The sequence below is a fragment of the Passer montanus genome, unplaced genomic scaffold, assembly GCF_014805655.1.
Source record: "Passer montanus isolate IOZ18808 unplaced genomic scaffold, ASM1480565v1 scaffold9, whole genome shotgun sequence".
NCBI classification, from domain to species: Eukaryota; Metazoa; Chordata; class Aves; order Passeriformes; family Passeridae; genus Passer; species Passer montanus.
Window position 1 is genome coordinate 346525 of NW_024374367.1, and position 131277 is coordinate 477801.

Below are 131277 nucleotides of genomic sequence, written 5' to 3' on the forward strand. Positions count from 1 at the left end.
GGGGAAGGGTGTTACCATGGCCCCAACGCCTTGCAGGCAGCTGGCTCTGAGCAACGTGGAAACAGCTGAAATTAAGACACATGGTAGTTTTCTACTTCTTTTCTCTGCATCTTGAGCACATTCAAATAAACCTGCTTGTGTCCTTAGCCACAGAACTCTCACCTGTTGTTCAGCAGCTTTGGGGGTGGCAGGGGAAGGCTGGGGACTGCTCCCAGGAGCACATACCTGACTGTGCAGGAGTGCGTGCCTGCGGGGCACTCCTCCGCCACGCTGCACATGCCTGGCGTTGTTTCCATCCCACAACCCAGCTTGCAGATAAAAGTATTTTGTCTACAGCTGGCTGGAATCTGCTAACAAGCAGGGAGAGGATCTGAGAGGGAGCTTCAAGGCGATCCCCACCACAATCCTAGAAATAATCAGTGGGAATCATCTAGAAATTAAGCAATCACACTTTCTTCAGGCTCCAGTGGGAGTCTGGGGAGAGGAACTGTCAGCAATTTTTTTAAATAAAAAAATTGTAGACAACTTCTTGGAAATTTAAGAGGAAAAAATACAGGTAACCATATCTCACTGTAAACTTTGCTCCACCTCAGAATGCACAGAAGTCCTTATTCTTTCTTAGCAGGATTTAAGTACACCAGAGACTAAGACTCACAAGTATTATGCTTTTACTGCTCCAGCTGAGAAATGCCAGGCAGCCTGAGAAAAAGACCAGAGCAATCTGCCCTGAAACCTACCAGTACAACAAAAATGCATCCTAGCACCCAAAGTTGCCTACGCAGTTCTCACTAGCCAGGAATCAAATCCCCACAGCAAAGGTCAGCTGTGCTCAGCAGCCAACATGCATTCTCTGCAAGGAGAGCCCTTCCAGAGACAGCAGCCAAGTGAGAGCCTGCTGCACTTTTAAAATCAATTTCAAGGTGAACAGATGCAACATGCACTCGGGTAAACCCAGGGAGAAGCATGAAAATCATTCCCAGAGTTTGCTGAACTACACACAGCCAGCAGCTGCTGGGTCCTGCTGCAGCCCAGGCCCTGCAGGCATGCTGGTGTTGGTCAACACACCTCACACCTACATGGAAGAGGCATAATTTGAAGCCATCAGGTGGGGTGGAAATAATCCATCAGTATTTTCCTGCAGCTATTTGAGCTATCACAGGTGACTTTTGTGCCAGGAAAAGATGACAGAGGAAGCTGGGGTGTTATATAAATACTGACACTTACTCTTGCCATCAAAGCAGCTATTAGACAACACCAGAACAAGCCACTTGGATGCAAAATCCCAAGCCAAAGTTATCATTGCTGTAACGTGAGACCTGGGGCTCACCACAGGCTCTGGCAGCCTGGTGCTGTACAGGTGCCCTGTGCTCTGAGCACAGGCTGTGGTGAGGTGGGCAGGGACCTTGGCCAGGGTGAGCCCAGAGTCACTGAGAGCAGCCTGGCCCCTTCCCCAGCTCCTCTGGCCAGGGGCTCACCCGCTGCCCTCCTCCCCCTGTCTGACCCTCTGTCCATAACAGCTGCATTCTTCAGATTCTCTGCCCACCCTGGCACACTGTGGTCTGGCACCCTTGCTGGAGCCAGCAGGATCACGTATCAGGATTGGGATAACTGTGGGACTGTACACAGAGCTAAACCAAGCCTGCCTTCAAGGAGAAACTGAGATGTCAGACCTGCTCCTGACTTGCTCTCCATCTCCCTCTGATCTTCTAAGACACACTAGAAGCTTGTCTTTTTATAATGCTTTATAATGCTCTTTGAAAAGAAATCCTGAGACTGGAAGGCAGTTCTGTTTTTTAAGAAGAGAATTTTCTGAATTCCATGTGATCCAAGCAAACCCTTCCAGGAAAGGACTAACAATGAGCACACCTGTGTTTGGCCACGTCCCTGCCCTCCTCTGGGCTATTCTACCCCTCTCCTGCAATCAGGACTGATTCCAAAACCCAGTTTTCAGGTCCTTGCATTGCCTTGCATGAGTTTAAGTCAAATAAGGGGAAAGGCTACCATCTTTCCCAAGGAGACTTGGGGCCAAGGTCAGGAGAGACAGTGTCACAGGCAGCCCAAAGCCCTGCTGGCAGGACAGGGTCTGTGTGTGTGGCAGTGTTTTGTTACCACAGTGAAGCAAACTCCCCGAGCCTGAGCAGCAGTCCCAGGGAATCTGTGGTTCCCCAGATCCCACGGCAGGATCTCCTCATGAATGTGCCCATCATTCCAGGGGCAGAGCATCTCACAGCTTAAATACAACCAACAAACTCTATTAGTCATTCCTGAGAAGTCTCTGTTACAGAAGAGAGAAACTTTGCAATGAGATGAGACTAATTTTTTATAAAAATCCTTCTCCTGTAGTCCTACAAAACTGCAAGGCTGCTTTCCAGCCACCCTCGTGACCCAGCCCACTGTGGGGTGACTCGCTCGATCCTGCATGAACATAACTAAAAATGATCCTTGGGGAATGGTGTTTCTCACCTGGACAACTTCTCCATTGGAAGCAATTAAATCCGTGGGGATGGAGACCCTGAAGTAGCGTCCCACCACGGCAGAGCTGTCGGGAATGCCCACCACAGCCGGCACAGCCTCCCGCAGCTCCGAGAGCACCGAGTGCATGGAGGCCTCCAGCTGGTTCTCCCAGTCCCGAACCACCTCTGCCGGCTCGCTGGGCCAGTGGCAGTGAGCAGAGGCTGCCAGCAGCAGCACAGGGAGCCAAGTCCTCCCCAGGACAGGGGCTTGCAGTAGGCATCCAACAGTCATTCTTGCCAGCAGCCTTGGTAACGGCGCTCCAGCTGGAAAGGGATTGCAGGCAATCTGCAGGCACCACAGCACAGGCAGGGGATCCACCAGTCCTTCACAGCAGCCTCATCCTAGGAGTCCTGGGAACCTGGTTAGACACAGGAAATCCAATCAGCACATTCATTCAGATAGCCAAGCCAGCCAGTCAACTCACAGTGACCTTGCAATGGGCAGAGGGCTACTGGCCATGTTACTCTCTGTACCCAGCTTTTGATTTAACTGCAAGTTACCACAACCATTAGAGAGAAAACAGCTTCTCAGCTCCTCTTCTGACAAGCAGCACCTCCCAAGAAACAAGATCCTCCTGCTTTTCCACGTACACAGCCATGTTTCTGCTGCTCTGGATACACAGCATCCTGAGATGGTCACAGGTAGGGAGACAGGGGACATACAACCAAAGCTGAGACTGAGCACAACACTAACAGCTGACCTTTCAAGGCGAGCTGAAGCCAGGCTGGAGTATCAGTGGATTTAAATGCCAGTTACCCAGTAGGAAAGATACCAAGAAACATTTGGAAGTCCAAAGCTGCCATCCTAATGTCTTTGACACATGACAGATGCTTCTGCTCCTCTGACCCACAAGCATGATTTTCAAGCCAGTTCTCCTCTCAGGTCCAGCTTTTTGTATTAGTGTGCTCAGAGTTTATCTGGGGGCCTGCAGTGTGCAGCCCCAAATCAGACTGGAGTGAGCTATGCACACACAGTGGTTTATGATGCCACCCAGCTCTCTCCTGCTTGCACAGCTCACATGTGCCCACACTCTGCCAAAACACATCTCCAGCTCTCCCTCACTTTGTTGTTTTGTTCTTTCACTTCATTCTCATCATTACCACCTCCCTGCTTCCCTGGATCTCCTTTCTCTTTGTTCCTTTGGCCATCATTTCCTTTGCTTCCCCAGCTACTTCTCCCTCCAGACCGCATTCAGCCACGGCAGTCACACATCTGTGCCACCATGTTCCTCGTCACAGACTGCTTGCAGGAGACCAGTGGATTGCTGGAATAGGACAGACATTTGGGACCCCAGGGAGGTTGTACTGCCCACTCTGGTATGGCAGTCTGCAGCCAGCACAGCCCCTGCTAACTAATCTGCACTAATGACTGGAATGGTGGGTTACACAGGATGGCAGGACAGACACACAGACCACGCAGACATTGTTCAATGCCAGGAGCACACAAGACTGGGTTCCCTAATGCCTTGAACCAACTCCTTTTTCCCAGGCTGAGAGAGAAGGGGCTCCAAATTCCCAGAGCAAACCAGCACAGCTTCTAACCACTGGCTCCCAGTCTGGTTTATTTTAGCCTGTTCTGTCTGCACCATATGATGCACATCAGGCTGTCCCAAGAGACCCTGGAGCCAGCCTGTGTGGGAAGGGAAATCCCACTGCTTCTTGCCCTTGCAGAGCTCCCGGAGCAGCAGGAAGGGCTCAGCTGCCTGCTGTGCTGTGGCCAGGCAGGGTGTATTGCCCACCAGAGGCCTGCAGAAGCAGGCAGAGGTCTGCCCAAGCCCAAGGCTACCACAGCAGGCTCTAGGAATAACAGCAAAGATAAGGTTTGGTGGCTCACCCTAAAGCCTGAGCTCTAGGGAAGCTGAGGCAGCGTGTAAGGACCTGCACAGCTGCACTCCTTGATGGCCCTTTCCCAATAAACCCCACAAAGAGAAGGGCTGACACCTCCCACCCCAAGGTAACAGGCCCAGGGCACAGCACAGAGGGCTGTGGGTAGTAGGAATTAGGAGCTGAATGTAATAACCTCTGGCTACAGGATCCACGAGGCAGATACCTGATCTGCCCGCTGCTCTGTGGAGAACCTGCCTCAAGTGAAAGGCAGAAGAGACAGCAGAGGCAGGATAACATTGCTGGGAACCACAAGACAGATGGGAGGATGGCTGCTGAGAAGGTCAGTGCTGCAAAAAAGCCCACTCCCTGCTGCTCTTGTGCTTCCAACTGTCTGAGCTGACTGGGAGGGGAGTATACCAGATGAAACAACACAGAAGGCAAAGCCAGGCTCTTCCCAAAGGCAAAGGAAGACAGACCCACAGACTGCTGAATTAGAAGGGGCCCATCAGGATGATCAATTCTAAGTCCTGGAGCTGCACAAGACACCCCAAGAATCCCACCATGTGCTGAAGAGCTTTGCCCAAATGCTTCTTGAGCTCTGTCAGCCTTGGGGCTGTGACCCCACCACCCTCTGGGTGAAAAACCACCAGCACAGGATGGTCTTCACCCAGAGAGAGGTGCCTGAGCTGCTTCTGCACAGTTTATCCTCAGGAAGTGGCTGCTGGGTAAGGACAAGTCACAATCCCTGTAGGGCACATCTCCCCTACCAGCTCCCTGTGTGGTCAGAGGAGGATCTGACACTCTGCAATTGATTTCAGATGAGCACAGAGTTATCTCAGCAGGTAAATGAGTACCACAGTAGATGTCTGGTGGAGAATATCCAACAGGCCACATGAATGAGCTCCAGAGATGATGCAGACATCTGCAAGAGGTCCTGAGGAAGTCACTGCCCATCACAGTGGGAAATCAGGGGACTCTGTCCCTGCCCTGTGCCTTACAAAGCTGAAAGAACTACCCTCACACTCCACAGAGCCTGGAGCATGGCAACTGCAGTGATGACACCTTGTCCATGAGCAACGTCTCCTGAAACCTGCTCCTTGGAAAGTCCTGATGCATATGGCAAGCACAGGCAGGATCAGAGACCTGTAGCTAGGGGAGGAATGAGGCCGAGATGCTGTCAAGGAAAGGTGGCTGCCTCTCACTGCTGCACTGAGTACCCACACCTGAGAGAGGACAGACACCCCAGACAGCCAGACACACAGTGCACAACTGCACGAGGCTGTAAGAACACCTGGAGAGGCACTCCAGGCCAGTCCCTGCCCTGCCACACTGCAGTGCAGCTCGTGCATGAGCGTGGTACAGCCCTGTGTTGCTCAGCCAAATGACGTGATCCAGCCTGGGGCGTTTTTGTTGGATGGAGAGGAGCATTTGGGCAGAAAGGAGCTGGTTCTTGGTATCTGTGGTGAGCAGGAGAGGAAGATGAAGTCATCACCTATTTCAGAAACACTTATCAAAGCAGTCAACAAACACTGCCCCATATGTGCCCCTCAGCCCAGCAACTGGCCATTATGTGCTCATGTGACACTTGCAGGTTGCAATTTCAGTTTCATTTTAGGCAAAATACAGAAGAACAGGCTCAGCATATAGGAGGGGAGCACACAGGAGGTACAGGAGGAATTCAGTAGCTGATAACAAAGAACAAACAGAAGAGCTGAGAACAAACTTGCGCCACCAAAAAAAAAAAACCTCTTAACACAGCTCCACCTCACCACACAATGGACAGAAGCTGAAACACTGCCAGCCTCTCACAGTGTGTGAAGGAGGAAAAGCAGGGTGGTTCCAGCTATCAGCAGAGCTGTACAAGGCATTGCCCTGCAGTGCTGCAGTCCACATGGAATATCAATGCAAGGTGGAATACTTTTTGGGATAGGAGATCCCCTGCCTAAAACCAGCAGTGCTGCTCTGCAAGTCTACTGGCCACCAGCACTGTGGATGCAGCTGCAGAAGAGTGAATGTTACCTGCAGCAAGGCTGGAACAAATGCATGGTGCCTCTGGTTTGAGAGCATGCACCACCTCTCATGGCACTACCATGGGCACAACTCTGACTCAACTGAGAAACCATCCCAGCTGCATTTGAAAAAGTCCATGTTCTGGGTCATTCTCCATGACTGGTGAGTGGCACAGAACTGGAGCCCTCCAGGAGCAAAAACCTCAACACTTCACAGAGTTTCCCACAAATTCAAAACAGGGCCAAAACCCAAACACAGATGGAATTCTGCAGGCGGTTTTCTGCTGATCTCTGGGAAGCATCAAGCCACAGAGCTGACTGACTTAGGCAGCACTTCCCAGTTATGAGGAAGGCTAGACCACCCCAGCTTCTCTACATGGCACTGTGCTCCTCCTTCCAGCAGGATCTGCACTGCCCAGTCTCACAGAACAAACACAAAGGTTCAGGTTAGTCCTGAATTTCAGGATGTTTCATTCTGTCTGATCTTCTCAAAGAACTGACTTTCTCTTTATTCTCGTGCTTCTCTGAGAGCTCTTTTGGTCTCAAGTTCAAGCCTTCAGAGTGTTGGATGAAACATCAAAGTCAGTATCAACATCTGCTTCAGTCCTAGTGCTTGCTGCATGTGCCAAGGTTGATTCCTGATCTCCAGTGCCAAACCCCTCGCAGAGCCACGGAACTGGGCCTGCTTGGTGAAGTTATGATGCTGCATTTGATATGATGCTGACTTGTCAAGGCAGTGCTGGAATGTGCTCCTTCTCCATGCAGCTATGAGACCCACTGACACGGTAAGGACACGCTGTACCTTTGGTATCCAGGAATGCTGAACAGTGCACGCAGAAGATGGGACTGAAACAAAAGACTGAGAGCAGGACAAAGTAGCTACTCCCAGTAGCTATTTTCCCAGAGACCTTTCCTTCTGCCCATCACAGACCCAGGTGTGGAGCCAGGGGAAGCATCCCAGCCAGAGGAGGGTGGCTGTCCTAGAAATGACTCTTCCTCTGTGGCCGATTACGACAGCACTTCAGCAAGAACCAGTGAAAGTGAAGTCTCTGTCCAGCTGCATCTAATCCAATTGCTCAAGCACACAATCACATCACTGGGCTGCTGTAATTAATCACCACCAGCATATTAATGCCACTGAGCCGAGCGTGCAGAAAGCTCAAGTAACTGCCCTACAGTCTTGACTCTGGTTAAGAAGATATTTAGGAGTTAGGAGGAATCCCACTTACCTGATTGCTTATTTACCAATATCCTCATTAAAGAAAGCATTAATCAAGTGGCCTTCCTCCAAAGAAGCAAACTCAGCTAAAAACACTTGGTGCAACTTTGCAGAGCAGAGCTATTGTCTCTGCAGAGATCTCCCGTGCGTGTTCCCACAGGAGGATCTCTGGGCAAGTCCCGTCAGCTATGGCGCGCCTGCGAGTCAAGGCAGAGGCAGCAGGAGTGATGAAATCCAGCGTCCCCGGGCAGGCACACACAGATGGCACTCTGCCGGCCGTGCTGCCCGCTCCCAACACGGCAGCAGGCACCGGTGCCAGCCTGGCGGCACGGCCGGTGCTGAAGGAGCCCAGGATGGGGGCAGGAGGGACAAACAGCCACGGGCAGCCCATCACCAAGTCATGAACCAATAGCCTCCTCAAGCCCAAGAGCGTGCCAGCCTGCAAGCCTGACGTGTAGAACATACAAAGAACAACCTGGAGCGTGAAATTTAGGAAAGGGTCAGAATTTCTGTGCCTGCCCTGCTCTGGATGTACCCCAAAACAAAGGCAGCAGCCCTTCCAAAAGATGATGTTAAAGGCTATGGGAAGTGCAGCAAACGCCTCTGGGGGTTATTTCCAACCTCAATGGCTTCTGCCATGCACGTTCACAGAAGAGCCAAGCTCCAGACGCTGCTGCGCACGGGATGAGTTACTGACAGGGATGTACAGCAGAACACACACACAGACACACTGGTGACACACAGACCCAGGGCATGGGGGAACAGGCCAGGAAGGGAACAGAACATGCACCACCAGATGTAGCTCCCACTCCACACTGCTCAGTGACAGCATCCTGTCCTGCACAACACTAACCAGGCACCTCTAGGGATGGTGGCCTTACATGGAGGACAAGCTCTTGCAATTTCTCGCTCAATGCTGCACTCACAGCTGCCTGCTCAAAGCCACGTGTGCACCAAAATCAAAGCAGCAGCAGCTCATGATCAGAGATCAGACCCTGAGAGACCTGCCCGAGTGGGAAGCCCCAGATCAGGGCTCCTGAGGCCCTGGGGCCCCTTCCACCCTCTCCCCCCACAGCCATCAATAGCTGGTCACCCCAGACACCATCAGCCCATGAGGTACCAACCAAGCTGTACTCAATTCTTCACCCTAAAACTTCATTTCAACATGGTGTGCCCACTGTGTATTGTCACCACATCAAATGTAGTGAAGGTGCCCAGAAGTGACACCCAGCCCAAAGAACATAGGCACAAAAAGCAGTGCTTTTTTTCATCCTCCTCATCTTGTATTTCTGTGCTGCTCGTCTCCAGCACATCTGGTGTCAGTAACAGGAAACCCTGACGCCGAAAAACAATCTAGGGGAAAAAAAACCAAACTCAAAGCCGAAACAGCAGTGCTAAAAATGTGTGCTGGGCAGGGAAATAAGCAGCACCCTCCTGCTGATGGTGAACTCGCCTGCACGCTGTCACCAACTTGTTGCTTTCAAGTTCCAGAGGCCACAGGCATTTTCGTGACACTTCTGCAGGAAGTGGTCACCGCCATCAACACCTTGCAGCAGTTTTATTCTGCTAGAGCAAGCACCGAGATATTTAACTTTCCTGTCACTGAAAGGAAGCTTTCTGCTACCTTCATTACCACTCTGCGAGAGTGACAAAAGATGCAAAGAGCCTAGTTTTCCTTTTTGCCCCATCTGTTTGTCCAGAAGCTCGGCTACTACACTGCCCTCCCCAACCGGGGACTCCATTCCCAAAAAAACTTATTTTCCTGGAAGAGGTAAGCACTGAGGATATGCACCAGTAAGCACTTCAGCAAGTGCTGTGCAGGGGAGGAAGCAGCCTGGCAGTCCCAAAAACCCCCAGCCAGGGCACTCCTGCTGAGGTACGTGCAAGGGGCACGGCAGAGCAGCAGCAGAAGCAAAAAGGACACCAGATGCCTTTTGGCAGCTGGAGCATGTTTTTTCTTCCCTGCAGAGCACATTTCCTCTGCAAGATGCTGTGGCAAGACTTGTTCTGGAGGCAGCACCTTCCCCAGCCTCCAGCAGGAGGGATGAGTGTGGTACCCACGGGTGCCTCTCGACTACGCACTTCCACGCTGACCTGACAGACTTGCTGGAAAACCATCTGCATGTCCCCCTGCTCATCCACCCTGCTGGACTGGCCCCTTGCAGGCTCTGTGTGCTACCAGCAGTGACCAGCAGCTGCAGATTTTGGCTAGGCAACACTCCTGACTTTGATGAAAGTTTCAGCAACCACAATCAATCCCTTCCTCCACTTTGTTATTCCCAGACAGCCAACTCAGATTGTATCTTCAAGTGCATTCAGTTGAAAGGAAACTCAGATATTATCTTCCCAAGTATTTAGAAGGCCTCAGAAATCTTTTTTTCCCCTGTAATTACAAACATTGCAGCCAAGTAGAACTGCCATTTGCTTGCTGCTAGCAGCCAGGAAAAATTAGGATATAAACATCCACCAACAAGCCAAAGCAGAGGGACAGCTTCAACAATGCCACCCCACACCTCCTGCATCCTGTGAGCCAGGCCCATCTCAAGGGAAAGCTGGCAGAGAAAAGTGATGAGAATCAAAGGTATAAATGAGCTTCCTGGAGGAAGCTCAAAGAGAACAAAGTGGGATGCACTGGGGCACAAGGGAAATGGGAAACAAGAGCCCACACTCAACTCTAATAAGAGGCCCAGAAGCCAAACTAACTCAAACAAAATGGGTTTTCTTAAGGATCCAGTAGGGTCATGAACAGGAATCCTTAAATTTCACGTGGGTTAAAAAAAAAAAAAAGGGTGGGGCAGACAATTTTATAGAAGGCAGAGTTACCAAGGCAGTGTTCCTGGCTCCAGCATCACTTGATCCCGGGACGGCATTCAGGGAAATGATGACTCGCATTCCACTCCAGGCATCTTCTCCTGGCTCTTATTGGAAAGGGCATATAGGCTAAATATACAGCTGCAGCAGGGCAGAGCAAGGGTCTGTTTGCCTCAGGGCATGCACTGTAATGTGGCTTTGGCTTCACTTGTGTTTCCAGCACACAGCCAGCCACAGCAAGTCCCTAAAAACTCTGCTTATAACTGCTGGTTTTGTCTGAAAACAGAGCAACAGTGTAAAAAGCCTAATATTTAATTCTGTGTTTAAGGGAATGTAAGCTAAGGGTAGTGCTAAAATCCACAGGAAATTAAACTAGAAAAGTTTGTGGGAAAAAAAAAGATGGGACTAAGATTTCCTTCCATACAAATGCCATAAAAATGCATATTTTGAAGATAAACACAACAGATGTGTGTATATATATATCTATATATACATGCACACACACACGCACAAATGTTTTATAAGTTCCCAAGGTTTAATAAAAACCAGAAAGCACCAAGGCACCAAGATAAAACAGGGAGTTTTGACTCCAACTTTCTCTTAAATAAGGAAAGTTTTGTATCATGCTGAACTTGTCACTCATTCTGCAATGAAGACCTTGGCAACACAGAAAAGTATTTTAGCAGAAGCAGTCCCATCCTGCAGGAGAGCTGGGACAGAGGACACCAGGCTGGCAGCTGGGGCACCTGGAGACAAGGCAAGAAAGCACATGGACACAAGAGGTAAAACACAAGATGTCACTTTTTAAATGTGAGGACTACGAGGTATCAGAGCCTGACCTTGTGTTCCTGAGCAGGCAGGTTGTTCCCCAGCCAGTGCCAAAGGACATGTGCAGGAGCAGCTGCTGTGACAGTCACCACTGTGTGTCCTGGCCCCCGCTATCACTCACCATCCACCAGCTGTTCTGAGTCTAATTCACACCCGTTAATGACCTTTGATAGAAGTCACCGAGCTGGAAAGTGGGTTTCTATCAAAGAGGAGGTTTCTGCTGCTTCAGAAGCAGGTCTAAACCAAGCCACCATCACCGACAGGTGACAGCAGCCTTTCCTCTGCCCCTTGCTCCAAAGGGACAAAATCATCCACAAAGCTCCAGCAGCGCTTGAAATCTCAGCCTGGAAAAACACTCCCTCCCTTAAGCTGCTCAGATGTACCATGCAGGAGATATTCTTTACAGCTGTAGTCATGAGCACCAAAACCAATGAGGCTAAAAAGATTTACATCTCTTGCTTGATTTCTTAATTGAATTAAAGGCCGAACAAAACCCCTTATGAGGCTTCAGAGAATTCACACGGAAAAGAAACAACGAATATCCTAATTGGAGAGGAAGCTTTCACTGGACATTCTGTCTTAACAACTACTAAAGAGTCCTTACAAAAAGAGAAAGACCCTGAGGGATAAACTCCTAGGCTGAGCAAGGCACGAAATCCAGAGTTTTGGAGTACATTACATGTTGGATGGGTCACACAGAGGAGGGAGGTGAGCTTCAGTGTCTTTTTAGCCAAAACTCTTCCACCTACCAGTTGTCTATTTTTTATTTATTTAATTTATATAAATAAGGTACAAAACCTCTTCTGCCAAATTAGCAAGCAGAAGCTACCAGAGGAGTGAAAGACATGAAACACACACTGACAAGAGAGGGCAGGTCTCCACATCACCTTCCTAGGAAACTTGATCAAACTTTCAAATCCTGTTCTGAAGGAAACCCTTCTGAGGCTGCACGTCTGGCCTTACACTTCAGTCAGAAGGCTCATGGCAGAGCCCTTCCCTGTGCTTTGACACATTCTTTTCATCCCCAGCACAGCTCTTGGGCCCCCCAGGACACGCTGGCACTGTGGCCACCAGGCAAGACTGGCTTTGTTAATGGCACTGAGCAGGAGCACCCAGGCGTGGGCAGCTTGGGCAGGGGATCCTCCAGTGCCAGGAACACACAGCCTGAGGGCTGCAGGCACCAAACCCACATCTGAAAAGCAGGAAGGGTCAGTGGAGGTTTCATAGTCACCTCAAAATGCTGTTTGGCTGGAGTGCTTTGTGGAGACACGGCCACATTCCAAGGGTTTATAATCACCTTCTGGGTATTCCACAAAATTCCTCAGATAATGAAATATTTCTAGCAGGTCCTTGAAAGTGCTCAAGCACTATAATTTCCTACAGGTTGGTGTCACAGTGCCAGGACTGAGGCACTAAGCAGAGGAATGGAGGCAAACTTTGGATATGTCCCCTACCTGCTGCTGCTACAGGGGAGGGAAAGACAGCTGACATTAAGCGGAGACAGGAACCAAGGAAAGCAACACCAACAAAAAGCCATTTTCAGCACTTCAGCTGTGTACGCAGCAGTATTTATGTTCTTCGTGGCAGTGTAACTAAGGGCAGGCACATTCTGTTTAGAAACATCCCACCATTCCATCAGCTTCACCACCCCACCCTGCAACTCCAAGCCAAGGCATTAAGATTCAGCTTCATGGAGTTTCTCAGCCCTGATTTATTACTCAGCTAGCAAGACTGCCACAGCTCTTCATTTAAATATATCTACCCCCAGTGACTACTGCAGAGCAGCCAGGGCATCAGCTGTGGACCTCCAACTTTTAATGTTTCTCATGAAAACTGTTCTAAATGCTTCTTGGCAGAAGGATATAGAAATGTTCCAACTTTAACCATCAACCATAAAATGGGAAAGCTGCGAAATGAAGCAACATTGCTCCCAAGTCACAGAGGCAGAGAAAGCTTCTGGAGGAAGAATTAACTCCCTAAAGATCAGCAGCTTCCAACACACTGGGCAACACACTCCCTTAAACAGGCAGAAATTCAGGAGTCACTAAAAGCCATCAATGAATAACCCCTTCCTGCAGGTGCACATTTTTATAGATGCCTTCTTTTCCTGGAGCCCAGGACTGAAGGGCTGGACTCCTTCAGTGACACTCTGCTCCTCACAGTCACCTCTGGCCCAAGCTGGCCACCCTTTCCTTCAAAGGACAAGTCCAAAAGCAGGAGATCTTGCAAGCTTACCAAGGCAGCAGGACAGTGCATGGATTTACAGGTCCATCTCCTTCGGCAAGTCCAAAAGCAGGAGATCTTGCTTTTGGAGCAAGCTTACCAAGGCAGCAGGACAGTGCATGGATTTACAGGTCCATCTCCTTCCCAGATGCTCTGGTGCAGGAAGACTGATTTAAATTACAAAGCAAAGATGAGCACCTTAAAAGACCAGACACTAACAGAGCCTGCATTGCATTCCTGCTGCATTAATGTCACTAAATTATATTTGAATGAAATTACGTTGTTTAACTGCACTGTGTAATTATAAAATAACCCTCATCTGGTTTTGACCATGGCCTCAATGGCTTCAGCCAGGAGCAGGGAAAACTGGAGCTGCTCATCACAGGTCCACTGGCACAGGGACAGCTCCAGCTTTTCTCCCCACCCTGCTCTGGAATTGAGAAATCAAGAGACAAGTTCAATTATTTCAAGGCGAGACCGGACTTATTTACTGCAGTATCAGTGAGATTTAGGCTTTTTAAAAAACACTGACATTCTGCCCCATCCATCCAGATAACAGGACACATTCAGCCATAGCTCAAGCTCATTCCTTAAACCAGGGATCATGCATTCAGGATCTGGGCAAGAAGGGCCAGAGAAACAACCCTGACAGCACAAAGCCAGGTTAGCTAAATACTGGGCAGGGTAACCTGCTTCTCTCTCACAAAGCAATTTCAAGGGCTGCTCCGAGCAATACCAAAATAAACATCCTGCCATTCCCTGATCCCAAATTCCACAGACAAAAAAGTCCGAAGGACTTAAAAATAGGATCAAACTGTCCTGCTCAGACACCAGACAAGTTATTCAAAACTGGGACCCAAGGACAAACAGGGTAAAGAGCATTCACAGGAAAAGGGGAGGCAGAAGACTGCAAGGACAAGGCAAGGTAAACTTCTGTTTTCCTTCTGTAAGCAGCCACAGAGCCTGTGCAGTGTAACACATTTGCAACAGTTAACTAGCTGGCATGGTATCTGGAATCAGACCTCAAAAAGTGGCCCTGAGATTTAGCCACAGCAGAAAAAAATCCAGTAATTTTTCCCTCCCCCATCTTGTACAGGTCAGAGATGTTGAAAGCAACATCTCAGTGTCTATGAGGAAAAAAACCCTAAATTACAGTGTATTTCAAATAGTGTGAGCACAGGCTGCATCCCTCTATTTTGGCTTGCAATGCAATTTTTACACAGGAGACCAAAGCTGCCTGCCCAGCCCACTGACACAGTGTCCCACAGCTTCCTAGGTGACAATGTGGATGGCTGTGAGGGGACAGCAGCACAGACTCACAGCTGCACACTGACATGCAAGGTGGCAGCAGCTGTGGCAACTGAAGTGGGCAGATCAAAATATGCATTTAAGTTATAAAGAGAAAAAATGGAATAAGATGGGGCAAAGCCTGTGCTGACTTCTTTCCCAGTGCAAAGAAACACCGTGGAGCATGGGATGACTCCTTCTGCAAGAATCCCAAGAATGGGGGCAAAGTCATCAGAGCTCCAATGTATGCCCCAGGAAAACAGAGTCGGATGCCATTCTGAGGCAACAAGGAAAATTAAACCAGCACTCAGCTGGGTTTTCTAATAGTCTGATGCCCTCTGAGCCAAGCATCACCTTTCTTGTCTGGACACCCAAAGACCACTCTCCCCTTCACTCTTAGCCAAGTTAGATGTACTCTGTGTAACTCTTTTGTAACAGCAGTGCCTCTGTGCCCCTTTTTCCACTACTTGGAGCTCTGCTCCCACAGAGCCACCCTTTCTGCCTTGGGGCACCCAGAACAGAGCAGAGCCCAGCCCCAGGCACAGTCTGTGCTGATGACCTCGGGAGGGAAATGACAGCAGCCCCAGTTCCCAGCCAACAGCCACCCACACCAGCCCTAAGTGTTCCCAAAGCTGTGTAACAGCAGACAAACGCATTTGTCTTCAATCACTTCTGAATCCACCCCCAAGTCACTCTCACTTTGATTTCGGCTCAGCACTCGCCTGACCTTCATCGCTAATGCGATGTCCAAACCCAGTAATCAGTGCAAGAGGGCATCCTGTTACTCAGCCCCCACTGGACTATCCTTGCTGCTCTCCCAGTCACATTCCTATGGCTGCACCTATATCCCAGTAAAGCCTGAAACACTTCCCAGAAAAACCCGAGGGCTCACTGCTATCAAATGGCACAGGAGAACATAAACAGTTTAGCAAGAGCATATGGGCTCTATGGAGAGAGATGCACAAGAACAGCAGGAAAAAAGGCAGTCCTGGAGTTGCAGGGAGGCTGTGGAGCTCTGAAGGTGTGCTCAGCCTGCCTTTGCTTCGCAGAGCTGCTGCAGATGTGGGGAGACAATTAAACTGCTTATGACAGTACATCCCATTCAGGTTCCAGAGAGCAATTCCAATCCCCAGGTGGTAAGCACAGCAATTAGGTACCCAACAGCATGCACCAAAGCTCTGCTTTGCTTCTGCGAACTCCAGTGGTTACACAGCATTTCCTTGGCTCACTGTCTTTAACAGACTGTTGGTTCAGAGATGAGATCAGGTCAGTCCTGCAGGACCTTCTTGCACCTTGTAGAGCATTCGGAGGATGCAGAATGCTCCACATGTAGGCAGAGAACTTAAAAGTAATTCAGCTGAGCCAGCTACAAAGGCTGGTCACAGCCACTATTCCCTCACCTGGAGAGGCTGGGCTTAGAGCTCAAAAATAACCTAATTACACCACAGCCAGGATCTCTACAACAGCCCACATTTGAAGAGCAGCTCTGGATTGGCCTCTTCTGAACTTCATAATGGGTTGTAGGGGGGAAATATGGTTTTAGCAGCTCAGTCCATCCCTTACAAAGCAGAGACGCTATGCCAAAAATAACCTGGCTTACTAGTTACAGTCACCAAGCACTCACTTAGCAGCTCTTTGATCAGGGACCACACTGTCCACACCGCGGCATCACCAGAGTCAACTGTTCAGAGCAAACAAATCCAGGTTACAGATCTGAGACACCTTCCACACACAGTCAAAAAACACTTTCAAAGGTAATGATGATGCCTCCTACTGCAGGCAGCAGCCAGACTGCCTCTCACTTATTCCTCAAGACCTTATGTCAGCCAGGAGCTTTGCTCACTGCTGTAGACTGAGCCTAAATCCCCCTCTCCCAACAGAATATGATGCTGCTGTAGGTAATAAAGGCAACGTCTAAAACCTCAAGGCTGCAAACAATGAGTTCAAAAGTCAGAAATACCTGAGAATTAAGGTTGTCCGTGAGCTGGTCCCAGCAAGTACCACAATTTACTGCTTTTCTCCACCTCTATTCCAGCTTCTGGCTTTGAGACAGGTGAGCCCATCACCCACCCATGACTGTCAGCAAGCAGCCCAGGAGAGACTGGCTCCTGCTCCCAGCACTGGGACAGAGGCAGAGGCTGCACCTCCCTCCCACTCTCACTCAGTCCCTCTGGCCTCGGGCTGGAGGAGGTCCTGGATGGACAGGATCCATGAAAACCAGTCTACAAAGCACTGGTGAACCGGGAGCCTTGCAGGCGCCTGTAACCCGATAAGATCCATAAGATAGAGGGCATTTTGCTGGGAGGGGAGATGGCACCCGTATTGCAATCAGAGCCTGGGGCTGCCAACCTTCCACGCAGCCCTTGTGCCACCTAAGCACCTCTCAATGCAAGCAGTTACGGGCTGTTTGGTTTTTAAATACCGACAAAATAAAACTTTTTAAAAAATCTTTTAACTCTTGGAAATGGCTGAACTGCTTCTGCTGAAAAGCTGAAACAAAGCCTGAGGCAGGGACACAGCATGGAAATTCGGCATGGGAAATTCCAGTGGAGCAGTTAAGTTAGAGTTAAGACTCCAAACAGTGTCTGTGGCAGGCAGTGTGACCGGTGTCACCCAGACACCGCTGCTCCACGGAGCTGCCCTGCGGAGGCAAAACTGCCCCAGCAGCCACCCCACACCCGGAGCCTGGATCCGCTCCAAATGGGAGCCCATTTGGGAAAATCCTGCATGAGGGAGCTGTGGCCAAACGGCTGCAGGTGGGAGGCAGCTCCTGGGAAAAGAGCATCCAGGGCAGGGCAGGGCCCACGGGACAAGGTGATCCCGGCAGGATGCAGTCAGGCAGCACCGGGAATGTGACCGGAATTGTTCCTTCAGCTGCTGCTAAGCTGCTCTAAAACCCGAAGGCAGCACCTCCCTACACAAGCCTCCTCCCTTAGCCAAGGTGGTGCCCCGGGAGCAGAATTTGAAAAGAGCATTTTGCTGCTGGAAGAAGGGATGTTTCTGAGATCTTTATTCTGTGTCATAGCCCTGCCTGCTCCCTTATTCTCATGTGCTTATTCCTTGGAAAAGCTATTTCTTTCTTCCACTGCTCTTTCACAAAACCAAGCAACAATCTGGAGAAAAACTGATAAGGCAGCTTGGGGCAGATGTGCCTTCATTTTTCTTTAAGATAACAATCAACATCAGCAATGCCCCTACAAAGGCAAATCACTGCAGACAACAGCAAGATCCACACCAGGCGAAGTAGCCAGGGAAAATACCTGCAAGCCATTGAAGGAGAGGTCTAATCACAGCACCTGCAAGCCTGTGGCTTATCCCGGGCTTTGCACCAGTGCACAGAAACGGAGTGCATCCGAAGCACTGGGACAACACGTGAATTCTGACACAAGCACAGCAGCCAGAATGAAAGCTTGGAGGGAAGAGCATCCATAATGTCGTTTGTGATGGCAGGTTTGCTCTGCTTGTAACATACACTGCCAACACTCCCGGGAAAGCTGCTTCGAGATCAACAGATAAAGGCTTTTCGCCATTTAGCCTGTTATTTCATGCAAATCGGGTTGCCCTGCTACAAAGGGGCATTTCCATATGAAGTGAAAGGTGCTCAAAGAATCAGGAGCAGCCACATCAAACCATGGCTCAGTCCCTCTGAGGACCAGAGGATCCTGCTCCCCTTTTCACAGGTCCAGATCTGCAATCCAGAGTGTCAGTCTTCTCACTCAAAAATGCAAGTGATCTCAAAGACCACCTCCTTAATATAGAGTTTTGTCCACTGAAATGACTCCAGACTCCTCCGAGATATGAAGTCATGTTTTGAAAAGCAACAGTGCAGAAAATTCAATTAACTAACCGAGTCTGTCTTCTGCTTGGGCACCATGGAAGCAAAACTTCCCAAATCCCATCCCTGAGATGTGGCACGTTATTGATGAGGTCTGCTGCTGCAACCCTTCCAGTGTGATTTACAGGGTCTGCCTCCATCCCTCCCCTTCATCTGGTTTCTGGAACAGAGAGTCCTGCACCAAGCATGGCATGCTCCACAGAGCTAGGAAATCTACCCTGCTCTTAACTTGAACCTTGGTAGAGGCTGGAGGGAGTTGGAGAGGACAGGAGTAAACCAAGCTGGAGGCAAACAGTAGCTCTTTAGAGGAATAAACCTCTCGTCAGCCTGTCGTGATTGATAAGTACATCTGCCAGTCCCCACCTGCTGTTCACATTCCTGGCATTTCTTTCTGCAGCATTTTTTCCCCCAACTGCTGCAGAGGAGATTTAAAGGAAGGGAAACAGGCCCCAGCTTAAACAAAATGAAGAGTTATCAGGCCAGTTTTCTTGCATCACATTGGGCAATCTGCTGAAGGGGTTTATTGCTGGAGCCCTCGCAGGTTCAGAAACTTCTAATGGGTGTTACGTGCTCACCTTTGCTCTTTCCTGCTATCATACCTCTATTAAATTCCTGGCAGATAAAGCAGGGGGCTCCAAAAAGGTCTCTGCAGCCTCCAACCACACAGCCAACGTAATTTTCTGCACTGGTCAAACACTCCCTAGAACACAAGGGAGATAAGGGTGGAAACACACCAACTTCTCCAAAACACAGAGGGCTCTGCTGCCTTCCCTGCAGCTGATGAGCACAGGCAGCAGGGACAGCAGGCAGGACAGCTGTTGGGAGCAGCAGTAGATACTGCTGGGAGGGCAGGAGCAGAGGTTTTAGCTCTGGTTTTCAGTCCTGCATGTGGGCTAGGAGTTTCTCCTTTTCATCATTAGTTTTAACACGGTGAGAAGGTGATGGAAAATAAACCGGTACAATTATAGCAGAGGGTGGAACATGAGCCTGCTTGTTGTCAGAGTAGGAAAAAGCAGCTCTGAGGAGCTCTTAAGAGATTCAGTGTCTAAGTTCCCAACCTCTCTGTCAAACTAGATCAAAATTAGCTATTAGGATCAAGTTTATTAGAGCACATACCCATACTGAAATCCTATCAGGCTGGTTGCTGCAGGGAGCCAAGGCAAAGCTGCATTTCTGGAGCTCGGGTGCCCCAGCACCCATCTAAAGCGATTTCCTTTCACCGAAAGCTCAACTTGGACACAACTGCAAACAAATCTATGAGGTTTTACTTATCTGCAGTCTTTGGGGAAGGAGGGAGGAGGCAGCAGGAAACAATCACAGCTTTCCCCACGCTTGGAAGAGGAGCAAAACGTGAACAAAGTTTTTATTTCAGCCCAGGGTGGATATTTCCATGGCAGCACCACTCCTTAGGGCAGAGAGCACAGCAGAGTCTTTATAAATCAGGGAGAGTGCGATACAAAATCTGACCTTGGACGCTCCTGGGAACAGCACAGTCCCAGGGGCTCAGAAAGGACCCCCCAAACCCTGCGAGCACCAGCCACTCCTCTGCAGGCCGTTTTTGGGTGTATTTCCCAAAGCTGCCACCCTCACTCGCGTGAAGGAACCCGAAGTTAGTGGTGGTGAGAAGGGGAGGGCAAGCCAGGGGTGAGCAGTGTTTGATTAGCCAGCTAATGCGTGCAGCTGTCCTCCGGTTTTACGGCCTTGGAGGAAATTTAAACAGGAACTTTCTATAAATTAACTGCCCATAAAATGAGCATGTTTTCTCAGCGCACCAGAAGGTCAGGAAAGGTCTGCTCAGCCCCCCATTCCCAGGACACGGCCTGCAGCCTCCACAGTTGCTGTTTCTCCTCCTGAAGCACAGGAACGTGAATTCCGCCCGTGCAGCAGGGAGCTGGCAAAGGCACGCTCGCAGAGCAATCAGAGTCATTCTCCATTCACAGCAAACTAATAATTTATCTTTCCTAAAATCTCCAATGCAATCCAGATGTCTAAGTAGTCTTTATCCCAAAAAACAAACTATACCATGGCCTCCAAGTCCTCGCAAGGCTGTTTGTTCTGTGGGAGCAACGCACACATCGACTTCAACTCCTGCCAGGTCTCGAGGCTGCAAGCCATAACGTGGTTACAGACACTCTACCCCAACCCTTCTGGCTTCCTCCTCATCGAGAGGATTATTCAAAAGCTGCCCTCGGGGATATTCTGTTGAAGAAATGCACCTGACATGTTCCCAGTTTTGAGGAAATCAGGAGGATGGGAAAAGCCAGGGTGAAGGCAGCACAGCAAACAAGGGAAATAAAAGAAATAATGCAATTTGCTCAAGGGTGCATGAGGAGGACACGTGTGGGTGGTCACCCTGAGCCACAGGAGGAGAGGCCCTGTCACCGAGGACCCTGGGAAGGGCTGTTTCAGCAGGGCACAGGCTGGATCATCCCAGGAAAGGAAGAATGAGGCATTTGGCAGAAGGGCTGAATTCCTCTGGCAACAAAGGTTAAACGCACAGCTGCACCTGTCCTGAGGAAAGGGACCCATGCCAGGTGGGGAAGGAGGTCACAGCCCCCCCAGCATCCTGCTCTGGGACTGCTGGGAAAGAGCAGCAAGTTTCCCATGGTGGGGGCTCAGCTCAGAGCCCTCCTGTCACACTGGCTCTCCCAATCTGCTGGCAGCAGCCACGGGCTGCAGCACGCCAGGGAAAAGCTGTCCAAAACACCTATGGAAACGTTTGGAAGAGCTGAAAATAGAGTTTGGAAAACAAACGCTGACCGGCCACACAACTCTTCCAGGAATATATTAAGTGTTAGAGTAGTTGCATTCCAGTCCCTGGGTACATTTTCTATAAATAAATATTTTAAACCACTTTGTTTCAAAATTTATTATATTATTCAAATGCTGTGCAATGCTTCACATTTTAGATCTGCAGGCTGCCAGGCAAAATTGCTGCTGATTTTTAAAACTCTGTTGTGCTGCCTAGGATATCACTTTTAGGTTTTTTTCAGGTACTTTTCTACAAACACATTTATTCTGCATTATAACATCAGGTCTCTACCAATACACCAAATCCTGTTTTAATTGTGGATTAAAACATCTTTATTCACAAACCAACAACAATAGGTTTATTTGCAAATCTATCTTCCCCCCCCTCCCCCCGCAATTTTTACAGTCCAATAAGCAAAAGAAAATACACCAGTAACTCTGTATGCAAAGTAACTCTCCCAAGAACTAGGTATTTTTGTCATTGACAAAGCCACAGTGCGTTGCACTGGCAGCAGTCTCTGGGAGCTCCATTTGAGCAGTGAGCAGGGCTGCCAGGACACAAATGCTGCACGTAACAAGCCAGCTACACTGCAGACATGCCAGAGCTCCCGAAGGCCCTGCTGCTCTACACACAGCAAAGAAGCATGTTCAGGGAAAATGGATCACCCTGTGTGCTAACCTGTCTGCACACAGACTCAATCCCTGCCCCGCAACCCAAACACACTGCATCCACAGGGATACTGAACCCTCCTGCAGAAGGGAAAACCCAGGCACAGCAGTTGTGCTTTTGGGAGGTGCAAAGCACAGCACACAGCAGAGGATGGCAGATCCTGCTCCCCAGCACCCATCCCATCATGGATACAGGTCCCTGAGCACCAACACCAACTAAACACAGCTTAACCTTCAGAGCACAGACTTCCACTGGCGCTGTACAGTACACAAATATTAATATTGACAAATAAATTCAGGCCTGCTTAATCCAAAACACACAGCGCTGTCGCCAAGCTTGTGTTTTGTTTGGAGAACAGACCAGACACTCCGAGCCTGGCTGCATTACCTATTTCTGAAAGCCAGACTTAACAGAACAGATAACAACCAAGCTGAAAGCCCAAGCCTCACCACAAACCCCTCCTGCTCATCAAGCTCTTGAAACTGAGAGGGGGAAAAGAGCCCCAGGGTACTGCAGTTATGGGGAGCTGGGGAGAACACATGCCTGCCAGGCCAGGTACCTGGGGCAGGTAAGTGCCTGCCAGTGCTCCTCACCACTATCAGCTAAATCAGCTTAGAGGAGCTCTGTAACTGCTCAGCAGAACAGGGCTACATGACCCCTCTATCTCCTTTTCCATCCTTACAGCTTAGGCTGTAAATTCTTCAGGGACAGCTATGGAGCACTGCTGGCCATGGCTAGCTGGGACCTCTGCAGGGATCTGTGGCAGCAGTTCAAACAGCCCCTGGGTAAGGATGATGGGTAAGCCTAAAAACTGTGAAAAATGTTAATTTCCTGCACTGGTATGCAGACTGCACCTAAGAAACTGCTTAATTGGACACGGGGAGAGGAATCGAGGCTGAAGTACACTGATTTGCATTAGGGATTTTTGTCTTTGGTGTAGGGTAGCCAACAGTTAATTGTAGGGGAGTACAATTTGGGGTGTGGAGACTTGTGAGGCCACCGAGGTGACATCGAGTCAGATAAGGCTGAGAGATGAAACTTCTTATGTAGCACAAACACCAGGTTGGGTATGGATGCAGCAGAGTTTAAAGTGGTGAGCAGAAAGTAATACAGGGCTGTTACTTGGGAATCTGGAGGGACTTGGGCAAGGAAGAGATGGGTTCTGAAACAGGAAAAATGGAGAACAAGGTGTAAGATAGAGAACAAAGGAGGGTCCACCTTCCTGTTGTAGGAGCAGGGGCACCTACAGAATGGGCAAGGGAGAGATGGGTTCTGAAATAGCAAAAAATGGAGAGCAAGGTGTAAGATAGAGAGCAAAGGAGGGTCCACCTTCCTGTTGTAGGAGCAGGGGCACCTACAGACAGCCATGACCCCAAAGAACTGACTGAACCCCCAGGGTGCCAGGGAATGCCCCAGACAACCTGTTGGACTCTCCATCTGGTCTGTGGCCAAAAGACTTGCTGTGGGAGGGCAAAGAGGGGTGCACTTGCACACTGACACAGAGTGCCATGGGAGGGAAGGGTGACAGATCTGCCACTCAGAAGAGGTGCCATTTGCCAGACTTAGCAGTAATAATTATGAGCTTTAGAATACTAAGTGTGTAAATGCTCTAACTGGAAATTAATGCTGTTTATTAGTGAATCTCATAATAAACACTGCAGCCTCTCTGGTCAGCTGCGTGCACCCCAAAGGGGCTGGATGAGCCCAGGGCTCAGCAGGATGCCCCAGCCCAGAGCTGGGGGCTGGCTCCTGGCCTGGCTCCTCAGTGGAGAGGCTAAGCCTGCGTGGGCAGAGAATCCAGGCTGCTTGTGTTACACATCTGCACAACACCGACCCACCACTGGACACCGTGCACACCACCACCATGGAGTGAACAACCACTGGCCACACTTTCAATTGCTTCTAATAATAAAGTGGCATAAAGAGCTCAGAAGTTGGAAGTGCCTGTGCAAAGCACAACTGCAATTAAAGGGGCACTCCTCAACCACACCACGTCAGCAGGAGCAGAGAGCTGGCCATGCAGGGACAGGGATGGGGCTCTCCATGCATCCTTCCACTCTTTGAGCAGGACTGACCTAAATCCTTCCCTTTTCAGACTCCAATGGCAGGAGGAAAATGAGCGGGTCTCATTAATTTCACCTCCTGCTGCCTGGTGAACTTGTCTGCAGAAAAAAAAAAATAATATTCAAAGCTATGCTGGCGACCTGGCAACTCAAACCTTCTGTGGAGCAGGAGGCACAAATGACCTGCTGTAGCACTGCTCACCTCATGGCCAAGCTCTGCTCTGGCTCCAGAACTCCTCAAGTTACTCAGCTTGGACTTTTTACAGATGCAGTCAGGACACCCAGCAAGGGAACTGTTCCTCTGCAGGGCAGTTGATGCAATAGAAGGGCACGAGGTCCGTGGACAGCTGGTGGCTCAGAAAAGCCTTCTCTGGTATGCAGGAGACCCCGAGACTGGCACAGTGCACAACACAGGAGGCTCCTCCCTGCAGCTTCCTCGGAGCCTCACTGGAGCCAAGTACACCGGGGCACCCTATTTTCCTGTGATTTCCAGAGTTCAAGTTGATTTTTTAATCTGACAGTAACAGCAGAAGACTATAAAAAAAACCCCACAGTGGCCTGAGCAGCTCTGGAGTCTAAAATAAACATGCCAAGCCCTATTTGTGATGGAGTAAAAATAGCTTGTTTCTCATACCTTCCCAGGACCTCTGCTTCGTACACAAAAGCTTCACAGGTTAACTTCAAAAATATCAGATGGGCAAGGAATGGCTTGATTTGAGCTTTGCACTGTTTGAGGAGTTCAGAAAACCACCCTGGCCCCGCAGTGAAGGGATGAACCCTCACAGCTCATCTCCTGCCCAGGGCTAAAGGCCAGGCACTGCCAATTCCCTTTAATAGAAACCACTGTCCTTCTGGAGAAAAAAAATCCAAACAAAAAATCCACAAACGTCACTGGAATTACATCTTGTGCTCTTTCTTGGCTGGATACTTTTTAAATGACACTTATTCCAAAGAGCAGTGACTATAAAATCTAGTGCAGGGCTGTGCTGCAGCGGGACGGGCTCCCTGGGAAGCAGAGCGAGCACAATCAGTGTCTGCATCAAAAGGAGGAGACAGACTCTGGCTGGTCTGCCTCATCCTAAGAAACACCACTTCATAGCGAGTTCTGCTAAATTAACTTTTTTCCAGGGTCTAAATGTATCTCACCTGGCACTGTGATGCTCCTGGAGAGAACAGAAAAACAAGACCTGGGAGGGAAGCTCAGCAGGAAAGCTGAGTTTAATCATTACATCATTTCTAGTGACAGCTCCGCCGGACCCACAAGTGAGCACCAACCTATTTATGACTCGGGCTTAAAAAAAGGGCCAGAATTTGCAATGCATCTGAAGCTTGCTGGTATTTATACAGGCACTAAAAGGCACCCATGGAAAAGGCCAGGCGTGCACGTCCCCAGCCCCGAGGGCCAGGCTTGCAGGAGCCACCAGCTGCAGGAGCCTTCTGAGAAACACATCTCCCTACAAGGCAGTGCTGGCAGTGGCACATGCAGCTGTCCATCTGCCTCAGCCAGGAGCACACACCAGCCTCCAACCCAGCCCAGACAACACAAGGCACTGGTTCTGGGGGACCCCCAGGGACACCAGCCACACCCACCACCCTGCTCTTGCTCCAGGGTCACTGCTAAAATTTCATCTCCAGAAACCTGGGCTCAAATTGAGGAGGCATAAATTAAGCAGCAGTCTGGGGCTTTGGGTGAGATGCAGAGGCATCTCCAAAGAGCTCTTAGCACAGCCCCACTCATCTTAAGCGAGATGGACAAGAATAACGAAATTTCTAGCTAAATACTAATTTAGTTTAGCAGGTCACATTGAAAAGCTCAACATTTGTACTTTAGATTATCTTCTCAACCATGCCCACATCATATTGAAGGCCAGCATCTACTGAGACCTGATCACAGGTCACTGAAGTTTCCACCTCTTGATGAAAGTCACTGCTGCACCTTGTCTTGAGTCAAAGGCTTCAAGAGATGGAAAAGACATAGTCTTCCCTCAGTTACTTATTTCCACTGTTAAGCACTCTAGCAAGTAAACAAGGAAAACCACACACCTTTCCCAGGTTTTACATTGTTTGGCTGCTTCCTCCTCTTGTTAGACACAGACTTCCATCATTTATGGTCAAAATTCTTTCAGAGAACAAGGAGAGCGACCTGCAGCTTTCCAGCCCTCCTGTACCACCTGCCTACTCACTGTCACTGAATGGTCACCTCACCAGATGCTTCAAGGTAAAAATCACAGCTTATCTCATATGAATACTTGGTGCTAGCTGTTACATAAACACTGCTGCTTTTAGAGGAGTCCTCTCAAGTCCCTTGCTCTCCTCACTTGTATTTGCTTCCCATTCTTTCAGCTTATTCTGAAAGGGCAGGACTCCTGGAAAAAATGTTCTTCATACCTGGTAGGCAGTGGTATGAGAGCCCAGCCACCAAACACGTGAAACACCAATAACCTCACCCACGTGTGCAGCCCAGGATGTCAGCTCATACTTCCACCCTCCAGTGCACCGCATCATGCTTCCTTCCTACCCTTCTGAACTTTTCCTCCTATTCAGTGGCCCACAAAGATCTCAAGGGATCATGCAACATGGGCCTGCAAGCTGTAATGCGTCCTCCCATGTGGGCAAAGACTTGGGAAATCTGCAGAGAGAGGAATGGCTGAGCTTTCTCCCTGCCTCTTCCTCACAGGGCAGATGTGGTCCAGCCTGCTTGGAGACCCACAGCAGCATCACAGGCAGCCACACCATCATTTAATGATTGTAACTGCCCAAGGAAGCATTTCCACCTCTCCCATCCCAGCCCTCTCTCCCCTTTGTGCCGGTACAAGAGTTACAGTGCACAGAGAAGTGGATGTGGGAAATGACACACATTAAAGGAATGCAACAAGAGACAAACAAGAGGCCAGTTCCCATCTGGCTCCGTTTCTAGGCTGGATGTGGGGTCTGCAGGACCACTTCTCTTTTCCTTTTCACAAGGGAAAGGCAGGACTTCTGCCAGCAGCACCTGCTCAAACCAACTGAGAAGCTGAGCACACCAAGTCTGGACCCTGCAGCAAACTCTGCTGGGCAAGAGCACTGCACAAAGGCACCAAGGAAAACCCAGACAATTCCAAAGATGAAGAGAAATTAAATAGGGTTCAGCTGGACATCTCTCATTCATTTCCCACTATTGTCCTAACCAGCATCTGAGCAGCACACACTGAGAGCTACGGTCACCTCCCACAGCAGCTGCATCCTGGTACAGGCACAGCAATTCCCTTGGAGCACAAGGCTCCCACTGGATCCATTCCACATTAACAGTCTGCTCGAGCACTCCTGGGCAAACTGCAGCAAGCAGGCGAGTGACCTGACGCAGGTTTCTTTTCAGCCACTAAGCCACTTTAAAAGACATCTAAAAATACATGAAATGCTTTTCTCATGTGGCTTTTCTAAGCGAGGGACTGCTCTAAAGCCTGCAACCACAAATGGAACCAGACACCGCTGCAAGACCTCTTTTCCTGCACCAACAGCCTCTACACTGGCAACCTGTTGAGTCCAAGAGACCAGCTGAAGATAAAAACCTGGAGCATCATGCTTGGCAGTATCAGCTCCTGAGGTAGCCCCATTCTCCCAAAGGGCTGTGCTTCCCTGCAGGAGCACCACACAGATGTGGAGCTGCAATGTTTTGCTGTGTTTCTGCTCCAGAAGGATCTTTAGCTACACCCAGAAGAGTTCAAATTTATACTCCTCCCCACCAAGCCTGAAATAAAGAATAACTTCTCAGGTCTGCTGACACAGGTAATTTCTCTCCACTGAGGAGAGGAGGTAAATAGGACAACTGTTTGCCTTTGAAAGTGCTTTGCAAATCAGCTCAGATGGCTGCTGCCACAAAGCCCAAGCAGGAGGACACTGGCCACTTCAGATGATCCTCAAGCTCCTTAAGAGTAGATTTACATTACCAAATTTCCCATCAAGATTCTTCCTCCACTCCCAGACTGGAGCAGAAGAGCTCTTTTGAGATGCAGACCCGTGTGCTTACAAGCTTCTGTACATGCCAGTGCCTGCCTTGAACCAGAGCAGACACTGACACTGGGGAGTGAAAGGTGTCTGCTCCTGGATGGGCTCAGGCTGCAGGGCTGAGCCATCTGCTGAAGCTGAAGGTGAGGGTGGCTCTTCCTTGCTCCAAAGCAGACACCTCCCCGTGTGCCCAGGCAGCTCCAAGCTTCAGCTGACCTTTTCCAGTTGGCACAGCCTACGACTGCTGGTCCCAAACAGGGCTCAGAGTCAGCTGTGCAGAATTCACTAATAATCATCGTCTTAGTCACTGCTTAAAGAAGAATCTCACCCCTAAACACTTGCCTAGGGAGTCAGCCCAGCCAGCCTTAATTCCCATATATGACCAGAAACGAGGACTTCAGCATGTGGAGCAATCCTTCCTGGGCTCCCAGCTGGAGTGACCAAGCCCAACACTACACAGTCCAGAAGGCACTCCCAGGGCAGAGCTGTGCAGCCAGCCCTGCTCTCCATGCTCTCCCTCATGCTGGTGGCAGACTGCTGTTCCAGCAGGATGTGAACTGACCCACTCATCACACAACACAGGTACGTGTGGCCGAGGTGTGCCTTCAGAGCTGCCCCTCTGTGCAGCATCTTGACTTCATCTTAACTTCAGAAAAAACCAAACCCTAAATCTCACTGCCTCCTCTGTTCTCTGCCTTTTTTTGTGGCTCAGGGGAGAAGCTGCCTCAAAGGATTTCCTGAAGCATCATATCAAGGCAAAGGTTTTGAACCAGCATGTGAACAGACTGTAAGAAATCCATAAAAAGTGCGAAGAGGCTTACCTGGAGTCAGCAGGATTAAGTTCCCTATACAAAGTTATGCACCTCCAGGGGAGGCTTTAGGAGCCTGCCATTGAGGGAAGAGAAAAAGGCTGGAGGCTGCTGAGCTGGGTCACGCTGGAGCAAAGCACACAGCACCAGGATGCAGCACAGAGGTCTGCAGGAAACAGCTTCTTCCTGTGACGGCAGGACAGTGCCACCACCCCTGTCCCCTGGGACACCCAGGGCCAGGCACAGCCCACTGCCAGCCCAGGCTGAGCTCACACAGGCTCTGCAGCACCGAGGTGTGTGAGGGATGCTCCAGCAGGGAAAGCAGGAGGAGGAGGAGGCCAGCACTTGGACCACTCCCCCCTGACCCAATGACTAAAAGATTGGAGGAGCTTTGGTGGAGCAGCAAGAACCAAGAGGAGGGTCAGCATTCCAGTTTTCAGGAATGATGGGTGTGCAGTGCAGTGGTGCTAGTGCTGGTTTGAGGGGAGGGTGGTGACTGAAGCACATCACAGGCTGGACAGTGCTTCCAGAGTGCAGGGGCTCGTCCACCTCCGACTGAGCCTTTAATAAGAAAACCCTCTCAGGCCCAAATTAGCCATGGCAATCATGGAGTACCTCCCTCTGCCACGTTCAGCACACAGAATCACACACAACTTTTATCCTGGTTTATTACCATCACTGCACAGGGGAGCAGCACTGCCTTCTCAAAGCTTTAATCCCTCAATATACAATTTCACATCATTGCCAGTAGCAAGTGAAGCCCTTTTTCATGTTAGCGTTGAATACAAAGTTTTCATGAGGCTGTAAAGCCCTATTCCTACAATTTTCTTACAGTTTAGTGCCAAGGGTTCATGGGCTTTGCATACGGTACTGTTACAACATGTTGCTTTAGTTTTCTCTGGACATTTCTGAAGATTTGTATTTATCTCAGCAATTGTCATTCTCAGATCAAACTTCTTACCTCCCTAGAGGCTGACCCCAGCTATTCAAACAAAATCTTGCTCTAAGATGTGGTAACTCTTTCTTGAAAGAACAAAACCAGCACAAGGCACACAGACAAACACAAAGCACTGGCTCTACAAACACCACTGGAAGCACAAAATTCCCCAGGTAGAGGACACAAAGTTTCATGTTTTGTCCACACAGCTCACCCTGGAGAAGTGAACTGATACCATAGAAACACCTACAGCACCATGGCACAGACACGACAGCCTCAGTCCAGTCATTCAGTATTACTGCCATCAACACAAACCTTAATGCCCAGCCTCAAAAACACCTGGTCTGACCCGGACATTATTAAAATAAGGCTGACTGCCCCATTCCTGATGCTCTATCCCACAGAGGATGGGCAGATCTGCACTGTGATCATGCTGCAGAACTTGCAAGACCTCATACACATCCCATACAACAGCTAATCTGTGTACAGACACCACACTGCAGCAGCTTTCAATGAACTGAAACTGAGAATTAATGAAACAAATCAATTATATGAGTTGTTTGTGCTCATTAAGTTCAGCTGATGCCAGTACCTCTGCAATTACACTTTCCCACATGTCTTAAAGCTTTTGCTATGGAAGGAGAAAGGAAAGATGCCAAGGAATTTCAGGAGAAGAAGGCAAAGGAGGTTTTGAATTTTAGGAAAAATACTAGAAGAAGATTCTCCCTTGGAACTGGCATAGTCCCACCCCAGCCTTTACCTGTATCTGAAGAGGCAGAAATCTCATTTTTAGAGAAAAAAGACACACAGCTACACTGATTCTGTGCAGCTTCCTGGTAGGATCCTATGAAGTTGAATTCAGAGACAGTTTTAGAATAACCACCTTTTATCCCCTTAATGGAGGCCCCCAGGCACTATCATAAAAATTCCACTAGAAATATTTCCTTTGGGGTGGGGAAACACCATGCATGGTCTGTCATGCAGAAGTCGGCTCCTACGGCACAGAGAGCTCACACTCCACAGAGGTCAAGACCTAAGCAGAAAGCCTAGGGGACATGAACAGGGAGTCACTGCAGCCTCAAATATGCCTCTCATTCCCCACCTAGAAGCCCACACCTTTGTAAAGCCTTCCTGCAGGAATCCCAAGTGCCACAACATGAAGGTCACACCTCACGTTTCAGCAATACCCAGAGAAGATCTGATGAAACTTCTTGCTGTAGAGGGAACTCCCAGCTGGAGAGCAATACTGAAGAGCTGCTTTAGAAAAAAGTTCACACTGGAAAAACTCGCAACTATGTCCACCCTGATTAAAGTGGAATCTGTACAGTGTCCTGGACTGCTGAATAACCAAGCACTACAGACAGGGATCTTGGTCCCTCTCCGCTGAAACTGAAGGTCCCAAAGAAGCCACTCACACAAGGAAATGCTGGAAGCCCTGGAAAGAGATGTGCTTCCCAAAGAGCCTGGGAGAATCCATTTGGGGACAACAGGGAAGAGGCAATTAGGGCCAGCCTAGCAAAGACCAGCAGCACACACCCCCCACATTGCAATCTGAGGTTGTGACAGTGGCACGGGGCTTTCACATCACCTGTCATGATTCAACACTTCAGTGGAGAAACGCTGGTTCAAACTATCACTCAAGCTCATCCAAAAATCAATCCCCAGCCCTTGGGACTGATATAAAATGATCAGTATCTGCTACTGGAAACTCTCATCAAAATTACTGAATGCTAATCCCCACCCTTAAGGAACATACTTCACAGAAGATTAAGCTTTCTGAAGTCGAAATGCACAGTCGAGTTCAAAAAAAGAGAAGTCTGTGTGAATTCAGCACACACATCCAGCACTCCTGCGACCTGTAACTCCTGAGACTGAACTGAAACCTCTCTGTAACCACTTCTCCACCCCAGCAGGGAGGGCAGGAATGCTGCCTGTCAGGTCCCTAACGAGCAGTGTCTATCAAGGACTGCAGGAAGGGGCTTCTGAGCCAGTTTGCTGGAATGCTCAGAGAAACCAGCACACAAAGTATTTCAGAATCTGCCCATGGAAACCCTCTATGAATCGAGCCCTTCTCAGAAAGCACAGCAGGAAAGACACACCATACCCTTGCTTGGGGTTTCAGTGACGGCAAAAGCACTGTGGTGAGACCACAAGGTGAGCAAAGAGGAGAGAAGAGAACTGAGGAGCGGAAACCTTCACTCAGATACTATTTTACAGGTCAGGTGAGGTTGCACGCCTGGTTTTCTAAAGAAAAACCCCAAACAAAGCTGAACACAGTGGGGCTGGGACAAATTTTATTGCTGTTTCCAAGCCTCACCCTCTTTCATGTCAAAGTCAGACAGTACTTTGAATCCCACCAAGAATCACTCCCCAGGCCCAGAGGATACCTGCAGGACAGTGAAACAGGGGGGACAACTCAACCCTGAAAAAGTAAATATCTGTTATGGCCAAGAGCACCTTTACAAAGGGAGAGCTCTGCTGATCCAGTGGCTTCCTGCCTCCAAGGATGGTCCAACACCCTTCCCTAGCAAAGCCTTGCATAATGAATAAAGGGTCAAGCTGAAAAACCACCAACCTCACGCCAAATCAGCAGAATCCAGCATTAGCTCAGCACCACAGCTGGCCCCTGGGAGGAGGCAAGAGGGCACAGCTGAAAGCAGAGAAAGACCCTTTTAGAGCATCAAACCGCGAGGGTGGCTGAGGTGGCCACTTGCTCTGACCTAACCCACCACAGGGACCATGCCCTCCTCCTCCTCCAGGCTGGGCCTCCCCTTTTCCCTCTGCAGTGCTGAGCTGTTGACAAACTCCTCCTGGCTGGGGATTCACAAGCTCCTTCCATGGAAAATCCAGGTTACTAAACTGCAGAAAGTTAACCCAGGGACAAAACAGGTCAGCTGAGCAAAATGACTGCAGGCAGCACAATGGCATGTCTGGGGTCTGACCTCTCAGCTCCAGAAGCAGTGAGGCTTACCCAGCTCAGCCTTCCCACACAGCCCTCTGCTGCCCGGGACAAGCACAGTGCCACTGCCACTGGCACGGCCTGACAGGGGCACAGCCAGGGCCACACAGCTGAACTCCATTTGTGCTGAAGTTTGGAGGCACTGTGAGCCCTCCACAGACAGGGGAGGGCACAGTAAGGAGATGAGGGAGCACTTGGTAGCCCTGCAGCCCCCTCTGGCTCCTGGGTGCCACCACATTGTCCAGGGACAGGACCCCAGATGTGGAAGAACCCTGCAAGGCTGCTTGCACTGCCTCCATGGGCAGATTCCAGGGAATCTCCTTGGGTGCCTCAAGGCTCTGAAAAACCGGCACTGAGGTGACCTTGAGCAGGACATGGCATTCAGGAAAACAGGAGGCCCCTGCTGCCTACCCAACTCCAGTCAAAGCCATGCCACTCACCTTGGCCCGTCTCCTCCTCCTCACTCACCCAGAAGAGCTCACAAACCAGGCACAAGAGCCAGGGAGCTGTCTGCTGCTCGCCAAGTGACCAGCTCAGGCACTGCACAGGGACAGAGCCTGGCTAGGGGACTTGGATCATCTCCTTCAGACACTGCTGCATCAGCAGATCCGTTCAGATGCCCGTGAAAAATCCACTGACAAAAATACTGGTAGTATCAAATATATACAACCATCTTTCTTGCTGGCAAGCTAAAATTTTACCCCAGAAAAGCTGAACCAGAGACAGTTTCAGTCAACAGATAAGCACAGAGAGATACACAGACAGAAGAAGGCACCAGACTAGGATGTGCACCCATCTAGAGTGCTCACATAGGTCAATACACTAACTTTTCATCCAGCAGCACCTGAGTAGTTTGCTCAAATTCAATCTCACAGAACAAACCCTAAAAGCACAGGCTCTTCGGGTTGATATTTTTATTTTTCACAGCTTAAACACGGTCACAGTCCTTTGCAAATTGAGTTTAAGGTACAGAGCTCTCCAGACTGCACAAACATTCTAAGAACAAACATTTTCAGCATACCAAGAGCTCAGATACACTAGGTCAATCCAACTGTGTTTATTTGTATTTCACCCAAATCACCGCCAAAGTACTCGGAGCTCAAGGAGCAACAGCCTCCCACTGATTCAGCAAGAGACCAGAAGTAATTGGTAGACAGTCTGCAAGCACCACAAAGAATGCCAGAGGCATTTATTTACATGACCCCTGTTTGCCTAAGAAGAATTCAGCGTTTGCATTTTCCTCACTCAAATTAATCATCACTAGACTTAACTCCTCAGTACTATTCCTCAGCTGACAGGAGTACAGGCACAAACCCAAAACCATCCCCACAAAACTTTTCAGATAGCTGCTACTCACAGAACGAGGCAGAGCTTTACTCCCATCAGCTGGAGTTCCTCCCCAGGCTGGCACAGCACCCTTGGAGATATCTCTCCAGGACAATTTTTCTCATTATCTCTCCAAGGAACACAGAAAAGGCAAGGAGACACCATTCCTACTGATGAGCAGTACCACCCCAGCCAGGACAGAGCCACCACACCTTCTCTGCTGGGCTGACAACACACTGCACCTCACCCTGTGCTGCAGAAATGAAAGCATGAAAACTTCCCCAGGGTCCAGCTGCTGCAACCACACAGCTCTGTGTCCCCTCAGTGCCCAGCAGGACCACTGTCCCTAGAGCAGAGCCCCACAGCAGCCCTCAGGCCTGTCACACAAGCCAGGATGCAGCAGGGATGCTCCAGAGCCCGGCAGGGCAGAATTCCTCCGGAGCAGCCGCCCGTGCAGGACAAGTCACAGAGCTGGGCCAGCTCTGACCTGGAGCCTCAGGCTGGAGCTGGCCAAGGGTCCCACTCCACCTCCACACATCCTCCTTGGCTCCCGAGCTCAGCACTGGGACACGAGGAGAACAGAGTGGGTAAGCACCAGGGTTTCTAAAAGCAGACAAAATCCCACACATACAAAACTTACTGGTGCACAGTGAGAGCAGAACACCTTCACTGCTATCAGCCCCATAATTCCGACTGATTCCCCAGGTCTGATGCCAGCAATTAAGCACAATTTACTCCTCTATTTACACAATCCTTAAGGAAATGGGTATGTCTAAGCCAGCAGGTGCTGTCAGCAACATCTCCCAGTTACTGGAGCATTTGTGCCAGCTCCCAAAGAAGTGAGCCTGAACTCCTGCAGCAGGGAGTTGGTGCGACCTGGAATCAGCCAGGCTTTGCTGATTACTCCTCTGAGTAAACAGTGGTGTTCCCAGCACTTCAGCCTGCTCTCAAGCTCCTTCTGTTGGCATACTACCCTATATTTAGGAGAGAAGAGTGCAATGACAAGCATTGGGAAGAATGAATAAGTGGTTTAGGATGCTTGGTATAGCAGCAGAGGCTGTGTGAAGGAACCTAAGAATCAGAAACTCCCAAAGAGAGGAATCTGTAAAGCTAAAGGTGGGACGAGACAGCATTCCATTTGGAAAGTTAAATAGCAAGTTTTGTTAAGAACAGTACTCACAAGGCAAGAGGCATTAGTAGTCAACCATGCAACAGAAATGAGTGGTAGAAAGAAGCTCCTGCCTGGAAGGGCTAAGAGAAAATAGGCAAATTCTTGGTTTTTTTAACACAAAAAGAAGATTTAAATCTCATTTTGTACAAGTGAACACCAGTGGTGTTTCCCCAAGCCTAGGAGCCCAAAGCTCCAGGACCAAGGGAGATATACCTCAAGGAGTGACAGCAATCCCTACAGCCAGGTCCCACATCCCCCTGCCCACACCTTCCCCCGTGAGCAGCAGGACCTCGTTACACTCCAAAAACACACATTTGCCAACTTCAAACCTGTGTCAAAACTCAGTAAATCCAGGCCTGCTGCCTTGATGGGCACTGGAAACTTGTGTGAGCCACTTTGCAGCCTGTTGCTTCCAAGAAACCGGGGAGGCCACAAGTGATCTCTGGCATTCACACCTTTTTGGGCGGCAGAACCACTAACCTGCCTCTAGCCACCTGCACCGGGGATTGGAGACAAAGTCAGGCCGTGGGTCTGTCCGTCCCGGAACGGGCTCTGCTGCTGCTCACGCTCGCAGTGCCCGGAGCCAAGGTCAGCCCCGGGAAGGGCCGGGGCCCACCGAGCCGCACCGGGCAGCCCGGCCCGGGACAGCCGCCCGTCCCCGAGGCACACACAGCTCCGCAGCCGCCCGGACACCCACCCGTGCTGCCGCGGCGCCGGGCCGGTCCCGCTGAGCGGGGAGCGCCCGGGACGCCCACACGGGCCGTGCCGCCGGGCTCTGCTGCTGCTCACGCTCGCAGTGCCCGGAGCCAAGGTCAGCCCCGGGAAGCGCCGGGGCCCACCGAGCCCCACCGGGCAGCCCGGCCCGGGGCAGCCGCCCGCCCCCGAGGCACACACAGCTCCGCAGCCGCCCGGACACCCACCCGTGCTGCCGCGGCGCCGGGCCGGTCCCGCTGAGCGGGGAGCGCCCGGGAGCGTGCCCGCGCGCGGTGACCCCGGGCCCGCCTGGCCCCGCGCCCGGCCGCAAACATTGGCCCGGGACCGTCCCGGAGCTCCAGCGGCCCGGGGACGCGGGGCCGCCGCCATGCAGCCCCTGCTGGGGCTCCTGCTCGCCCTGGCCGCGGCTCTGGGCTCAGGTAGGGCCCCAGGCTGGGTCGCCGTGGGGCTGGAGGGCGCGGGGCAGTGCGGGGCCCAAGGCAGGGCCAGCGGCCGGACGGAGCCTGCAGGCCATGCCCTGTCCCACGGCGGACGGGGGGTGCCGGAAGCAGCGGGTGATGCAGGGCAGGGACCCTCCTGCTCCAGGGTATATGGATCAGGACATAGGACAGGGATCCCATGCTCCATAGGACAGATTTCCCCTCCTCCATGGGACACGGATCCCATGCTCTGCAGGACAGGGATATCCTCCTCCATGGAGCAGGGATCCAACACTCCACAGGGCCCCGGTGCTCGTGCCGTGCCCCCACGGGCACACTGAGCTCCTGCCACCCTCCCCAGGCCACCGCTCACCGCTCAATGACTTCCAGCGCCTGCGAGCCACCGAGCTGCTGGCAGCGCCTGTGGAGCCGCCGCCGCCGCTGCCGGAGCAGGGCACTGCGGAGCAGTGTGCCCAGCGCTGTGCCACCAGCCTGGCTTGCCGGTGAGCAGCACACGGTGCCACCGCGGGGCAGGTGGGAGGGCACGGGCCACAGCGCTGGGTCACTGCACTTGGACACTGGGTGCTCACGTGTGTGACCCAGGTGCCGCGGGGCCTGGCTTCACACGGTGCTGTGCCAGACTCCCGCTGTGCCTCCCAGGGCTTTCCACCATGACCAGCAGAACCAGTTGTGCCAGCTGCTGCCCTGGACCCAGCACTCACCCCGCACCCAGCTGCAGAAAAACATCCGCTATGACCTGTACCAGAAGAAAGGTGGGCTGGTGCCATGGGTGGGCATGGGGACACCACAGACTGGGCACAGGCCACCTGGCACAGGACTCCTCATTGCCCATGTGCCCTGACCCGGCCCTGGGGCTCTGAAGAGGTGCCCGGCTCTGCTCAGACTACATGCGGGACTGCATCGTGGGCGACGGCTCCGGCTACCGCGGCACAAGGGCCACGACGGAGAAGGGGCTGCGCTGCCAGCATTGGCAAGCCACCACACCGCATGATCACAGGTGCCCCCGTGTCCCTGGCTGTCCCGTGGCACCTACCCTGGGCAGCATGGGGCAATGGGGAATGGGGTGGGAGCAGCGTGGGACAGCACGGGAGCAATGGGGACAGCTTGGGGGCGATGGCGCTGACAGGGGTAGCGCATCATCCTTGCTGTGACCGCTCCAAGGAAAAGGAATTCCTGTCATCCCTCTGTTGGGGTGCATTAGTCCTACCCACTCTGCTGCCAGCAGGTTTCTGCCATCCCTTCGCAATGGGCTGGAGGAGAATTACTGCCGAAACCCTGACCGGGACAAGCGGGGCCCGTGGTGTTACACCGCCGATCCCAATGTCCGGCACCAGAGCTGCGGCATAAAGAAGTGTGAGGATGGTGGGTGCCACATCCCACGATCACCCTCTACTCTTATGTTTCTCCCACACTGAGCCCTGCAGTTGTTGGCAGCTGTCTGCATGACGTGCAATGGGGAGGATTACCGTGGCACCGTGGACCACACGGAATCAGGGGCGGAGTGCCAGCGTTGGGACCTGCAGCACCCACACAAGCACCCCTACCACCCCAACAAGTACTAGCCCCCAGCCCCCGCAGTGCATTGTCCTCGTTGAGTGCCAGGTGCCACCTCAGCTGCTGCTCCGTCTCTGGCCCAGGTACCCTGACAAGGGGCTGGATGACAACTACTGCCGCAACCCCGACAGCTCCGAGCGGCCCTGGTGCTACACCACCGACCCCGAGCGGGAGCGCGAGTACTGCCGCATCCGCGTCTGCAGTAAGGCCCCACCAGCACCACGCACAGCCGGGCCTGAGGGCCCTGGAGCCACCCCTGGCCCTGCTTACTCTGCCCCTCTCTCTGGCCACACAAGCAGAAAAACGCCCACGGCCTGTCAATGTCACCAATGGCTGCTTCAGGGGCAGGGGCGAAGGCTACCGCGGCCGAGTGAATGTTACCGTGTCGGGGATCCCCTGCCAGCGCTGGGACTCCCAGGTGCCCCACAAGCACCACTTCCTGCCCGAGAAGTACCCGTGCAAGTAAGGGGACGGCTGTGCGCCCCAGGAGGTGCTGGGCAGCACCCGTGAGTGTGGGATTGAGGGGGGACAACCACGCGGGCCCTCCTCCAGGGACCTGCAGGAGAACTACTGCCGCAACCCCGATGGATCAGAGGCACCGTGGTGCTTCACCTCCCGCCCCACCGTCCGCATCGCCTTCTGCTTCCACATCCGCCGCTGCCCTGATGAGCAGGACGCCCAAGGTGAGCCATCCCAGGCACCTGTCCCTGTGTGCCCACCCTGGTGCTCCTGTGAGGGGTGCCAGTGCTCCCTGCCTGTCTCCAGAGTGCTACCATGGCCACGGCAAGCACTACCACGGGCACGTCAGCAAGACCCGCAAGGGAATCACCTGCCAGCCCTGGGCTGCCCAGACACCCCACGTGCCCCAGTGAGTGTGTGGGTACACGGATTGGGATGGAGATGGCATTGGGGTGGGGATAGAGATGAGCATGGGGATGGGGGCAGTGATGGTGATTGCCTCCTGGCAGGATCTCACCTGCCACCCACCCCGAGGCACACCTGGAGGAGAACTACTGCCGCAACCCTGATGACGACAGCCATGGCCCCTGGTGCTACACCATGGACCCCCGTACCCCCTTTGACTATTGTGCCATCAAGCCCTGTTGTGAGCCCCTTCCCACATCCCTGCGGAGCTAGAAGGGACCCTGGCCACACACAGGGTAGTTTTGGTCCCTTCAGGGTGGCTGGATCCTGTGCCAGTGCCACCCTGTTTTCTCTCTGCAGCTGGCAGCACAGTGCCCTCCATCATGGAGAATACAGGTGAGGGCCCATGGGTCCTGGGTGGGCACCCTGGGGTGAGTGCTGGTGGTGCAGTCCCAGCTGATGCCCACGCTGCCCACAGACGCAGTGACATTTGAGCAGTGTGGCCAGCGGGAGGAGAGGCTGCAGCAGAAGGGGCGCATCGTTGGTGGCCAGCCTGGCAACTCGCCCTGGACTGTCAGCATCCGCAACCGGTGAGGGGGTGTTCCCCTGCCCTGCCATGTACTCAGTGACCCCACAGCTCACCCCTGTCCCCACAGGGCTGGCGTGCACTTCTGCGGGGGATCCCTGGTGAAGGAGCAGTGGGTGATCAGCACACGCCAGTGCTTCTTCTCCTGGTAAGGCTGGGGCGGGGGTGTGGGGTGGTGGGACCCCCCTGTGCCCTCATGTCCCTGTTCTGCAGCGAGGCCGACCTGACGGGCTATGAGGTGCAGCTGGGGACGCTCTTCAAGGACCCTGGCCCTGGGGATCCTGACCAACAGACCATCCCCATCGTGCGCATCGTCTGCGGCCCCTCCGAGTCCCAGCTGGTGATGCTGAAGCTGGCAAGGTGAGTGGCTGTGCCTTGGCCTCTGCCATGCTCCACTGCTGGCCAGGCTGGCACGTGTCCCACTGCCCCTCTTGCCACAGGCCAGCTGTTCTGAGCAGGCGTGTGGCCCTGATCTGCCTGCCCCCCGAGCGCTATGTTGTGCCTGCGGGCAGTGTCTGCGAGATTGCCGGCTGGGGGGAAACCAGAGGTACCTGCCACAGGCAGCCCCTGCTGGGGGATTCCTTGTTCAATACAGCCCCTGCCAAAACCATTCCATCCCCTCTGCCCACAGCATCTCCATGTCCATGGCATCTCCCTGCCCACAGCATCCCTTGCTTGAAGTATCCCCTGCCTGCAGCAACACCCAGATCCCTGGCATACCCCAGCTCACAGCATCTCCCTTCCATGGTGTTTTCCTGCCCATTCCATCACCCTGACTAGAGCATCCCTTGCCCCTGGTATCACCTCGTCCATGGCATCCCTCTTCCACAACATCTCCCTTCCACATCCCCCTGCAATGACATCTACTGCCATGACATCCTCCTGTCCATGCCATCCCCTGCCCGTGCCGTTGCCCTGCATCCCTGCACACACGATGCTGCACCCCATGCCCGCTGCCCCGCGCTCTGTGCCCGCAGGCACGGCAGACGGCAGCGTGCTGAACGTGGCACGGCTGCCAGTGCTGGCCCACAGTGAGTGTGACAGGGCGCTGCGCGGGCGCCTGAAGGAGAGCGAGCTGTGCACTGCCCCGCTGCGCGCCGGCGTGGGTGCCTGCGAGGTGAGCTGGGCTGGCGACACCCACCCCCAGGTGGCGGCAGGTGCTGGCACCAGGGTGACACCACTCTCTTTGTGCCACAGGGCGATTACGGCGGACCACTGGCTTGCCTCACCGCTGACTGCTGGGTGCTGGAGGGGGTGATCACCCCCTCGCGTGTCTGTGCCCGCACTGACCTGCCCGCCCTCTTCATCCGTGTTTCCCTCTATGTAGACTGGATCTACAAGGTGATGAAGATGGGTTGAGCTGGCATTCCCAGCCTGGCACAGCTGCCACTGCACAATAAAGGCACAGCCTTGGCCACAGGGGTTGGCACTGCACAGGGTCTCACATTTATTTAACACCAAACCCCAACCCACATCCCTGCCCCTGGCTACACTCACTCTATCTGCCTCTGGTCCTGGTGTGGTCCCCAGGGCCAGCAGTCACTCTGGGGCTGGCATAGCCCAGGACCACTGTGGGCACTAGGGGCTGTGCTGGCCTGTCCCATCCTTCCTGGGCTGCCCCAGGTGCTGGAGGAACCAGTGGGCACAGTTCTTGAAGACATCAGCCTCCGTCTCCACACCAGCCAGTGCATGGCCACCCTCTGGGTACCACAGCAGCCTGTGGGGAGGGACAGGATGGGAAGATGCTCATCCAGCACCCCAGAGCTCCCTCCTGGCTCCCACCTGCACGCCACTCACCGTGCTGGCACACCCCTGGCCCGCAGCACCCGGTACAGCTCCAGTGCTTGTGTGGGGCTGACGCGCCGGTCCCGGGCGCCCACGCACAGCAACACCGGTGTCTGCACCTGCAGCACTGCCCTCGGTGGGTGTCTGACACCCCACACCTGGCACCCCACACCCAGCACCCCACACCCATGCTGACCCTGCTTACCTGGGCTGCCTGGGCGATGGGCGAGCGCAGCAGCATGGTGGCCACCTCCTCAGCACACGGCACCCGCTCGAAGGAGTAGGGCAGCCCTAGGGAGGTGTAGCGCCTGCAGCACAGAGACACTGGTAGGTATCACAGGGACATGGCATGGCATGGCACAGGATGGGGCTGGCACTCACCAGTCGGGGATGTCAGAGGTGCCCAGCAGCGCGGGCAGGTTGGAGACAGGGCTGCGCAGGGCACACGCTTGGTAACGCTCAGGCTCACGGGCGAGGAGGTGGAGGGCGATGAAGGCTCCGTGGGAGCCAGCCAGCAGGGCCAGGCGGTGCGGGTCCAGGGGCTCTCTGTGCAGCGCCTGCTCCACTGCCAGCTGCACCCGTGGGGCACCCACCATTGGCACCCAAACAGCAGCATCCTCCCAGCAGCATCCCTCCAGCACCCTCAGCCCAGCACCCCTCACCTGGGTGTCTGCCACATCCTGCTCACCCACACGGGAAAGCAGGGAGCTGATGCTGGCCTGGCCAAAGCCCAGGGAGCCACGGTAGTTCACTGAGGAGACAGGGCCATGGGTGCCATGTCTCACTGGGACACAGGGCCACATGACCCTGAGCTCCCCAGCACTCACCCAGGAGCACGGCAAAGCCCAGCCGGCACAGCGCAGCCATGCTCGGACGCCAGCGGGCATCGAAGACAGCGTGGGGGCCACCTGGGGCCAGCATGGGCATCACCTGGGGTGCCACCAGCACTGCCAGGGTGTCCCCACTGTCCCCGCACTCACCATGGGGGCACACAACGAGGGGGTGTGGTGGTGTGCCATCTGAGGGGCTCAGCAGCAGGGCCTCAAAAGCTTGGGTACCTGCGCCAGGGAAGGGGTCCCACTCAGAGGCCACCACCCTGGGCACACAGCACCCTGCCCCCCTGCCACTCCCAAGGGTTCCTGGCACCCAGGCAGCACCAAGGTGCAGCAGGGGCTCCCAGGGGCTCACCCTGTGCAGCGGGGCCCTGCCCACTGCAGGGTGGCTGTAACGTCAGGGTCTTCCAGGTGACACCAGGCACGGTTGGGGTGTCCTCCACTGGCACCCAGACAAGGGGCAACTCCTGGCCTGCCGGCGGCAGCACGGCCACCACCTGGGCACAGACAATGGATGACACTGGGGCTGTGCCGTGACAAAGCTGTGACATACTGGATCTGGCTGTGCCACACCACACCATGGCGTGTGTGCCACACCGTGCTGTGCCTGGCTGCACATTGCTGTGCCATATCCCACTGTGCCACATGGTGCCAGGGCACTGCTCACCAGGCTGGGGGGATGGTGGGGGGCTGAGCAGGTGGCCACCAGCAGGTCCCACTGGAGAGTGAGCAGCTCCCAGCACCCTTCAGATGACCCTGGGGACAGAACACGTGTTGGTGATCACAGCTGCTCACTAGAGCACCATGGGTGGCTGTACCATGTACCTGCTGTGAGGTTGGTGACAGTGCACTCCTCCGTATCCACGAGCAGCAGGTCCTGTGGGGGTGCAGAGCACAGGCAGCGGTGTCACCATGGGCTGTGTGGGTCACGTCCCTGCCCTGCCATCCCTGGACTCACGGTGCGGCTCCGCTGAGGGGTGCCCAGCACGGCTCGCCGGCTGTCAGCTGCCCAGCACTGCAGGGGCAGCGCCTCTGCGTAGAGCCCAGCAAAGGCTGCAAGGCGGACAGAGCACTGGGCTACTGAGCCAGGGTCATGGGCACCTGGCACGGGGTGGCACCAGCCCCCATCAGAACCCAGCTCTGCCCACCATGCCTGGCTCACCCTCTGTGGGCTCCTGAACCACGTCGAGCACTGTCACCGTCTGCCTTGTCTGCCAGGTGAGCTGGGGAGAGCTAGTGCTCAGGGATGGACCCATGCCAGGGGAAACTGAGGCAGGGAGGCTGGGGGACACCCCCACCCCAGCCAGGCACTGCCAGAGGCTGTCACACCTGTGCACTGTGCTGGCAGCACAGCCATGCCTGGTGCCCCTGAGGCCCAACTCACCATGCGCAGGCGCAGACACTGCCGGTGGGGCCCCCCCACAGCCCCCTCCAGGTAGAGCAGGCGCTGGCCATCAGGGCTCAGCCGCGGGGAGCAGACAGAACCATTCTCTGCTGACAGCAGCTCTGTGGGCAGCAAGGGGTCAGCATCCCAGGGACGCCCAGGCACCCCCAGGGCCCCAGCACTCACCGCAGCACCCGCTGGCCAGGTCCAAGTGGAAAATCCCTGACCTGGGAGGAAAGAGTGGGTCAGGTTGAACCCCCACTGGGCTGACACTGCATGGACATCCTGGCATGGTGCTGGTTGCTGGCTGGGACCCACCTCCTGTTGGAGCAGGCGTTCAGTCCCAGGCGGAAGGGCGTGTGCCACCAGCCCACGAACACCACACCACGGTCATCCGGGGACCACAGGGCCTGTGTGACAGTCAGGCTCATCCCACGGCCCCAGGTCCCCTGGGGCACTGCCTGCACCCATCCTGACCTGGCCAGGGGAGAGGTGCTCTGGGACCCCCTCCAGCACTGACAGGCTGAGGCCCTTCAGGTCCAGGACGCAGAGGACTGGCACGCTTCGTGAGCTCAGGGCTTCTCCCCAGTCCTCGTGGTACACAAACTGCTTGCCCTGTGGCACAGACCCATCAGCCCATGGCCCGTGCCCCCAGGCACACAGCTCTGTCCATGACACACTCATGGGATGTGTGGCACACTCATGGGGTGCACAGCATGTTCAGGGGGTGGCTGGTATGCCCAAGGGGCATGTACCATGTTCACAGTGCACATGGCATGCTTGGGGGTGCACTGAACACACCCATGGGGCACCTACCTCCTCATCCTCATCCTCTGCTGCTGGCCAGGCTGCTCCTGGCACATCCCAGGGGCAGGGGGGCTGTCGTTTGGGCCGGCTCTTCTCAGCCACATAGAGCAGCCGTGTCTCTGAGCGTGACCAGGCCAGGCAGGCAAAGGGCCCTGGCACGGCAAGAGGGTGCCAAAGCCCAGCCTGGTACAGGCACAGCTGGGCACCAGGCAGCCACCAGGGCTGTTGGCCATGCCAGCCTCACCCTGCTGTGCGCAGGGACCAGGGGAAAGGGCCCTACCCTCCGTGTAGACGTCCCCGTGCTTCCCCAGCGCCGTGAGATCCACGCTGTGGCTGCATCCCTCGCTGTCCCACACCTGAGGGGACGGATGTCAGCACCGGCACACCGTGTAGACGGTGCCCACCGCCCTGCACTGGCACCCCGGCCAGCGCCAGCCGCGTTACCTCCAGCAGCTCGTGGCCCTGCGGCGGGCAGCGCTGGAGCGCGGCGCGGCGCCGGCCCGAGGGCGAGTCCCGGCTGAGGGGCCTGAGGGCGGCAGGGACGCGGCTGCGGCGGGCCGTGCGCTGCACAGGGGCGGCGGCCGCGGCACGGACACAGCGCCCACCCAGCAGCCCGCCCGTGCCCTACTGGCTGTGGATCTCGGCGCTGAGCGCGGTGCGGCTGACGGCGAGGCCCTCGCGGCCGGCTGTGCGCCGCAGGCTGTAGTGGCGGCCGAAGCGCAGGAGCCGCCGGCGGGCCGGGTCGGGGCGGCTGCACTCTGAGGGACGGCAGCGTCAGCGCCCGCTCACAGCGGGCCCAAGGCGCGGGGGTGCCGAGCCCGCACTCACCGGTGTAGAGCAGGAAGGTCTGGCCCCCAGCCGCGGCCCTGAGGGCGGCACGGGTGACGGCAGGGAAGCGGCTCAGCTCCCGGTAGCAGGCAGCGGGGCCGCGGGCCGCCTGGATGAGGGAGGGGACACGCGGGACGGGGGTAAGCTCACCGCCTGCCCATGCCCACCGCCCGAAGCGGGGCTGTGCCCACCCACACAGCTCCCCTGAGCCCCTTGCCCACCTCCACACCCTTCTGGGTCCCTGTGGCCATGGGGCTGTTCTCTGCCGGCGCCTGCCGCCCGCGCTGGGACGGCTGCCAAGGCACGCAGCAGAGCCCGGCGGCAGCGCCCGGCCGGGGCCAGCCCGGCAGCCGCTCCCCGTGCCCCGCATGGCCAGGCAGCCTCACCCTGCCCATGGCCCAACACATCCCCGGCGGCACAACCGCAAGGTCCAGTGGCCACCAGCTCCCGGAGCTGCAGGAGTGGAAATGACAGCACTACCACTAGAGACACTGGGGTGCTGAACTACATCGTTTATTGGGGGTCAGCAGCAGGGCTCAGCACCCTTAGCACTGCAGGTGCTTGAGCAGCCACAGCGCCATGTTCATGAAGCCGTCAGCTTCGGCTTCGACACCAGCCAGCGCATGGTTGTTCCCTGGGTACCAGAGCAGCCTGGAGGAGAAACAGGGATTAGTGCCGTGTCTGCACCCCACAGCTCAAGCCCTCAGCACCCCACTCACCGTGTGGGCACACCCCGAGCCTTGAGGGCACGGTAATACTCCAGACCCTGCTTGGGGGGCACACGCCGGTCATCCTCCCCCAGCATCAGCAACACGGGTGCACGGACCTGCAGGAGCAGCACAGCCTCAGCACTGGCACGGCTGTTGGGGACAGGGACAAGGATGGGGACAGTGACATACCCGGTCGACATAGCGTATGGGTGACTTGTGCAGCATCTCTGTCCACTGGGCTGGGTCTGGCAGGGCATCAGGTCTGTAGGGAAGCCCTGTCTCTGTCAGGCACCTGCAGGCAAGAGAATTGGGGGCACATGTGTGGCTGGGATGGCAAGGAGCCTGGGAAGCTGGGGCAGCAGTACTCACCAGTCCGGGATGTCGGTGGTGGTCACCATGGAGGCGATGTTCACCACGGGGTTGCGGACCACACAGGCGTGGTAGGTGTCAGGGAACTGCCCGATGAGGTGGCACGCCAGGAAGCCCCCATGTGAGCCGCCGACCAGAGCCACCCGGCTAGCATCCAGCGTCTCCTCCTGCAGCACCCGCTCCACGCAGAGCTGCCGCCACGGGGAACACCCACTGAGCAGGCAGCCCCATTTCCCTTCTCAGGGCACCTAAAGGAGCACAGGGTGCCCCAGGACCATGTGCCAGGCCTTACCTGCACATCGTGTACGTCCTGTGTGCCCACGTTGCCTGGCAGGGAGGCCACGCTGTCCTGGCCGAAGCCCAGCGAGCCGCGGTAATTCACTGCGTGGGGAGCAGTGTCAGAGCCTTTCCTCCTTCATGCCCCCACCCCTCTGGTGCTGTGTCACCAGAGCCCTGGTGTCACTCACCCAGCAGCACGGCAAAGCCCACACGGCACAGCGCCGCCGGGTACAGCATCCACCCGGCCGTGAAGACAGAGTGAGGACCACCTGCAAATGGCAAAAGCAAAAGGGGGTGACACTGCCTGGCGCTGCCTGGCTGGGGTACAGTGGCGTGGGGACCAGCTCTTACCATGGGGCATCACAACCAAGGGGGGCTTCTGGCCAGTGGGACCCTCGCTTGGGCGCATCAGGATGGCATCGAAGTCCAGGCCCCCTGTGGAGGCAGGGAGGGGGTGTCAGGGAGCAGTGAGGGTGGTGGAGCACAGCCTGACCCCACCCTGGGCACTCACCGTACTGGGGATGCTCCTGCTCTGGTGGGGGCTGCAGGGTGCGGATGCCCCAGCTGATGCCAGGCACAGGGGGGGAATCTTGCAGGCAGATCCACTGTGTCTGTGCCTCACGGCCGGCGGCGGGCAGCACTGCCACTTTCTGTGCAGGGACAGGGGTCAGTGCCCATGCCAAGGGCCTGGTGGGCACTGGGGAGAGGGGTCAGTGCCCATGCCAAGGGCCTGGTGGGCACTGGGGAGAGGGGTCAGTGCCCATGCCAAGGGGCTGGTGGGCACTGGGGACATGACTTTACCAACATGGGGGGGCAGCTAGGGGTGGAAAACCTGGCCACCAAGAGGTCCCGGTTGATGGTGAGGACAGACCAGCTTCCCTGGGGAGAATCTGGGGAGGAGGGGGTCAGACCTGCAGGTGTGACCCTCTCCCCACTCCTGGCACCAGCATGGCCCCGTTGGCCTCACTCACCAGCTGTCAGCGAAGTTGTGGTGCCTGTTGCTGTGTCCACCACAAACACATCCTAGGGGCATGAGGGCAGAGTTCAGTGGAGCCCTGACCCAGGCAGGCTGCCCTGTGTCCCCCACCACCCCTCACCTGCTGGCTGCGCTGGGCCGTGTCCAGCAGGATCCTGCGGCTGTCGGCCGCCCAGCACATCCCTGGCAGTGCGCCGCAGTAGATTCCCGGGAAGGCACCTGTGATCAGAGTGGCAGTACTCAGCATCCCCCTGAGTCTCCCCCAACACCCCCAGAGCTGTACTCACCCCATGCTTGCCGTGGCACAGCCTCCAGCACCGTGCTGGTGTGTTTGGTGTACCAGTCGTACTGCAGGAGACATGGCATAGAGCAAGTTTTGCAGGGTCTCAGCCTGCCTGCCCCCACTGCAGCCCAAGGAGGGGACACCACTGCCCTCCCCAGCCCCACCTTATCGTGGGCACCCTGGCACCTCCCTGGTGCCTGCCAGTGTCCCCCTGGTGCTGCTCACCATGCGGAGCTGGCTGCACTGCTGGTGGGGGCCCAGGACATTGTTCTGCAGGTAGACGATGCGGCAGCCATCGGGGCTGAGTCGCGGTGACCACACGGCCTTGGTGTCCTCAGAGAGCAGCTCTGCATGAGGGGACAGTGAGGGGATGATGAGGGGATGGTGAGGGGCCGGTGAGGGGTGGCAGGGAGCCAGGGCACCAGCAGGATCGGGGCATGCTCTGCTTACCGCATCTCCCGCCTGTCAGGTCCACGTAGAAGAGCGCTGACCTGCCAGCACAGAGGGGTGTCACAGTGGGGTTGTGGGGCCAGGCTGTGGGGCTGGTGCCCTGCAGGGTCCTACCGGCAGGGCTGGGCTGTGGGGTGCCCTGCGGGGCCTCACCGGCGGTTCGTGCAGTGCCGCAGCCCCAGGCGGAAGGGGTCGTGCCACCAGCCCACAAACACCACACCAGTGTCCTCAGGTGACCAGAAAGCCTGTGGGGAGAGGGGAGACAAGCAGCTCAAAATGCTGCTGGCTCCTGAACCTCCTGTCTCTGGTTCCCTGCAGCTCCCCATGCTGACCTGGCCGGGAGAGAGGTGCTCTGGGATGCCCTCCAGCACCGAGATGCTGTTGCCCTCGATGTCCAGGACGCAGAGGACGGGCACACTGCGGGTGCTCAGCGTCTCGCCCCAGTCCTCGTGGTACACGAACTGCTCGCCCTGTGGCACAGTCTGGTCAGCCCCACAGCCACACAGCCAGCCCCCAGCTGACCCAGGGTGGGGACACCCCACCTTGATGGGTGCATCCTCCTTCTTGGGGTGCCCCGTGTCCTCATCAGAGGTGCCCAGCTCGGGGGCTTTGCTCTGGAAGAAGGACTCAGCCTTGGGACGCTTCTTCTCCGCCACATAGAGCAGGTGGGTCTCGGAGTGAGACCAGGCAAGGCACCCAAACTGGTCTGCGGGGGCAGGTCAGCACTGGCCACCCAGTCCCCTGAAAACCCACATTCCCTGGCAGCCCCCAGCCCCTCACCATCATCGTAGACGCTGCCATGCTTGTCCAGCGCTGTCAGGTCGATGCTCTTCACCTTCCGGTTCTGATCCCAGATCTGGGGGCAGAGATGCCAGGGCGGTCCCAAGACACGGTGTGGTTCCAGCCCCGAACCCCAGTGAATACATCCATTTTCCCTCAGAACCCTCCTCACCTCCAGGAACTGCTTCTCCTTCTCCTTGCCAGAGACCTTGCGCAGGACAGCCTTCAGCATCCCACTGGGGGACTCCCGGCTCAGCAGCCTGGGGGGCAGTGAGGCCCATCAGCCCCCCAGTTATCGCTTCCCCGAGGACCACGTGTGGGGGCGGGATGGCACTTACTCGTCCTTGATCTCAGAGCAGGTGCCGGCAGGCCCTGAGTAGACAATGGAGGCTCCATCGTGGAAGATGAGGTACTGACGGCAGAACTTGATGTTCTCAGCCCTTGCCAGGTCCCGCTGCGACCACTCTGCAGGGAGCAGGGTGAGGACAGCAGCGGCATCCCCACCAGCCAGGCAAGGACTCCCTGGGTCCCTCCTTCCCCCCGGTCCTCCCCGTGCCCGTACCGGTGTAGAGGCTGCAGTACTTGCCCCCGTACTGGGTGGTGAGGTCGGGGCCGAGGCAGGCACTGCTGAGCCCCGGGTGCTGGCTCAGCTCTCGGTACAGCTCCGACAGCTCCTCCGCACGTGGCTGCGCCTGCGGGACACACCGGGGTGGCTGCAGGGGTGGGGGGCACGGTCCGGGGAGTAATGGGGCACAGGGCACTTACTGGGGCTCCGGCATAGACGGGGGGATTTTGGGGGGTACATGGGGGCAGGAGAGTAGTGCCGGACTGGGGCAGTACCGGGAGTGCAGAGCCAGGACTCTACTGGGGTACCGGGAGGGCACTGGGGAGCAGACACTGGGTACACAGCCGGGACCAGGAGGGCACTGGGGAGCAGACACTGGGTACCGGGAGGGCACGGGAGAGCAGACACTGGGTACACAGCCGGCACCCGGAGGGCACTGGGCAGTTGCTGGGGCACCCGTGGTACCGGGATATTCAGTGCAGGTCCTGGGGGCCAGGGCGCCTGGGAGGGTCCCGCAGCAGTCGGGGTCCGGGGGGTGTAGGAGGTACCGGGGCAGTTCCCGGGCAGTTCCCGGGCCGGAGCGCAGCGGAGCAGCGGGGTCGGGGTGCGGGCGGGCGGGGCCCCGGGGCAGGGCGGGGGGGTCCCGGGGCTCTGACGTCACTCCCCCCATCCCCTCACCGGCGGCTCCATGTCCTCGCGGCGGGGGGCGCGGCCAGGCGTGGCACTTCCGGGATGGGGCGGGGCCGTGGCCTGCGGCACCTCCCATTGGCTGCGGCGCTCGGGCCACCTCCCGCTCCGAGGCGCCCCCCGGTGGGCGCGGGCGGCGCGGCAGCCGCGGGCAGCGGGGTCCCCTCACACCGCGCCGCCCGCGGGGCCCTCCGAGGCCGCAGCCGGGGGACGGGCCGCGGCCCCGCAGCCTCCGGATCGCCCCGGGGTGGTTTACCCACCGGGTGGCTGCGGAACAGGGGCTCTATGCGCAGGACAGGGGGATCGGACTCCTGAGAGGCACAGGGATCCCCAGCCCAGCAGCCTGGTTGGGGGGTATCGGGCTATCGAGGGCCCTTGGGACTGAGCAGCCTGGTCAGGGGGTGAGATTGAGTCACTGGTGCCCACAGCAGCCCTGCCAACGGGGATTGGGCCCTTGGGAGCCCACGGGACCCAGCAGCCTGGCTAGGGAGGTGAGATCGGGTCCTTGATGCCCACAGGGATCGCAGCAGCCCGGCTGTGAGTGGCAGAGCTCAACAGTGCTTGGTGACAACTAGACCCATTCCGGCCACCCCCACCACGGCTGGGGTCCCGATCCCCCGCCCCCCACACTGCAGGCAGGCAAGAATCAGGGCCAGTCCGTGGTTTGTGTCAAGTCCTTTTTATTCTGTTCCCACAGAAACACCTGGTGAGGGGGCAGCTTCTGGGAGGGAGTCACGACACAGCGGCGGGGGTGGTACGGCACGGTACGGCACGGTACGGCACGGTACGGGGTCACTACGGGTGGCACAGAGCACAGCAGACACGCACACCGTCACAATGTTCAGAGGGAGCGCACCCGGCATCGCACTTACCGCTGGAAACGGCGCCCAGCCGCGCTCGGCCCGCGGTGTCGGCACCCCCGGCCCCCGCCCTGCCCAGCAGATTGCCGCAGCTCGGGCGGGGGGCCCGGCCCGGCGGGGGCTGCGCGGCCCCGCTCCCGGCAGGCACGAAGGCAAGGCGGCGGATGTGCTGGGGCGGCGAGGTTGGCCCGGCGGGGGTCTCGGTCCCGCGTGCGATTTACACACTGTACAAGTATTTACAGCGCGAGGAGCGGCGGGGCCGGCGGGCTCGCCTCCCTGGGGCTGCCCCGGCATCCCCGACCCACAGCCGCCGGCCTGCCCCCAGCCTTGGGCACCGGCAGAGCTCCCGGCGAGGGATCTGCCACAGAGCGCGGGCTTCCCGCGGCAGCCGGGTCCTCGGTCACAAGTGCATAAATCTGCTAAGAGCTTTCAGTACAGCGATGGACTGATGGAGAAGAAAAAAAAGAAAAGTCCAGGCAAAGAACAGCAAGCACTGAAAGGCGGGTGGAACCGTGCAGAGAAGTAGCAAGCCATGCTCTACGACGGGACAGACGGTCACGGGCGCTAGGGCTGCCCTTTGGCAAAGTGGCCCTCCGTGGGTCGAACATGCCACGAATTCATACGCACGGGTGGTCGGTACTGAATAGTTCTCGGGTCGCTCGGCGGCACGCTTTGCGATGGAACCCTTAGGCGCGACATTGAACTGATTAGCTATTCACAGGTCTTGTTCTGGAGTCGTGTTATTTCGTTGCATAGAACATCAGGCGGGTGAGCGGGCGGCTGCCCCCCGCCACGGGGGTGTCGGCGGGGCGCTGCCAGCGAGGGGAGGCGGCGGGGCGCGGGCGAGCCCCCTCCTCGGGCTGCCTCCCCCCCTGGGAATCCCCTCCTGGCAGGGCGAGTGGGCTTCGGCCGCCGGCCGCTGCGCCGGCCGTCCCCGCAAAATGGCTTGAGAAGGACTTGGATTGCACAGTAAAAGGAAGGATACTGCCGGAGGCAAAGCTCTCCTGATCTTGTTCCACGGGATTTGTGCTCTTTTGTAGCCTCCTGCACTCTATTGCTTCTACAGACGACAGCCCGTGTGCTAACTCATCGCACAAAGCAAAGAGGGAAGAGGATTTGGTATAAACTTTAGAAAAATAAAACCCCGAAACCAAAAGAAAATGAACCCAAAGAAACCGAGGAAAAAAGGACCCCCCCTGACGACGAAATCAAAGTGGGATGATTAAGGCTGTTCTCGAAAGAAAAGGGGTGCCCGGCGGCAGGCGCGCTGGCTGCGTGGCGAGGGCGAGCGCGGCCCTTTCAATGCTTCCAATGGCTTCGGGACACGCGCCCAGCCGGCCGCGCCGCCTGTCAGAGTCCTATGGCCTCGTATTTCGGTAGTGAAACAGTGTTAGGTCCTAGCTGACGCGCTCCGGGCTCCCCGCGGGGCCGGGCGCGGCCGCGGTGCGGGGGGCGCGGGGACGGCCCCGGCGGGGCGGGTGGGGTCGGGAAGGAGGAGCGGCGCCCACGGCGCCCAGCCCTCGGCTCGCGGGGGGGAAAAACCTATGAAGAGGCCAGAGCTGGGGTTCAGAGGGAGCAACTCTGCGTATAATCTTGAGAAAGGGCCGCAGCCGACCTACGGGGCCTGAGCCCACGGTCCGGACCAGGCCCATCCCCTCGGGGCAGCTGCCGGGGCTCGCCGAGTGCCGCGCCGGAGCTGCTCGCCAGGCGTGGGGGCACCCGCCCCGGGGCGTCCGCCGGGCCCCTGCTCGGCCGTCGTTTGGTCCAGCATCCAGGGATCGCCCTGTTTTCAAAAGCTTGCGAGAGACAGAGAAGGAGAGCGAGAGAAAGAAACACAGAGAGAGAGAGAAAGCAAGAGGGAGAGGCGTTAGTCCGAGCAGCCCGTCCCCGCGGAAGGGTCCCCGCCGAGCGGCAGCGATGGCCCGAGCGAAAAGGCCCCAGAGAGCCAAGAGGCACTGCCGGCGGAGCAGCTGCCGCCGCCTCCGCCCGCCCCCGCGCTGGACGGACTCCCGGAGCAGAGCCCGGACCGCCCAAAGCTTCCCTGGAAACCCAGGGTCTGCCCCAGCGCTGCCGAGGCTGTGGAACAAGGCCAAGCCTCCACGCCATGGCTTGGGGCCGGCACCTGGGGATGAAGGTGGCAATGAGTGGCCCAACACGAAGGGGATGGGTCCATGCTATGTCTTTCCCAGCCTGGAGGCTGGGAGCATGGCAAAGCAGGGCTCAGCAGATGCTCGGGGGACAGTGGTGCTGCTGGAACCTCAGAGCTGGCACGGCGGAGGGGACTTGTGTGCCCTGTACACTCACCGTTATACTCAGAGTCTGGCGCCGCGTGCTGAATTCATTGGCTTCTTCATAGGTTTTTCCACTGCAACGACTCAAATCTCCACTCACTTCCCAAACTCCTGCAGTGGAAGGGAGGAGGAGGAGGGCATCAGGCACGGCCAGGGCAGGGAGAGCCCACAGCACAGTGCCCAAAGCTGGCTGCACTCACCTTGTGCCGTTCTCTCACCAGAACGAAGTGAACTTCTTGCCGAAAGCTGACACCGCTGTGGGGAAGCCAGGACAGTGTCAGTATGGCGTAGTGACCCTGGTCCCCCACCTCCCTGGGCCCCAAACTGTGGGAGCACTGCACCCCACTGGCTGCACCCAGCCATCCCCAAGGTGCCTGACTCCGTCTCAGTGCAGAAGGCACCACCGCCCTGTCCCCATCCCGGGAGCAGCCCTCACCTTCAGTCAGTTTGCCTGCTTGTTCCGCTGCCCCCCCTGGCAGGATTTTGGAGAAGACACTCTCTCCTTCCCCGCCAGGCTGCCCTGTGGCCATGCCTGCGGGACCACGTGGCCCAGCCGCCCTTGGACCGGCCTTGCTGTCTGCTGGGGGAAAAATGAAGCCACTGTTAGCAGGGGACAGGTCCAGCTGGGAGAGCTCAGCCAAGCTTTGGGGTGCCAGGCAGCTGGCATGAGGTGGGGCAGATGGCACAGTGCACTGGGGCTCACTGACCTGCTGCTCCCAGGGGCTGTGCTGATGGCGCTCTCCCCGCCTGCTGTGGCACTTTTGCTGCAGGTTTGGACGTGTCTGTCGGCTCCACTTTTGTCTGGAAAGAGGAAAACAGCTCTCAGGGCTCACCCTCCCAGTAGAGCATCTGCCAGGGGTGGGCCAGGCCAGGAGGTGACACCAAAACCCCCAAACACTGCTCCACAACCCCAGAAGAGGCAGCAAGGGATCCAGGACATAGTGATGTCCCCTCCTGGGTCCCCTCGAGGGGATGGCAGCTTCCACAGTACCTATGGGTGTCTGTATTGGGTGTGTGAGTGGGATATACTTTACTCCATGCCTCCCATTCCCAACACTTCCCCTGCCAGCCCCTGGCCGCAGCCAGCGGTGCCGATTCCAGGCAGAGCTGTGGGGTCAGGATGCAGCCTGGCCAGCCAAGCCCGTACTTACCGCCGGTGCTGGGTGTCCGCCCGGCTGTGCATGGAGTGTGGCTGGTGCCTTCCCTGCTGCCTGGGCCGGCCCTGGCTGCTGCTGCGGTGGCCGGGATGAGGGGGGTCCCTGTGTCCTGCCCCTGGTCTCGGGCTGCGCCGAGCTTGCTGGCTGGGCAGCCTGGCGTGCTGCCGGCTGCTGCCGCGCTGCCGGCTGCCCTGCCTGCTGCTGCCTGGCCGCCGGCTGCTGTGGGTGTGTGAGGGGCTCCTGCTTCGGCGCTGGCGTGGCCGGCCCATGCGGCTGGGAAGGTTTCTGTGCCTTGGGGGTCTCAGTGCCATGGTGGTGAGCAGCGGGGCGGGATGACGGGGCGTAATCAGCGGAGCTGGGGCCGTAAGGCGCACGGGACTCGGGCTGCTGCGCCTTCTTGGGGCCGGCTGAAGGCCCATGGCCACGGGGCTCATGGCGGCCAGATTCTCGTGGGTGCTGCTTCGATGAGCGGCGTGGGGGCTCGTCGCTGGCGTGCCGGGAGGAGCCAGCGTGGCGATCGTACTCCCTGTGGTGCCGGTGCTCGCGGTGCTGGGGGTAGTCGTCGTGCTGCCACGGGTCCTCATCGGGGGGCTCGTCATAATCGTGGTAGGTGTGCTTAACTGGGGGTCTCTTCTGTGAGGAAGAGTGGCCACCGTAGTGCCTGACCCTCTCTGCCCGCGCCTCCCTGGGCTTATCAAACCAGTCTGTCTCCTCCTGACCCAAATGATAGGCTTCGGAAACCAAAAACAAACCACAGTCAATCTCTCGCTCGAGGCTGCGCGGGCGGAAGCCATGCAATGAAGTGGGAGGGACAAGCAGCGGGCACGCGCGCAGGGGACAGCACGTGCCGGTGGGGACGGGACGCGGCGCAGCAGGGCACTGTGCAGGACCGGCTAACACCGAACACCCAGGGCAGGGGGAGGAAGGCACGTGTCAAGCAAACTGAGGCGGTGAGAGTGTCTCTGCGTACGAGCGGACGGGCATGCCCCGGGGAAGTGCCATGCTCTGGGGTGGTCACCACGGGGAGCTGTTACCTTCGCTGTCCGAGACAACGCAATGGGCATCATCCATGCCGTAGCCCTCCTCGTGCTTGTACGAGTGACTCCTTGGCACGTCTTTGATGTGCTTTTGCACATCAGGCAACGAGTGGCTGGAGCAGAACTGGGAGCAGGGGTCCCCCGCTGACTGGGGGCCCGGCCCTCCTGCAGTGCGTGACCCCCCCATTGACTTCCCCATGGGGCTGACAGGGCTCTCCTCCTCCGAGGGCTGCGAGCGCATGGGCGCCCGCCCACGGCTCTGGCTCATGCTGAGGGATGAGGGCTTGGAGCTGACTTTCTGGGAGCGCTCCATGCTCTCCCGCTCATAGGACTTGCTCCGGCCGCCCATCTCCCGGCTGGAGGACTTTTCCACCCCATAGCCAGAGGAGCGAGTTCTGCTGCTGGAAGAGTAGACCTGCTCCTCCTCATCCACCAGATCCCGGCTGGAGACACCGTAGTATTTTTGCTGCTCATAGACGTTCTTCTTCAGGCCATAGGTGATCTCATCCTGCATCTTCTTGGCCCTGGAGGCCACATTGCTGCTGCCAATTGAGGTGGTTGTTGAGTAGGAGGCCAGGTCTGACTCTACGTCTTTGGCTTCTTCAATGGGGGAGAACTTGGAGATCTTCTGCTCCATGCCCTGCTTCCTGTGCTTGCTGCGCTTGGAGGAGATGACAGCAGGTGCCAAGTTCTTGGATGAATGCTTCGGTAGTGGCGTGCCAGAGCTGTGCTTGTCCATCCGTGAGGAGTGCCGGTACTCACTGTCCCCATAGTAGTAGCTCGAGCTGGTGGAGCTCCCTGACACCCTGCCATTGCTTTCTGTGCCCCGGTAGTAGCTGTTCTTCCCACGATGGTCGGAGCCATGGTGATCATAGATGTCCTCCTCAGACTCCTCCTCAGCTTTGGTGTAGCAGCAGGGACGGCCGGAGCCCTCGGTGTCCCCTAGATCACTCTTCTCTCTGCTGTGGCGGCTATCGGTGCTCGTGCCCACTGGCTCTGCTTTCTGCCCATCCACTGCTGGACTCTCCTTGGTGAGCTCGCTGATGTCCTCGATCATCACATAGTTACGGGGGATGTTCTGCTCCAGACTGGTGTAGAGGGACTCGGAAGAGTAGCTGGCTGAGGGGCCCGGTGCCGTGCTGGTTCTCTCAGCTGGCCGGGTCTCAGGTGCCTTGTACTGCTCATAGCCACCGCTCGCCGGTGCCGTGCTGAAGGTGACGTCAGGCACGGCAGAGGAGCTGGTGGCCGCACCAATGACCTCGTAGTTGGTGGGGATCTTCTGTTCTAGGTCAGCCAGAGAAGTCTGCCGCGGCTTCTGGTGCCCGCCAGCTACATCTGCTGGGCTCTGGTAGAGGGTGGGCTGGGCCGCCGGCACGGTGGCTGCCCCAGCGAAGGCGCTCGGGGCTTGGTAGGGGTTTTGGGGCTGGAAGCCTGGCTGGGCTGGGGTGCCCAGCTCTGGGTATGCGGTGCCGGGGGCCGAGAAGCCACCAGGCGAAGTAAAGGTGGGCAGTGGAGCTGCCGGCAAGCCATCCTGTGAGGTGCTGGCTGTGGGGTACTGGGGGTGCTGGAGGCGCGGTGGTGGGAAGGCGGTGGGGCCCTGCGGGGCAGGGTACGGGTAGGCGCCATAGGAGGCGGCGGCGGCGGCAGCGGCGGCGGCGGCGGCGGTGTAGTCGGGGTACTGCCCGGCAGGGCGCAGGCCGGCGCTGTCGTAGGCGGCGAGGCGCAGGCTGTGCAGCTCGCTGTCTGACAGGTAGTCGCGGCGATCCCCGGGGTAGCGCAGGTAGGGGTGGTCCCGCCCACCAACCCGATCCTTCAGCAGCGACTCCTTGCGCTGGGTGATGCCCAGCTCCAGGTACTTCAGCTTTGCATCGATCTCCTTCTCCTCCTCGTCCAGCTCTGCCTGCTTCTTCCGCAGCTTGGTGGCCTCATGTTCCACCAACCTCAGGTCGCGGTCCAGCTCCTTCAGTAGGCTGGCCTTAGTGACAGGCGCGGTGGCCTTGGGAGCCAGGCTGCTCAGGTAGAGCTGGGAGGCAGCTGGGCTGGCCAGGGGGACGTGGGGCTCCTCAGGTGGTGGGCTGGGCAGTGTCCGCTTCACCTTGCGTGCCAGCGAGCTTGACTGCAGCCCCCCCACCTGCAAAGCCAAGGGACATCTGGTCAGGGGGGCAGGTGGGTGTCCCCCCCACGTCCCACCCCAAGCATTGCAGTGGTCCTCCCGTGCCCTAGGGGCTGGGGTGAGGCATCCTGCTGTGCACGTGTTCCCCCATGCACCGAGAAAGCGGCGTTTATGTAAAAGCGCAATAAATAGGATGGAAGTAACAGGCAGGGCGCTTTCCGTGAGTAATTACCAGGGGTGGCAGCCGGCCAAGTGCTGAGCTGGCCACGTGCATACCCTCTACTGCAAAAAATGCTTTCTGTCCGTGGGCACTTAGCAGAGGGACTCAGGGAACTGCCAGTGGGTGCTGCTGCCCCAGGTATTGCCCCGGGACTTCTTGGCTGGGCACTTGACTGCCCAAGGCAACCTTGGTGTGTGGGGGCAAAGGTGTGAGCAAGAGCCATCACAACCTTAAGAGGAGCCGTGCATGGTGGTAGCTCCTCGAGAGAGAAGGGGGGCCCATCTGGAGCCGGGGACAGCCCCGATGCTGCCAACCCGCAGCATCTCCTGCCTGCTGACAGGCTCATGCAGCCAATGGACCTCCAGGGCCTCCCTCCAGCTGCTGGTATTGGCACGCACGGCTGTGCCTGCTGGCTGCCATCAGCTGCCGCGGGCCCGGCCTTTTGAAATATTAATTGCCACAGTGCTAATGAAACCGCAGTGTCCCCAGGTGCCTCCCAGGGCTGTTCCCTGAGGGTGAGGTTGTTCCCTGTGGTGACGTACCTGTGAGCTGGGGAGCAGCGGGTGTTGGTAGAGGGAGAACCTGTCCTTGCCGGCCTCCTCAGACGTGGGGCTGATGGGTTTGGGGTCAGACAGGGAGCGCTGCATGGTCTTGATGGGGCGCGGCAGCGTCTGCTGGCGCTGGGCTAAGTCGGTGGTGAAGTGCTTCTGTGGGGGGACGTGGGCCTTGTTCAGCCGCTCACTGGTGGCAAAGGAGGACTCCAGGAGGCGATGGGGGGACAAGGGTGAGACAGGTGAGTAGAGGACCTGGGGAGAGCGGGGTGGCTGGCGGGTCACCAGCTGGGAGAGAGATTCGGCTGGCAGATGGGATTGGTAACCAATTTCCAGGGGATCTGGCTTCTTCTTTTCAAACTTGCCCAGGGTCTGCTGCCGGACAGTGTGGGGGTCCAGGGGGCCTGTGCTCACTATTTGGAGGTTGGTGGAGTAGGGTGGGATGGTGGTGGGCACCGTCAGTTGGGGGACCACGACGCCAGGTTGGGGAGCTGGCTCTGGCTCTGTCTGGCAGGCCAGGCTCTCACCCCGCTGCGTCTTCTCTGGGGCTGAGATGTACTTCACGATCTCCACTCGGGGGTCATGAGTGGTGATGTGAATGGAGGGGGAGACGCGGAGGAGCTGGTCAGGTTCTGTCTGCACGGAGCAGTCGCTGATGGTCTGGATACCCACGCTGGCTGTGCGGGTTGCCCCATCCGTCTTGCCCTCGGTGCTGGCCTCAGTGTGCCGCGAGGCCCTGGAGCGCCGGCGGCGCACGGGCTGCTCCCACTCCCCGCTGTCCTCCTCGTCCGTCTGCACGCTGCAGTCAGCGCTGCGCCGCGTCCGCCGCCGCCGCGACAGCATGAACCGCTCCTCGCCGTCCTCCTCATCTGTCTGCACACTGCTGTCAGCCATCTTCCGCGCTGCAAAGGTCTCCTTCTCGTAGGCATCCCTCAGCCGTGGCATAGAGTTCCTCTTCTTGATGCCCCGGCCAGGCTCCCAGGAATCCTCGACTTGAAGTGACATGTCTGAGGCTGAGCTGCTGAGCGGCCGCTGTGGCATGGGGTAGCGGGGACCGGCAGGCCCCTCTGGGGGTGTCTGGCCCGGTGGGGGCCATGCCTGCCCATTGTGTGGCAGCACCCGCGGCGCCTCAGCGGGGCCCTCGGGCGGGCGGGCAGTGGGCTCCGCGGGAGTGGGGAAGATGGTCTTCTGCCGCTTCTGCTCCTCCAGCTGCTGCTGCAGCTGGTGCTGGAGCTGGTGGATGTGCTCGAGCTGGAGGCGCTGCTGGGCGAGCTGCTCCCGTTGCAGCGCCAGCTGCGCGTGCCGCTCCTCCTGCTGCTGCTGCAGCACCTGCTGCTTGATGCATTGCAGCTCCTGCAGCTCCCGCTGCACCAGCAGCTGCTCCTTCTCCCGGTGCCGCTGCAGCTCGGCGCGCTCCCGCTCCAGCTCCTCCTGCAGCCGCAGCTGCCGCAGCTTCTCCAGCTCCACACGCTCCCGCTCCAGCTGCAGCACGTGCTCCTGCTGCTTGCGCTGACGCTCCTCTTCCCGCTCCCTCTCCTCTCGCTGAGCTCCATCCAGTGGTGGCTTGGGCACTGTGGCCACTGGCCCGCTCTCCTTGGGGGCTGCTGGTGCTGCTGGTGCCTCTGCACGGGGGGCAGCTGTTGGTGGCTCTGCTCTCTGCAAGCCACTGGCAGGTGCGGCGGGAGCAGCAGGTGCTTTGGCAGCAGGAGCAGCTCCCACCGCTGCCGGTGCTGTGCTGGCGACGGGCTTCCCCAGGTAGACGGGTGTCTCCATCATCGAGGCTGCTGGGGCTGGCCGGCTTGGGGCTGGGAAGCGGTAGAGGCCCTGTGCTGCAAGCGGGACACGGGGAGTGACAACCGGCAGCCTGGCCAAGCTGGCCAGTGGGACTGCTGCCACCCCACCTGGGCCGTAGGGTCTGTACAGCCCACGCAGCATGGGCCGCAGCACGGAGGCCGGCTGGGTGGTGATGGGCAGTGTGGAGGCGATGGGGGTGTTGATGGTGGAGTAGATCATGCCATCGGCGGCCCGCACGGTTGCAGTGGAAGGAAGCATTTGCCGGATGGCGCCCAGGCGGACACCAGGAACGTTGTACTGTGCCAGGTTGCTGAAGCCCTGCCGTCCCTCAGGGAAGGTGGGGTTGTACATCCCACTGGGTTTGGGGGGTACAGGGCCCTGCTGCTGAGCTGCCAGGCCCCCTGTGGCTCCCTGCCCGGTGCTGGGGCCATAAGGTAGCACATCAGGGCCGTTGGCATGCCGGCCCCCGTACTGGTCCATGGAGTTGAGGGCAGCACACATGCGGCTGATCTCACGTGCCGTGGTGGCACTGTAGTGGGCCAGGCTGGACTCCTGGAAGCTGGCCAGGTCCCCCCGGTGTGAGAAACGGTAGTCAGAGTAGATGTTGGAGGCTGAGCTGTACCTCCGCATGGGGAAGGGGTGGCTCAGCAGCTCTCCTGGTTGGCGGAGGTCAGAAAAAGAGCCATACTGTGGCCCCTGGCCGAGGTAACCCCCCTCGGCAAAGCCCACGCTGTAGGAGTGCTTCATGGTGCTGAGGTCCACAGCGGCATCACCTGCTGGGGCAGGGAAGGGCTGATCCCCCTTTGTGTGGTAGTAGCTCATCCCGATTTCAGAGAGGTTTGTGTCTGACATGGAGGAGTAGAGTCGTCCAAAGGCGCTGGCTGGGTAAAATTTCTGCTCCTCGTAGAGTGCAGGTGCCGGGGCCGGCTGCTCCCGGTAAGGGAAGGTCTCTGGCAGCTCTGGCTCTCTGCTGCCATACATTGGTCCACCAGCTTTCCGACCAGGCATCACTGCCGCCTCCCCAGTTTTCTTCTCTGGCATCTTGGAGGTGGGGTTGAAAGCACCCGTACAGCTGCCACCAAAGGGGAACTTGTAGACCATGTCACAGCAGGCTACCTGGCTTTCTGGCTTCACGCCCGTGAGGTCCAGAACGTTGGCTGGCCCCTCCTCCTTCAGCACTTTGGTCACCGGGCCAGTTGCTGCCTCCTCCATCTGCACCATCATCACCTGGGATTTCTTGCCACCCAGGGCAAGGAGAGGACTCTGGCTCTTCAGCTCTACTGGCACTGCCCGGTACACCTCCGATCCTGGCTCTGGTGGGAAGGACTGTGGGAGGCCACTGGCATTCTGTGCCCCAGCGGTCTGTGTGAGGAGCACGTCCTTCTTCACCATCTGGCCTGGCATGCCGTACCTTGCGAATTTGGTCTGGGGGGCAGCGGTGGGCTCGGGCTTGCCACTGGCCACCGCGCTGGCTCTGACAGTGGCTGTCTGGACACCCTGCTCCACCTGCTTCACCTGTGCCAAGCACACTGGGCTCCCGGTCCCCTGCCCAAAATCCACACGGCTCTGGAAAGGGTCTCCATAGACCATGGGTTGCTTGGACTGCGAGAGAATCATGGGAGAGGCGATGGCCAGGCTGGCAGTGGTGGCTGCTGCTGCGATGATGGCGTGGGGCTGCTCCTGGGCATTGAGGTTGATGATCAAGGGCTGGATGGCTGTGGACTGCCGGTTGGGGATGTGGTCCAGGGTCAGGCAGTACTTTCTGGCCTCGGTGGCCAAGGAGGTCAGATCCATGCCTTGGTCTGTTATGATGATGGGGGCAGACTTCAATGCAGTCCGTAAGTCCACAGCATTGCTGCTTGGCACCTTGGGCCCTGGTTCCACCCGGGACGTGCCGGGGATGGAGGAGATGCGGCAGAGGGAGATGTTTTCTGCAGGGAGTGCTCCCCAGCTGTACAGTCCTGTGATGCCATCAGCAGCTGAAGTCACGGCAGGTGCTTTCTGGGCGTGGTCCTTCAGTGGCTGTGCCCTGATGTAGGCACCGGTCGGCTGCTCTGGCTCCGGTGTCTGTGTGTAACCATGTGCCAGCAGCTGCCGGCTTGGCCTGGTGGGGGATGAAGTGGGAGACGTCAAAGCACCAGAGCTGACTGGCTTGGTTTGGCTGGCTGCATCGGCTGCCAGTGTGATCACCATGAAGGGGGAGTCCTGTGAGGAGGCCTGCCGAGTCAGGCGTGGCGAGCCCGCCCGGTGCGGCGTCTGCGTCCCCTGCGCCACCATGGGGGAAGAGGTGTCCGGGCCAGCAGCAGCAGAAGGACCATCATAGGAGAGGACTGGGCTCTGTGTCTGTGTGGAAAACTCTGCTGTGGCCTTTGTGGTGCGGGTGGGACTCTGTGTGGGTGAGGTGGGTGAGAGCGGAGGGCTGGAACTCTTGAAGAAGGTGTATGTCTTGGGCAGTGTGGGCTTGCTGTCACTCACGGCTGGGATCTTCTCCCTGGCTGTCTGCACGCTAATCTCCACCGTCCTGGTTCTGGTGGTATCCTCGGTCTGTGAGCCATAGCTGACAGTGCTCTTTGATGGAGTGTAGCTTCTCCCGGCTATGGATGGGGCCTCGGGACTTGGTGAGCTGTAGCTCTGCAGTGCGCTCCCAGGGCTGCCTGCTGCTGTTGTCACCGTGCTGGTGCCTTTGCTGTAAGCATAAGGAGTGGTAGTCGCCTTGGATACTGGGCTGGGTGCTGCCGGGGCACTCTGGAGCTTGCCTAGGTCTTGTCCCTCTTTTGCAAAATGCTGAGTGACCCGGACATCAGGAATAGTCTTGCCAGTGCTGCTATCGGAGCTGGCGAAGGAGACGGGAGCAGAGAGCTGTGTGGGGCTTGTGCCAGGGGTGAGTGGGCCACCGTTCTGCTTCAGCAGGTCAGCGTAGGCGCTCTCTGCATTGAGGAAGCGCTTCTCCTGGTATGCCTCCTCCTGCCCCTTCACCTTCTCCCCCTGCTTGAGGGCCAGGTCAAAGGAAGAGGACTGGTGCATCCTGGAGATGCTCTGTGAGGTCTGCAGGATCTCCTCGTACACCGCTCCTGCCTTCGGCAGGGCACTGGAATAGTCGGGCTGGGAGGGGCGCGTGAGGCCGCCGTCGTACTGGTATTCCTCGCCATACTGGTAGTCAAAGCCGTTCTGGGCCTCAGTACTGCGGTAGCCAAGCTGCTGGTAGGTGCTGCTGTAGGAAGAGGCAGGCTGGGCCTGCTGGACCTGCTGCTTCTGCATCATCTCTGCCTTCCGCATCATCTCCTCATAGGCTTCCTCGGCGCTTTTCAGGGGCTTGCTGATGGGCTGGCTGGCAGCACTCTCCACCTTCTCTGTTGGGGAGTACAGTGACATGAAAGTGGGCAGGTTGTATTCGCTGCCAGACTTGTACAGCTTGGAGGTCACAGCATCAAAGCTCTCTGCTTCTGAGTCAATGGAAGGCGAGTACTCAGAGCAGGAGGAGCGGTGCAGCTCCTCCATCTCTGCCGCCTGTCTCAGCTCCTCTGTGGGGGAGGCATCCTCGATGGGGGAGAGATTGCTGGGGGGGGTTTTGGAGCGCTCCCTCCTCCGCTGGGCCCTCAGCTCCTCCTTGTCACGCTTGGTCTTGCGCGCTGTGCTCCGGATGCGCTGCTGCTCCACCTCCCGCATCTTCTCCTGCTCCCGCAGGAGCTCCTCTTCCTCCCGCATCTCCTCCTCCTCAGATGAATCCTCAATGGTGGGCAGCAAGGGGCCATGTGAGCGATGCCGAGCCTTCCTCTGCTGCTTCACCTCCTCCAGCCGCTGCCGGCGGCTGGGGCTGCTGTCGCTATCCTCCTCCAGCGAGGAGATGGAGGTGGGTGAGGTGCCCGAGGTGTAGCTGGGCGTTGTGGCTGGCAGGGTGGAGGAGTACTCGCCCCGTGAGCGCTCCTCAGGGGAGCCTGTCAGGCTCTCCATCTCCAGCTCGGGCTCCCGGTCCACACTGGCATCTGGCTCCTGGCCAATCTCCATCTCCCGGCCGTAGCCAGTTGTGCTGTTCAGCTCGATGGTCTTGAATCGCCGCAGCCCACCCTGGGCCGTGCTCAAGTCATCACCCTCCACTGCCTCCACCTCTTTGCTCTCCTCTGTGTACATGCTGCTGGCACCATGCGGCAGGCGCCGCTTGGCCGACGCTGGCTCTTTGCCCTTCTCTGCTTCAGTCTTCTGCCCAGCTTTGGGGATGCTGTACTTGGTGCGCCCATAGCCTTCCTCCTCCTCCTCGAGGTTGTCCTCCTCAGCACTCATCTCCAGGATCTGTCTCCGCATGAACTCCTCATCTGTCACCTCTGCCTCCTGGCCCTTGCTCCGGGGGGGCACTGGGGAGAAGCCCCCCTCGCTGCTGTCCTCCACATAGTCATGCCGCAGCTTGCTGCCAAACTCATCTGAGGACTCTGCACTCTCCCGACGCTCCCGCTGGTTCTCCCACTCCTCATCTTCCTCCAGGATGTCCTCCAGCTCCTCATCTGAGTCAAAGGCTTCAGGGGTGATGGAGAGGTACCGTGGCCGCTGCTGTTGCCGCTGGTCCTCCTGTGGCTCTGTGCGGCTCTTGCTGCGCTCAGGGGACTGTGTCGGTGCTCCCCGGCCTTCCAGGAGAGGCCGCATGCTGCTCTCCAACTTGGTGAGCTCAGAGGGGCTGGGGGGGCTCTGCCCAGCCAGCCCGGTGCTGCTCAGCTTCTCCTCTTCCTGCTGCACCAGGCCGGTGATCTCGCTCTGCGAGCTGGAGATGCCGTCGGAGGAGTAGCCGGTGTCGCTGAGGCTCTGGGGGCTGCGGGACAGGTCTGGGGGGTAAGGCTTGCTGCCGTCCTGCAGGCAAGGGAGAGCAGTGTCAGATCCAGGCAGCTCCAGAGCTGCTGCTCCTACCTCCCCCAAACCATCTCCCAAGGAGCACACAGCAAGTCTGGGCACCACTGGGAGCCAGCCCAGAGCAAAGGCTGGGGGCCACCCTGTGTCCCCCAGTTCAGTGGCACATCAGTAACTTGTCTGTGCTAGTAAGGGCAGGTTAGAGGGTGCTCTGCAAGCAGGGGATGGTACAGCAAATGGCCCCAGGCATAAATACATTGGGGGACTAATAAACACATCTGAAAAACTGGGCCTCCAGCCCCCAAGGCACCCTTCAGAAGCAGCGCCGGCCGCAGGATCCTTGCTAGATGCCAACAGAAATAAACAGCCCCCTTTAATTGGCTTGACAATTAGGCAGTGTGAGGGACAAGTCTCTGAGCCATGGAGACTGTGCCATCATACCCAGCCCTGGTGCTACTGGCAGGACCTGCCACCCTGCCAGCACAGAGGCACCACAGACCACTTGATTTTGGGGACCCAAGGAGCCTCTTCCCTGGGGGCTGCACAGCAATGAGGGAGGCAGCCATTCCCTCCCAGCTGGTGGGGACCTTCTGCCATGTCCCCTCCTCACGGGGGGCTCTGCTGGCTGCTGCTGGGAGGTTGCTTGTGGGGAAACACCATCCCAAGGCAGCCAAATGTTTCCCCAAATTGTTATGAATTTTAGAAAAGGGGGGATAAAGAGCATGAAGAACACCCACTGCTGCAACATGGAATGCTGGAAAATGAGTTTTCCATTTGACAACAAATCCCAACTACCCTTACATTATTTTAAAAGAAAGGCAGAGGCCAGACATGACCTGAACTATCGCATTTTGCCTGAATTGATGTAACCCTAATAAAAAGAAGGCAAATACCAGCATGCTGCCATGGAGCCTGTGAAGGTCCTTCCCCATTTGTGGGCACAGCGACTGACAGAGGCACAGCTCAGTACCCTGCCAGCCTGGGGCAGGCTGTGCTGCCCAGGGATGCTCGGAGCTGGATGCACCCTCAGAGCTCACCTCCTGCTCCTTTGCCCGCGGCGCCTCGGGGAGTGCCTGGCTCTCCTTTCTCTCCACCTCTGCTTTGGGGGTCACGCTCTTCCCCTTTGCAGCGACGCTCTCAGGAGCTCTGGAAGGCTCCGGGGCAGCTTTGGGCAGGGGCTTTTCCTCTGCCGGCACCGGGGGCTTCTTTTCTGCTGGCGGTGGCGGCTTCTTCTCCGCCGGGGCGGGGCTCGGGGCCCTGCTCTGCTCGGCAGCCCGGAGGCTCCTGGCGGGTGAGGGCTGCTGCTCGGGGGGCGCCGGCTCAGTGGCCACGGGTGCCGGCGTGGGCGCTCGCTGCGGCTGGTGCCGCGGGGAGCCGCTGGACGGCGGCTTTGGGGTGGGCAGTGGCATCGGGGCAGGGTCGCCGAGGCTCCCTTCGAGCAGCCGCTGAGTTTGGCAGTTCAAGCACAGCCATTCGTTCTTCTGCAAAAGAATGGAAGGAAAAGTTCTGTTGAAATTCTGGGATCTCGCGGAGGAGCTCTGCTGGTGGGACACCCAGCCATGGTGCAGAGGATTCAGCCCACCCAAACCAAACAACCGGTTACACCATCACAGCCATACCCTGCAAACCAGCCACATCCAGTGCAACCCATCCCTTCCCTTGTCCAGAACCCAGAGATGTGCAGCCTGAGGTACCATGGCTGCAGCACAGGGACTGCACATTCTCCCCCACAATCCCTCAGCATCACCAGCTCTTCATTCTTCAGCCTTGTGGTATTTCAGTTTTAAGCGGAATTAAACAATCAAAGGCAGATTACTACCGTAGCTTAACACTTCTCAGCTCCATACAGCTCTTTTCTCACTCTGATTTGTTTTCTTTGATATAATAAACGTTTAATAGCATAACCATAACACTTACGGCTCTTTTTTCTAGGTTAACAAAAATACTGGGTACACAAGTATGCCAGAATTTCCCAGAGATATTACCCAAAATACATGCTGTGCAGGAAAAGAACAAGACAATCTTGTCTAGTGAAATTCTCAGCAAGAGCTGTCGTTTTATGGCCTGGAAAAAGCAGAGGCAAGCGGGGCTGTGAGTGGCAGAGAGCCCACAGGGCTAAGGCAGGGGCTCTGCATTAAGAGATCAGAAGCACTTTCCTCCCCTGGGTTGCCCAAGGACTATTTTTACCCACCCAGGAATGTCCAGGAATAGGGGCCTGACATTTCCTTCACTTTAGATGTTTCAGCATCTTAAATCTCTTCAGTTTTGCAGCTAACAGCACAATGTGCTCCAGGTTCTTTTCCCAGACTTCTCCTTTGCTGATCCATGGCTCCCAAAGCTCAGGGTGGCCAGCCTCAAGGGGTGGCTGGCCCTGAGGAGCTGTCATGTCAGAGAGGTGGTCTTGGTCTTCAGTTGGACCAGCCTAGGGCCAGGGCTGTGTGCCCTGGGATCCCAGAGGCCATGGTCTGCCTGGAGAAGATTGGGTTCATCAAAATGACATGGAGGAAATAGCCTCAGGTTGCACTAGGGGATGTTTAGATTGAATATTAGGGAAAATTTCTTCACTGAAATGGTTGTCAAGCACTGGAACAGGCTGCCCAGGGAAGCAGTGGAGTCACCATCCCTGAAGGGTTTTAAAAGATGTGTAGATGTGGTGCTTAGGGACAGAGTTTAGTGGTGGCCTTGGCAGTGCTGGAATAACAGTTGGACTCCATGATCTCAAGGATCTTTTCCAACCTGACCAATTCCATGATTCTAATCTATGACTCCAAATCCCATACCTATGGCAAAGCAGAACTGTGAGAGCCTTGTCATCTGCATCCCAGGAGTCTCCAGGTTGTAATGAGATGCTGGAGATGCCTTGCAGCTGGTGGTGGCCAGGAGCAGCGGGGCTTTCCCACGGACACATCTTCACTTCTGCAGCAACCCAGGCCAGGAGCAGCCATCCAGCCCCACGCTCTCCAGGGAGCAGAGGGGCAGGAGGGCTGCTCCTGCAGGAAAGGGCCAGGTGTAAAACATCCTCCCACACCCAGCACCCTGCAGCAGCCCCTGCTCTTCACACAAACATCTTAAGAATACATTAGGGCTTTGGAGGGCCATTACAAAAAATCCCTTTCAGCACAGTAATATTTAATTACTGCTTAATCAAAGAGAAAGTCTAATTAAGGGGCAAATGCAGCCTATTGTATCTTAATGATTGCATTTGTCTTCTTTTATTTCAGAACTCATTCCCGTGCCTCTGAATCAGATCTGCTTGCCCCACTCTGCTGTGTAATTATTCCAGACCACAGAAGAAATGTGATTGTGTGACACAAATTGAAACCATGCCTCATGGAAATACGTGACCTTTCATTTTTCATTCAGGAATCCTATTTTCCTTTGCCAGAGCTCCCTCCCCAGTGCAGGCAGTGAGGGCAGGGCACGATGCACAGTGGGATGGGTTGGATGTGCCAGGGCAAAGCTCAGCTTAGTTCCTGCCCATACCTGTCTGCCACACCACCACACCAGCTCCCAGCAGGGTCCTGAAGGAGCTCGAGGAGATCAGCTTGTCCTGACCTACCCAGCCTGTGTCACTCAGATCCTTTACACCCTCCCTGCATGGGGCACTGCATATCCTCAACCTGCCAGACTTTGGTGACTGGGGAGCTCTGCATATGTGATGGGCTCAACTGCTTCTGCCCTTCCAGAGACAATTCAAGCCCAGACAGACCATGGAAGGCCAACACTGGCCACCAGTGCTGCAGATGCTGAGTGCCAATCAGGTCCCATTCAAGGAGCCCATGGAGAGGCAGGTGTCACTGCTGGTGTGATCTCATCAGCACGAGGCTTAGGGCTCCTCCACAACCAGACAAGCAAAGTACTAATCTATTCCATGGGATGCCCATCCCTGGAAGTGTTCATGATCAGGCTGGATGGGGCTTTGAGCAACCTGGTCTAGTGGAAGGTGACCCTGCCCATGGCAGAGGGGTTGGAATGAGATGAAGGTCCCTTCCAATGCAAATCATTCTATGATTCTATGATCTGATGTCTCTGCAGGTTGGTCTGAGGCTCCTCCCTGAGGTTCCTCCCAGCTGTGTCTCTGCAGCCATTCCTCTTGGCAGCTGCCCCAGTTTGAGCAGCTCACCCTGCCATCCTGCTCTCGTAGATGTGACAGCTCGACTCTTCATGGGACTGCACTGGGAAGTGGATAAGGGAACAATCTCTGTTAAAAATAGCTCTGCCAAAAAGATTGTGGAGCTCCACTCTGAAATGCTCCTCGTCTTTCAAAGCAGGCAGGGAGGCCTGGGTACAGTGGGAAGGCAGGAACTAAGGAAGGGCAAGCAGAGAGGGTCCTTGGGCTTTGCCAGCTGTGAGAGGTGCCTGCCAAGCCCCAGAGACACTCAAGTTGAGAGACTGGCATATGCTGAGTTTGCATTTTCTCTTACTGGCTTTTCCTTCAGCACCTCTGGGGACTTACATGCTGAAGAGACCCTGCTGCCAGTCCTGCACCCTGTGCTTCAATCCAATCCCCTGTGGAAAATCACTGTGAGGTTATGGCAGAAAAGCAGCGAAGGGATAACTGAATTTTCCTGAGCTGTGGGACAGCCCCATCCCTGTCACAGCCAGTGCCACGTGGAGCTGTGTGTGAGCACAGCCCGTGCTGCAGCAGCCAGCGCAGCATTTGCCATCGCAGCTCACACTGGCTGCAGTGAATGCTCCAGCAGCAGCAGCTGTGAGCTGCCCAGCTCCCACATGCACATGAGGGACACAGAAATCCTGCCCACGGCAGCTGTGGGAAGGTGGAGGCAAGCAAAGCTGCCTGTGCCAGTGGGAATGCCTCCGGTAAACCATTCTGAGCTCTGGGTTCCACCTTTAAGAGACCTCTGCAGCCCCATCAGCCCCAGCACTGACACCTGTCATGTGTCTGAGGGTAAATCCCAGGGGGATTTGGGATGTGAGGAGGCTGAAGCTGAGGCACCTCCCAGCCTTGTGCCTCTGCTGGTGACAAATGACCCATCCCTCTCCCGCAGCGTTATCAGCTCGGTGTTTGGCTATCCCACAGCACCTCTGCTCCCTCTCAGAGGGACTGGCTCTGAAGCAGCTTCCTCCTCCATGTAACCCGGCCTCAGGCATTTCCCAGAGAACACGGCCAAGGGGATTAAGCTGCCCCTGAGAAAAATGCAAACACTGGAGGAGCGGCTGCTTTGCTAACAGCTTGTAAATCCCCACTGAGATTAACCAGATCCCACGAAGATAATAATAATTAGGCTGTATTTAGTGCTTTACATGTCCAAACCCTTGGATGCCCAGGAAGCCAGGGTGCCCCTCGCTGGGGTGGAAAATGGGTAAGGAGCTTATGGCAAAGACATGGCAGCTTCTGTCTGAGTCCCCACACTTAAAGATGCTGGAAACCTTGGCCCTGATCAGGATGGGGATTGGGCTTTGCTTGGCACTGAGGCTTGCTGCCTTAGAACTGTGGTGGTGGGCACGGGGAGGTTTAACCATGTGGAGCAGTTATGGGGAGCTGGGGCTGATGAAGGCCGTGGCATGCAGGGAAGATGGGCAGCACTGCTGGGCTGCAGAGTGGGCTCCAGGCGCAGGAAAGCATCAATAATTAAGGATGAAACCAAAGTGCCTGAGATGCCATCTGAAATGAAGAGGCGCTGGCACGGCAGGGCACACTGGAACACAGCCAGCCAGAGGCAGGGGGGTGAGGCTGCTGGGGCTGCCCAGCCCAGCTGGTTATCAGCTTACAGCCTTTGAGGGCCACTGCCCTGATTCCTCAGGCTCCCTGCTCTCTTTGCCTCCAAAGAACTGGGATTTGAAGTAGAGTCACAGGAAAAGTGGGTTTGGGGAGAGACCATCAGCACTGCTGGGGTCACAAGGGACAGGACAGAGCCCTGGGGGCAGGGCACCAGGGACTGAGGGAAGGCAGCTTCCTTTAAGACATTGTGTCTAAGTGGGAAGGACCATGCCAGGCTTCACCTGTGCACCATGCCAGTGCCATCAGGGGCTTGGCCACAATTCCTGCCAGCTCTGCTGAAGGGGCAGCGAGTCCTGTGTCCATGGCTGCCCGTGCTCCCTCCGTGGGGCGAGGCAGGGTGGGGCTGGGGGCCAGCAGTGAGGGCTGCAGGCATGGGGGTGTCCCTGGCCTCCCCAGAGCTCCAGAGATGGCTGGCAGGTGGCCACAGCCGTGCTGGCCAACCTCCACCAGGCCTTACCCTGCAATTGTTTCAATTTGCTAATGGGCGACAACAAAACTGTAATTAACAAAAATAGAAGTCTTCCTGCATAATTCTGGTCAACGTTACCACTTGGCAAGTTAATTAAATGCTGAATTCCCCCAGCGCTGCTGGGTTTTTTTAATGATGGAGCCAGAGAGCTTCAGCAGCACAGTTAAACGTGAATCCTCTGTTCAGTGACTTGCATGTCTGAGAGGTTTGGTGGCAGCCAGTGGTGCCAGAAGCTTCCCAGCTTCCCCAGTTAGCTGCTGGTTACCAATCCCACCATCCCCATCAGCCCCCAGGCCCTTTGGCTCAACCTCTCCATTGCCTGCAAGATGCTCAGCCATGGTCTTTATCCCCACACAAACTGCTCCCCACAATCTGACCCCTGGGACTCTGCCCAGGTACTTATGCTCTTCAGCATTATTTTACACAATCAAAACAGCATCTATTAAAATACTGGGACAAAAACCTGTACAAAGTAAGATAAGCAGCATGAGGTACAAGTATCTCGCAAGCCAGATCTCATCTCCCAGCATTAAATGCAGTGAATCTCACCAGAATATTTCATTTATTTGCTGACAAGTACTGTGCAGGGCTCATCACTGTGACAGATGGATGCCTGGAAAATATGGAAAACACTTCTGGTATCTGAATCAAGATCCAAATTAACAAGAACCTCATAAAATCACTTCCCAAGCCCTCTTCTCAGCCCCACCAGCAGGAAAGCTCCCTTTAGGAGGGCTCCTGACAAGCAGACACCTTTCACACACCCTCCCACAGCAGAAATGGGGGCATCTCACCGTGTGATCCCAGTTCCCTGACACTCTGCATCCTTGTGCTAAGAACACTGCAGCTCTGACCGTGCTCTGCATGGTTTTTAGCACAGTGTTGAAGGCAAGGGACTAAGCCATGCTTGATCACTGGCCACTAGGGCTGTTTCAGACCCACCTCAGGCAATGCCAGGGGTTTGCCTGGCAGGTTCCCCACCTCATGCTTGATCACTGGCTGCCAGGGCTGTTTCAGACCCACCTCAGCAATGCCAGGGGTTTGCCTGGCAGGTTCCCCACCTTCCAGGTGCTCCTGTGCCCTTCCCTCTCTCAGCTCTCTTGGCCAGCCTCTCAAGGCAACCCTGGTGCTCACTCATTTCAGATGCCAATGCCCCAACACTGGCTGATGCTCACTCCCCTGGGATTCTGCCCATTCTCCCAGCTGAACTCTCCAGAGCCCCCCCAGATCCCCTCCCCACACCTCTGCCAAGCACCTTGGACTGAGCTGCCACAGTTTTGGGACACACTGGGGGGAAGGGGGTGTGCTGACCAGTGCCAAAGGCTCTTCTCTGGGATTCATGATTACAGAGGGCAGGATGTACAACAAAATCTGCACAAAATGGGGATGTTCACAAAGGGTGCTTTGAACTACCATGTGCCACCAGCAGACAACCACAGGCCTGGTTTTACCTCCACCCCAGCCCTTATCTCTCCTAGAAGGCTGAGGCAGTGATGGGATTTGAAATGAGGGCAAGGAAACAAAACGTGTGCTGTGATGACGGAAGCACCAGAGATCAGGAGGAGAGATGGAGTGCACAGAGGAGGTGCTTGTGAGATCTGCATCTGTGGTGGGAACACACCAGAGGGAATTCAGGTGCCCCAGTACCAGGAAGGGACTGAGACCAAGGGAAACTGGGGGCAGCATGCAGAAAGGGGCATGCCTGGGGAGAGCGTGGGGTTGTGTGTCCCACACCATCACTCCAGGACAGACAGGGCAGAAAGTGTGGGGTACTTTATTACCTTGATTGTGCCTTTTTTTGCTCTAAAACTACCTCAAAAACCTACTCAAGTTAGATGCAGAACTGTGTATGTGTGTTTGCTAATGCACACGTGCTAATGCAATGCTGCTTCTGAAGCTTAGCACGTGTGTAGATACACAAATAAACAAAAAAGGAGCACTAAATGAACTCCCAAACAGTGGTCAGCAGAGCAGGTCGTGTCTCTGGAGCCCAGTGCCCACACACTGCTGCCAGCCAGGCTGGGGGAGCAAGTGGAGCTTCTCAGGCATCCTTTCCCCTGCCTGGCTCCCTCACCCACGGGCTCTAACGCCACTCCCAGCCTAAGGCCACGGCTCCCAACTCCATCTGCAGGGAAAGAAAGGCAGAGAGGGGACTGCACACACCTCAGGCAGCTGAGTCTCCTCACTAATTGACTTCATTACCATCAACTGGGCAAGTTTTAGTGCAACCCCGGGCTTGCAGATCAGCTCCCCTGAAAGCCACCACAGTTATTTCAATCCCTTGCTATTTATAGCGTTTGACTAAGCCACCCAGTGATGTGTTTTCCAGCAACAGACTATTCTTATCTGTTCCTGTGGCCTGTCTCAGGCTGATGGAGCTGATGGTCCCTCCCCAGCTCTATTTTAAATGTGTGAGATGTATTGATGGCCTTCACACTGCAATAATGTGATTAAAAGCAGCACAGGGTAATGAGCTCTGCCTCACAGGGCTTGTTTTCTGCTTCCATCTGCTCCACTTCATCCCTCCTCTGTGCTGGGACCTCTCTCAGGTGGAAAATAGACACAGAAAGAGAGGATGGAAGAAGCTACACACAATGGCTGAGCACTGGAGCTGCTGTCAGCGTGTAGGGAGGGAAGGACACGGGCAGAGGCATCTCCGAGCCCTGTGACAGCTGCAGGGAAGATGGTGTGTATTGCACCAGTGCTCCCTCCCCAAATCTACCAGAGGGGAGCTGGAGCAGGAGCCAGGTGTCAGCTCCACAGCCCATCCCCTTTACTGGAGCCATGGAAAGGGGAAGGCAAGTAGAGAAGGGCAGCCAGATAACTAACAACCAGGTGCCAAAGTGGCCATCACAGTCCTGTTCCTGTCTCTCCCTTCCCTTGCACGTCTCATCCCAGGGATTATGCTCCCTGCTCCTGGCTGCAGAAGGGATGAACCAGCCCTCCACAGCAGAGCCTGAGGGTCAGCAAACAGCTCCCATGGGGCCTCCCACCCCGCGGCTCGATATCCACATAGCCAGAGGAGGATTATTCCAGCTGAAAGTCTCTGACTGATGAGTAATAGCAGCGCTACCCTCCGCTCGCCTTCGAGGAACAGCTGTGCTCTTGCCAAGTCCAGCTTATTGCACTGCCGCAGCCGACGGCCGGGCCGGGAGCGCCGCCCCGCCAGGGGAAAGCACGCAGGCCTCTGTGACCACAGGGCTGCACGGGGGCTGTCACCCTGTGACCACAGAGCTGCAGGGGGGCTGTCACCCTGTGACCACAGAGCTGCAGGGGGGCTGTCACCCTGTGACCACAGAGCTGCACGGGGGCTGTCACCCTGTGACCATAGAGCTGCAGGGGGGCTGTGACCCTGTGACCACAGGAGATGCAGGTGGGGCTGTCACCACCGTGACCAGCCCGGAGCACCTGCAGCTCCTTGCCCAGATGCAAACCCCACTGGCTATGACCTTGGGTCAGGGCATCCCATCCTGGGCAGTACCTCCTGTGGCAGAAGTGAAGGTGGAATCATAGAATTATGGGATTTAGGTTGGAAAAGAGCTCTAAGATCAAGTCGAACTATTAGCCCAGCACTGCCAAGGCCACCACTGACCCACGTCCCAAGTGCCACATCTGCATGTCTTTTAAATCCTTCCAAAGGTGGTGATTCTACCACTTCCTTGGGAAGCCTGTTTCAGTGCTTGACAAACTTTCTGCAAAGACATTTTTCCTAATATCTAATCTAAACCCCACCCTAGGACAACTTGAAGCTGTTTCCATTATCCTAGCATTTGTTATTTGGGAAAAGAGACCAACCCCCTCCTGGCTACAATGTCCTTTCAGGTGATTGTAGAGAGTTGAAATTTCCCCCTGAGCCTCCTTTTCTCCAGGCTGAGCCCCCCCAGCTCCCTCAGCTGCTTCTCAAAGGACCTGTGCTCCAGACCCTTCCCTGCACTGCTGCCTGCTGCAGTAAATGGATGGACTTTTTGGAGTGCTGACCTGTGGACAGGTATCCTGCTCTGCTGACCCCTGGGCTGTTCCAGGGCTCCCAGCAAGGGTCCTTCCCAAATCTGGCTTGAGAGAAGCTGAGGAAAATGCCACCAACTTTTCCATGTTGTCAGAAACTATGGTGTTAATCAAGTTCAGATTACTTTTTGATATTGTTATTTCACTGCTGGATCCCAAAAATTTTATTCCACAGAACTGGGAAGGCAGCTCACCTTGACTGATCAAATGCCAAGGGGCCAGTTGGACAACCTGTTTGGGACATCTGGCTGGGGCCCCAGAATAAATCCCTGGCCCTGGCATCTGGCTGAAGCCCCCACAGCCAGCAGCTCCCACCCTGGAAGCTTCTCATCACCTGCATCCCTGTGCAGCCATAGCCACGAGCCAGGTCCCCCCCTGCTCATCCCTGCCCATCTTCCATCCCCTCCAAAATTAGGGCAGCTGCTGTGGCAGGAAGCACCTTCTGTATTTTTGGAGCTTGGAAAAAAAAATCCTTTTTGAACGGCAAGAATGTTTCTAAGTCAAAGGATTGAAACTATTTTGCAATCAAGGAAGTGTATTTCCAAACGAGCTGAAGGCGAGAGCCTGGGTGCTGTGTGGGCTGTGTGAAGGGGCTGCTAAAAAAGGGTACACAGCTGTCCAAAATTTGGAAACCGGTGCTTTTGCAGAATATATATAGACATCCCTCCCCACTCAACATATTTCCTTCCAGTTCATTAGATTAAAAAAAAAAATTAAAAGAAATCAGTAAGATATTGAGGAGAGCACTTTGATGCTTTTGGCTTGTCTAAAAGCCATGGGACCAATTCCCAGGGCTGTGCGTGAGCATCCATTGCCCTGGGAATGGCCTGCTGAGCAGCAGGGTCACTGCCATGCTCCTGCACTAGCACAGCCATCCAGAAAGAAACCAGCTGCCTTTGGGAAGGGGAAGCAGAGGTGCCAGCTCCCAGCAGGGCAGTGGTGGTGGAGATAAACATGGGTGGGTTTCCCTGGAGAAGCTGAGGAGACACGAGGCCAGCCCCCAACCTCCTCCAATGGGCCATTCTCTCTGTTGCTGTCAGCCACTCCCATCTGCACCTGGTCACCCCCAGCACTTTGGTCCAAATTTCACATTTCATCCTTGATTTCCCACCCTTGAGTTGCCACCACTGGGTAGCAGCTTTGACACTAATTTGTCTCTGATGTTATTTCCAGTCTGGATGTGCTCATGTTTTTTTTCTTGGCCATTGGCTATCACCACACATCCTCTGCTACCTTGACCATTACCTGATGTTTCCTGCAATGAGCAGGTGGAGATAAAACTGCCCCTGGCCTAGGATGGGCTCAAGATGGAGCATCTTTCCAGAGAAGTGGGAGAAAAGTAATGTCCAGGTTGGACAGCTGGAGGTGCAATGATGGGAGGTGACACGTGAGCATGTGCTGAGTACTTAAGAAAAAGGAAAATAGGAGGAACAAGGAGCAAATCTGATGCTGAAAGCAGTTTTCATTTTCCTTTTCACTGAGCCTTACTATTCCTCTCTGTTTCATCTCAGAGAAAGAACTAAATTAACTACCAGCTCAGTTCCGAGAGACTGGATCCAAATGGATGAAGTATTAAGAAGATTTTCTGTTCACAATAAAATCCAGGCAACAGTATTAAAGCAGCAGAGGGTTTGGTCTGCTTTCACAGATTAGCTATGGCTGTCCCAAGGACACCAAGCTCTAATTTTCCCATTTTGCTCCAATGTGAGGTTTATAGAGCTGTCTGGATCATTTACAGTCATTGCAGAGCAGGCTGGGATGACCATCATCTGACCATGTAGAAGAGAGGAACACAGCTCTTGTTCTCCACCATGTCCAAGCTCCTGTGCCTTCTCACCCACACACAGACCAGTTGTTCCCAGCACACCCTCCCTGAGGACTGCTGGGCTCCTGCTCTGCCTCTGCCAGGGATGCACCCCCTGAGAAGCTGCATTCTCAGCAAGCTCCAGTGCCATCCAGCACAGCTCCCCCTCCAGCAGCCAGGAGCCTACTCTCCCCAAGTGATAACAAAGTAATATATTGTTCATTTTTGCCTGAATCGATCTGGGCATGCATTGTAATTTACTCTGTGATCGGGTACTCCTCAACGAGATTTATCAGCCTGCCAAGCAGCCTTATCTCTAACAGTGCCCATTATCAGGATGTATTTCTCAGCCAAGGTTAGCAGCAGCAGGAGCATCTCTGAACACCAGCTGCATGACAATAATCCCACAATAACGCCCAGGAGATGTGAGCAGCTCCAGCAGAGCCCATATCCAGTCACCATGGACCCCACTCCCATGGTGCAGGTGCAGGGTGCTCCTCCTGGCTATTTCACACATCTCTGACACGGGAACTGGGACTCCACAGAAGCCATTTGAACCCACATGCAGAAGATTTCATGTCTGCAGCAAAAAGAATACCTGCTAAGGGAAACCTGGCCAACTCTGCAGAAAACAAATACACTACTCTGTGTGTTTTTCCAACAGAATGGAAGAAAACCCAAAAAAAGCTAAGTTTATCAGAGGAGTCTTATTTAACCAAAACCTTCTTTTTTCATAGGCACTAGTGTTGACTAAAATATCCAGCCATACAACTAGCAATTTGCTGCATCTGATAAAAGCAGATTCAAGCTGTCTGATTGCTCTGTTTTAAATTGCAGAGAGCCCCAAGTGTCTATCAGACACTCATTTCCAAACCAGAAGAAAATCAGCACCTCGGGAAGCTTTGGCTTCCTTCCCCTAGGAGCTGCTTCCCCTGTCCCCTCACCCCAGCAGCAAACTGGGTTTGAACCTCTTGCATGACCACAAGGGATCATTTCAAAGTAGGCTGGAGAGCATCAGTGGTATGGCTTGGAAGCTGAGGACATCACAAGCCAATATCCTGCAGTACCTGCACATAAAGCTTTAAAAGTAGTTATATTTTTAATATTATCCCAAGAAACAGCCCTGTGTTGGCAGAGACCAAAACCCCCACATGGAGGTGACTGAGGGTAGTCAGGGCTGCACTGCTAAGAGCCACCAAACCCCTTTTCCCATGGTCCTTCCATGGGGAGCAGATGCACCACTGGAGGAGACAGCTGCATCCCTGAATTTTGCCCTGAAATGCATGTGTGCCTAGAGGACTGGGTGCTTTGGTTTCTGTGGGCAGTGCTGCTTGACCACATTGAACAACTGCTGCTTCAAAAAAGCCCATGCACCCCGCTTCAGGCTTCAGGGCTGTGAGTCCTAATTCCATCAGCAGAAATATTTTAATTAAATGAACTACCTTTATGGAATAAATCAAGTGATAAGCTTGAAAAATTAACTCCCATAATCTTTCATGCTGCCGTGCAGGTCAATAAACTATTACACTAAAAGGCTGGGAAACGTTCTAGAAACATGAGTTGTTACAATGGAGATGGATGAGCCATTTTACTTCCCAAATTATACACAGCAGCATCCTTCCACACTCATGCCTTGCACACCCTCTCCATGCCCTCACCTGTTGCCCATGGCAGAGTTGGAGTGGCAGGGCCAGCATCTCCCACCTGCTTGGGGCACAGTTCCCAACCATCCTCCCCAGGAACATCCCTTCCTCACCATCTGGCCTCATCTTGAGTGTTTCCTGACTCCTTCCAGCACACATTTTGGGCACTTTGATGGAGTCAGGAATCATGAGCTGCCTACAGAGAGAGAATGTGTCTTGGTGGGGCCAATTCAGTTTTCATCATCTTCAGAACTTATTTTAAACTTAAGATTCTTTTGAAAACCACCTAATTTTAATTTGAACCTCTGTTAGGAATAGCTGATAGCCCCCAGCTGGCATGTGGAGATTTGATGGTGACCCTGACCTGGAAGGATGCTCCCATCAGCAGTGCCCAGTCTCTCTGGAGCCAGGAGGTGGGAACTGCTTACAGCTGCTGGGGTGGAAGAGCTGTCATTTTCCATCTCGAGAGTAAATGCAGCAAGAATGAAGCTGAGAAGCCAAAATGAAATGAAATGGTGAAGTTCACATAAAATGGTTGCTTAAAAAATTTAGAAAATCATATGAATCACATATTTACTCAATTTAATATGATCTGTGAAGGCATTTCCTTCCCCAGCTGCCCTTTCTGCAGACAGACAGATGCCTGTGGGACTCTGTGGCTCCTGAAGCCACAAGAGGAACCACCTCACCTAAACCCTTTAAGTAATTGAAGAAGCTCCACTTTAGGAGTAGTTCGGGGCCACTGCAGAAACCTGCTCCTCTAAAGGTTGGCAACACTCCCCTGACTTCCAGCCTGAAGAAAAACCCGGATTTGTTAAAAATACTTCTGCCTTGCTCCTCTTCTCCTCATGTCCTATTTGCTCTCGGCAAACAGATGACTGTTGGTCATACTTAACAGCTCTGAGTAAACCAGGGAATTATGTAAAGAGGGGAATTTCACAGCTCCTTGGCAGAGCCATGCGGGTGTTTGTTCCCAGCAGCAGTGGATCAGCTCCCTCACCCGGCTGGTGCTCAGCCAAGCACATCTGAGGATCCAGCCCCACAGCCTGGACCCTGCTGGCTGGGACAGAGCCCACACCTGCAGAGCCACGGGCAAACCCACACCACCAACCTGTTCTTGTATCCATATCCATACTTTGTGGGGTTATTCCCAAACCAAATACCTGTAGGGTTGCTTTTTGTTTTCTTTGAGAATATTTTGTCTCTGTGCCAACCAAACCCCTCTGAAATCAATGCTTTTTTGCTTCCACAGGCTCGGGAACCAGGTGCTCTTTGAGCTCCAAACAATTAAAATATCCTAACCAAAAAAAAGCCCTAAAACAGCCCTTCATGTCAGAGCTCAGAGACTGCTACTTATCTCCCAGTCATGACACAAATAATGGCTGAAGGCTGCTAGCTGTGGCATGGGACAATACAAAGCATTCAGTGATCCCATCTCATAATCCCAAAACAGATCTCTGAAATTAAGAAATCCCTCTTATTGCTCCCAAAGGTGTCTCCAATTCCCCCAAACCCTCCCTTTGTGTTCCAGTGTTTTGCTGTACTCTCTCTTCCAGTATCCCTTGGCAATGGGAGGTCTCTGGGCTAACTGTGCAAAATATTTTCTCTCCACATCCCCACCTCACCTTTCTTCTGGATTTTGTGCTGTGAGAAACACAAAAACAGACGAAGGATTGTGCTCTGTTAGGACACGGAGTGACTCCCTGTGCTGGGTATTCACATTTTTGGTGCAAAGAGGCCCCCAGAAAATCTACCTTTGAGGCTTGTCATCATCCCAGGGAAAAGGGTGGTGGAGGTGGTGCTGTATCTATTTCCTTACAGTAACTCCTTCACAAGGAAATCACTGGAGAGGGCATTAAGGGATGAGAGCAGCATGAAGGACTTGGACCGTTCCCCAGAGACTTAAGGTCTCCTAATGTAGGGTTTATTTCACTTAAACTGAGTAAAATTTGGGCATCCAGTGTCAGCAAGTCACCATCTGCCCCAGGTGGGAGATGAGCATCCCCAGGATGAGAAGCCAAATCCCTTGCAAGGCATCATCACCCTGAGTGGGTACCACTCTTCCCATCAACTTGGAGAGACAAACCTGCAGCTGGGGAGGGGGGCAGATAAAGCTCCCTTCCACTCCCAGAGGCCACAGCACGGCCAGCAGAGGGTCCCTGTGCCAGCAGGCTGGGCAGAGCAGAGGCTCCCTGAGCACAGCACCGCTCACCCGCAGCACGCTGCCTTATTTTAGCAGGCAGAGCAGATGGCAGTGGGAAGATGAGGAGGCAAAGCAGCAGTGAAGAGAACACTTTGGAAATAAAGCTCTGCTGAGGGGGTCTGGTGCATTTTGATGGTTGTAGCCAGACTGAGCTTTGAGGCAGCTCAAGGGTTCGCTGGTGGGGGACCTATAGCCATGGAGAGGAGAGACAGGGAGAAGCCTCCCTGGTTCCCAAATACTGCTTGGCACAGACAGGGACAGCTGGCGCTGGCTCAGCACGGCCTCAGTGAGGCAGAAACTGCATTGAAATAATCCTCAGCAAAGGAGGCAGAGCCCTTGCAGAGGCTTCCAGCCCTGGCAAGAGGGTGCTTGGGCTCCACTGGCTCCTGCCCACGGGGCTGGGGGAAGCTGGGACTGTTCCCTTCCCCTGTATCACCATGGATTTTTGCTTGGCTGAGCCTGAACAGCTCTCAGGGCTGGATTTTCCTTGCCTTAAACACGGAGGATGCTCTGCAGAGCACCCTGGGCTTTGCACCTCTCTGAGCCTCTGCAGAGCTGGGGGCCATGGCAGCAGCACCCAGGGACCAGTCCAGCACTGAGCCTGGACTGCAGGCTGTGCTGGGCAAGATGGTTTGCTCACAGCTGCCCTGTGCCACCTGCCAGCACAGCCCCCCTGCCCCAGAGGCTGAGCCCCACAGCACAGCAGCTGGGCTGCCCAGAGACACCATCCATGGGACAAGAGCCGTGACATGCCAGCCTCCTCCTGTCCCCTTCACCTGGCACACCCACTGTGACAGCTGCAGTAACCACAGCTGTGTGCCCCAGATCCCTGTGCCCCCATCCAACACACAAAATGTAACTACAGCAGCTGCACCTTTCAAATTGTTTCTCTTCCAAACACCCCAGAAAGTTGTTTAAGTTGCAAAGTATTACCTGGTGCTTTCTCATCAGATCTTAATTAGCTGAAACGATTTGCTTTGTTGGGGAATTGCTTCCAGGAGCTCCTGAAGAGCTTTAAAATCAGCTCTAGGAACAGCTTCAGATGGGAAATGTATTTCAGCCGGGCAGCAAGTCCAGCAGTGGGCTACACCTCTGCCCACCCCCATCCCAGCAAAATCTATTCTGCCACACAAAGAACTGTAGCAATTTTTAATACAAAGTTTGATATTTCCTTCTGCTGGTGCAGGAGGCTCTCCTGGCTGAGCTTCTCAAGCTGCTGTTTTCAGGCTGGGGGCACATGTAATTCCTGGATTCCTGGCATTGTCCTCGCTGGGAATTCCAGCTCCCTGCTGCTCTCAGTGCACCTGTGCTTGGCTGTGACTGCATCAGGACTATAAACCAACCACCATTCAGTTTGCAAACAACAATTTAACAACCAGTGTTAAATCCAAGGAGGATGTTTTTCTTCAAAGAGAAGGTGCCAGCATTCCTGTTAATGGGCTGCTTACTTATAACAGCTCATTTTGTGTACTGCCTAGAAGATCTCACTTCTCTAGGTGCCATTTGAAGCAACATATTTAGAAACTCTTGGCAGAGTACAAAGTAATAAATAATTTTGGATGTCCTTTTGCTAGAGGGCAGGCACATGAATTCCTACTCAGTTTCCTGAGGGTGTGGCTACACTCCCGCTTTAAACTATGTCCCATTTCTTATAAATTTTCTTATGCCTGGCCTGGATTGCCTTTAAAATTTGGGGAATTTCACATTACTATTAATTGGGTGGCAGAGCAGCCACTTGCAGGGACCCTGTGTCATCACCCCCAGTGCTGGAGGTGACCAGTCCCAAACAGACGCTGGCATTCCCTCTGGGAGATCACAGAATCCTAGAACAATTTGAGTTGGAAGGGACATTCAAGATCATCTACTTCCATCCCCCTGCCATGGGCAGGGACACCTTCCACTAGACCTGGCTATTCCAAGCCCCATCCAGACTGTCTTGAACACTTCCAGGGATAGGGAATGTCCAGGACAGCTTCTCTGGGCAACCTGTGCCAGGGCCTCACCATCCTCACAGCAGAGAGAAATTCAGTCTGCACTGGAGCAATCAATATCCTTAGGAAGCAGGCAAGCCCCTGGAGACACTGGAGCCCTTGCTGGCACTCTCCTTAGCTTTGGCAGTTTCTCAAGGGACATTCCCTAAAAATTCCCCATTTTCTCAGGGAATTATCACACATTTGATGGAGCATTTTATCCCTGGTGGCTTTTAAATATTGCCTATGCTTTCTAAATATTGCAAGGTGAACACACAAGGGAAGGAAAAGCAGAAGGCCAAGCTCTGGAAATGCCTTTCCACTGGAGCAGGAAAGGGATAAAAATCGAAGGAAAGGAGTGCAATCACTGCTGGATCAAGCATAAGCATCTCTGTTAATGCCCTGGCTTCCAATTACAATCACTTACGTTAATAATGGCACCTCCTGGCTAATCCCTCCTACACTCCCAGTCATTGGAAAGGAGATAGTTTACAGCCTTGTGTGAAGAAAGAGACTATGGAAGCACTGGGGTTTTTAAGGAATCCTGTCTCACCACCAAGGAAGCTGCAGCATGGCTTCTGTCTGCCCAGTGGAGCAGCTGCTCCTAGGCACAAAAAAATAGGGACACATAGGAAAATGAAGCATTTTCAGATGAAATGAGAGGGGCAGGGATGATGATCTGTGCTGAATGGGTTGACAGAGGGCCAGGAAATGAACAGGGAGTAGAAAATGGAAGGACATGCCATCCCTTCTTCTGCTCTGTGGAGAAAATGCAGATGGAGGAAGCCAGGGCTCACAAGGTCCTGTGGCAAGGCTTTTAAGTGGGTAAGATGCAGATGAACTCCCTGGAGGGGGTCAAAATGCCTGTAAAGGTTTGGTACCCAACTCCTCCTCATGTCAGGATGTGGGTCCCCAGAAGCCATGCAAGAATTTCCCCTGGGAGAATAGAAAATTAGTATAAATAAACTTATTTCTAGCATCTGGGGCTTTGCCACCCAGCACCTGCCCTGGGGTGCCACATGGGGACCCACCTTCAGTGAGTGTCTCACACCTCCAGAAGACAAACTGTCCCTGTGAAACATTTTCCTCTCAACTTCCATGGCAAATGTCAACCAAAAAGGCATTCAGTCATGTGTTTCCACTCAGTCCCTGACCCCTGTGACAGAAAAATCATTGGAAAGATGGCTGTGAGGTGGCCACAGGCCACACTAACAGCTCCACCACCGAGACTGAGAACCCCTACACATTACTGGGTAATGTAAGAATGAAACGTTGCTCAAAATATCCATTCAGAGACCTTCTCAGGCTCAGAGCCTCGGCATGCTTCAAAGAATGAGCTTGCTTTCATTTTCTATTTCACTTTGGTGTTTATTTTTGCTTCAGGCTGGTGCCATGCACCTTCCCCAGCTCATCAGCCCAGTAACCAGGCCAGGGGGAGGAGGAAGGAGCAGCTCCTTAGTGCACCTCCCTGCTCCATTCAGCTCTCTGCCTTTTCACATGCTGTGAGGTTTTGTGCTTTGAAATAAGAGGCTGAAGCACCCTGCTCACAGTGCTTCTCCTCAGTGCTGCCCAGCAGAGAATGGCTGCATGCAGGGAGTGCTGCACTGGAGCCCAGCTGAGCCCTGGGCACTGCAGCACTGCAGCACCCCAATTCCCCTGGCAGCATTAATTATGCAAAGCCTCCCTCTCCACCACAGAGCCAGGCTTTGTTTCACAGGAGAACACACTGCAAAGCAGGGAAACTTGAGGAGAGGGATGATGGTGAGGGCCCAGGTCCCATCCCACATCTCCTGGCAGTGCCACCTGACAGGACAAGCTTGTGTCCCTCCAGCAAAGCCCCACCAGCAACCTGATCACCCCTGCCCATGGCAGGGGGACTGGAACCAGATGGGCTTTAAGATCCCTTCCCAAACCATTCAGTGATCCTGTGACTTAATGGAGGAAGAACAGGAACACCCAGCTGGCCACCTCCTGAGCAGTAATTTTTAAGCTCACCAATAATGCCATTTCTTTCCATAGAAGTAAATGTCATTTCTTCCCCTGCCCAGCAGTGTTTTCTCAAACAGCCAGTGCACTCCCTGGGAGATGGGATCTTAGTCCTTACCTTGCATGGTTCACCCCAGCACATGTGCACTCAGGGGAACAGGGCATCCCAGCACACAGCAAGGCTGAATCCTGAGCTACACGGTGTGTGGAACTGCTAAACCAGGGTGAACCCCTGCACTGGCCGAGTTGTAGATACCACAAGGTGTCTTTCAGGTCCTGCTGATCCTTACAGAAGGACACAGCCTTCAATAGCACACACTCTGATAAAGGCCTGGACTTTTTTAAGCAGCACAGCACCAGTGTCCTTCCAGTGCCCAAGCTGCCCATGTGGGCTTGTCCTGCCCATGGATTTTACCAGCACAGTTTGGATGTGGCAGGAAAGGAACCAACAGAAGAGCCTGGCCTGAGCTAGCAAAACCTATCCCCAACAATCACAACCCATCATCAGCATTCCCACTGGATTCTTTCCCAGCATGGCCACACACTTCACCACTGGCAGCCCCTCTCCTTGCTCTCATTTTGTTCCAGGGACCTTTAAGATCCTAAAGTCTGCAGGATACAACTGCAAAATGCCACTGGGCTCAACAGGAAAAACAATGGTGCTTTGGTAAGTGGATCAACACCAGCACACTCAGTCTGAGATGCTCCCATCTCAGCTGGAAAATTGAGCATCTCCACTGCAACCCAGCCCTAAAGCTGTCTCCTCCTCAGCCCACTCAGAAATCCACTGTTACAAAGCCAATTAAACGCTCGATTAAGTGTCCCAACATGTTCCCAAATAAAGCACTAACATGGCATGTTATTAAAAAAAATAGAAAGAAGAAAGACCCAGGTTGTATAATGGTCTGTGAGCCCATCAGGATAAGCTGTGGCTGCTCACAGGGGTGGAAATAGGAGCTGAACAGCCAAATCCTCTCACCATCTCCCACTAAAAGAGCTGTTTCTCTGTCTGCCCATCACAGCTTTAGACCAAGACTCTGTTTTAGGTGGTCCCACCATCCTCATCATCTGCTGCCTGTACCTGCTCAGGGACCAGCAGCCCCCATGGTGCTCCTTCAGAGCATGCTGCTCCAAAGGATCCCTCCAATCCAACCCCCCCACACCTTTTGCCTTTGTAAGAGCAGTGTCCACCACCACCTCCACCAGCAGCTCCTGCTGTGGGCAAGGGAGAGCTCTAGGACACAGGAGCCCCCACTCTCCATGAAGCAGCCTGGACTCAGGGCCAGTGCTGCCATGTCCTACCAGACCCCAAGGAGCCATCTCCTAAAGCTGACCATCACAAACATGATCCAAGTGTGATCCAAACCCCTCTGATCCAAGCACTTTGTCTCCCAAGGTAGAGATGGCAATAACCTCCTGATGCTGGGTACTGCACTGGGGACTGATTCTGAGCTTGTTCAGACACTCATTGCTCAATGCAAGGCACAGCAGGAGCAGGAATGAGTGTCCAGGCTGTCCCCATTCCCCTGAGAGCTCCATGCCTCCTCTGTACCATTGCCCTCCTCTTCCCCTGCCTCCCTCCATCACCTCCTGCTTTTTGCTGCACCTGGCACAGCGTTAGGAGGTGACACAGGAACCCCCTCACTGTTCCCCATGCCAGCTGTGCCTGAGTGAGGTGCCCACTGAGGTGTGAGGGGACTTATGTGGGGAGCCAGGGGGACATCTCTGGCCTGGTGCTGCAGTGGACCAAAGCAGCAGAGAGGCACCAGGCTCCTTGAGGCACAGAGCTGCAGGGCTGCCCCCCCAGAATGGCTGCTGGCTCTGACTTGAACAGCAAAGGCAGAAACCCTGTGCTAGAACCAGGTGACCTGAATTTTGTGAATGAACTGGATTTTTTTGCTCTCCAGTTCATATATATATGAAACCCTTTCTGATATCTATGAAACACTATGTCAGCTTTAGCCTGTCCTGCTTCCTCTCTGTGCTTCCACTTTGCCTATTTCTGCTACCTTCAGCCTTTCATGTGCACAACAGTAGCTCTTTTCAAAGCTCTTCAAGGTCAAGAAAGTCCCTAACAGGGTGAATTAGGGCAGTTATTGATCTTCTCTCAGCCTTTCCCGGAGCTGTTCCAAACTGTGAAACCTCAGTCGGGTGATGGAAAGTTACTCAGGCCATTCCCATGTGGGTGAATTTTAATATTCATGGCACCCAACTGGAGAGAATATCCAATGCCCTTGCAGTGATGGCCCTGCACGTCTGTGTCCATGTCCCTGCTGCAAGGTCACTGTCCCTGTCTGCTCGAGGATGGCTTGAGTGACTTTCTGAAGGATGAGTCTGTGGAAGTTTCATGGACAGAATACCATCACCCCTGAGCAGCAGATCTACAGTACCTAGCAAAAGAAGCATCTGCTGGGAAAAGCTGTCAAAGCTTAGCTGGGGAGAACTGCCATGAAGATCTATTCATGTTATATGGGCAAAAAGCATTTCCCCAAATTTTTCCTTGTCACTTTCTAGGAAACCATAATCAATACCACCAGGATGAAATTTCACCACCAATTAAAGCAGAACCCACAGAGAGGTGGTGGCTCCGAGAACTCTTACAGATATTGAGAAGGACATCTGCAGTTGAGACTCAGGTGTCACATCTGCCCTGCTGCCACCTCACCTCCAGCACCACGGGCTGGCCCAGGAGCAATACTGACCTCCCCAAAGCCAAAGGCTGCCTGTTGTAAGCCCAAATCTTTTGACTGCCCAAGCCACAGTGAGCACTCAGGCTTTGATCCTGACATATCCTCTGACTTCCCAGCAAGACAGCTCTGGAGACACCTTGGCATGCTGGCCCTAGCAGCTTGCTAGCCCAGGAGCACAGCAATACAACAGGCAGCAGCTCCAAGTCCTAGGGCACAGCAAATGTGCTCTGGAAAACCAGCCTGGCATCGGGCAAGCATCGTTCACTTCAAATATATCTTCATTTAAAAGGCAGAAATCCCCTGCTTTGCTCAGCCACCGTCGCTCCTCTCAAAATATTGTTCAGTTTTATGAACCATTGAAAACAATCTGCAGTGTGGGCAGGGTTGCCTCAGAAGTATCAATCAGCAGGGTCCACATACAGCTGACATTTGTCCCTTAATAATATAATTGCAGCTAAAACAAGACAGGAACCTGGAGCTCTGGGCTTTTTTACTGATTAAAGAAAGGAACAGCAGTTCTTTAGATAATTTTAAAGTGGCCAGAAGCTGAGAGCAGGCACAGCAAGGCAAACCCCAGTGTGTGGAGCAGCCCCAGAACCTCCAAAAACACAACCAGCAGAAGAGCCAGCAGCAGACACAGAGCCAACATCAAATGGGGTTCTGCAGAAAATCCAGCAGCGAGGTCCAGCACAGAAACATGGATTGCACGAGTGCACCACCCACAGATGCTCCTCATCACCCGTCAGTGGGGACCCCACTCTTAATTCAGCTTGTCTGCAAGGCTACAGTGACCCCAGCCCCGTGTCTGCAGGAGGAGCTGCTGGGGAGCCCAGCGCTGCCCAGCCCAGCAGCAGGAACCAGCTTAATTACAGCAGGTTCAGCAGCACAGAAAACTCCTGAGTCACAGCGAGCTGTTAATTACCAGCCTTTAACAGGATTTGAGGGCTCAGGCCAGCGAAACCACCTTCCTCTCGTGCAGAGCTACTATGCAGAGCTCTCTGTTTGACTTAAGTTTATGTGACTGACCCAAATATTCATAGCCTCAGGGCTGGGGTATTGTTTAAAATCATGATTTCTGCACAAAAGTCTAGGAGAAACCCAGCGATTGCTGCATCCCGTGCCCTGCATCTCTGGTTACCTCTTTCTCCTGCAGAAAACTCCGGGTCCAACCCCCTGCTCACCTTTCAAGAGTGGCACTTTGCTCTTCCTCTTGTCCCTGGAAAGGGGACTGGGCCATCCTAGCTCCAGGGTCATCTGAGCTCCAGGGACACTGCCAAGCTGTCATTGCAGGACACTCGACTTAGGGAAAACAGCCTCAAAAGGGTGACTGACAACAGCTGCTCCCTGCTCCATCAGGAGCTGCAGAACATGTCCCTGCTGCCCTTTGAGCCTGGTAGGAACAGCAGGGCAGTAACAGCAGCTGGATTCCTATGGAAAAGTGATGCCTGAAGACTTTAAGCCTGCTTGTCACCCACCCTCCCTGTCACCCTACGGAAAGCATTCCTGATCGTCCCATGAAGGACATCGAGATGGAGAGCTGCTGGATCCCCGGCACAGACACCTGCGCTCCAGAGGGCAGGAGGTTGTTCTTAAGGCACATACATCCTGCTTTTCTGCCTTGGAAGGAGGGGGGAACGGCCCCAGCCGCCAGACCGGAGCTGGAATTTCCCCCCAGGACAGTGCTGAGCTGGAGGCTCTCTTAACCCCGCTAATCCTCTTTGCTTAGGAGCTAATTACATTCCCAGCGAGAGCAGGACCCTTGGGAAGGGGGCAGGGAGGCACAGTCCGGAGCTGAACACAGGCTGCTGGCTGTCGGTCCCCGGCAGCGAGGGCAGTGAGGCAGGAGCCCGCCGCTCCTCCCTGCTCCCTTTTTAAGCTCTTCTCCGAAACGGATGTGCCGACACCGAAATAATTTTGGCACAAAACCTTTCCTGGGCTCTCCTTCTCTAACCCATCCTCCGGCTGCCGGCGGTGACGCCGTGTTCTGCACCAAGGCTGATCTCACGGAGCTGTTCCCCGCTCCCCGAAGTCCGTTTTGCCAGGCATTCCTCCCCGCAGCCGGGCGCAGGAGCTGCCGCGGCTGCTGCCGCAAGGAGGGCAGGTCAGCCCATCCTCAGCATCAGCAGCTCCAACCTGAGCAGGGCAGCAGCCCACCCCCGCGAGCTGTTCTGCTCAGGGAACAATTTTATGCAGCAGGAGCTCTTGGATTGTGATGAAAAGAGAGGTCTGGGGCTTTCCAGGCAGTATTCGATACAGTGATCACAAGCTCCTTGCAAGAAATCCATCTGAAAGGGCTGGTTTGTACCTGGCTGCAGGTGCAAGGGGAGCAGCAGAAGGGGAACATGTCCCATGAAGGGCTCAAGCAAACGCTGCTCCTGCATCCTGTGATACCACATCCAGGATAATCAGAGAATCACAGATTTGAAGGGACCTTAAAGCTCATTCCACGCCCCTGTCATGAGCAGGGACACCATCCTCTGGACCAGGTTACTCAAAGCCCTGTCCCACCTGGCCTTGAGCACTTCCAGGGATGGGAAGTCCACAGCTTCCCTGGGAAACCTGTTCCTGTGTCTCACCAACATATGATAGGAATATACTATATTATATATGCATGTAATGCATGTAATAAGGAGCCCAAGAGCATCAACTGGTGAGATCAGACAGGGCAAGGCAGCAACACCACCTATGACAACACAAGTGTTATAAAAGAAAAAGGGCTATTTTTACAATGCATGGGGAAAAAAGGGGAAAAAAAGCAGTTGTAGCATCTGGATGGTGTATGGTCAGTACCACAAATCAGTAAGAGGACCCTCCTGAGGGTCAGGTGCCCATTGGAAGTCACATCAAGGGAAAAAAAAAACGTTTTAGCATTTGGATGGGATACAGTGAGTACCACAAATCAGTAAGAGGACCCTCCTGAGGGTCAGGTGCCCATTGAAGTCACAGCCTGGCACCTGGGAATCAGCAGTGTTCTGCAGTGAAACTTGTCACTGCTCCTGTTTCAGCCTGGTTAATTAGGCAAAGGGGCATCCTGCCATGTTTATTTAGTAACACAACATGCATAGTTCATTTGTTCCTTAATACAAAACCCCTGGAGTCAGTTGGGGTCAACTGGGGTTACTGGGAGAACATCATGCCAGCACAAGGGCAATCACGCTGCAAGCCAGCTCTTGCCAGATCACTTGTTCCCTCAGCAGACTCTGCCATAAACAGGAGAGATTTCCTACATCCCCACCAAAATGACCCAGCACTTGGTCTTCCTGCAACAGAAACCTCTTCCCTTCCTGCATGGCATCGGGCTGAGGCTGTAGGGAATTTGGGAGAGTCCCAAGTGTCATCTCTGGCTTGAGAACATCTCATAGTACTGCTCCCAGGATGCAGCTCCTGGAGGAGGTGTGAGGAGGTGGGAGGAGGCTCCAGGCACCTGTACTCCTGGTATTTCACGTAAACAACTTATTTAAAGCTGGGTAATATGTATTATGGCAAGCATGCAGAGGAAGTGGAAGTCAGGCACGCTTTTGGGATTCCTCTGCTGGTCACCCACAGCTTCCAGAGCCGTGGGCCACCACAGTCCACACACTTCTCCTGGGATGTACTGCCAAAATGCCACCCTTGCCCCTAAACTCTTCAGCCCTAGGCTTCCAGTTCTCACCGGCACCTTCTGGTCATTCCCACCAAGACCCAAAGGCAGAGGAAAGCCAGCCTTGCTGGCAGATCTTCTGTAAACTGGGCTCAGAGGCACAACCCAGCTTCTCATGAGTGGGATACTCTCGGAGCATCCTTCACCTGTGTAAGCATCAGTCTGCAGTGGAGCAAGGACAATGAGAGAAGCACAAGTTACCCTTTTCTTTGGTGGCTCAGCACCTATGCAGCTCAGCCAGTGAGTTCACAGAAAACCAGCACTTTTAGTATTTTCTTCTCTTTTGGTAGGTTTGAGTGCACTTGGCTGAGCAGAGTGCTGGGGAGGAGGCAGCTCCTTGGATACCTCCCCAGGCAGCTGCAGAGGGTGGGAGGGGACGGCAGGGACACAGAGCCTCCGACTCCATCTTTAGATCAGGAGTGGGATGGGAATGAAAATACCATGGGTATAATAACACATCTTTTCAGGGAAATCAGGAGTTATAGGGGGTTGCAAATAGGGGCAACAGCCTTCCCCGCTTTCTGGAAGTGACAATACAACTTTTCTTGCAGGAAACACATTGTTTTAGCACTGTTTTATCCTTCTTCCAGAAAACCAGGCCACTGTGGGCCGTGCCCTCTCCCTCCCTGTGGCTGATGCTTTTTGGGCCCAGGGTGAAGCCTTGCCCAGGCTCCAGGGGTGCATACAGAGCGTGCTGCCAATCTCACCCACAGTTCATGCTCCTCTGCACTTACCAGGCTTGGGATCAAATCCCTCATTAGTTTTCACACAACTTCCAAGGGCAGCTTATAGCCAAGGTCCTAATTCATCAAGCAATTAATGGATCAAGCCTCACTACTTCAAAGACTGAGTTCTGGTATTTGCATGAACCTCAGGGCTTGGGACAAGCCCATGTGAGCTGCAGGCAAAAAGAGATCAGACCACAGAGCAATTTTCCCAGAAGATCAAGCAAACCTAAAGCCCAACCACATTAACAGACCTTGGAATGCTTTCCTTTCCTCAGAAAGTTTTTGTTAAAAACATCTACAGCACAAGTGTTGCGCTTCTTCCTCAACTCTTATAAAAATAAATCTCATAAACCAACTCAACCATGCAGAGCTGGACAAAGGTTCAGTGTAAGAGGAAACAAAACCCATGACAGCACAAGGCCTGGGTAAGACCTTGCTGTGGGTCTTCTCTCTGTATGAAGGCTCCTAGCTGTTGCAGGGATGAGCTGCAGCAAGAAGCACTAGGAGGAGCATACATGCCAGGGTGGGTTTGCCCAAGGGTGTCCAAAGCCATTTGCTCAAGAGCTCTGGGAACCTGGGCAGAGTCCAGCCTTCAAAATCTGAAATTTAATCCCAGGTGTCAGCTAGTGACCCTGGAGACAAGGGCTGAGGAGAGCTCACCTTTCCCTGGTACATGCAGAGATCACCATGTTACTGGCTACAACCCAACCCCAAATTAATTCTCTAATTAATTAATTAGCAGCCGGGTGCCAGCGAGCATTGAAGCCTTTTCACCAAGCCATGAGCTTTCTGAAGTCTGAGAACACATTGCTGCCCAGGGGCATGCCAACATGGGGTTCAGCCCTACCCAAAGAACAAACACTTGGACAGCTTTCCTCACTCAAGCCCCCGGGGCAGGGTGGAGGCAGTGGGGGAGCAACAGCAGGAGCAGAGCACTGGCACTGAAAACAGCTCTGTGTACACTGAGATGGCCACTTGGGGGTTTGCACCTCCACAGACATGCTGGGAAGGCATCTCCTCCACTGCCAACGTGACCACGAGCAGAGCAGCAGCAGCAGCAGCTTCAGGAAGAACAGAAAATTACTGGGTGTAATTGAAACTGCAGGGAGGAGCTAGGGACATAAAATGTAATTATCTGCCATGGAATGGATCCAAGATTAGCAATCCTACTTCTGGTCATTTCAAGTTCCCATTAACTTCTCCATGTGCTTATGTTATCAATTCTGTGGCTTAACTGTCTGTGAGATGCAGCACTTCCAGGAGCAAGCCCTGGGCCTCCACTGGTCAGGGTCTCAAATCACTTGTCCAGGAGGGGGTGAAGGGCCTGGAAGATGTCCCTCCCTAGTGTCCAAGGTGGAAGGGGTAGGGGGATGCTCCAGCTGAACCAGCTGCACCATTCTCCTCTCTAGGCACCAGTGGCTAGAATTGGCTGAGGTGCTTCTTGAGGCTTGGGAAGATGATCCATGTGGGCATCACAATTCAGACATTCTCAACTATAACATGTAAGATTGGGTGGATTTCAGACCATCTCAGCTTCCGTTCTCCTCTCCTTGCACTCCATCTCAGCAGGCTGCAGAATTCACCATCCAATTCACACCATACAACACTGGGCATGCCCACATCCACCCTATGCACAGCCCATTCCATTGTCCTGCACCCAGGCTCCTCTTGCTGAGCCCCTGACACTTTCTTCCCCTGTATCATCTTCCTTGCAGCCTCACCATTTGAGAATGCAGGAGCTGCAGAACATCCCTCACTGGCCTCATCTCCAGTCTGGCCAAGGCCTCCATCCACAGCCTCCAACAGGAGGAGGACCCTAGTTGGTGACTGGCACTTGCATGACCTCACCCTTGGACACCTTTGGGGAGCAGTGGGCACTGCTGGGGGTGCCCTTAACAACAGCCATGCCTTGTTTTGTTCCTTGCATGAAATCAGTGTACACACATGAAATCCATGTCTTTGCCAAGAGGTGAAGGACCATGGACTCCAGCCCTGCAGCCTGCCCCAGCAGGAAACTGGCTTCAGCAGTTTCTTAAAGGCTTTTTTATACACCTTTGAAAGCAAGCACCCCATCTTTTCTCCATTTTAAGCAAGGAGAGAGCACACACCCTTGGATCAGAAGACACCCTCCCTGCCAGCCCCCTTACCTCCACGAGGTGAGGCGTGGGGTTGAAGCCGCACATGTTGCAGACCTGCTGCCGGCAGGTGGTGCAGCTGTTGTAGTTGGGGGGCTCACTGGAGCCCACGTTGATCTCCGCCTTGCAGAGGGGGCACGAGACCCTTGCTTTCGGCACTTCCTTTGGCTTGACACCCTGCTCCGGCTTGCCCGGCTTCGCCGCCGCCGCCGCACCAGCCTGGCCCTGCGCCCCCGGGGCTTTGGGCCCAGCCTCTTTGCTGGCGTCGCTGAAGACAATTTTTGGAGGCACTTTGCCAGGAGACGGCTGGCTCGGAGCAGGGGCCTCTGGCTGGACAGACATGAGCGTGCTGGCCTGGGTGAGGAGGGATGCCCCGAAGCCGAAGAGCTTCCCTGTGAGCCCCTCCTGGGGCTGCTCTGGTGCTCCAGCCCCCGGGCCCGGGGCAGCAGGCTTTGCCCCTGCATCTCCTGGCGTCTTTCTCTGCTCAGAGGGGGAAGGCTTGGCTTGCTGATGCTGCGGGGAGGGCCTGGCCTGATGCTGCGGGGAGGACCTGGCCGCCTCCTGAGGTTTTGGCTGTCCTTGGCCGTGCGGTTCCCTCTGCGGCGTTGTGGGCTGAGGTTTGGGTTGCTCTTGTGGCAGGGGCCGGGGGGCTGGCGGGGTCTTATCTGCAGCCGGGGGTTGCGGGTGCTTGGCTGGGGACTGGGAGGGGGATGGTGAAGGGGAGTGCAGCTGCTGCTGGCTCTTGGAGCGAGGAGCGGTGGTCATGTCCATCCCCAGCGCCCGCTGCATCTGGCAGTTCAAGCACAGCCATTCCTTCACCTGCGAGACAAGGAGAGGACGTGGGCAGTGAGTGATGGGCAGGTACAGCTGCCTGCAGGTAGCCCCAGCACACCCTTACCTCTCCCCAAACACACCCCACATAGCCACAGAAACCAGTCATCAGCCCCTGAAAAACATTTTGGTACCATGTTCTTGGCTAGCAGTACCTTGCAGTCAGGGCAAGCAGCCCCCATCTGTCACAGGTACCCACGGCACAGCATGCCGGCGTGAACGCCAGCTTTAATTAGCCTTGGTCTGCTTCCAAGGCTTCTGCTGTGAACTGACTGCTTGCCATGAGGCTCTGCCTCTCCTGGGGGAAGAGGGGCCTTTCCGAGGGCTCACAGCTCCACCAACTCCCCAAAGCCCATTTTCTCCCTCCTGCTTGGTGACCAGAGATACCAAAGAGAATAGCCAAGCCCAAATGAGGAAACACCACTGTGCCATGCTCGGCGCTTCCCTGGGGCTAGCAGAGATGGGTTTTCTGGAATCAGTGCAATGGTTGTGATACTCCATCTCAAAATTTGGCTCTGGAATGCTCTAAGGGAGTGCAAAGAGTGCTGCTCCTTGCACAATGCACCTGCACTTCCAGGAAGGGAAGTGCAGGCTGGGGAGCAAAGGGTTAATTTTCACTCTCACCATGATGAACTTTTGCATGCAAATGAAAAATAGAACAGTTCCCTGGCTAAGTGGTGATAAACGAAAGACTTTCCCCACGAGAGATGTTCCCTGTGACACACTAATGTCTAAATTAAGTTAATTAAAGAGGCTGTAGAGCCTTTCCGTATGAGGAATCACCAGGATGCTCAGCAGCTACACAAGTATTAATATACAGCACAGTCAGCAGGACAGCCAGGTCTGCTTCCAAAAGACTTCTCCAAGACAAGCAATTAAGGTGGCAAAAAGGACCAGAACATTTCCAAAAACCAGAGCAGCACCCAAGACAAGCAGACACAGAGCTTGGCAGGAGCAGCACCCAACCTGGCCCTTGTGCTCTCTGGGGGCTGCACATCCCACAGGCCTGCACCCCCTGCCAAGGTGTGGATTTTCCTGCCTTTCATTCTGGGAGCCATCTCTTCATTCCAGTGTTACGGATCACCTCTAAGGCTCAGCTTAATCCCTGCTGCAAAGACATTAATCACCTTGCCAATCCCGCAGCTCCAGGTCTGCTTGGCCTTTTGGTCCTGCAGTTGGAGGCATGGGTGATTCATAACCTGGCCCCAGGATTTTTCCCCCTACACTCCAACCACACAAACAGGCACATTTCAACCTTTTTATGCTCGCAGGAGCTGCCTGCAGAGATGCAGGGTGTCATTGTAGGTCTCATGATGGGATATGATGACAAGTCCTCAAGAGGTGAGGCAGATAAGCCCTAAACCCCTCCTGACAAGTCCCCTTCGCAGAAGGGTTCTCATAAAGGCCAGCCTTCAAATAATGAAGTTGTAAAAACAGAGGAAAGTCAGATCAGCTAGGAAAGATGGTTGAAATTCATGGGGGGTGGATGAAAGCTCCACCTGCCCACTGCAGCCCTTCCCCTCTCCACCCAGCACACGCCGGGTGCCAAGGCTTGGCACTGCCTCCAGCAAAACTCTCCCCATCACCTTACAAGCCTGGCTGCACATCAGCTCTGTGCTTTTCCCAGACTCCCCTGTACTTGCTGAGCTCCCACGCCACTCTCTACACCAGCCTCCGCTCGAGTCCTTCACTTGGAGCCGAGGGAAAACAGCCTCAATTTTCCCCAGCAATTTTGTGCTACATTGTCGCTTCTCCAAGCTGTTCCAAAGGAGCCACATTATATTTAGTTCCTGAAAATAGTACTTTAGTTTTTATAATTTCTTAGGGTCTTGCTGTTTCTCTTCTGACATCAAGAATTTCTTGCGTTATTTTTGCTTTCACACCCCCTGGAATTTTTTCCCACAGTTCTATTTCAAGAGAGTGTCTACCAAAATCCCATCAGCTTTGCCCACCATCCCCATCAGCTCAAATTAAGGGAGAACCAATCCTTTCTATTCAGTTTCTTGTTCCCAGGATGCAAGAAATTCAAATCTTCCCTCTCCACATAATCTCCTTACCCGCACTTTAAGACCCTTACTGAGGTGGAAAGTGGGGGAAGAGGAGATCCACTCCCTCCCTGTGCCACACAGAATCCCCCACTCTGCCCTTGGCCAAGGCTCCTCAGGAAAAGCTGGGCAGTGGGAGGTGCCTGGGGCCACAGGAGCTGTGCATGGCTCATGGACAAGCCCACCAGGACCTCCCTCAGCTCAGGGCTGAAGAACAAGGGGATCATTGTAACTTTCTCACTTTTCACAATGAACCTACCACCCAGATAGGAAGAAGCCAGGGGGTGTTTTAGATGGGATAGGAGCATCCAATTGCCCTTGGTGACTTGGTGAGGAACTGCTGAGGAACATCTGTCCTGGGGAGCAGGGGAAAGCTGCAGGAAATGCAGTAGGGCATGAGCTCCCAGAGCAAGCATTTGAAATGTAAATTGAGTTGGGATTATCACAAATTGCCTGGCCGGCCTCCACTGATGCAACTGATGACACACCGTGTGGGTTACACAGATCAAAGACAACTTAAAGGATGCTGCAGGGAAGATAGCAAAGAGGAAGGGCTGAGTTGTCTTGCCAAAGATCCTTCCCCCAAGGAGGAGAAAGGAGAAGGGAAAAGCCTGGATGATAAAGAAATAGTAGAAAAAAATCATTCTTTTCATACTCTTTTCCCCTGTTTCTCTCTACTGTTTTATGGGCATCTTCCCTCTGCATGATGAATCTGCAAGCTAGAAGAGAAGCATTTAGAGGATAATAATGCAAATAATGAAATAATCCCATTCCATCTATTTCTGTGTCCTGTTTGCCCAGTTCTCCACCAAATCAGAAGTTTCAGGGTTTGGATTAGTAAAGATTTACACCCAGACTCTTCCTAGAAAGGATGGAGGTCCATCACTGGGTGGAGATGGAAGAGATGCTAATGAGACAGATATGATGGACATGCTGTAATCACTGTCCTGGAACATTTGGGAACAAGAAGGATTACACTCGTTATGAGGATGAAGCGTTTCCATCCTATTAGCAATTGAGAAGAACATTCAACAACATCTACCAGCACCAGAAGATATTTAAATTTGGCAGAACTGAATAATTTTGCATCCAAGAGCTCTAAGAGAACTAAGAAAACTGCTGCGTGCTGATGTTCATTTTTAAGAGGAAATTTTAGGAGGCTGGAAGAGTCTTCTGCTTGAAGAAGGCAAAGGTATGGCCTGCAGGGGACAGGGAGACAGACATCTGTCCAAGGCAGAAAACCAGTGCAGAGAACTGAAGGACACACAAATACATCCATCAACATGGGTTTAGGAAAAATAGGTCACAGCAAAGCAAACCTGATTTTATTCTCTGCACATCTGATATTAGTAATGCACAGAAGCAATATCCTTGATGTCCAAAAGGTGTTTTGACCTAGTATTGTATGACATGCTGACAAAAATAAAAAGCACTATAGAATATGAATAGTGAATATGCTAAATGGATTTCAGACTGGTTACCTGGCTGAGCTGGGGGCAACAAGAATTCACCACTGCCAAGGTATCATCATCTCATACGGGCAGCACCACTCACACACAGTGGGTTTTGGTAAAACCACAGAATCAGAATGGTTTTGGTTGGAAGGAACTTTAAAGATCATCTTGTTCCAGCCACCCATATCTTAAATATCGATGAAGATGAGTCTCTACTGCCTAGCAAACCTGTGCTTAATCCATGCAGGAAGCCTGGAGCTGGAAGCAGGAGTGAGGAGGTGGCTCAGCCTCCTCTTCCAGCACCAAGGGACTCCTTCCAGAGCCCTCCATGGTTCCACGCCGACATTTTAAGGAGATTAGTAAAACACAGGCCGGATCTCTAAGAGTGATTCTAGGCATGCAGAAAATGTCTGAAGTGAGAGAATTGAAGAGGTTGATCTTTTTCGTTTATCAAAGAGAAGATTAAGAAGTGACTTGATTACGATATAGCAGCATATTCAGTGGAAACAATATCAGGTAATAAAAGGTTGTTAATTAGGCATAAAAAGGCATAAAAAGAACTAATGACTGGAAGTGGAAGCCAAATATATTAAGCATCACTTTTAACAGCAGATGTTTCTAACCATTAAAGCAAATTATACACATGCTGTTGGGCTCAGCAGAAGACTCAGGGAGGTAAAGCTTGCAGGCCTTTCATCTATAGCCTATTTTATGCCTGTTCTGGTCTCACAAGCTTTGATAGCTTGAACCATCCCATCTGTGTGGACATTTGGATGTTTGTATCTGATACCTGACCTGCCCCAGCCTGCATGCAGTTCCCAACACACATAGGACCACCAGCCTTACCTTTCCCACCACAGAGCCCTCTAACAGCCTAGAATATTCCTCAAAACCCCCTTCCAAATCTTATTATTCCCCAATGCACGGGTAGGTCAGCAAGTGGCAGTGCTTGCTGGGTCACAGCTGCCAGATGTGCCTCCCCCCTCAATGCTGTCCTGTGAGCACCGACTATTTGCAAATCCTGTTAGGAATGAAAACTTTCCAATCAGTGTTTTCTTTAAAAAAATTGCAGCAGGAATATCCACAGCACGTGCTGGCTCTGCCCAGTGCAGATTTAAACATTGATAAGAATTATAAATTGAATACACATATACACACACACATATAAAATTACAGGCATGGTGGGCTAGATTGTGACCCCCTGCAGAGCAGGTACATAATAGGGGGGAAAAAGATCCATCCCAGTGCACTGTGGTTTTTAAAACATCTAGAAAAACATCAAGAAAAGCACATGGTTAAAAAGGATCTGAAATTATACAGACACAGCTTGAGTCTGTAAGGCTGCTGCAGTTATTCTAACACCACCTATTTTAGGAGGCTATGTGAAAATAGCCCATCCCCAGTATTTGTTACCAGGAGATGTGAGGGAGTGCTGGTTATGTGCAGGTTGTTTTGTTCCCCTCTGGTAAGACAATACAGCTCTAAAAGTATCTCGAGTATAAAGTTCAGCCTTTGCAGTGGGCAGAAGCTTTAAAATGAGCACTGTAAGCAGAAAAACATCGTAACTGAACATCCAAGATATTTTCACGCCAAAATTTAGGATTATAATTAAGAGTAATTCTGTCTTTGCTGAGGGTTGGTTATTTTGGACCATTTGGAGGTCACCCAGGATGTTATCCTACTACAGAAGAATAATAAAACCAAAAAGGAGAGATTACCATATTTATGACTTTGGAGATTTGAGATGGAATGGTTCCTCACCAGCTCTACCCATTTAGACCTCAATGCAGCCAAAGCCATCGACCTTGCTAGCTACACACCCCCGTGTCAGAGGAGGCCACTGGGCCCAGACCATCTGACCTGCTTTAAACAATTATTTTAGACTGGGAAGAACAGGTCCCAAGTCATCTTGAGTCCAGCATGATCAATCCCACCCAAGGGTGACCATTTTGGACAGGACAGAGAAAAGGAGCTTTGCTCAGCAGAAGATACAACCAATACTCATCCTTTGGCATGAGTCGAGATGCACAACAAGCTGAAAAAGCAGAAACCAATTCATGGGAATTCAGAACAGAAAAGGAACGTGGGTTTTCTGTGACTTGCTAAAAACATGTGTATTTAATAATTCTACAAAACCGAAATCCTGGAAAAAACCCAACTGTGTTTGGGAAGAATGTGACAGTGCTGCCTCTGGCAGCAGCTCTTCAAATCCAAGAGCCTCGAGTGGGCCCCTTCTCCAGATGGAGCCACCCTCCAGCAGATGCACCCCAAGGTCACAGTTCCCTCTGCCTTTTGCAGGCACCAGTATGAGTATAAAAATAACCCCAGCTGGAACTGGGTAATGAAGGTACTGTGCTAATCAGACTAATAGAGAGGCTCAACAGCAGGATCACTGACTGGATGGAGACAGGTTTCATTCATGGCTGCTACTGGCTTATCCTGGAGGAACACTGCAACAGCCTGGCCTCTCCAAGAGCTGCCAGTGCCCTGCCTGAGAGCGTCCTTAAGTGTCTTCAGCTCGGCAGCTCTGCCTGCACATGAAGAACTGCTGTCTCACAAAATCAGCCCGTCAGCGAAACGTCCCTTCCATCCATGCCTCCCGGGTCCGCTCCTGAGGAGCTCTCTGGGGGGCACGTCTCGTGTTTTACTTGTCACACTGAGCTCTGCCAAAGCCACATACATACTCTGCAATTAAACAATATCCTGATCCAAGGGAAGAGGCAGTGCTAGAAGGCAGCCCTTGGCTAGAGAACAGAGGGAACAGCAAGTTGTGGGAGCTGGGATACTGCTGGGAAGGCAGGAGGTGGGAATGGCTGCAGGAGAGCAGGGAAAGCTCAGCAAATCCTGGAGGAGCTGCTGATGCACGGAAAAAACTGAAGGTACCATGTGGATCAGGTTTTCTACACTATCCCAGACTGGCTGATGGAGTGCACAACAAATATATACCTTTTTTCTGAAGTTTTAGGCTTGTTTTATAGCAAAACTAAATTCTCTCCGGAAGTGTTTGAGGCAAAGGTTGGATAGGGCCCTGAGCAATCTTATCTTGTGGAAGGTGTCCCTGCCCATGGCAGGGGGTTGGAGCAAGGTATCTTGAAGGGTCCCTTCCAGGCCAAACCATTTCATGATCCTGTTGCTGAGTTCTCCTACAGCAGCACAGGGACAGTTTGCCATGGAGCTCATGTGTGGAGGGCAGGAAAGGCAGCCCTGGTTGTTTGGATCAGTGCACAGCCTACATGCAAATGCAAAGAGGAGCCTGCAAAGCATCCCGTGGAGGCTGTGATGTGGGGCATCAGCCAGAGTCCGAGCTGAGGGGCATGGACAACACCAGGAGGCCTTGGGAGGACCATGAGCAGCCCAGGGTACAGGAGCTGCTGTGTGCCCGGGGCCAGCCTGCATGTCAAGACATCACCAGAATTCATGCCTGCATCCAGGTGGAGAGGAGGCGGATGCAAACATGCAGGCAGCGTGGGCTGAGGCTTCCTGGTCCAAATCTGAAGCACAGTTTGAGGAGAATCCAGGGCTCCAGAGAAAATGTGCAATTAGGAGTGTTTCAGCACTTAATTGACAGGTGAATTGGTCAGAGGCACCGAGTCACTTGTCAAAAAGGCCACCTTATGCTCATCTTTATCTTCAAACATCTCAATATAAATAAAATCTAGTCCTTGGCACTCCTGCCCAGAAGGGGAAGCCACCGGAGCCATCAGTAATCATCCTGGTAATGCTTGCCAGAAAATAATCAACTTGCTCGCTTGCTGGCGAGTGAGAGGAACCAACCCCCAAACTCATCTCCTTCTCTGCAAATAACAGATGGGAAACTGCGTTTGTCCAGAGAATCGAGCTGCGAAATAAGACAGTGCCATTTCATCCTATGAGTCACTTCTCAAACAGTTTCCTTTCTCTGGTTAGCACTCCCTGAACCAACCCAAGGCTACTTGAGCACGTCTCCTCTCTCCACAGGGCATCGGGGGCACTGACCCCCACGAGGCTCTGCAGTTTCAAAGACGACCTCCAGCACCTGCACCTCGCTGCTCGGTCCATCTTTCCCTGCACCACACAACCACGGACACAGGGATGAAGCACACGACCAAAGGAAATAACTGCACGCCCAAGAGCTTTGCAACTAACCTCGATCCGCCGTCACAGGCAGGACGGTGCTCCCCGGCAGCATCCCCCATGGCTAGCTCCTCAGGAAGCGAGAGCATCCCCTCCTTCACTGCTTGCCCTTGCTGGCAGAGGAGCAGATGGGCAGAGGAAACCTTTCCAGCGCCAGACCCAGCGCTGCTCCTCTGCTCCCCCCGGAGCGCGGGTCCCCCGCCTAGCTAAGCAAACCGGCAGTGCCGCCGCCCGAGGCAAAGGGACAAGTCCTTCCAGTTCATTAGGGAAGGTTTCTTGTGCGATTTGCTGCCTCACTAGCTCCTGTTTAGACAGCCTTTGTTCCTGGTCCGCGGGAGCGCACGAAAGGTCTGGACGCCTGTCCAAGCCGGGAGGATGCTGCTCCCGGGCCGGGGCAGCGAGCACGGCAGAGCTCAGCCCGGCTCCCTCCGCCCGAGCTCCGCACGCCGCGGTGCTCTAAGTGCAGCCCCGGGCCCCTCTCGCTCCGGAGCGCGGGGCTCCCACGGAGCCCTCTCGGCCAAGGAAAGCCTAATGGCTTGCTGTGCCTTTTTCTGCTGCTGCTCCCGTGCCCTGCCGCCCGCCGAAGGACGGACGTCCTGAGTAACAGGAGCCTCCGGTCCTGTTCTCACTCATTGTCTCCTGCAGAACTAAAATAGCAGCCTGGGAGGGAGCAGAGGAGCTCAAAACTTTCCATTCCCTGGTACTCCTGCCCAAAGAAGAGGAATACATGAGGCCACGGGGCTCCTCGGGGTGTCACGTGCAGCAGCGATGCAATTCACAGCTATAATGCTATAAAAGCACAGGCTGCTCCCGGTAAATAGACTTGTAACAGATCAATTTAAAAGCAGCCCAATTTCCTATTAGTAACACAGAATAAAATCATCCACTTGCTGCATGGCTCACATTTATTCAGCTCTGAGTGGTCCCTGTTGTAGCCTTGCTCATGAGCTTCCACAGCTCCTTTGGGAACCCTCCTGGACAACTACAGCAATGGGAGATAATGGCTGTAGCTCAGGGACTAAACTAAACACTCTTGAATATTGAAAGGTCCTTTCACCCCCAAACTTTGAACTACCTTGGCAGCATCAACATCTGAGTATAGCACAGCAGTGATGAGGGCAGAGAGGAGCACGATCCTCTGGCCCACGTGTCTAGGATGGAAGGTTTTAAACACTAAAAACAATTCTGGTGCTGGCATAAACAGCCCAAAGTGTTTTCAGAGACAGGGTTGCAGACCTAACGTTGTGGCCTCACACTTTCTCCAGACTGAAGGAGCCAAGTTAAGTCTAATTTATCCTGGGCTAGTGTGTATTCACGAGTGAAGCCACTGGAATGAAAAACTTGTGTGAATGAACACATCATAGTGGATCAGTGCATCAAAGCAGAGTGTATCTTCTGCCTTTTTTTTTTCTTGTTGTTGTTATTCTGGATTAAATATGTAACAAATGCTCTTGCAGAATTTAGGGCCTGAAGATAGACAAGCCACTGCACAATCTTTTTACATACCTAAACAGACTTAATTGCTCAATTATTCCAGATAAACACGATAAGTTGCCTGTCATGAATAATTTATAATCCAGCTAGCCACACAATCTGTGAAACACAAATCTATGGCTGCAGCAAAAGAAATGCAAGCAGATGCCATGATCCCAAGACACCCTTCTGGGTACTAAACGCTGGTCAAAGGAGCAATAGGCTACCAAGGGCAGCTTTGATCTTCCACAAAACCCTGTGGACAGCCCAGACCTTCATCTGGGTTACTGTGTTGCTGAGAGGATGCAATTATTGACAAATAAAATAGGCACAAAGTGTGGGTGTGCACCTTGGAGGAGACAGGCACAGCACACACCCCCTCCTGTTTGTGCTCTGGACACGGCTGGGTGTCCCATGCAGCCCTTCCTGGGCTGTACTGGTTTTCCCAGGAATTGCATCAGAGGGGGGGGAAGAGCTGCAGTGAGGATGCGGTGCTGGAGGATGGAGGCTCACAGGGCCTGCCAAGGGACAACACTCAGGCTGCTGGGGAAGAGCTAAGGGAAGGAGCACTGCCACGGGCAGGAAAGGTCCCATCCAGCCAGAACTTCCCATGCTTGGATAGGAGAGACCTGAGAAGGCAGCCTGGAAGGAGTCCAGGAGGAGGGCTAATCCCAAAGCCATGACAAAGCCATGCCAGGCAGCTCCCTTCCCAGGACACAGGGGAAATGAACCAGGCAGAGGGGCAGGCACCTGGAGCTCCTGGCTCCAGTGACCCCAGAAAGGGGCTCCTGGCACTACCACAAACCTTGAGCCTCTTTGTGACTCTCTGAGAAGCAGAGGAGAGGCACTGGGTAGATTTCCTCCAGCCTGGGCACCCCTTCCCAGAAATAGCTTGTCCAGTCACCAGCGACCTATTTTAAATAAATTAGAATAGGCTTTTTGTGTTGGAACTCCTATCCTAGTTCTAATATACCTGGACATCCAAATACACCTGGCATAATGACAAAAGTCATCGTCTACTAAATAAAATTTACACAAGAATCTGCAAACAATTAGTTTGCACAGATACCTGTAAATCCACATCACTTTTAATTGGGTTTTTATAGCTATTATTTAGCCCTGAAGAAGGGGCTACTTAAATTTAGCCTTGAAGAAGCCAGTCTGCAAGAGCAATCACCCTGTCATCAAAAAAATATCAAAGCTAGCTGCAAAGCAAGATTAAAATTGGTCATTCAAATCATGATTTGATGAGAGTTGGAGTTGTTCAGCCTAGAAAGAGAAGACTCTAGGGAGCCCTAAGAGCCCCTTCTAGTACCTGAAGAGGCTACAAGAGAGCTAGAGAAGGTCCTTTTACAAGGACATGGACTGACAGAAAAACAGGGAGCAGTTTCACACAACAAGAGGGCAGGAATAGAGAGGATATTGGGAAGAAATTAATTACTGTGAGGGTGCTGAGGCACTGAAACAGGATGACCGGGGTGTGATGAGATGTGAACTTCCCATCCCTGGACATGTTCAAAGCCAGGCTGGATGGAGCTTGGAATTACCTGGTTTAGTGGAAGGTATCCCTGCCCACAGCGGGAACTGGAATGAGATGAGCTTTAGGGTCCCTTCCAACCCAAATAATTCTGGGATTCTAGTCTATGATATTTTGCTTGCTGAGCTGAAGTCATCATTGCCGTGGAGATCTAAACCAATACACCACAAAGATGAATAAACTCTTAATGAAAAAGCATCCTATTACTTGAAAGATTGTCTTTTCTGTCATAACCCAAGCCAAAATTTGAAGTGACCCCATTCTGGAGCTTTCTGTAGCCTTCCTGAATGGGGGCCCACAGGATTACCATAGAGTAACCTGCTTAGGACACCTCAGCACAACTGCAAACCCTGGGCAAGCTTACAACAAAAGCCAGTTTAGTTCAGCTCAATTAAAGGGTCAGTCCTTAATTGCAAGACTAGGAACTGTTATAAAAGAGAAAAGCATTACAATAGAAATCACTCAGGTAAACCACAAAAAATATTGCAGAAGCAAACGCTCTTCTAGGGCATCTTGGCTTTCCTTTGAAAGATCTCCAACAAGCAGCACATAGGCAGTGCCAGCTGCAGTGCTCCATGTCCATCTAGACAGCAAGAAAACTACAGAGGAGCAAACTGCACAGTTCAAACTGATTTCACCCTGCTTTGATTTGCTCCAATGCCAATCAAAAACACCTTCAGAAGAGAACCACTAAAACGTGTTGACTCGTGTGTAATCACCAGCCACAGGAATGACTTGATGACCTACAGAGCTCATTTTTTGCTCCCCCCACTTTCGGAGGTTCAGCTGGAGAGATCTTGTCTCTGATTTTCAAGTGTCATGCATCAAAATATCCACCTGAACAGTGGGAGCCACGCTGACTGCAAGCAATCAGCCCCAAACTGCCTCAAACCGGGCACAGAAGGCATGGAGTGGCCAGCAAGGGGGAAGCAGCAGGATCCACGCACCAGGAGGGAAAAACATTTGATATCCAAATAAACACCACCTTCCCATAAGCTTCTATCTGCCCACAGCTCTGTCTGTTGGCGTGGGCTGGCTCCTGGCACGCTGCAGAGAAAGGGAAGGAGGAGCAGGTCTGAAGCACGGGGCGCAGCAGGCGTTGGGATGCGGCACAGCACGCGCTCCGTGGGGATGCTGCTCCTGGGGGCACAGTGACCTGCTCCCACAGGGAGAGGGTCTTGCCATGCCAAGGTATTTGCTTCCCAGCAGGATGCAGGCTGGATGGCACTGGACAAGTGCCTGCAGCTGGAAGACACAGGAAAAGGCATTGGATGGAGAAGAAGGGTGACTTGGGGTAAGAGCTTGAGCTGGCCAAAATCATTAGGAAGGGCACTGAAGCTTTCAGTTTTTACTGTAAGAGTGACATTGCCCAGTTTTGGCTTTCAGTTGGGTGCCATATTTTGGCTCTTGGTTGGAGATCCCTCAGTGCAGTGGAGCTCTTCAGAGCTCTCCAAATGACATGTCATTCAAAACCATCAGATCATGACACTTTTTTTGGGCAGAACTGCAAAAACTTTACACCCAGGGTCTGCATAAAGTGTTATTATTCCAACATCTCTCCCTGGTTCCAAAAGAGATTTAGCGCCTGGAATTAGTTATATTTCAGAAGTCACTGGTTTTTTTTCCTTCCTAATTCAATAAAGCAGCAACAATTGTCTGCTGAGAGCAAGTAGTGGGATCCCAGAAGCAGCTTAAAGACAGATGGCAGCAGCAGCATGCCTGTTTGGGGAGAGTTCTCAAAGCACTCTCCAATTTGAAAGCCACAATCATATCAGCTGGAAAATTAATATGGCAGGTCACAACATAAGGTAGAGTGTGTAAAAATAAATTTCAGGGCATTAGCTGGCCTGGACCAGCATCTCCATACTGACTTGGTACTCCAAGAAAAACCAGGATTCATGTTCCAATCTGCCAAAGGTTCCCTGAGCAGGTTGCTGAGGAGAAGATGACAGCACCATGCATGGGGTACAAGGGCTCACTTTAACTGGGCTTCACCTTTTGGGATGGATCCCAGAACTGTTGGTCTTGCACTAACATACCATGCTCCATCAAATACTGAGAGTATCTGCTTTTCTCAAAGCTTGAAAGGTTTTGCAGTACCTAGAGTATGTAGGCAAAACAGAGGCAGGTGAGTCCAAGGACAGGCCTCTCCTACAATAAGTATGCTCCTTATTTCAGAGGAATCCAGAAATACAGGTAATTCAACTCTTTCTCAGGTCCTCAGAGTAATTTTAACACAGACCACTAGTTTTTAGCCAAACCTCTCCACTAGACCTGGTATTTTATCTAGTGGGCATCATACTGAGAACAGAGGTTCTCAGGGGGAAAGGGCAGCAAGCAGTGCCTTCCAGGAGATCAGGACAGGCATAGGATGTCTTCTGGGGAGGAAGGGCAACATGGTATGCCTGAGAGAACAGGAAGGTCTGAACAGAACCAGTGAGCACCTCAGAGCCATGATAAAGCTGTTTTTGGTGGAACCTCATACTCAAGGAGTCACAACGACATGCCCATTACAGCTTCTAGGGTATTCTGCAATTAGAGGGGAAAAAACCCCCAAAACTAAAATCCCAAGGGGAGCTCCCACTCCTAGGTCCAAGCCCAGCAGTGCCCAGTCCATCCCACCCAGCTGGCTGCTGCACTAGCAGGCAGCCCTATATGTTTGCGTCCTTAGCAGGTTTTTAACGGGGAACGCTTGCTGATCCTGCGATTCCTGCAAAGCTGAGCTACAAGCAGTGACAAGCTCATTTGCTCTTTGGGGACAGCGCTTCAAATAGCTGCTGGCTTGTGGCAATTAAAAGGGGCAGAGCACTGCCTCCGACTCCGGCAGCCCGCGCTGTGACTGATGCAAGCGCCGGCTGGAGCGCTCTGATAAGGACGCTGCATGATTCAGAATAATCTGGGCTTTGCTGAACAGATGAGCCCGAGTGTTTGTGCTTCTGCTTCCGTCTAATGGGAATACTGTATTGTGCCCATCGGAAAGGGGACAGGGCTGCTGGAGGTAGGAGGGCACCAGAGCTTCCTCTCTGTAAGACTGGTGGGCACATCTCTCCTGCTCGCCGCTCAGGTCTCCTTCTTCCATGGAGGTCTCCAGCCTGAGGGTCTGGCCACTCTGCCCCCTCAGCTTGGACACAGCAAGGGGGTGGCAAAGGAGCAGGGGAGGGAACAAAAAGTCAATGTAAAACCTACTCACCCTGAAGGTTTTTTGCAATGCTGCTGCACAAACAGCTGGGCTCAATTAAGATACAGGAGATGGGCATCAAAGTGGGCAGGGAGCAAGAGAGGAAGGGGAGGGACACACTTGTTGTTCAGTCTTCAAAAACAACTTCTAGCTGGTGTAGTGCTGCATTACATACATACTCCTTCTGACAAACCTTTAATCTCACCAGCCTGCTGCATAGTCTACTCCCATTCCATTAAGATCACATTTTGCTCCCTGGATTTCCAGAGCCCTTCTAACAATTTGGCTTTGATTTACTTAAAGCAGAAAGCCATACCACCGGCACAGTCTATTTACAACATAAACTGACTCCAGAATGGAAATATCCTCCCTTCGGCTGTCCTTGATCAAAAGGTTTGTAGCTGAGATAAAACACCATTTAAATCAGAGTTTAAATAGTCAGTTTTCACAGTCCATCAGCACCATACCCCTCAGATCTGGGCTGTCCAGGAGCACAGCTGCATATCACGTCTCCAAAAAAAGCTGGGTATGGCAGGAGGGTGAGGTCTGGCAGCAAGGCTTGAATTAAGATGGTGAGAAGTACCTCTGCAGGCATGAACTGCTGTTTCACAAACACCTCACTGCATACACAGGACTGCTTTCAGAAACCTCTGAGGCTTTTCAGTCCACACACTATGTAAATCCCTTTTTAGCATCCAAATGTGACCATGGCCAAGAGACGGTCAGGAAGAAGCAAAGTGGTTCATTGTGGTGGGAGCCCACACAGCTCTAAAAATAGCACTAGTGATCAGCTAAATTCAGGTTACAAGAGACACTGACAAGATGCCACCACCTCTCTCTTTAAGGACCAGACAGACCTTGTATGTCACTGTCATTCAAGGTGGAAAGAGCCATGTCACAACATCTCCTCCTGTGCTGGGGTTGTCCCACTGGGCACCCCTTGCTGCACCAAAGATGCAGCCCCTGGGACAGCGCTGTAAGGGTGGGTGCAGAGGGGGTGCTGATGTGTCTGACACCCTCCATTACAACCACCCTGCTCTCTGCAGCTTGTAGAAAGACGGTAAATAGGAATGAATTCAGCTGGGATTAACTCAATCCCCATCAAAGCACTGAAAGCTCTTGAAGTTTCCTCCTAAGCGCTCCCCGAGGCAGCGCAGCAAACACACATCACAAAGCAGAGCGCACGGGCGCGGCTCCCAGCCCTGCGCAGCTCCTGCTCCCGGGGCTGGCGTGGGCACCGAGTGGGAGCGAGGGACACAAACACCGAGCCATTGCACACACTCGACCGGCAGGAAAACCTGGAGCAGCACCTGTGTGAGCCAAACATCCCCATGAACAGCCCCGGGCTGTAAGGGATCTCATCCCTCTGCCCGGGGATGTTCAGGGGCAGGGAGGGAAAGCAAGCAAAGCTCTCACAGACAGACACAGGGAGCCGCTGACTCGGTACCCTGCTCCACTACGGAAAGCTTGACGGCCGCTTCCGATCCTGGCTTTTCTAATGATGAAGTGATCTGGGAGTTGAAAGCCAGCGGAAAGCCATGTCTCACCCAAGCAAACGGCTTGTTGTAACTCAATGCAGCGAGGGAAGGAGGGCGCGGGGCGGCTCAGCCCGCGCCGCTGGCTGCGCTGGGCGCTCAGCAGGAGCCGCCGAGCGGAAAGGAGGCCACTGCCGTCCCTCGGGAGGCCTCCTCTTCATTTACAGCTGCTTTAATTACCCCTCTGCACCGAGCATCGCTCCGGCCTGCGGGAAGCCACGCTCTCCCGTGCTCTCCGAACAATTTCACCTGTCCCCGCAGCCGCGGCTCAGCCGAAGCAGCGCAGAGGACCCAGCCTGAGCGACACCAGCCCCCTCCGTCACAGCACCCGCTGAGCCCAGATCTTCTCTGACATTTTCTGAGTTATTTGAATCATCCACAGAGCACAGCAAAAGGCGGCACACTGGGAGAAACAGCCAGAATTACTCATGAGCTTTTTTCTTTTCACGGGCTCTAACTTAAATTGTGATCTGTCAAACAGAGGAGTCGCACGTCATTGTGGATGGCTGGGAAAAGCTCCTGCTCGGGCTGCAGCAGGGGCCAAAAAGGCAAATCAGCCTTTTCTAGGTAGAAAGGCTCAGCAAGAGCAAGTCTGGTACTCTCCAGCTCCATATGAGTTGCTTCATTCAGTGTTAATCACCCCATTAAAAAAATAAAGTCCAGACACATCCTTCACTGCAATGCTGCAGATACAGGATGGAACACCTGGAGTAGGGATAAAGGGATTAAGAGGTGAAGGGCAACTGTGAGGAAGGGCTAAAACGTGGCAAATATTCATAGACATACAACCTGTTAGTTCAGGGTGATAAATCCCATGTTCCTATCATTATTTTCTCACCATTAAAAAATCCACAGAATATTCTGTGCAGCCACAAAGAGCACATTTTTAGTGGCCAGCTGACAGGGTTCTCCTGAGGAGAGCTGTAGGGCAGAAAGCACTGGTCCCACCTGCCCATGGGGCAGATGCTGACCTCAGACACTGATGGAGCAGCCCTGTAGCAGCAGATGAGGCCGAGCATCCCTGCCCAGGCACTGCTGCCCAAATTGCTGTACCCTTAGAAGGCAGCAGGCATGCCAAGCCCCAGCTCCTGCAAACAGTATCACCCACAGTCCATGCAGGTCACTGCTGGCTGAAGCTCTGCTAAAAACAAAGGAAAAACTGGAATAAACCACACATCTCACTCCTATTGCACAGCAGGCTCCAATGGAAAATTTCTCCCAGATCTGCAACGTAATGCCAACGACAGATTTATTTTTACAGCTATATGGTGAAGGAGGATGATCTCAAAAGACAAATCATTCTAAAATGGGCAACTTGACTCAGCAACACAGGGGTCTGGCTGAAAATAGGGTACAACCTACCACGTACACACACAAAAAGCTGTCTAACACCACAGCAGAACAAAAACACTGCTAGCCCAAGGGTGTCCAGGGGTTTGATCTGATCACAGGAGGAAAAAACACACCTCCAAACCTGCTGAAAGGCGCACACAAGGAAGGACAACTACTGACAGAACCAGCACCACCTCCCCAGCTACCCAGAGACACCACAAGCATGACACCAGTGTGAAATGCCCCAAGGGATGCCACACCAGAGAAACATTTATTTTTCAGACCCAACACCTATTCTTTAAAATGAGAGGGAACTATAACCTCTAAACAGAGCCTTGTGTTTATCCATGAGCATAATAATATGCGTGCAGAACATGCAGGAGATGCAGGACCACGCATGTGCCAATGGCTGAGGCTGGAGGTGCTTCATGGCCAGGAAAACAATCGTGGTTGAGGTCCCAAGGGCAGGAGAAAACCTTGTTGGCTTTGCCTTGTTCAGCTAGAGAAGAGGTTGTGTAAATGTAATATCACTGTCACAGCTTATCCTCTGCCATCCCTCCCATTGCAAAGAGCTGCATCCAACATGGAGTTAATGCACCCAGAGGAAATGTAGAAATTTAGGAAATGTCATGCCAGCAGGGGCCCATGGCTTCTCAATAAAGATCCAAAGAGGTGAAGAACACTTAGCTCGCTTGAAAAGGCAGGGAGAAACAAGGGAGATCAAATTTCTCACAAAACTCATGTTTAATTATCTATCAGAAAGCAGATCCCTGTTTTCATCCAGTCCTTCAGTGCTCAGCCCTGGGGGAAAGCACTGATGCCAGCAGGGATTCTACCCACACTCGCACAGCATCAGAGACCTGTGAATGTTTGGATGTTGAATGAATGACAGGCAGGAGAGGAGGCAGATGAGAGGAAGAGATGGGGAATCGCTGCCATTAATAACAGCCATTGGTTTAATGTAGAACTAATAAAGCCCCTGGCCTGCTAAACACAGCCCTTGCCTTGCAGGGTGTATGAACCAGGGGTCACTAATCAAGCCAAAGTCTCCTGCAGAGTAAATAAGTTAGATTGGGCCCCTAACTCAAAAATATGCTGGGTTTTACTGAACATTGGACACCAACATGGTGCAATGTGTAAAACTGGGACAATGAACAAAATGAGAAATGGGGTCCTTTGAAAGGAGTGTAAGAAGGGCTTCACAATTTCAATATTTGAGGTTTTTTCAGTCATTTGCTAAATTACTGAGGTGATGCTGTGGGCAGGCACCACTCTTGACAGTACAGCCAGGCTGGAAAAGGCTTTGGACCAGAGACATTCCTCCAGTGCCAACAAGCCCCATTCCTCCCACCAGAAATGCTCTGCATGGTGTCACCCTCAGCTTCCCCCCACTTCTTTTTTCCACTTGACTCAAATTTTCTTATACTACTGAGCAGAAAACCACCTGCTGTGAGGTTATGACAGGATACACAATGCTCACGTTGTTTCAGTCTCATCTCCTCAACTGATGGTCTATTTTCCATTAATACAATTTAAATATTTACTTAAAAACTTTAAATTATTTTTGTGGCTACCTCCTCTTGCTACAGATAACTCAAGATGTGCTGAGAATTTTCTTCTCCTGTCAAACAACCCTGACCACTGTCGGGAAACCAACCAGCAAGTTTTTAATTCTCCTTGAGACTTTTCACGTTTTGCTTGCTGAAGGTCCTTGATCAAAGATTTGTTATGAGCTTACATGGCACAGAGCATGCAGGGAAGAAATTTGCTCTCAAATATTTTAAATGTTTCATAATTCATTATATTCATGGCATAAAAAATATAAAGAACCTCTCCAATCTCCCTAAGTGAAGCTAAAAACGTGGGGCAGAACTGAAGTTTAACAATTATAAATCATAAATAAGGCCACAAATACAGCAAATAAAATCAAAAGAGTTCAGGAACAAAAGTAATTTCATAAAGAACACACATGTATAAACATGTTCCTTTTACTCAGGGGGTGTGTCTGAATATTTATGAAACTGCCTCTAATAAACACTACTTCAAATTGAAAAAGGCACAACAGAAATGTAAGGCAGACAGGAAAGGTTTCCTATAATCCCAAGTGGTTCCAAGCAGACCTATCAGGCAGCCAGGCATTTTGAGTTTAATTTCAGCTCTAACTAAAGTACACGTTTTAATGCTGTGCTGCTGCTCTTGATTAAAATCAAACTCAAGTTCCTCATGTTTTTGGTTTAGCGCTTAGGATCGTGAGAAAACAAATTAAAAGAAACCCAACAAATTTTAAGAGAAGACTGAAGAAGAAATTAATTTATCAAATTAGCAATGTGCAGCAGCACTTCAAAACCCCAGAGAAGCAGAAAGGATGCCTGCAGGTTACTCCTTATGATACCAAACAGAGCAAATCCAATCAGATGAACATGCTGCTGGATCAGTCAGGCAAAAGCCACAGGAGCGGCAGAACAAAGTGAAAGATGTATAAAAAGAGGATTTTCTAAACCTATTGTACTGGTTTGAAACGGAGCTATTCCCCCTGGAGGAGATGACAGCATCACTGGTGTGGTCCTGCAGAACAAGCTGTCCAAAAACACCCTCAGAGACAACACAGAGGAAAAGTAGAAAAAAAGTTTTAATGAGAAATTAAAAATCATACTAGAATCTGAAAGCTGCAATGTTGCACTTAAAATAACACATCTCCGTTCAAAAACCTATTTCCTGCACAGGGCTGTAAATAAACTGCTAGATTTTAGCATGTTATTTCAAAACTTGTTGTCTTTAATGGTGTCACCATTGCTCCCTGCTTGATAATTCCCTTTCCTTGCTTAAAATAACTGTCTATGGCAAGAGCACTGACCTTCAGGAAAAAGTGAATGAACAAGGAAAGCAGCCTGCCAGCACACGACCAAACTGAAAACTATGACAGCAGCTATTTCAGGGCACGGGATGAACAGAGGGAACAATATAATTATCTACATGTAAAATGTGAGTGACACCAGCAGCAGACAGGAACTTCTGTTTGCCCAGTCTTGTGAAACAAGAATGAACTGCTGCTCAAAGGAATAAAGAGATAGTGAAATAAAAACCCAAAAAGAGATTTTGTTTTTCTCAGCAAGTGATCAACTCAAGATGCCACAGAAGCTGATTGCTTCGTCAGCACAGAAATTCATGACTTGCTTTTAAGATAAAATGACCATCAAGCCAAACAAAAAGGAATAAAATAACAGCCAAATTCAAAGGGAATTATGTGCTTCTGAGGAGAAGGTATTACCAAAGTACAAAGTGAAGGCAGTGCAGTCAACCCTCCTCTGAAAAATCTGTTCTTGGAGTTGAAAGTGGCAAGATAGGACTTGATGGAGTGCAGATCACACACTAAGTCTATTATTTTCTTTAAATATATATTACAGAAAGCTATTTTATGCTATGGATATATATACAAGTAAAAGACTAATGAAAACAAAGTGTTTATACAAGATTTCTACCCCAGCTCTCAAAAGAGTTTGAGAGATCATTATGCTAAACCAGCCCTGTGGCTCCCAACTCACCATGCCAGTGGTTTCTGGCAATTCCACAGATTGCACAGCAGAGGATGTACCAAGCAAAACACAATTTTGGTTTTCTTGGGTTTGATTTTCTTAGGAAATGTGGTATTTTTGATAATTTAATCCTGCTACAGAGCCCTGAAAGCAGAAAGAAGTCACAAATTCCTATCTACTGCAGCACAAAGTGGCAATATCGACTATACACATGAAAGTATATTCATAAGAAATGCAAATAGAGAATACAACACCTGGTGAGCAGTGCTGTGCAGCCACCCTGCAGCACCTGCTGCGTTGGAGGGACCAGACTGAGTGGATGTTTTCCCTGTGAGGGGAGGCAGTGGAGCAGCTGGGCCCAGCATGGCCACCTTTGGAAGGTTCCAGGAGCCCGTGGGGTAGAGCCTGGAGATCTCTCCCCTGCTTGCTGCTTTGAGCAGGGGTTGGAACAGGTAACCTCCAGAGATCCTTCCCAACCCAGCTGCCACCATCAAGGTAGAGAGCACCCTTCCAGCTGCCTCCACTACCCCCCAGTAACAGCATCAGGGTGCTTCAGGCATCTCCGTGTGACTCTGGAATAGCAGCACAAGGAATGATGTTGAGGAAAATGAGTCACACTTCCAACAAGGCAGCAACCACTGCTGCTCCCCCAGCCAGCCCATCACACGGGCTGCCAACACGAGCTGCAAACACTTCTCTTGGACAACTGTTTTCATCCCCCAGCTCCCACAACGACCTACTTACAAGTCATAAGGTTGCTTGCTGCTGAAATGCATATTAAACTCAGGACAGACAAAGAAACCATCTTTTTCCATTTCAGGTCCAATTTTTTTGATTTGATGTTTAAAAATGCTCTGCAGTCAAACACATTTCTGAGGGCACAGAGACCTAGAGAAGCCAAGAGCAAAATGGCCTAGAGCTGCTAAGCAAAGTCTCTGTGCCCAGACATATTTTAATATTGGTATCTGCAAGAGACTCGGGGTAGAGCCCACTGCGGATAAGCTCTTGGGGCAAAGCAGAAGAGACAAGACCAGAAAAAGAGAAACTGTTGCATTTTTATTTTGTTATTTCCTTGTTAACTGATACTATTCAGAGTAACTGGACAACTTTCAAGGCAATGCTTGGACACCAAATTAATGCTTGGCAAATCTAATTAAACATGAAACTTATAAACGAAACAGAAAAGTGGGCCATGGCATTTCTTTGCAGGACCCTGAATTTGGACCTCAGGGGTCTTTATTAAGATCTGAGACCTTATTTGGACCTCTGCAGGACTAAATACCTGTGAAGTAGTATCAGGAACCAGCTAATTATGCATCACTATGGCAGGGGTATCTCCTTCATGGGGCAAGACTATTTACAAGGGCATGTAGTGACAGGACAGGGGGGATGGCTTCAAATTCAAACAGAGTATGTTTAGACTGGATAAAAGGAAATAATTCTCTACTATCAGCACAGTGAGGCACTGGAAAAGGTTGCCCAGGGAAGCTGTGAATGCCACATCCCTGGAAGTGTTCAATCCAGGCTGGATGGAGCTTGGAGCAACCTGGTCTAGTGGAAGGTATCCCTGCTCATGGGAGGAGGCTGGAACTAGGTGATCTTCAAGGTCCCTTCCAACCCAAACCGTTCCATAACTCTACGATTTCTTCCATCAGGATAAAGGACTGGAAGGCAGGAATTCCTTAAACAATAATTTAGACACTGCTGTGTCTAGCATCAGGAGCAAGCATTGCATGCTTACCACAAAATGGCTACTGGCAGGAAATCCTGGGTATCCAAGGGGCTTCAGTGCCTAAATCCTGTCTTATCAAGCACTGGAGTGGCACAGTTGCTTTCCAAAGCGCGGCTTTAAGTTTCTGTTTTAAGATCAGAAACCTATGTGGCTTGGCTCTTCAGAGCTGAAAAAACCATCCAATCACTTCCCACCCAGTGCGGAGATCTGTGACCTGAGAGATTGGCACGGGGAGCCGCTCACCTCAGCCAGCCCCAGCACCACCTCCGGCACCGCTGCCGCCTCCGCCCCCAGAGCATCCATTCGCACATCCCACGGCCGCTCCTCCCCAGCACCGCCGCGTGTTCTGCACGACTCCGGCGCTTCCCTCGCTGCCGGGAACCCACCAGAACCTGCTGTGAGTCAGGGCTGAGACGCTCCACACCTCAGCGTGGAGTGCAGCCCCCCTGCTCCCTCCCGGAGTCCTCTGACTCCGGGACGATTCTGAGAATGGAGAATTCAGCTAAACGTTTTGGCATCTCAACAGAGCTGAGCCCTGGTAATCTACCAATCCCCTTCAAGTAATTTATCTCCCCCATCTCATCAAAGCTCACATTATCACAATTATTCCTTTATTACCAGCAGAACCCTTGCTCCTGGTCAACGCTTTGCAGCTGTCAAGAGCAAAGGTGCAACTTGTGGGCTTGGAGACAGCAAGAACCCAGCTGGAGCAGCCATGAGGGCTGCGTGAGGAAGAGGAGGCATTACCTGGGTGAGGTGCGGGTTGGGGTTGAAGCCACACTGGTTGCAGACCTTGCTGTGACACTGAGTGCAGGCATTGAAGTTCGGCTGGCCGGGGGAGGAGGTGAGCTCTGTGGTCTTGCAGATGGGGCAGAGGGTGCTGCTGGGGAGGGGGGCGATCTGCGGGACGGAGTAGGGAGAGGTAGGGGTGCTGCCTCGCTCCGGTGACACCGAGGGAGACCTCCCCGAGCCCTGGCTCCTGGCGTCCACCTGCAGCGTCCTCCGCGGCCCCTCTGCCGCCGGTCCCGGCTGGCCCCGGCCCCGCATGTCCCGGGGGCTCTGGGAGCTGGCTGCGGTCTGTGCGAGGGAGGGCGGTGCTGCCCGCTGGCCCGCGGCCTGGTCCAGCTGCTCCGGTCTCCTCAGCGAGCTGAAACACCACCAAAACACACAGAATAAGCCCAGGTTTCAAACATTTGTATGCTAGTCAATGTAGGAAACTGCTACAGCACCCTCTCCCCCTCAAAATCCCAGCTCAGCCAAGAAGGCGTAGCAAAACCCCACTGCAAACCAGGGAAATTGCTCAGATCAGCAGAAGGATACATGTTACCTTACGAAACAAGGCGCGATTTCAGCTTTCTCTTATATAACCCAGCGGCAGAGATGCAATTGAATTATTCGCTGTATTCTGAGTTGAACTTCAGTCAGAAAGTTGCACATAAAAACGTGCATGAGAAGTTTGAGAAGCTCAGCCTCCTGCCAGCCAGGGCTCCCAGCACTTCTCGGTACAAACTCACTGGAAGAGGCAGCTGTGACTCTGCTGTGCAGCCTGCAGGGCCCGTTCTGCAGGGATGTGGCCAACACGAGCTAAACCAGCTCCTCACAGCCTGCTTTCATGAGTGGCTGTGAAACCAGAAGCCTGCAAAGAGCCTATTTATTAAAGGCTAATAGAGGAGCCTTTAGCCAGAAGCCTAATGGAGGCAGGAGAACTACTTGTACTTCCTCACCTGTCAGGCAAAACCATGCAAGTCACAGGTGAAAGCAGCTAAGGGCTTCTTTCCCAGGGGCCACAGCAGTGGGAAATCAAGAGACAGCACATTGGCCCCCCTTTAGTAATCAGCACTGAAGTGGCAAACACAGACAACAGGGATTTTGTGGGCTGGCTCTCCCCAGCTGAACCCTCTTCGGGGTGATGTGAGTCTTGGCTGGGCAAAAAAAGCCAGCTGGAATAACTCTCATTCCATAGAATCCCTGGTCACCAGGACAGGGTGGTGAAACCTCCCTGTGAAACCAGAGCTACAAGGAGCAACACTGAGGTTGGCATCGCACCCACTGCTGGTTCAGCAGCAGCCCCACAGCCTGTGTGGGATGCTCAGCACCCCACAATGCTGAGGGATGCTCCTGGCCATCCCAAGGAGCTCTGGAGCAGCTCCAGCTGCAAGAGCTTTGAGCTGCAGTGCACAGCATGACAGCCTGCACACCCTCCTCCCACATGGTTTCAGGGCAGACGCCCTGTAATGTGCTGCTGATGGACCACAAGCACACGAGAATGAATTTGTGATGGAAGATACTTATCTAATTACCAAATAATTTGGTCCATGTGCTTATCAGTAATGCCCACAAATATTTCTCGAAAAAGCAGAAGCCCTAATGCCCTCACTACCTGTGATCTACAGCTGTTTAAGGAAAAGTATTACTCAGAACCTCAAATTTAATACATTGTTGGTTTACCCAAGCAGGGTCTGACCTTATAAAGGTTTAAAAAGGGAACTTAAATGCATAAAACTAATGAAATTCAAAGTGCATGTTGCCACAGTAATAGGAAGTTGGACGAAAATAAATAGTAAAATAGCACTTTGGGAATACTTTCTGGCTGCAGGTTGAAACCCACTTCTCTGAAGAAAAAATCACAATAATAGTAAAGCAAAGCACTAAGGGAGGGAGTGATCTGTTCTAGACTGAAGAGAAAATTGCTCCTGGCCCTACAGTAGCACCTGCCATGAATGTTGTTGGCATGTGCTGCTCCTCCATTGTTAGTTCTGACACCCTTCAGTTCAGATTTGGAGTTTGACTCCTGACATTGAGGGATGCAGAGCTACTGCCTCATAAAACACATAAAACCATCTGTAGCTGGTGGAGATTGGAGAGCTCAGCCCCAGACACCAGAAGGAAGTACTGTCAGAAAGCAAATGTACCTTCTCAACTTAAATTTAGTATTTCTATAAAACCCTCAGCATTTATGTATTAGACACACCCTATCCTAATGGTGTATTAACTCTGAAATATGGTCAATTATTAATTGTTGTTTGGAAGAGCAGAATGGTTATTCTGCCCAGAGAAGCTGTGGCTACCCCATCCCTCCAAGTGTTCAAGGCCAGGTTGAGGCTTGGAGCAACCTGGTCCAGTGGAGTGTGTCCCTGCCCATGGCAGGGGGTGGAATGAGATGCTCTGTAAGCTCCCTTCCATCCCAAACCATTCTGTGATTCTATTCCACTACAAATTTCAAAATCAAGGGTTTTTCCCCATTTGATATGTGCCACCAAGTAAGAATTCAGACTCCATCAAGGAGCTGTCAGATAACACACAGGCAATTTCACATTTCCTACCCAAACCAGTGTGGCTCTCTTGGAAATGCACAAGCCCATGAGGAACAATACACCAGGTGTGTTATTTTGCCCTGAGCCTCACTGCTGGCACATAAGACAGAGGAGGGTGGTTGGATGCTCACGTCTGGCAGGTCAGTGCTGCTCCAGAGATGCTTTCCCAGACTGGGCTCGAGCTCCCTGCACTTTTTCAAGTGCTAAGTAATGCTGGGCACCACCTCCGTCCCATTCCCAGCAGCAGCTTCACTCCATGCTCTTCTACCAACACTGCATTTATTTATTTTATAATTATCCAGGATGCCTCAACCCCCCTGTGACACAGGCTGTGCTGTCTCTCACTTGCACCAGTTGAACATACCCGTGAAATTTTAAGACCAGAAGAAATCATCTGGTCTGTCAAATACAGTAACTGAATCCAGGAGAGATGCCTCACGAAAGAACATGAGAATAGTCATATGGAATCAAACACAGGCCCACGCTCACTGCATCTTCTGCAAGGATGATCCAATATTTGTATGATTTGTACCCATCTATGAATACTTTTTTTTTTCCTGTTACAAAAGCCCAAACTGCAGCTCAGCCCTATTTTGGTTTTTTTCCAGGCTTTATCACTGATAGTTAACTAGAATTGGGCTGCTAACTGGTTCCAAAGAATTCCTTCCAATTCCACTGGAGTGTCTATTAACAATTAAATTGGAATGCCTTAATAAGGCAGGATTTCCCATTTGATGGGGGATGTACTGATTTTACACCGCCCTAATTGCTGAATTAGAAATATTGGGTAATACAGAGTCAAAGATCTCTGCAGGGTCCAAACTCAGCTGCACTCTCTGTTGCCAATGGAGTAATAATTTTGTACAACTAAAGAATATCAAGTGTTTTACTGACTGTATTAACAATTACACTGTTAAAGTTTTCATTTGTGATATCCTAGGAATGCTTTTTATCACAAGAAGGGCAGGCAGGCAGCTCTACTCACCTGCCCACAGTCACTGGGAGGGTAGGCAGCTGGGAACATACTGTTTCCTTCCTTTTTTCATTGTTTTTAAATTGGAAAATTGTGTCTTTCTTCTTTCTTTCTAAAACTCCCTCCATTTTCCAGCACAAAGCTAAGTAAGCACCCACAAAAATTAACTCACAGCTCCGTGAAAGAGAGGAGGTAAAGCTGCAAGGTTGCTGCCACACAGCCCAGAGCTAAAAATCACCCTGAGACATTAATCCATATCTAGCTCTGCCTCTCCATCAGATACTTCTGATTAAAAGGCCCAGAAATTCCTTAGTTCCACTTGGGAACAGACATGGATATGAAACCAGCCTTTCTATTTAGGGCTGACACAACACCCTGGGAGGAGATGGATAAGTATTGAGAGGGAAGAGCTGCCCAAGGTGATCAGAAACATGAACAGCACAAGGAAAACCAAGGGTCAAAGCCATTCACCACAAAACCAAGCTCAGCAGTGTAAAATATCACAAGCACCTCAGATTTTTATGCCTGATTTTTTCCCTAATGTAAAAATAATGTTTTTTCATTAAAATTACAGAAATTGGGAAAGCTTTAAAAACAAAGTCCTACTTAAAGCCAAAACAAATGTTAGACTGCTTGCTGGTTAATATTTAATTTCAGAAAAACATGATTTGTCCTAAACCAGACTTTTGATGTCACAGCAGCACCAGGGAAAAGATGTCAGCATCGTCAGTGGAGATAAAAGCAATGCAGTGACATAGCACTGGTTTACAATTCTCTGCCAGCAAACTGGTACAGCTTTCTCATTTGGGAATTCCCAGGTAAAGTCAGGGTCTGTAGGAGGGAATTGCTCTAATTTACCTCAAGTACGTTCATCAGTGCCACTAAATTTTACAGGCAAGACCCAGGCTTGGAGCCAGCATCCCAAGAGATGTCAACGGGCTCTTTTTCACCAGAGGTGTTAACTTGGGAGCAATAACCATCACAAGGTAAATGCCAGCACTGTTAATGTCTCTGCTATAAAATCAAGCAATAACAATATTACACAAAATCTATATGCACAGCTGGTAAATCAAGTCTTGTTGACTTGTGTGGGAAAGTTCAAGAGACAGCATTGGTTTTCTACTGATTTATTGGTTTTTGTCTAATTTCACATCCCTGCCTTGAGCACACTGGCCACATCCACCTGCTCAGCTGCCACAAAACTCTGGCAGTGGTTGCATCCACAGGAGCTTGGCATTTGTGGTCTGAGGAAATCCTTCAGGAGCTGCAGCCCTTCTGTGCAACTGAGAAACATGGACTGCATCCCTCCCTCTGCCTGGTGCTAAGGGAAATGGGTCCTTGTTTGCAGGGCAACTGAGCTAATTACTGCATTGTAGTAGATTAAAACCATGAAAATAAGTGGCAGTGTCATCATGATTTTACAAACTGCATGCCCTGCTCAAGCTTTTCAAGGAGGAGATGAGTTTGTCCATGGAAGGGAGCCCCAGCTTCAAGACCAGATCAAAAATCAGCAAAATGAGGACAAGCAAGTCTGTTAGTAGAAAAAAAAAAAAAAAAAGAGGGAAAACTGGGTAAACTGGGTAGAAAAAGAGTGTCACAGTTTGTTTATCTGCAGTAAAACCAAGGGGATGAGCAGCAAACAACTCAAAATATGAAGAGAGACATGTGAGAGGCTCACACCCAAAAGAGGGAGGCTGGGCTGACCAACAAGAATTAGAGCTGCTCAGCTACGAGCAGAGATTTGACCTAGTTGGTTCGACTGAAACCTGATGTGAACATCCACATGACTGATTTTAAGAATCACTGAGTATAACCTATTTAGGAAAAAAATAAAAAGGTAGCTAAACAAGCAGGCAGTTGTACTCTAGGTCAAAATGGCACTGGGTTTGACTTGGAAAGATAATTCTGAATGGTTATGGGTCAGCAAGGAACAGCACGGGATAACAGCAAATGTTAGCTGGTACACACTGCCTGTCAGCAAGTCTGACTAGAAAATAGGACAACCCTTTTAATAAATAAACAGTAAAAGAAGAGTCTGATGTGGAGGGCCTTTGGTTTCAGCTCTGTGCACTGAAAATCTCACACAAGTGATGCTCAGATATACCCTGAGCTTGGGTGTTTTATTGGGGGCAGCTTGTAGCTCTAAAAAGTCCTACATCTGACACAGGGAATCCTGTATCAGGCTCTGCTTTGACAAAAAAGAAGCCCCCAGAATTAAGCACCTGCTTAAATCCAAGTGGCCCTAAATTAATTACACCGATGTCCATGCAGGAAGAGGATCACTCTGGAAATGAATGGTTTAAAAACAGCAAATGCCACACAGCTGAAATCAAAATAGAAAATATGAAATGGTGACTAGAAACTGCCAGGGAGTATTTATTAGATGGCAACACAAGCACTCTTGTGAAAGGCCACAGTGTTTAATGACTTGCTTTTGTGAGCAGTGGAAAAACCCTGTTCTCCTGCAGCTTTGTGCTCCAGGGTTGCCTTATCCCTGTCAAATAAGATGCAGCTTCTGTCAGGCATTTTCCCAGTGACTGAGGCATCCCTAAAGCTCATCTCCTGATGCTGACAGTGTACTTGAGCTCCTGCTTCCACCCAGTCTGGTAATCATTGGGGTCCTTAACCTCCACCCTCATACCTGTTCTCATAAAAACAGAGAAATGTGAGTCCTCTGCCTCACTGTTACACCCTGCTGGGCTGGGCTTCAAGGAGGGGCTGCCAGGCAGGTGGTGGCACAAGGCACTGGCAACCAGCACACACAGCCTTGCCCAGGGGGTGGTGCTGTCGTGGGGGGAGCAGTGCTGCATGCATGGTGTCCCTGCCAGCCTCCTCCTCTGGCCCTGGTTCTGCAGGAGACAACACACCTAGAGCTGCTGCTGGTTTTCCCTTTGTTTAAAATGCCATCCACGGAAAGGTAACAGGAACCAGGAGATTTCCACTTTACACAGCCACCACAAACCAGTTATTCTCTGCATCAGCACCATGTCTAGTTCAGCCCAGAATCAGCAAGAGGAGAACACATCAATGTCACTCGCCGCTGCTCTGTCAGCCACGGCTGTTGAGAGGCATCTGCCATCTTATTAGCTGAATCCTACATACCAGAAGAGGGGTTTATGACTGATTTAAGCTCTAAATAAGCATTTACTTGCTTATTTTCATTCCTGCACAACTGCCTTTTTGTAAAGGTTTGTGAATCATTATCATTTGCAGTTGGACTAAATGATCATTGAAGGCCCTTCCAACTCGGAACACTTTATTTTCAACCCTATTTTATTATATTCTGTTGTTTACCATTCTAATTTTGATATGTGGCAAGCAAATACTTAATTTGAACCTTACTTAGCCCTGGTTGGGCTAAGAGTAATTTCCCTTAGAGCATTTTGCAATATAAAACCAGAGCAGTGGCTGTTCCTGCTCATAACAACATCCCCAGACCTCTCCAAAGAATCCCAAGGTCAGATGTCTATTAGACACCCTATACAGACCATAATGAACATCTGATAATAAATGCAAGGCAACTGATCCCTATAGAGTCCAGAGCAGCCTCTATGAACCCCAAGACCTCAACTGGAGTCAGGGCAGGGTTTTGCATCTCTCACATGAGCTCTCACAAGCCAGGAGGTCACTGAGCGACCTGCAGACCACCACATGCTGCTCTGGGGAGCTGCTCTTTCAGCTGCTGATGCCTGAAATCTGTGGCCACCACTGTCAGGATCTTGGCCAAACCCTTCAGAGCCAAAGGCAAATGGGCCTGACAGAAGAGTCAGCAGGTAATGATCTCAGTCCTATATATATCAAAGAGATCACTTCTGATAGCTTTACAGGAGCAGGCACGATAAAGGTCCAAAGGTTTGAACAGGGTCTCCTTTTTAAATGATATAATTGTTGCTGAGAACATTAATGATCTTGAACTTCAAAGCATTAAAATATCTCAGGGGTAAGTGCAGTGTCCAATATTCATTCTACTTCAGCGTCAGGGGAAAATATGTTTCCTCTGTGATAGCTGAAAACTACTTTTAAATCTTCCAGAGACAGAGTAGAAGCCACCTCTTGATCAAAATGCCATCAGCTGCACGGTGTGAGAGGAGCTGTGTGATGAGAACCAGGAAAGTGCAGGTGCAGAGCCAGGCTTCACCGTGCCTGGGATGAACACAGAGATCCCAGAAAGGCTGTGGGGTATCTAATCCCTCTCTGCCTCTCTCGGGCACTTAGGAGGTATCTGAAAGATCCAAGACAAGGAGGAACATCTCATCCAGTGAATGGGTGCACTTGGAAGGTCAGCTTTGGACCTTCAGTGCAGGTGAAGCCTTGGAGTCTTTGGGAAGGCCTGGAGGGACAGGAGGCATCAGTCACCCCACACTGCTGAAGGGGAGGCTGCTCAGCAGGTCTGGGGTCATTAAGTGCCCCTCGTTTGGCATTAATTCAGGTGATGCTGAGGGTGGCCATGCTGCTGCCTGCAGAGCTCCTCTCCTCTTTACTGCAGGATTTGGAAGGTCTGCAATGAATGATGAAGAGCTGTGCCACAGAGTTATGGCCCTGCGAGCAATACCAAGGAGCAGGTAGGGAAACAGCAGCAAAACCAGGGATAAACGTCCCCAGGAGCCACGAGAGGTGTGGGCTGCAGACTCCTCAGTCTGATTTCCACTCAGCTACTCCATGTGTTGCCTCCATATCCTTCCCTGGTACAACTGATTGCTATGAGCAAGTCATTTACGTGTGCTAAAATTACATAAAAGAGCCATGACAATCTTGAAAGTACTGTGGGCAGCAGAAAGGATGAGGATGCTGGGGAGAGCACCCCAGGCAAGCAGCAGCCACTCCCCTCAGCCTTCAATGCACTCACATCCTCAATGTGAGCTCTGGCAATTAAAGGGTAGAAGAGCTGATTGCTGCAGTCACGCTTAACTGAAGGCCTTTGTCCCAGGAAAGCCAACACCATGAATTACTGCTCTGTATTTACGAAATGCCAGCAAAGCTGAAAGATAAACCATGGCATGAAGCTAAGGAATTTTTATGGCACACGGCTGGTGAAGGCTTATCTTGTAAATCTATGATTATAACCCACGCCTGCCCTCCTTGAGAGCCTCTCTGATTTTAATTAGCAGCGACACAATTTTTTGTTTAGTTCTTTAGCTATTCCCTAAAGCAATGCAGGATGAAGCTACCTGCTCTGGACTTAATCCTGTGACAGGAACTCTGAGCAGCCAAACCTGACACACAAACTTTCAGTAACAGTGACTGCAAGAGACTTGGCTTCAATCTATCTGCAGGGCTGGGAAAAAACACAGAAATTCACGTGATTACTATAATTTTCAGATACAACCGGGAAAAAAAGAAGAGAAAAAGTGAGAAGGTTTGTTAGAAAGAAATTAAAAGCAGCAGGTGGAAGGGTGACAAAGGGAAGTTTCCATGGCACCTGTTAGCAAAACATGCACGGTCAAGAAAAGGTTTAAAACATGCCTATAACACAGCAATATCATTAAACAACCAAGCTACAGGAGTAAAAGGCAATACTTAGTATGAAAAATCACCTCAAGTGGGAAATTTGTTAGGATAAAAATCTAGAAAGAAAGGGGAGAAAGAATGAAAGAAGTAATAGAAGATGAAGAAATAAGGGGAATCCTTCTTATGGGTTAATAACTTATCAGGATTTAGGACACCAAGGATAGAGGCAGATGGTCAGGTTTTCACAAGCAGAGGTGCAGGATCTTGCCATGGGATAAATGAGATATTCATAAATGGCTTGGGAAGGAGGGGAGATAAAGAAAGGACAAGTTTGCTGAGCCATGCAAATTTATTCAGCATATTCAACACTAAAGCTGAATGCAAAGAACTATAGAAGGCTCTCCTGAACTGGAAGTCTTGAAACATCACGGCAGATGAAATCCAAGGTCAAGAAATGCAGAGTGAGGCACAGAAAACAACCACAGCCACATGTAGTGATGGCTTCTAAATCAGACACTGATGCTCTGCAAAGAGTTCTGCAAGCCATGTTGGACCATTCTCAGAAAACATCAATTTAATGCTCATCAACAAATATAGAACAATCCACCCCAAAAAATACACAATTAAGTTATTTTGGGAAAAACGCATTTTGGAAAGCAATTCAAAGAGAAGAGCAAAGGCAGCCTGTTCTCCTGACTTGCTTCTGGCTTCCTTCCCCACAGAGTGGCACCAAGCTCTGGTTCTGCAATTCTCCCTTTGGCATTCAGGCTTGACTCTGTCCAGGAGCTGGACAGATTCCTGCAGGTGCTGGCTGGCTGCACAAAACTGATCCAAAACGAGCACCAACACTTTTTTTTGTCACAGTTGGGCAAAAAAAGGGTCAATCCAGGGGTCTGGCTCCAACAGCTCAACATCCATCATGTCCACACCACACAAGGGTCCCCACACTTCTACCTTCCACAAGAAGCTGGTATTCAACCATTAAGAAACTGGGAAGATTGCAGGGCCTTTTTTTTGGATGAGTTCCACCCATGCTCCAAAATTAAAATCTGATGCAAAAAAATGTATCATTATCCATCTCCATGACAGCTTGAGTCAACCAAACTCAGCCCAGAATGAAGAACAACATTCGTTCCAGGCTTAAAAAAAATAGGAAGATCCATCAGAAAGAGAAGTGCTGTTAAAAAAGAGGCAGTAATGACAGACCAGAAAGAAACTGGTTTGTATTTTTAGAAAAAGGAAAGAAAAACACAGTTAAAAAGCAATTTCCAGGAGAGGAAATCAGAGTGCCATACTGCAGAGAGACAGGCAGCTCCTGGTGACTATGCAGCAACCAAAAAATCCTGACTTTGCACCCTCATTTATCTGAGCCTGGGCAAATGAAACAAAGGACCTAATTTTTTGTGTGTGTCTGTGAAAAACCATAGCATTTTCATCCATCCTGCAGTTGGTGTCTTTGCACCTCTGTGCATTTTAGCTAGCTCATAATAGTCCCTTTAACTCTTCCCCAGGCCACTTAGGTCCTTAATTCTGTTTTTTTGTTGTTGCCTCAGGTTACCAGGAGAGTGGATACCCGAGGTGTGGAAGAGCAATCAAGAGATCATTTGGGCAGGGACTGAGGAAACAGCCATCAACTGATCCCCCATGAAGAGCTCCAAATACAGCACATGTGGAGGGGTACAGGAAAAACTGATGAGCCCACATTTCCCTGTGAGGAGGAGAAATCTGTGTCCAACACAGCCAGATGCCTTTAAACAACATCTTCACATCAGGTTGTGTTTCTCAGAACACTTCTCAGCTGCAGAGGTTTCTTCCTCCCTGACATTCCCCACACCAACTCACAGGGTCCAACAATGTTTGTTATTTAAGACTGTGGTTGCAAGTGCCTGGTGGGACACTGCCCGGGGGCTGGCACTGGATGGGCTCAGCATCAGTGCTTTTGTGTCTTAGATTTGCACTTTCTGGTTTTCAGAGATATGAAGTGGAATGGCAAACCAAACTCAGAATTATGTTTTTATGTGTAAAACTCATTATTCACAACAGGAAAGGTAAAGGAACAATACATTACCAATACTGTCAGAGACACCATCAACTTCAATATCTGAAGCTGTTTAGTTTAAATGTACTTTTGAAATAGAAGAGCCTGAAATTCCCCTGCCAAATTCTTTATAGGATCAAAGGAAAACAATTTTCCAGCTTCTGCAACTCTTTGAGGCTCCTTGTCCCTGCCTGCATTTCCCTGCTGCACGTACCTCAGCCCAGAACATTTGTCCCCAAAGAGATGGAGGCATCTGCATATTTGATGTATCTGTCCTTGCAGAACCCTCGAAGGCTAAGCTTGGCAGAAATGGCAGCAGGTAAAATTTAAGGCTGAGAAGTTTAGTTGGTAAGTGAAGCAAATTTTAGACACGTTGAGAAGCAGAAGGCACTTTATTCCTACCCAGAGCAGCTGGTTGCTTTTTGTTTGCATATTTCAAAGAAAAAGAAGGGTGTGATAATTTGCCAATTCAGAGTGTTTGGGTCTATATTGTCACTTAATAATAAATCAAAATTAAATAGGTAATTGTGGACATGGGTTGGATGAAACTGAGTTGTATGGCCAAGAGGAATCCTATCCTAATCCATTCACCAGTGCTTAACATCCATTAACAATGCAGGAGGTAGAGAGACTGGAAGATGAGGAAGATAGATAAAATAAAGCAGAAAAAGCATGCCTAAGGAGACACTTCTTCACAGTTTCCTCCCAGTGGGATGTTTCTGGATGCCTTATTTTTGCCAGGTTGAGGTAATCAGTGGCATATAATGTAGTGATAGGGATCATCTTTTCCACTGCAACAGGAACTGATGTTCTGTCATAACTGCAGTGTGTACCCAGTCAAAACCTCATCTAATATAGTGGTAAATGGGTTCTGAAAATCACCACCATGACAATAGGTTCTATAATACACTATATAAACAAAAGCAACCTCTTTTCCTGGTGTGCTCCCCAGCTACAGGATTCCCAAGCAAAACATCCACAACTTCAATATGGGTGGGAAAAGGAGAAGGCCTGGATATTTTTGCTCCTTGGGACTACAGATCTGCCCTGAATACAAAGGATGGTGAGTATTACAGGGATGAGAGCAACACCCGCCATCACCTCCTCACGTAGGCCGGCGTCAGGAGCATGTACGGAGAGCTGCCGCTGCCGCCCGGCCCCAGCACAACGTGCTCCAGCACTATCTGCTCCAGACATCTCACCAGTTCATATCAGAGCTGCTGCAGCCCACGGATGTGCTTGAGACCGACAGCAGCTCCCTCAGCCTCCCCAGAGACACCCCAGCAGAGGGGAGAGGAGAAGGCTCGAAAGGGCAGCGTCCCAAAGGGCCGCTCCCACCGCTTGCCCAGAGTTGAGAAATCCTGTGCTGAGCAGGGAAGAAGAAACCCAAATTATGGTGGCTTATTGTTGGTGGGCAGGAGACAGCAAAGCTGATGCATCTGAGAGAAAATATGGGAAAAATCTGCACATTTGAAGGACAACATGCATTGTTGGTGGGCAGGAGACAACAAAGCAGAAAAATCTGCACATTTGAAGGACAACATGGAGTTCTTTGTGTCCTACTATTGGTCCTACAAGGACTATATTAATGGGTCTCAAACCTGGAACCCCATGAGTCTCAGACTGGAAATCAAAAATGCAACAGAAGTTCATAAAATCACACAATGATTTGGGCTGCAAGGAATCTTAATGATCATTTCATTCCAACCCCCCTGCTGTGGGCAGGGACATCTGCCACTAGACCAGGTTGCTCCAAGCCCCATCCAGCGTGGCCCTGAACACTTCCAGGGACGGGGCGGCCACTCCTCTGGCAAGTTACCGCAGATGAACTGCTGAAGTAGCCTACAGCAAAATTAACATGGGAAAAAATACTTTTACTCCTTCCTGTCAACTCGGAGGTCGTTGCTGAGCACGATGAGAACAGCTCAGGCTGTGACCACCTCGGGTGTTGAAGCCAAGCAGACCAAACCCAGCCCAGCAAGGCAGCAGGCGCCGGCACTGCGGAGCCCAGCTGCAGCACAGCCCTACCTGCAAGGGCTCCAAACCAGCAGAGTTTACTCTGCCAGTTAACTGGGAGGTTAGTGTTTAAAATTAAAAAAAAGAGAGAGAGAGAAAAATCCCAACCAAACAACAATTTGTCTCCCTAAGAAGATTAATAGGTGCATTTAAAGAAATCAGGCTGTAGGCTTAATGAGAGAGAGGCAGCAAAATCCTAAATGTGAGACCTCCTACAGTTTTTCAGTCCAGCTGTACAATCAAATAATAGTTTATGTAACTAGGATTGAAACAAAATTAAAAGTAATTTCATGTTTCATCAAAAGAAAAAGTACAGTTCGGAGTCAACATGGAAAAAAATCTAGTTCAGCCCCACATTTTCCCCAGCCTTTCATAAGCTTTGTACTATCAGCTGATTTGGGTTTTTTTCACACGACAAAGGAAAATTATCAAGTCCCTTAAGAACTTATTATACATTTCCAATTTTCAACTATTCCTATTTTATAATGCATAAATTCACATATCTATAAGTGAAATGTTTTCTTTAGAAGATGAAAGAAAAAAAAAAACATGCTGTTTTTCCTAGGCTGCAATCTGTTTTTTGGTTAAATAATAAAAAAAATAAGTGTGGTTAGCAGCTACAACATGTCAATCTTTGCAAGTAATTCCCACGCACAACTTCATCCTTTTGCAGACATTAAATATGGCAGAATCTTTTCGTACTCCTCATGTCTAGACTGATGAAGGAAGGGCACAAG

At 52.9% G+C, this 131277-nt stretch overlaps 5 protein-coding genes across 13 annotated transcripts in view; 1 reads left to right on the plus strand and 4 right to left on the minus strand.

Annotated features, from left to right (window-relative positions):
* Positions 1 to 24436, minus strand: part of DAG1 (dystroglycan 1) — a 37748-nt gene extending 13312 nt beyond the window's left edge. The window contains exons 1-3 of one of the 2 annotated variants that reach the window (XM_039695469.1): positions 24239 to 24436; positions 24049 to 24135; positions 2464 to 2872 (exon numbers count right to left, since the gene is read on the minus strand). In XM_039695469.1, the coding sequence (XP_039551403.1) occupies positions 2464 to 2745 (282 nt within the window). In that variant the 5' untranslated portion in view covers positions 2746 to 2872; positions 24049 to 24135; positions 24239 to 24436. Of the gene's footprint in view, positions 1 to 2463; positions 2873 to 16677; positions 16702 to 24048; positions 24136 to 24238 lie in introns of those variants that run through there. The other variant, XM_039695470.1, reaches the window with a different exon arrangement.
* Positions 24437 to 36199: 11763 nt separating this feature from the next.
* Positions 36200 to 40816, plus strand: MST1 (macrophage stimulating 1). Of its 2 annotated transcripts, none has more exons than XM_039695475.1 (18): positions 36200 to 36355; positions 36717 to 36858; positions 37016 to 37128; positions 37259 to 37373; positions 37602 to 37738; positions 37811 to 37931; positions 38014 to 38132; positions 38227 to 38392; positions 38483 to 38613; positions 38696 to 38798; positions 38899 to 39035; positions 39155 to 39190; positions 39273 to 39384; positions 39451 to 39528; positions 39594 to 39740; positions 39821 to 39927; positions 40358 to 40497; positions 40578 to 40816. In XM_039695475.1, the coding sequence occupies exons 1-18, from the start codon at positions 36304 to 36306 to the stop codon at positions 40737 to 40739; spliced, it is 2118 nt and encodes a 705-aa protein (XP_039551409.1). In that variant the 5' UTR covers positions 36200 to 36303; the 3' UTR covers positions 40740 to 40816. The 2 variants fall into 2 exon arrangements, with proteins under 2 accessions (XP_039551409.1, XP_039551410.1); XM_039695476.1 differs by having other exon boundaries at positions 38230 to 38392.
* An 82-nt stretch (positions 40817 to 40898) lies between these two features.
* APEH (acylaminoacyl-peptide hydrolase) lies at positions 40899 to 45330 on the minus strand. Of its 4 annotated transcripts, none has more exons than XM_039695472.1 (20): positions 45239 to 45330; positions 45018 to 45126; positions 44818 to 44947; positions 44634 to 44715; positions 44470 to 44545; positions 44199 to 44341; positions 43860 to 43997; positions 43701 to 43792; positions 43569 to 43609; positions 43383 to 43504; positions 43152 to 43221; positions 42957 to 43051; positions 42824 to 42875; positions 42666 to 42754; positions 42354 to 42495; positions 42146 to 42223; positions 41993 to 42073; positions 41547 to 41916; positions 41371 to 41473; positions 40899 to 41097 (listed from the first exon to the last, which is right to left on the minus strand). In XM_039695472.1, the coding sequence occupies exons 1-20, from the start codon at positions 45266 to 45268 to the stop codon at positions 41041 to 41043; spliced, it is 2100 nt and encodes a 699-aa protein (XP_039551406.1). In that variant the 5' UTR covers positions 45269 to 45330; the 3' UTR covers positions 40899 to 41040. The 4 variants fall into 4 exon arrangements, with proteins under 4 accessions (XP_039551406.1, XP_039551408.1, XP_039551405.1 ...); XM_039695474.1 differs by having other exon boundaries at positions 40958 to 41097; positions 41371 to 41456; XM_039695471.1 differs by having other exon boundaries at positions 40958 to 41284.
* Positions 45331 to 45509: 179 nt separating this feature from the next.
* LOC120514120 (acylamino-acid-releasing enzyme-like) lies at positions 45510 to 50154 on the minus strand. 2 transcript variants are annotated; one of them, XM_039734269.1, is made up of 22 exons: positions 50108 to 50154; positions 49427 to 49556; positions 49203 to 49329; positions 49037 to 49124; positions 48865 to 48940; positions 48627 to 48790; positions 48417 to 48554; positions 48238 to 48329; positions 48085 to 48125; positions 47860 to 47981; positions 47639 to 47699; positions 47473 to 47570; positions 47347 to 47398; positions 47177 to 47265; positions 46887 to 47025; positions 46727 to 46810; positions 46564 to 46644; positions 46389 to 46477; positions 46097 to 46287; positions 45917 to 46019; positions 45737 to 45843; positions 45510 to 45668 (listed from the first exon to the last, which is right to left on the minus strand). In XM_039734269.1, the coding sequence occupies exons 1-22, from the start codon at positions 50117 to 50119 to the stop codon at positions 45563 to 45565; spliced, it is 2190 nt and encodes a 729-aa protein (XP_039590203.1). In that variant the 5' UTR covers positions 50120 to 50154; the 3' UTR covers positions 45510 to 45562. The 2 variants fall into 2 exon arrangements, with proteins under 2 accessions (XP_039590203.1, XP_039590204.1); XM_039734270.1 differs by lacking the exons at positions 47177 to 47265; positions 47347 to 47398.
* A 3185-nt stretch (positions 50155 to 53339) lies between these two features.
* BSN (bassoon presynaptic cytomatrix protein) lies at positions 53340 to 118507 on the minus strand. Of its 3 annotated transcripts, none has more exons than XM_039734345.1 (11): positions 118476 to 118507; positions 117499 to 117898; positions 94001 to 94807; positions 66010 to 66453; positions 58337 to 64975; positions 55459 to 57592; positions 54419 to 55155; positions 53975 to 54068; positions 53704 to 53844; positions 53468 to 53522; positions 53340 to 53378 (listed from the first exon to the last, which is right to left on the minus strand). In XM_039734345.1, exons 1-10 carry the CDS (start codon positions 118490 to 118492, stop codon positions 53482 to 53484), a joined length of 11454 nt encoding a protein of 3817 aa, XP_039590279.1. In that variant the 5' UTR covers positions 118493 to 118507; the 3' UTR covers positions 53340 to 53378; positions 53468 to 53481. The 3 variants fall into 3 exon arrangements, with proteins under 3 accessions (XP_039590279.1, XP_039590278.1, XP_039590280.1); XM_039734344.1 differs by having other exon boundaries at positions 53704 to 53847; XM_039734346.1 differs by lacking the exon at positions 118476 to 118507 and adding an exon at positions 118079 to 118341 and having other exon boundaries at positions 53704 to 53847.
* Between the last annotated feature and the right edge of the window lie 12770 nt (positions 118508 to 131277).

Coding starts and splice junctions, on each gene's coding strand:
- APEH (XM_039695471.1), bottom strand. CDS start 45,268: ATGGCCACAGGGACCCAGAAGGGTGTGGAG. Junction 43,505..43,568: donor CCTGGCCAGCGGGTGCTGCG/GTGAGTGCTGGG, acceptor TGCTGCCCACAG/AGCTGCTGTCAGCAGAGAAT. Junction 42,074..42,145: donor CCTCGTTGTGTGCCCCCATG/GTGAGTGCGGGG, acceptor TGCTGGCCCCAG/GTGGCCCCCACGCTGTCTTC.
- LOC120514120 (XM_039734269.1), bottom strand. Junction 47,982..48,084: donor CCTGACAGGCGGGAGATGCG/GTAAGCAGAGCA, acceptor CCCCTCATGCAG/AGCTGCTCTCTGAGGACACC. Junction 45,844..45,916: donor CCATACGCTATGTCGACCGG/GTATGTCACTGT, acceptor CTGCTCCTGCAG/GTCCGTGCACCCGTGTTGCT.
- BSN (XM_039734344.1), bottom strand. Junction 57,593..58,336: donor CGCTGCTCCCCAGCTCACAG/GTACGTCACCAC, acceptor TTGGCTTTGCAG/GTGGGGGGGCTGCAGTCAAG. Junction 53,848..53,974: donor ACAGCCCCTGGGAGCAGCAG/GTCAGTGAGCCC, acceptor TTTTTCCCCCAG/CAGACAGCAAGGCCGGTCCA.
- MST1 (XM_039695475.1), top strand. CDS start 36,304: ATGCAGCCCCTGCTGGGGCTCCTGCTCGCCCTGGCCGCGGCTCTGGGC. Junction 36,356..36,716: donor GGCCGCGGCTCTGGGCTCAG/GTAGGGCCCCAG, acceptor CACCCTCCCCAG/GCCACCGCTCACCGCTCAAT. Junction 38,799..38,898: donor CAGACACCCCACGTGCCCCA/GTGAGTGTGTGG, acceptor GCCTCCTGGCAG/GATCTCACCTGCCACCCACC.